Source organism: Aquarana catesbeiana, linkage group LG03 (assembly GCF_042186555.1).
Source record: "Aquarana catesbeiana isolate 2022-GZ linkage group LG03, ASM4218655v1, whole genome shotgun sequence".
NCBI classification, from domain to species: domain Eukaryota; kingdom Metazoa; phylum Chordata; class Amphibia; order Anura; family Ranidae; genus Aquarana; species Aquarana catesbeiana.
Genome location: NC_133326.1, coordinates 168,588,252 through 168,732,430, shown reverse-complemented (window position 1 = coordinate 168,732,430; position 144,179 = coordinate 168,588,252). Strand labels below are relative to the sequence as shown.

Here is a 144,179-nt window from a genome sequence, read left to right as displayed (position 1 = left end):
ATTAGGGAAAAATTGTTGTCATGCCTTCTCCACTAGAGGGAGTCTATGCACATACCTTACTCTGTTGTCTTCACTGTAAAGCTCAGTCTCTGTGTGGCTGCAGCAGCGTGTGGAGGGGGATTTTTTTCACAGGTAAGAAAAAATCTGACAAAATGTTTTCTATCTCCCCCCCGAAGGGACTGAGGTTTAGGGGGAGGTCAGCGCTGTACCCCCTTACATTACCCCCCCCACCCGCTAAATGTTTTTTACTGTGATGCTGTTTATTGACCTGCTGCTGACAGGGCTCTGCTCCCCTCGTGTTGGGCCTGAAAAATGCCGCAAACGAGAAATGAAGCAGAGGGGCGGATTTTTTCAGGAGGGGGCGGGGCCTAAGCACAGCGCCGTGAACGTCCACGAGGACAAACGGCAGGCAAAATAAAAGACGGCTGGGAAAGTCTCTCCTCAAGGAGGAAACAAAGCAGTCTGCGCACAGGGACACAGAACGGTGGAGCATCTGAGGGTTGCAAACTGGCATTCCTGATACAGGAAAGACTTCTTTTCCCAGCACTAGGCTGAACTTTATAGCGGCTTTAAATGTCATGACTATATTCAGCGATTAAGTGCAATTTGTATAGTGCCTCTGTTTTTGTACTTAGGACTATGCTTACCAAAAAAGACACCACAAAAACCAAAAAAGTAAAGGTTTCACCCCCAGACATTAGGATCTCGAGTCGCGTTTCCACTCTGTCGTCCTCGCCTGAATTTCCAGTTATGGCAAGTCAGGGTGAGCCATTGGAACAAACTGATGGTGCAGCTGCTTCTCACATCTCAGCCCCTGTATACGTGACTGAAGATGTCCTTTCCTCCACCCTGCAGGTTCTGGAAGAAAGGTTAGTGGCTTTAATCGCATCCTTCATTCAAATGGATAGGAAACGTGCTAGATCCCCCTCCCCCACTTCAGAACCTTTGCAAGGGGAACAGTGGGCTCAGGATGAGGTGTTACCCTCAGTCGATCAGGAGGAAAAACAAACCGATGACAATGAGAGATGAACCCTTTTCAGCCTCACAATCTGAGAAATTGCTGATACAAACTCTTACGGAGATGGTTCGTTACACTTTCATGCTGCCCCTAACGCAGTCTCCTGAAAGCTTGGTTTCTTCCTTGGGTTCCTTAAAATCTTCTCAGCCCGTTTCCTGCACATGTATTACTAGAACAGCTTATTTTTGCTGAATGGGATCACCCAGATAAGCATTTTTCTCCCTCCTAAGAGATTTTCAATTCTCTATCCCCTGGAGGAGAGATTCTCCAAAAAATGGAAAGTACCAGCAGTTGATGCTGCGATTTCCAGTGTGAATAAAGGCCTAACTTGTCCTGTAGACAATGCACAAATGCTTAAGAATCCAACAGATAAAAAGTTGGAATCCCTGTTAACCTCCCTGGCGGTTTTCCCAAGTGTGGCTCGGGGTTAATTTTCAGCACTATTAGCGGTAACCCAGAGCCACACTCGGGATTGCATTGCAGGATCCTGGTGCGGTATACTTGCCTTGTTCCCAGGATCCTGCAATGTCACCCCTCTGTGTCTGTGGGCTCTGTTCTCCGTCTGAAGCCTCTCTGTGCCAGGCTCTGTTCCCTGCGAGCGTTGCGACGCACGGGGGGGCGGAGCCCGGCGGCAAATTCAAAAAAGTGAAAAATCATAATACTTACAGTACACTGTAATCTTACAGATTACATTACTGTATGAAATTATTTCACATCCCTTTTGTCCCCAGTGCTTTGTCCAATGCCCTGCATGCAGTTTTTATATTATATAAACTGTTCTTTCTGCCTGGAAACCTGAGATTGTCCATAGCAACCAAAAAGTCTCCCTTTACATCAAAAGTGGTTTTACACCAGCTAGAAAATAGCGATAGTAAATTAGAACACTTGCAGAATTGAGCAATAGTGAATCGTGGGGAAATTAATTAAGTGTTCTTGCATAGCAAGACCACTTACTGTTATCTCACATATATATTATTCTTATTATTATAGCCAAATTTACCACCCTAACTCCTCCCACAGTTTTTACACTACATAGACAAGTAATATACCGAAACGTGCGGATTGTTCCCGAATGGTGTGCTATTACTTTGTGGAACGTTTCGCCGAATGGTTCACGAAATATCGTCGTTTTTGCGGCGAAATTGGTCCCATAGGAATGAATGGGGAAACTAGAGTGGGAGATGACAAAAGCTGGAAAATCAGAACATGATTTCTAAACTGCCGCCACTCCCTCATTTTCAAGCCCACCTACACAAATCTTATATCAAAACGTTCAGCTATCCCTGCTGCCACTAAACATGTCCACGGCTAAGCCATAGTCCTGATAGTTTTCACAATATGACCATTTGTTTGCAACTCACGCCGTCCATTGACATTCATTGAAACTACACTCTAGCCCCCTCCAAATTTGAAGGGCAATTTCTAAACTGCGACTGTGCCTTCATTTTTAATATTTCAGAGACATACTATACATCAAAATCTAGGTCTGGGTCTTGTGATTCTCACAATATAAAGATCTTCGCTGTAGGATGTATAGTTTTTAAAATACGGCCATTTGTTTAGAGGTCATTTCAGGAAATTTTAGCCATTAATCAGAGTGTACTGTTAGTGTTTGTTTTGTTGCCATGGTTACCAAAGCTTCTGTTATACACAGGGGGGAAGGTGGCTGGAGCATCTCAGCTGATTACAGAGCCCGGGGGAGGGGACAGACACACCATGTACTGATTTATAATAGAGGAATATGATGGGGCAGTTTTGATGGGGTAATTCTGATGGGGCAGTTTTGATGAAGCAGTATTTGGGAAGCATAAACAGGGCATGAGCGTTGCTAGGAAACAGTGGTTGTAAACACAAGATGCTGAGACACTCCAAATGCATGTGACTTCATCTGCTAGACTTGATAATGCTTGTAGACTCCTCCCACAGTTTTCACACTACAGAGACAAATAATATACCGAAACGAGCGGATTGTTCCCGATTGGTGTGTTATTACTTTGTGGAATGTTTTGCCGAATGGTCCACGAAATGACGTTTTTGCGGCGAAATTGGTCCCATAGGAATGAATGGCGAAATGTTCAAAACTAGAGTGGGAAGTGACAAAAGCTGACAACCCCATGATCAGCCAAAACATTATGACCACCCCATGATCAGCCAAAACATTATGACCGCCCCATGTAAAAAAAAAAATATTTTTGAAAAAAAAAAAATATTTTTGAAAAAAGTAAAAAAATAATTTTTGAAAAAAAAAAAATAATTTTTGAAAAAAAAAAATATTTTTGAAAAAAAAAAATTATTTTTGAAAAAAAAAAATATTTTTGAAAAAAAAATTACTTTTAAAAAAAAAATTATTTTTGAAAAAAATATATATTTGAAAAAAAAAATATTTTTGAAAAAAAAAAATTATTTTTGAAAAAAAAATTACTTTAAAAAAAATAATAATTTCGAAAAAAAATTATTTTTCAAATAAAAAAATTCATTTTTGAAAAAAAAAATTACTTTTGAAAAAAATGTTCAGCTCTTTCAGCGAATGATGGAACTTTTTTACTACTATTTATACTTTTTAAAATATTAAGCTTTTTAACACTTTTCACAGTTACTCAAGCCACTCCACCCAGTTACTCCGCCCACTCCAGTTGTAGAGGCAAGAACACTTTCACAATTTCCCCAGAAATTGTACCTTTTCTAGTTTTATTATTATTATGTTATTATTTTTTATAATTATTTATTATATTATCATTTATGATTTTGTGTTTCAAACTTCATCATACCTGGGATATCTACTAGACTCTTGGTGGACAGATTTAAGTGTGTTATTGCTAAGAAATACAGGCCTACAATATAAAACGCCAAATTTCTATGCAAAATAATTGTACCACTTTGAGATGCAAAAATCTGACCTAATCATACCGCCAGGGAGGCTAAAATCTACTTTTTCCTTGGAAGGTGCCTTTACTCAGCCTGCAGTTGCTGCAATAGGTGCCTCTCGATCACTAAAGGACAAATTTAAACAGGCCCTTAGAGAGATTCCTGCACAACAAGCTCGGGAATTGGCTGAACTACCAAAAGCATTATGCTTTACCATGGATGCCATTAAAGATTCTGTTCACCAGGTGTCCCGCCTCACGCTTATGCTTGTGCATATGCGTAGAATCCTGTGGTTAAAAAATTGGTCAGCTGAAGCACCATGTAAAAACCCCCTAGTTGGGTTCCCTTTTCATGCGGAGCGACTATTTGGAGAAGACTTGGACAAATATATCCAAACAATTTCTAGTGGGAAAAGTACTCTTTTGCCAGTCAAAAGAAAGTATAAACGCCCTTCATTTAAATGGGCTCTTTCCCCTGCTCCAGGGGCTTCCGCCTTTAAGCAGTGGCGACGGCCTCCGCCGTCAGACTCTAGAGGAAAACCTCAGGGTCAGACCCAGGCTCAAAAGAAGTCCTGGGGTCGGAAACCTGCAAAGCAGAATCCTAAAGCCTCATCATGAAGAGGCAACCCCCCTCACCAAGGTGGGGGGAAGGCTTCTGCAGTTTTAGAAGTCTGGAAAAAGGAAATTCATGACAGATGGGTCATCTCCACGGTAACGCTGGGGTACAAGCTGGAATTTCGGGACTTTCCACTGTCTCGCTTCCAGAGGTCAAGCGTTCCCAAAGATCCAGAGAAAAGACCATCTCTGTTTCAGGCACTAGATCGATATTTCAAGGGGTGATCACACAGATCCCCCACAAAAGAGCAAGGTCTGGGATTTTATTCAAATCTTTTTATGGTACCAAAACCAAATGGGGATGTCAGACCCATTCTAGATCTAAAAAATCTAAATCAGTTCCTGAAGATCCGCTCCTTTCGCATGACGACGATCAGGTCAGTATTTTCTATCCTTCTAGGAGGAGAACTTCTGGCATCAATCGACATCAGGGATGCATATCTGCATGTCCCTATATTTCCCACTCACCAAAAGTTTCTGCGGTTCGAGTTAGAACAGCAGCATTTTCAGTTTGTAGCCCTGCCCTTCAGGCTACCCATAGCACCCTGGGTCTTCACAAAAGTGCTGGCCCCACCTCTAGCCAGGTTAAGGGCACAACAGTCATAGTGTACCTAGACGATCTATTACTAATAGATCAGTCGGTGGCTCTTTTGGAGCAAAGCGTACGCAGTACAACCAATTATCTGGAAAGTTCGGGTTGGATTCTCAACCTAGAGAAATCTTCCTTAATACCGCTAAAAAGGCTGGAGTACCTGGGTCTGATCATAGAGACAGCTCAGGAAAAGGTGTTCTTGTCTCAGGCAAAAATCAACTCCTCCATAACAGAGCTGGTGCGGATGGTCAGGTTAAAAGGCGATCCCTCCATTCTCCTTTGCATGAGGATGCTAGGAACGATGGTGGCTTCATTCAAAGCAGTTCCGTATGCCCAGTTTCATTCAAGACTTTTGCAAAACAGTATCATGTCTGGAACAAAACAATTCAAGCTTTAGACTTGCCAATGTGGCTGTCCCCAAGAGTGTCCCAAAGCCCCACTTAGTGGTTACTGTAACGAGCTCCTGCTCGCTCGATTCCACTCTCCCGACACTCCTCTGCGGCTATAGAATCAGATTGCAGATCGCAACATCTGATGGTTCGGTCATCCTATGCTCCGGGACTAGAACTACAGCTATGTGCCGTTCTAATCCAGTTGTGTAGCTCAGAACAAACACCAGGCAGGCTGTATGTAAGTTCAACCAGGAATCTCTTTTATTGAAAAATACAGGCTCTTTTATACAGTAAAAGAGGAGGTGCATACCTCCGGCTCATATTACTCTGAACATACACCTGTGACCAGAAACCTAATTAACATGGGCTAATTAACTAATCCCTTTAGACAGCCTAGATGACTCAGACGTCTTGTAGCTCAGAAAACCCAATCAACATTATCACAAATCAACACAGACTTTTCTTCACACAATAGCAGAGTTAATTAACACAAACAACAATGGGGATCTAATGACTCTTAGATCCCATACTAGACTTACAATACACATTCTAGCCGGCAACAGACAGACAGGTGGCTGGAATTGACATCAGCATCTCCTAACAGTATTTGTCCCAGCATTATGAATCAGCCACTATTCCTAATATGGCAAATCCAGGGTCCCCAGAGTCTGTGTGTCCTGGGGGACCAGGACCCGAATCCACAGTAATACCACCTCAAGGTTCCCCAGGCATACAGCTCACAAAGAGCACCGTTTCTCCAAATGCCAGGGCCCACGATCGATCGGCAAGAGGCTAGCATTCAGTCCCCTCCAAAAGTCTCTCTCCCGGCTGCGTCTGTCACAGTTACTAACCCAGAATCTGTTGAACGCAATATCCTTCAGACCAGTCATCTGGAAAGGGGGAAGGATGGATGCCAGCCTTTCAGGCTGGGGAGCAGTACTAGAAAAGGCAACTGTCCAAGGACAGTGGTCAAGAACCAAAAGAACCTTGCCCATCAATATCCTAGAGATTTGGGCAGTGCGTCTGGCTCTAAAGGCCTGGACTTTGCCAAAGATGGGGGACTCCGGACGTACATCTTCTAGCGTCCAGGTTCAACATGAAGTTAGTCAACTTTGTGGCCCAAACAAGGGATCCACTCGCATGCGGAACAAATGCGTTGGTGAGCCCATGGGATCAGTTCTGTTCTGTTCAGTTCTGATTCTTTGCAGGATCAAGCTGAAAAGAAAGCCGGTAATTCTGGTAGCACCAGCATGGCCCAGAAGGTTATGGTATGCAGAAATCATAAAGATAGCAGTGGAGGGCCCATGGTCCCTCCCACTACAGCCAGATCTGCTCTCACAGGGACCGATATTCCATCCTTCCTTACGGTCTCTAAATTTAACGGCTTGGCTATGTTTCATAAGGGCTTATGTTTCCTGGTTGTGAATCCAAGGGTTGGCACCCTCGGCGATATATCATAGGCAGAATTCTTGCCTTTGTACAATTAGGGGTAGAGATGACGTTGGCCTTGAGTACTATTAAAGGCCTTATCGTCTTATTTCAAAGACCACTTGCTACTCATTCTTTAGTCCGGGGTTTTATACAAAGGGTAACTCGGCTTTATCCGCCCGTCGAGCCTCCCTTGAACCCTTGGGACTTGAACTTAGTTTTGTCTATGTTACAAAATCAGCCATTTGAACCAATACAACATATTCCCCTAGTACTTTTGACAAGGAAGTTGGTATTTTTAGTTGCTAAATCCTCAGAAAGGAGGGTTTCGGAATTGGCTACTCTTTCATGTAAACAGCCATATTTGATTTTTCATGAGGACAGAGTGGTGTTGCGCCCTCGTCCAGACTTTTTGCCAAAAGTGGTCTAAGGTTTCCACCTGAACCAAGATATTGTCCTGCCATCGTTTTTTCCAAAACCATGTTCCAGGGAAGAAAGGTCACTACATTGTCTTGATGTGGTGAGAGTAGTGAAAATCTATTTAAAGGCAACTGCTCAGATTAGTACGACTGATGTCTTATTTATTCTGCCAGAGGGTCCTAAGAAAGGACAGGCAGCATCAAAATCCACTGTCGCTAGGTGGATTTGGCAAGTGATAATCCAAACTTATGATTTAAGGGGTAAGATTCCCCCTTTTCAAGTTAAGGCGCACTCTACCAGGGCAGTTAGTGCTTCTTGGGCAGTGCCTCATCAGGCCTCCATGGCTCAGATCTGTAAGGCCGCAACTTGGTCTTCAGTTCATACATTCACAAAATGTTATCAGCTGGATGTAAGGAGGTATGAGGATATCGCCTTCGGGCTCAGTGTGCTGCAGGCAGCAGTATACTGTAGATCCTCAAGTTTGGGGGTACCCTCCGGGTTGTCTCCCTCCCCTCAAGTAGCATTGCTATGGGACGTAATTACTTAGAGCTCTGTGATCCATGATGTTGCTACAAAAACTGATGTGCTCCTGGAAGGAGGAGGGATTATATAGGGAGTGAACTTCCTGGATTGGGTATAACCAGTGTCCATCACCTGAAGGTGGCCTATAACCCATTAAGTAATTGCTTAAGGCTCTGTGTCACATGATGTACGCCAAGAAAAGGATTTTACAGGTAAGTTGTTATAAAAATCCTATTTTAGCATCTTAGGTTATTGAGCTCCTATATACGAAGATGAGAGGCAGTTTGTAGGTACCCAAAGATGCCTGCTTTCCAGTGTAGTGTTTGAAAAGGTTTTGTTTTGTTTTTGTTTTTTGACTTTTAACATGCAAAAGAGCTTACAGGTGATAAAAATCTATAAGAAACAGTAGAGGTGCTAAAAGTCAATGAATGGCTGAGTGTGAGCATGTTACAAGTAGTCTGCTCCAGACTGTATGACCTGTTACCTGTTTAAGCCACTGGGATCCAGAATGGTTTCATGGTCATGGTAAAATGATCTCTTCTTTCTTAAAAAATGTTTTTCAAACCGCATATTAAAAAAAAAAAACTTGTATACATGAATCTTTATGTTTGCACTTCTTAAAGTATTTGAATTGTATTTTAGATGAAAATATTTCTCCAGAAGCCAGAAGTGCTTGAAAGCCAAGCAATGGATGTGATTGAACCCCCCAGCAAAGATCTTCTGAGTATTTTTGAAATTCCCAGTGAAGAGCCAGAAGAGAATATGACACTTGGCTCAAATACAGATACTACAAGTAACTGTCAGGTACAGTTGCAGGTTAGTTGTTTAAATTATGTCACGCTCGTGCCTTTTTTTCAGTTCATGGTTTGCAAAGATAGGTAGTCAGAATGTTAAACCTTCTGCTACATTCTAAGATGAATTATAAAAATTTAAGCCAAAGATACCTGTGGGCTTAGGCTTCCTGATGAAGTGAGCCCTGTATAAGCTTACTGTCAATATATGTTGGAACTTTACACGGAGCTGAAGACCTTCTGCCTTGACCCCTAGTGACAGTGATTAGACCTAGCTGTTGGCTACTCGGACTAAGATGAGTTCAGCCAGTAGAATAAATAATTAAAATTAAATCTTGCATATACAGCACCCTAAACCCACCAAGTCTGCAACTGAGTAAACCTGTTACTATGCCATGTATGGCATAGTAACAGTACAGTACAGATTAACTCTAGTCAGCAAGTAAATTGATTAATGTCTCTTGTTATTTTTATAGAAAAAAAAAAAAAAAAAACTTGTTATACTTACCTCCTCTGTGTAGTGGATTTGCACAGGGCAGCCCGGATTCTCCTCTTCTCGGATGTCTCTTCTGTGCTCCTGGCCCCTTCCTTCTGTTGAGTGCCCCTTTTTCGTCACATTCGGCTACCCATCACATTTTGTGACCTGCTGGAGTGCGCATGCGCGGCGCCGCCGCCGCCATATGCCTTCCAACACTGTTGTAAGACACCACTAAGCCACAGGGCCCCTCGCGGGCTCACTTCGCTCGCCACGCTTCGGGCATGGCCTTGCTTTGCTCTGCATAATTCTAATCTAACTCTATGTCCACTTGGATGGTGGGGCTTGAACCTGGACTCAGGGGTGTGGCCGCAAAATTCTGTGCAAGCGCAGATCGCCACAGTGTTGGAGCGCATATGGCGGCATCGCGCATGCACAGTCCAGCGGGTAGCCAAATGTGATGGGTCGCCATATGTGATGGAACACCCCCAGAGCAAGCAGCATGCTATGGGTGCCATTCAGACACAGAGCTGTGACCGGCCCCGCCCCCTCTCTCTCCAGATTGGCTCCCGCTGCTGTCAAAGTTGGCTAGCCAATGGTCAATGGTCGGCCAATCAGGAGGGAGAGTCTCGAACGGCCGTGGACATCGCTGGATAGAGATGGGGCTCAGGTAAGTATAAGGGGGGCCGAGGGGAGTTGCACACAGAAGGCTTTTTATTGTAATGCATAGAATGCTTTTAAGATAAAAAATCTTCTGACTTTACAACCTCTTTAAACTTCACTAATTTGTAACACCACCATACCCCCTTTCCTAATAGTAAGGGCAAAATGGTCATTTAGTCCCAGTGAGGTTTCAACTAGAGGAATAATTACCTTTTATTCTTTGATCCCTCAATAGATGACACTAAGGATGAGCTCCGGCGTGTTCGCACACTCCACGTGCCGAGCTAATCACAGGCAGTGAGACATTTCCCGATCTCTGCAGCCGGGATGACACTTGCCTCCGCTTCAGGCCTGCGTTTTACATATTGGCAACAGAGAGGTTGCAGCTACACAACTGTCGAAGAGGAGCAACTTTGTAGGATAAGTTGCATGGGAGCATTAAACCTCCCCTAGAATAATCAACCATATAACCCTTGCTATGGTAGGGCAGAAACTAGTGAAGTTTTATGGCAAGCAAGAAAATGTAATTACATGTACAATATCTCAGCTTTGTATTTTAGCTGTTTGCTTGGAGGTTAACTGTTCTTAGGGATTGGTGGCAGCACTGGAATACAGAATTGTTGACGTTTTTGTGGGTTTATTAAAAAAGAAAAACTGAAATATCACATGGTCCTAAGTATTCAGACCCTTTGCTCAGTATTTAGTATAAGCACCCTTTTGATCTAATACAGCCACGAGTCTTTTTGGGAAAGATGCAACAAGTTTTTCACACCTGGATTTGGAGATCCTCTGCCATTCCTCCTTGCAGATCCTCTCCAGTTCTGTCAGGTTGGATGGTAAACGTTGGTGGACAGCCATTTTTAGGTCTCTCCAGAGATACTCAATTGGTTTTAAGTCAGGGCTCTGGCTGGGCCATTCAAGAACAGTCACGGAGTTGTTGTGAAGCCACTCCTTTGTTATTTTAGCTGTGTGCTTAGGGTCATTGTCTTGTTGGAAGGTAAACCTTCGGCCCAGTCTGAGGTACAGAGCACTCTGGAGAAGGTTTTCGTCCAGGATATCCCTGTACTTGGCCACATTCATCTTTCCCTCGATTGCAACCAGTCGTCCTGTCCCTGCAGCTGAAAAACACCCCCACAGCATGATGCTGCCACCACCATGCTTCACTGTTGGGACTGTATTGGACAGGTGATGAGCAGTGCCTGGTTTTCTCCACACATACCACTTAGAATTAAGGCCAAAAAGTTCTATCTTGGTCTCATCAGACCAAAGCATCTTATTTCTCATCATCTTGGAGTCCTTCAGGTGTTTTTTTTTTTTTTAGCAAACTCCATGCGGGCTTTCATGTGTTTTGCACTGAGGAGAGGCTTCCGTCGGGCCACTCTGCCATAAAGCCCCGACTGGTGGAGGGCTGCAGTGATGATTGACTTTCTACAACTTTCTCCCATCTCCCGACTGCATCTCTGGAGCTCAGCCACAGTGATCTTTGGGTTCTTCTTTACTTCTCTCACCAAGGCTCTTCTCCCCCGATAGCTCAGTTTGGCCGGATGGCCAGCTCTAGGAAGGGTTCTGGTCGTCCCAAACGTCTTCCATTTAAAGCGGAAGTAAACTCATCCATAAAACAATTTCATTTTCGGCACATGCCGAAAATGTAACGCTCCCATTGGTTGTGCTTTCAACTAAATTGTCAAACCATCCAATGGCTGGTGTCATAACTGATCACATGTGCAGCATCATGGCAGTTGTAGATTAAACAGAGGCAAAGATGGCAGCTTCCTTGGTTGAAAACGATAGGAGGGTTTACTTACACTTTAAGGATTATGGAGGCCACTGTGCTCTTAGGAACCTTAAGTGCAGCAGAAATTTTTTTGTAACCTTGGCCAGATCTGTGCCTTGCCACAATTCTGTCTCTGAGCTCTTCAGGCAGTTCCTTTTGACCTCATGATTCTCATTTGCTCTGACATGCACTGTGAGCTGTAAGGTCTTATATAGCCAGGTGTGTGGCTTTCCTAATCAAGTCCAATCAGTATAATCAAACACAGCTGGACTCAAATGAAGGTGTAGAACCATCTCAAGGAAGAAATGGACAGCACCTGAGTTAAATATATGAGTGCCACAGCAAAGGGTCTGAATACTTAGGACCATGTGATATTTCAGTTTTTCTTTTTTAATAAATCTGCAAAAATGTCAACAATTCTGTGTTTTTCTGTCAATATGGGGTGCTGTGTGTACATTAATGAGGCAAAAAATGATCTTAAATGATTGTAGCAAATGGCTGCAATATAACAAAGAGTGAAAAATTTAAGGGGGTCTGAATACTTTCCATCCCCACTGTGTGTGTGTGTGTATGTATGTATATATATATATATATATATATAATTTTTTTTTTTTTTCTTTCAATTTTTTATCATAAAGGAAAAAAGCAACTTCCAAGTCACACAAATATCCACACACAAAGTAATAACTGACAAAGTCAAAATTTGCATGTAGTAATCTGTTATATGACTGTAATGCAAAGGCCAGGCTGTCCTGTCCAAGAACATAAGAGATTTAAAAGAAACGTATAGAAGTCCTACTATAGTACCTCCCCAGCCCCTGAAAGAGCAATGGAAACATAAGCAGTCATGCATCAGTCAGACCCATCAGGGAGAGATCTGGGTCAGGGAACCCACAGAGGGGCCACCGGCAAGGGAGCATGCCCAGAGCAAGCCCTGTATTCATCAAAAAATCACCTCAATTTTAACTATAAACAGAAAGCGTAGCGAAAAAGAAGAAAGTCAAGAGATGGCTAACAGAGGAGAAAAAAAAAGAGGGGTAGGTTATAGAGGGGGCATCAGGGAATCTCGGTTATTTTTTTTATTTATGTACTTTGTTTCTGTTGTTCTAGGATCACCCATATTTCATTCCAGATATTGAAACGTTAAAAAAGAAACTGCAAGCATCTGAAGATTCCAGGGCCCAAAAAGAGAAGGAGCTAAGAAATGCAAAAGATCGAGAGAAGCGTCTACGCCAGACCTGTCGTAGCATATACCAGGAGCTTAGGAAGAGGAAGTTATTGTGTGTTCAGCTCCAGGAAGCTCTTCAGCCCTATGAAGGTACAAGCCAGCATTTTACAATTTTACTATGAGCTAAGAACTGATTTGTAACACAAGATATTCTGGCAAAAGCATGCACTGCTTTATGCTAGCTGCATAGACACACATTATAGTGTTGCATAAGGCTTTTTTATCATCTATTGCGGGGCACAGGTATTCATGGTTATTTGTGGTTATACTGCTACCTTTTGATGGTTAGGACACTGATAAAAAGAAAAGTTGAAAGCCAGCCACTGTACAAATTCCTCCTCTACCTAGTATGCCTTAGTTTCTTATTTTGATAATGTCGTAGGACAGTGATGGCGAACCTATGGCACGCGTGCCGCAGCCGACACGCTGAGCCCACTCTGTGGACACGTGAGAAAATCCTGTATGGAGGTATATCTCGTGCACAGCTCCCCTCCCCATAGAACTACATCTCCCACAAGTCTCTGGGGCCAGGGGTGATGTGTCTAGGATGGGTGTGGATGAGATGAAGGGTTGCTCCGGGTTGGATGGCAGGCGGAACATGTGGTGGGGATTGAGCCAATGGGGGACCATGCCTAGGATGGGCGTGGACGAGATGAAGAGTTGCTCCGGGTTAGATGGCAGGCAGAACACGTGGTGGGGATTGAGCCAATGGGGGGGCTGTGAGGGTGCCTACTGAAGATGCCCAATCACAGGCCGTTCTTGTGCCCGGGATCTGAGTCGGGTGATGGGTGTATTACTGGAGTGCTGTGGCAATCGTTGTTAAAGTAAGTGTACATGCTGTGTGGGGAATAAATGTGTTTAGCTGTGTACACTGTTTCTGTGCCTCTTCAAATAGAATCTATTCCTTGGGGACCTTTTTTTTTTTTTCTTCTTCTTCCCCTGCCACAAAATATGGAAGGGTATGGTCAGAATAATGTTGTGTATATGCTGTCCGTGTTACTCTCTATCAAAGCTGTTGGAGAAGCATTTTCCGTAGGATATGAAGAGGGAATAAATGAAAGCTGCAGATGTCTCATGCTTTGTGTTGGCTATTCAGGTTTATCTGGCTGGCAATGCCTGCTAGATTTAGCAGAGACCACTGCAGTACAGTGAGATGTAAATACATATAGTTTTTGTCCCTGCCATCCCCCTGTATTTTATGACACCAGAGTCACATGACAGACAGTCCAGAATCACTGGCATTATACAGGGAGGAGGTGTAGAGCTGCTGCTGCTGGGAGTTTGTATTCGACGTGCAATGAACTGCACAGGCATTGTGAGTGAACCGCGTTGGTAAAGAATTGTTACAGTTGTCCTTGAGTGTTCACGTTCAGAAGGATGTTTCCTGGACATATAGGACTGTGAACATAGTCAGGAATGAGAGATTTTCCAAGTAGTCTTCTGCTACAGCAATGCAGGGCAACCAGTATGTCACCCCCCCGTAACAGGATTTCTTTATCATCCAGCCGGTGCTTCTACTGAACAACTAATAATTTAAAGTGCACCTGTCATGCAACTTGAGTGTATTGAATATTAATGTATAGTTAGTAGAATAGTGATACTGGACAGCTTCCAAAAAATGTAACTTTTGTCAAAATGTTGATCTAGTTTTAGATCTTCTTGTACAAAACACTATGACTACATAGTGAATACACAATGGTTTCTGATGTGTCCCATGTTCACCCCCAGACATCACAGCACACGCTCATCAAGTTCTGTATATGTTGGCACTTTGAAATGAATACATTGGTTTTGTGTTGCAGTTTGGGCACTCGGGCTCAAAAAGGTTCGCCATCACTGTCCTAGGAGTACGGACACCTTTTCTGATTCATTTGTTTGCTAGCCTTTCCACAGTGGCTTTAATCAAAATTTCTTGCTTTGTAATTGCTTAAGCTTGTCACTGTATAGCCGCTTACTGATCAGGTGTTTGCTCAGCATTAACTTTGGTTACCCTGCTGGACTGAACATGCAGGGTTAGCCTTAGTTGTAACCGTGGGAACACACATGTGCAGTGTGCTCTCTACCTCATTCGGTGCAGCCACTGCAATCATCTAAGACAACGGGGGAGAGAGCGAACTGTGGCCTTGAGAAAAAGACGGTGCTGCTTCACGGAGCGGTAGAGGGCGCTCGGCGGAGCAGCTGTTTTGTCCTTGTAGCAAAATATGACCGAGCCATGTAAGGCTGGGTTCACACGTATGTGAAACCCGTATCCAATTCGCACAACAGGAGACTGTGATGGGCTCTCAATGGAGCCGGTTCACGCAGCCCCAGTCCACACAGGAAAAGGGTCTTGTGCATCTTTTGGCTCTGTTTTCAGGTCTGAATTCCAGCAAAAATTCTGACCTGATTTGCCCCTGAAATGGAGAACAGGGACGCATCGGCCCCCCTGCTGCGAGCTGCAACTGCAGCTAGTGTGGACCTGACTTAAAGGGCATCCAAGCAGGTTGGCCTTCAAGGGATATTTTCTTTTCAGACCTGCTCTTGACACTGTGATTTGCTATGTCACAGGTTTCCAAAGTGTGCTCCTTCCTCAGTGCTGGAGGTCAGCGAAGGGGTCTGAGGAAGCCTGCCCTTTTCTCCCTCAAGTTTTTCTGCAGCTGGTTCCTGTAGGCCCCAAGAAACAAAATCCTACTTGGCCCTTAGGGTTCATAGACAGGGGTCAGCTAAACCCTCTTAAAAGCTTTCTAAAAGAGGGGGGCTATTTGTACATCTTTGTCTAGCTTTTCTCCCTGACATTTGGGTGCTCAGGACACTCCTAGCCATTAGGCTAACCCCTTCCTTAATCTATCAATCACTACTTTTCTTGAGCTACTACATCTTGCAGTGCATCTGCCTAGGTCCTTCTTGCTTCCTTGGACCCCTTGCTCTGTTCCAGTGGGGACTTGGCTTCTGGAGTTATTCTCTGCACAGATTTACACTCCTCCATACAGGGGAATTATATTTCCTCAGATAAAGTTGATCTCCACTTGGTACTAGGTTTTCCTTTAGGATTCTCTCTCTTTAAGGGGGCCCCCTGTCCTACAGGTTAGATTTGGACCAGTTCCTACTGCAACCTTCCTAATCAGAACCTGTCCCCTCAGTCTCTATCTGTGGCACCTGCTATTTCTTAAAGGAATGGCTGTTATGCCCACTCTAGTGTTGTTTCTTGGTATCCAAATTGCAAAATGCTTAGGTGACCTTTCCTGAAAAGGGTCAGTTTTCTGGACTCTTCCAAAGGATGAGACTCTTCAGCTTATACCCTCGCCAAAGAAATCTTGCATCCTGTGGGTCATTGGACACTTCATTACCTGGCAGGTAAATTTCACCCCCTTCCACTTTGGGGGCTTGTAGGGTGTTGGAAAGTACTCTCATGACGTTGGTTCCCCCCTCCCCCTCCCTTTTCCTATTGATTCTTAGTCTGTGGGCCTTGACCAGAGGAAAAACATCCTGAAAGTGATTGTAAACATATTTTCTTTATAATAACAAACCTGTTCTACCCTCCTGCTCTTTGCAGTGTTTTTGCACAGAGCAGCCCTGATCCTCCTCTTCTTGGGTCCCCCGCTGGTGCTAGTGGCGCAAATACTGTAGCTGCTGACTTTTAATAAAAGGCCTGTCCAGGGATCAAGCGCTGTCCCCAATTGGCTAGTTTTTGGTGGTCTTCGAGTCCTCATCGCCGGCATGTTCACTGTGGGAAGCAGGCTGTGATTCCCTGTGGCTTCACAGCCAGCTTCTCAATGTGCATGCGTGAGGCGTCCTAAAGCCTTCTGGGATCTATGACGTGTTCCAGAAGGTTGTGGGTGTGGCGAGAGAATTCTGTTGGTATTACCATGGCGATATGACTGGAGCAGGTACCTTCAAACCCCCCTACCCCCCCCCCCCCCCCAAAAAAAGTGCTAAAAGTAGAAGGGAACGGGGGAGGAGGGCTTTAAGCAGAACTTCTCCTTTTTAGATGTGGTTCAGCTTTAAATTGAAATGTCATACACAGAGGGAAGAGGAGGTAAAGGGGTTAATGTACAGGTCACATACAGTGAGACGATGGCGATGATGGGGTCAATGTGCAGTATGAGGGAGGTAAAGGAGTTAATATATAGATCACATAGAGAGAGACTGAATTGAAATGTACAGGAGAAGAGGGGAATGAAATGTGTAAGACCCCTTTCACACTGAGGCAGTTTTCGTGCGTTTTAGCACTAGAAATAGTGCCTGTAAAGTGCCTCCCATTCATTGCAATGGGTGTTCTCACCCCCGGGCGATGCGCTTGCGGGACGCTAGAAAAAGTCCTGCAAGCAGCAACTTTGGGGCAGTTTGGGAGCGCTGTATACAGCCCTTGCCCATTGCAATGAATGGGCAGTGCTTCCGAAGCGCCGCAACACGGGAATTTTTAACCGTACCAGGAACACACGGGCGGTCCTAGTGTGAAAGGGGTCTAAGAAAAAAAAAAAGACGATCCTACAGTCAGGTAAAATCTCTTACTATGATTATGCTGCTGATCCACTCCATTGATAATTCCTCACTTCAGCTCATCTGCTTCAGGTTCCGGGCATTGGCCCTTCTGGTAGTCCTGTGTTGTGGAATGTCCACTGATTCCTTCTTGGATCTGTCAGTGGCTGTTGCCCTCCCCTCAGTTTGACTACTTTCGGATGTCTTGACTGCTTCTGTATTCCTCATTGGACAAAAAGTTTTTTTTGTACTTAAAGCCCTTTCACACTGGGGCAGGCGTCGTTTTAGCGGCGCTATTCAGCCGCTAGCGGGGTGGTTTTAACTCCAACTTCTGGCCGAAAAAGGGTTAAAAGCGCCGTTGCAGCGGCGGTTTGGTGGCGCTGCCGCTTTGTTTTCAATGAGCAGGGGCGCTTTAGGAGCGGCGTATACACCGCTCCTACAGCCCTGCAAAGATGCGGCTTGCAGGACTTTTTTTTACCGTCCTGCAACCGCACCGCTCCAGTGTGAAAGCCCTCCAGCTTTCACACTGGAGAGACAGGAGAGGCCCTTTACAGGCGCTAAGCAGGCACTATTTTTAGTGCTGTAGCGCCTGTAAAGCGCCTCAGTGTGAAAGGGCTCTTACTGTAATCTTTTTCTTGCAGTCAATTGAGATACAATGCATTCAGAAAGTATTCACAGCGTTTTACTATTTCCACATTTTGTTATGTTACAGCCTTATTCCAAAATGGATTCAATGCATTATTTGCCTCAAAATTCTACAAACAATACCCCGTAATGATAACTTGAAAGAAGTTTGTTTGAAATCTTTGCTAATTTATTAAAAACGAAAAAAAATCACATGTACATAAGTATTCACAGCCTTTGCTCAATACTTTGTTGAAGCACCTTTGGCACTAATTACAGCCTCTTTTTAAGTATGATGCTACAACTTGACACGCATATTTTTGGACAATTTCTCCCATTCTTCTTTGCAGGACCTTTGAAGCTTCGTCAGGTTGGATGGGGGAGCGCAGCCATTTTAGGTCTCTCCAGATATGTTCAATCCAGTTCAAGTCTGGGCTTTGGCTGGGCCACTCTAGGACACTCAAAGAATTGTCCCATGGCCCTATAGCATGATGCGGCCACCACCATGCTTCACTGTAGTGATGGTATTTGCCAGGTGATGAGCGGTGCCTGGTTTCCTGCAGACATGATGCTTGCCATTCAGGCCAAAGAGTTCAATCTTTGTTTTATCAGACAAGAGAATTTTGTTTCTAATGGTCTGAGCGTCCTTCAGGTGCCTTTTGGCAAACTGCAGGCGGGCTGTCATGTGCCTTTCACTGAGGAGTGCCTTCCGTTTGGCCACTCTACCATACAGGCCTGATTGGTGAAGTGCTGCAAAGATGGTTGTTCTTCTGGAAGGTTCTCCTCTCTCCACAGAGAAAGGATGGAGCTCTATCAGAGTGACCATCGAGTTCTTGGTCACCTCCCTAACTAAGGCCCTTCTCCACCGATCGCTCAGTTTGGCCAGGCGGCCTGCTCTAGGAATAGTCCTGGTGGTTGCAAACTTCTTCCATTTACGGATGATGGAGGCCACTGTGCTCATTGGGACCTTCGATGCTGCATATATTTTTCTGTACCCTTCCCCAGATCTGTGCCTCAATACAATCCTGTCTCAGAGGTCTACAGATAATTCCTTCGACTTCATGGCTTGGTTTGTGCAGTTAACTGTGATACCTTTTTATATAGACATTGTGCCTTTCCAATTCCTGTCAAATCAAATTAGTTTACCACGGTTGGACTTCAATCAAGTTGGAGAAACATCTTAAGGATGATCGGAGGAAACAGGATGGATGAACCTGAACTCAATTTTGAGTGTCCTGGCAAAGGCTGTGAATACTTATGTACATGTTTATATATATATATATATATATATATATATATATATATATATATATATTTGCAAAGATTTCAAACAAACTTCTTTCATGTTGTCATTATGGGGTATTTGTAGAATTTTGAGGCAAATAATGAATTTAATCATTTTTGGAATAAGGCTGTAACATAACAAAATATGGAAAAAGTAAAGCACTGTAAATACTTTCCGGATGCACTGTACAGAGGTCCCACCCCTCTGTGTTTTAACTGGGCCTGTGCTTTGCTTTCTCATGAAACATGTCGGTTAGAGGAGGGGGTATATGAGGGCTGGTTTAAAATTTGCATTCACATACAGTATGGCTTTTGATGAACAATGAAATATATTAACTTTAAATGATTATTTGAAGCAAACCTTTTGTGTCTCCAGACATTCCCCTGGAACTATTTAAAAAACCAGAATCTGAGTATTCTGCACAACAGCGCCTATTTTCCCTGACTCTACACCTTAATGACCCGCTGTCTTATAAATATTTGCGGAAGGAAATCAAGCTGCCACTTCCAGGGCCCCAAAGACTTTGCAAGTGAGTACATTTTTTATTATAGAGAAGCTATAATGGTTTTGGATGAATTGTTTTTTTTTTTTAAACTGCTTTTCTAAAAAGATAGCATATCAAAAAGGTGTTTCCTTTCAGATATTCTGTCTCTGATTGAAAATGCTTTCTGAGGAGGGGAAGGTGTAACTGTTCTGACACACAGTCACTGTGTGTGTGTGTGTGTGTGTGTGTGTGTGTGTGTGTGTGTGTGTGTGTGTGTGTGTGTGTGTGTGTGTGTGTGTAAATTATGGTCTTTTTTATGATCGAGGAGGTAAGGAGAGCATCTCCAAATGAAAAAATAGAGGAGGAGAGGGTGTCACCGCTTTTAATACATTAACTTTTGTGTGTAAATTTCAGGATTTTATTTGATCAAAGCAGTAAGTAGAGTAAGGAAAACAAAGAAAATTAGCTAAGTGCTTAGTCTTCATATTCATAAGCAACATTTCACATTTTTCCAGCTTCAAAAAAGAAATAATATACATGGATCAGCCATAACATGACCACCCACCATGACCCATCGGGCCATAGACTCCACCAGACCTCTGAAGGTATTCTGTGGTATCTGGCACTAAGCCATAAGTAGCAGAACCTTTTAAGTCCTGTAAGTTGCGAGGTGGGGCCTCCATGGATTGGACTTCTTTTTCCAGCACATCCCACAGATGCTCGAATTTAGAACCATTCTTGAATTCATCAGACCAGGACACGACCTATTGCTCCTGTGGTCCAGTTCTGATGCTCACATGCCAAATGTAGATGCTTTAGGCTATGGTCACGGGTCAGCATCGGGCACCCTGACCGTTCTGTGGCTATACAGCCCCATACACAACAAACTGCGATGCACTGTGTTCTGACACCTTTCTGTCGAAACCAGCATTAACTTTTTCAGCAATTTGAGCTACAGCAGCCTTTGCTCCCTACCTGCATCAATGATCAATACCCTTGGATGCCCATGATCCTATCGCTGGTTTTCCGTTTTTTCCTTCCTTGGATCACTTTTGGAAGGACCTGACCACTTCAGACTGAGAACATCCCACAAGAGCTGCACTTTTGCAGTTGCTCTGACCCAGTCATCTAGCCATTACAATTTGGCCCTTGTCAGAGTCGCTCAAATCCTTACACTTGCCCATTATTGCAGCTTTCATCATAGCAACTTCAGGGACAATGTGTTCACTTGCTGCCTAATATATCCCACCCATTTTTCAGATGCCTTTTGTAAATAGATAATTAGTGTTATTCACTTTACCTGTCAGTGGTCATAATGTTATCGCTGATTTGGTGTAATACACAGAGCATTTTCGATACATTCAATGAAGTTTATCATGTGTACCACTATTAAAGAGAGAGAGCCCTAGTCTCTTTCATGCACAATTAATTTTGATTGTTTTGTGTTCTGTTAAAGTACAATGAAATTTTGGATAATTTTAAATTTTTTCCTAAGTTTACAAACTAAAATGTGTTATATTCATTTTCAATTTCTATTTCATTTACAATTAAACATTTTAATTCTAATTTAATTTTACATTTTAATTCCATTTTATAATTAAACATTTAACACATGAAGCATTCAGTGTGCAAAACATGCTGGTTGACAACCTGTGTATAACTAAGCCAGATGGTCATGTCTGCTTTAGGTTATATATTTTCCTTCTCTGAGGCTCCGTTCACATCTCCGCATTCTGAATCGCCGCGATTCGCAATAGCGGCAAATCGCGGGACACACGTGTGTTCCCCGTGTGATGCCCGTCAGTTTCTATAGCACCCCAAAACGCAGCATGATTTTCTGGCGATTCGTCAGGCAACAATCGCAGTAAAATTGCTTGAACAGAATCGTGGGATGCCTGTCGCCCAAAAGAAGTACATGAGCTTCTTTTGAACGACGGGCGTCCTGCGATTCTATTTGCGCCATTTTTACCGCGATTGTCGCCTAACCCCCCCCCTCCATACGCCAAGATGTGAACAGAGCCTGAGTCAGTTAGAAGTGTAAAATCATTCTATTCAAGCATGTTTCTGAACATGTTTTATGGGCCAGTAGAAAGCTGCTCTATTTTATGTTCATCACTTGCAGGCTGAAGGAAAATGGAAAAAAAAATAGTCCTGAACTTAATACATTAATAAAATGGATGTAAACTATGTATATAAAAATAATAATTATTTATAAAGTGTGTGTGTGTGTGCAACACGCACTTTTTCCCCTGAAATTAGAGTGCAAACAATGCGTGTGTGTTATGTGCTGATATTTTTTTTTACTAATGGGGTTGGATATCGGGCGGTCCACCTCAGTGCCACACATTGGGGGCGGGAGTAATGGTGTCAGGGCAGCCTCCCCGCTTCTCCTAAGAAATAATCACTGCCAGACCCTTTTTATAGATCCTTCCTTCCTACATTTGTGTCACTGTCATTGAAAAACGATGCCTGTCAATACCTTTTATTAGTTCCATTCTCTCCTCCTCCCGCTCCTTCTCCTCCGAGTGTAGCTTTAGATTGGAGGAGGAGAGTGGTCACATGACTGGCCATGAAAGAACGGAGTCAATAGGGTATTTAGAGGCATCGGTTTACAATGACAGTGACACAATGTAGGAAAGATCTATGAAAGGGGGCTGGCAGTGATTTATTTTTAACTTTAGAGTATGCTGGCAGGGCTATCCCAGGAGCCTGGGGGTCTCCTGGGAGTGCAGGGGGCTGTGTAATGTAAAGGAGGCTGTATAATGAGAGGGGCTGTGTACTGTGCGGGGGGGGGGGGGGGGGGGGGACTGTGGAATGTGCAGGGGGCTGGTTAAGATTAAGTTATTTACCTTATAGGTGGTATAAATATTAATTAAAAAAAGTTCTGAGCTACCATTATTTTGCTTCAAAGATCTTTATTTAAAATCGTAGGGTTTTTTTTTTTTTTCCTCCTGAAGCTTCCCTCTTAAAATTAGGTGTGTTACACGACCATAAATACGGTATATAGCGCTGTCAATTTATGCAGTGCATTTTATATATACTTATTGTTTCAGCAATCTTTTTTCTGTCTCCAGGTGGCTTAAGTCAGACTGTGAATGTCCTGGAATTAATTCATGTGTGATTGAAGCCTTGCTAGAGAGAAGAGGAACCCAGCCTCATCTGTATACCCGTGCGTGTATTGTCATGGACACAATACCTGTTCAGCAAAATGTTGTCTTTGATTCACAAAGAAATGAGTTTGTTGGCTTTGTAAACTTGGGTGCAGGAGGAAGTGGAAATCAGGAAGTGGCCAATGAGGTGCTTGTGTTCATGCTTGTAGGAACTGCTGGACACTGGAAAGTTCCTTTTGCATACTTTTTTGTCAAATCCTTAACTGCACAAGCCCAGAAACAACTGCTTTGTCACGCTCTGTATGAACTATGTGAGAATGGCTTTGAGGTGGTCACTGTGTCCATGGAAAGATGTCCACGTAATGAAGAGATGTGCACTCTGCTGGGCTGTACATTTGCAGACCCCTGGAACCTGCAGACACACTTCTCTCTGCCTAATAATGATTTTAAGCATTATATAATGTTTGACATGTACTATGAACTAAAGACAGTTACTAACATGGTAGAAGAGCTTGGTTCTTTACAGGGTCCAGATGGAACTATTACATGGGAGTATATCAATGAACTGATCAATATGCCCAGATGTTCCAGGATGTTCCCTCTGCTTGCTAAGATGCCTTTACTGGCTAACAAGCTAAGCAACACAGTAGCCGATGCATTGAAACTGATACACGAACTGAAGTGTAAAGACTTTGATTATTCACAAGCTACTGTAAATTTTATTCAGGTATGTTTCATGGTTTTACCAAGAACATTGGCTTCATTTAAAATATTAATTCATATAAATAATACATTTTTTTTTTTTTGTTCAACTGTTGAAATCACTCAGTACAGCCAATTAACACTTTCTTATCAATGGGAATAGCTGATAAAGACACCCATTACCTGACTACTTGTCCCCAATTATATCATGCTGACGGACAGCCAAGGCTACATGTATAGGCTGCTGAGAAAAAGTCACAAAGAGAACAAGTATTTAGTTTGCGCAACTGAAGTCATTATCTGTTTTTTGTTTTAAAAATAATAATTCTGTGAATTTGTTTTATTTTGAGAAGCCAGCTTTGTTTGGCATTAGCTTATAGCATTCCTGAAGTGTGGTTTAACTTTTTATTTCTAGATAATTGGTCAATTATTTGATATCTTCAATAGCAGCAGTTTACGGCTACAAGGTAACAAAGGCTCAATCAATTATTTTAACATAGAGGAAAAGCTCCAGATCCTCCAAGATACCCGAGAATATTTATTGACTCTGATGACCAGTGACGTAGATTTCCTTTTCCAGGCCTCAAGGTAACAACTATTATCATATGAAACTATTAGATTGTCCTACTGTCATAGATGGAGACAGCTTTATACCTTTAAAGTGACACAAAATTCTGATTTAACCACTTAACAACCGGGCCATAGACAAAAGACGTCCTAGGTTGGAAGTGGAATACCAAGGTCATAGCTGCAGCAATATGCCATAACCCTGGCATTGTTATGGTCTAGGAGGACCAGAGTGACTTTTGGTTCTGGCCCAATGTAAACGAGGCTTTTTTTTTATCTAATACTTTACATTGTAGAGGAGCGATGTGGGGTCTTATTGACCCCCAGATCTCTCCATAAAGAGGACCTGTCGCTGCTTATTTCTATCACTGGGGATGTTTATATACCTTATGATGGGAATAAAAGTGATCACAATTTTTTTTAAAGGACAGTGTAAAAAAATAATACATTTTTTTTTTAAAGCGCCCCCGTGCTTGCCCGCAGTGGTCAACACATACGTAGGTCACGCCCGCATATGTAAATGGTGTTCAAACCACACATGTGATGTATCCCTGCAAATGTCAGAGTGAGAGCAAATATTCTACCTCTAGATCTCCCTCTGTAACTCTGTAAAATTTTTAAAGCATCACCATGGAGATTTTTAATTACCATAGTTGGCCTTGAGCGTGCATAATTTTAAAGCATCTATTTACTCGGCGTAGCATCATCTTTCATATTTTACAAAAAAATTGGGTTATATATTGTGTTTTTTTTTTTTTTTGTTTTTTTTTTATTAATTAAAGTGTTTTTTTTTTTTTTATACCACATCCCACCTGTAGGATGACATCCTGGTCTTGATGTGGAGATATGAATGGGGATGATGCCTGTAGCTATAGGCATCATCCCCGCTGCCCACCGGTGCTGTTCTGGGCTCTCCCGTGCAGTCGGGGAGCCCGGGATCCGATCTGGTGGTGCTGCTGGGTTACCATAGAGCTGGCCATAGACCGGATGGTCCCCAGCTATCTCTATGATCCTGGGAGGCCAGGAGCAACGTCACGATGTCACTTCTGGCAGATGTAAACACTTTTTTGTTTTTGGGAAAGCAGAGATCTATGGGTTGTGTTTTTTTTGTTGTTTTTGTTTTTTATTCATTGATCTCATGCTTTCCAGGGTATAAGAGAGATCTGGGGTCTAAAGATTCAAAATGTTTCCATTAAGGGGGCATGTCATGCCTTATTTCTATCACCGGGATGTAAAAAAAGGACATTGTAAAAAAAAAAAAAAAAAAAATGTATATAATTATATTTTTTAAAGAACCCCCATCCCCTCATGTTTGCATGCAGAAACTAATGCATATGTAGATCTCGCCTGCATATGTAAACAGTGTTCGCACCACACATGAGGTATCGCCATGAATGAGCGATAATTCTAGTGCTAGACCTCCTCTCTAACTCTAGACTGGTAACCTATAAAAATTTTGAAAGTGTCACCCATGGTGAGTTTTGTGTCACCCAGAGCAACTTTTGGTTCCGGCCCAATGTAAACAAGGCCTTTTTTTATTTATTTATTTTATCTAATACTTTACATTGTAGAGGAGCAATGTAGGGTCTTATTGACCCCCAGATCTCTCCATAAAGTACCATTCCACAGGCATGCGCAATTTTTAAAGTGTGACATGTTCGGTATCTATTTACTTGGCATAACATCATCTTTTATATTTTGCCCCAAAATTTTTTTTTTGCATTCAAAATCATTAAAGCGGAGTTCCACCCACTTTTGAGAGGTGGTCTTAAACGAAAGACCACCCCTCCGCCCCTCGTTTTTGGATATTTAAAAAAAAAAATTATTTTTTTTCTTTTAGTACCTTTTTTTTTTTTTTTTTAGTACAGCCTGTACCTCCGTTCCATCGGGGCCACGGTGCAGGACATCATGTCCTCTTGTGCGGCGAACCCTCCCCCACACCTCCCACCCCCGCTGTCTTCTGGGACGTGTATGTCCCAGAAAACAAGTTGGCCATTCACAAAGCACCGCATGACTTGCACATGCGCAGTAGGAAACCGGGAGTGAAGCCGCAAGGCTCCGCTGCCGGTTTCCCTTAGTTAGAATGGCAGCGCCTGCACCCGACTTGATGGACAGATCGGCCTGGGGGGGGGGGGGCCTACATCACGGGCTCCCTGGACAAGTAAGTGTTTGTAGCTGCTGACTTTAAAAAAAAAAATATTTGTGGCTGGAACTCCGCTTTTAAAGTGTATTTTTTTTTTTTTTAAATTGCATTTGGAAAATCGCTGCACAAATACCATGTGACATAAAAAAATTGCAACACCCACCATTTTATTCCTTAGGGCCTCTGTTTAAAACATATAAAGTTTGGGGGTTCTGAGTAATTTTCTATCTAAAAAGAGGACTTTTACATGTAGGAGAGAAATAGCAGAATTGGCCCAGTAGGGAAGTAGTTAACCACTTCAGCCCCGGAAGATTTGGCTGGTGAATGACCAGGCCATTTTTTGCGATTCGGCACTGCGTCGCTTTAACTGACAATTGCGCGGTCGTGCGACGCTGCACCCAAACAAAATTGACATCCTTTTATTCCCACAAATAGAGCTTCCTTTTGGTGGTATTTGATCATTTCTGCGGTTTTTATTTTTTTCGCTATAAACAAATAAAGAGCGACAATTTTGAAAAAAAACACAATATTTTATACTTTTTGCAAATATTTTATTTTTCTTACATTAACATGTTATACTTGCTCTGTGAAGTTTATATAATAATAATATATAATAAATATATCTTTTTTTTTTTTTTTTTTTTAAAAAGCAAATTTTTTCTCAGTTTAGGCCGATATGTATTCTTCTACATATTTTTGGTAAAAAAAAAAATCGCAATAAGCGTTTATTGATTGGTTTGCGCAAAAGTTTACAAAATAGGGGATAGATTTATAGCATTTTTATTTTTTCTACTAGTAATGGCGGCGATCTGCGATTTTTATTGGGTCTGCGACATTATGGCGGACACATCAGACACTTTTGACACATTTTTGGGACCATTGGCATTTATACAGCGATCAGTGCTATAAAAATGCACTGATTACTGTAAAAATGTCACTGGCAGGGAAGGGTTTAACGCTGGGGGGCAATCAAGGGGTTAACTGTGTTCCCTGTGTGTGTTTCTAACTGTAGGGGGAGGGGACTGACCTAGAGGAAATTACAGATTGTGGCTCCTAGCTATTAGGAACTCACGATCTGTCTCTCCTCACAGAACAGGGATTTGTGTGTTTACACACACGTCCCTGTTCTGCCTCTTGCGATCGCTTGTGGCCGGCGACCATCGCAACTGTTGGCCGCGATCATTGGCACCTCCCCCCCCCCCCCGAGTGCAGCACGTGCCTGCTATCCCGCTTAAAGGAGCCAACATATAGCTACGACGGCTCGCGGGATCGTGCCGACCTGCTGCAGTATGACGGCGGCTAGTTGGCAAGCAGTTAAAGTGGTTGTTAAGCCACTCTAACCTGTATACACCATCAGTACTGCCTCTTATTGTAGTATCCCCCTCAGTGTGTGAGTTATAAAAATGAATGCTGTAAATACCTAATTTCACTGTCGAGATTGCGATCACATGAATGGCCAGCTTTCTCCTTTTCAGGATACAGTGGGTGGGGCTGAGATTTCCCTCCTGATGTCAGTCTGGAGGGGAGGAGGAGAGGAAGAGAGAGCTGGCTGGTCATGTGATCGCAATCTCTGCTCTTAAATTAGGTATTTACAGCATTTATATTTATAAATCATTCACAGAGGCAGACCCTGGAATAGGAGGCAGTGCTGATGGTGTATACAGGTTAGTGTTATGAGAGCAGCAGGAGGGGGAGGGGCAGCTCACACACAGACAGAGAGTGGAGGGTGGAGGAGGACACAGGAGCAGAGAGGAGAGCAGATATCAAGCTGCTGATGACAGAGGCATGTAAACTGACCACGGTGTCTGGTCTCAGCAGCCATGATACACCGTGATCAGTTTACAGAGGGGTGGGGAGACATTAGCAGGATCAGACAGGTTTTTTAGGTGTTACAGAGGGCCAAATGACAAAGGACAAGCACTGTGTCATATAACATGCTTTAAAGGAGCAGGATTAATTTTTTTTGGGGGGGGGTTAACAAATGCTTTAGTTTAAGTTTTCTATTGGCTTACATTTTTCTTCTTGCATCCCCTAATTGTTCTCTTCTTTTTTCAGAGGGTGGTATATTATTGGCCTGCTTGTGAATATTATTTCACTGTCTGCACTATTGCCACATCTGCTGGCAGAGCAGGAATATGTCACCACACACAGATTCAGCACATATTACCTCAAGAGACTTTTCAATAGTCTCCGGGCCAAAGGTGGGTATTTTATATTAGAAAGATTTATGTACAGTTATACAAAGACCTTAACATTGTCCCTTACAATCTCTTGTGAAAGTATACACCCTCTTTAGTGGTTTCCTGTTATGTTGCATTACACACACACACACACAATAAATTTTAGATTTTGGGGGGGGGGGGCTTTGTACCATGGGAGTTAAAAACCAGAGTTTAAAACAGGAGGTTATAACAGGGGTCATAGTACCTGTGTAGTGTGAGTATCTGAGTGTTGTCTGAGTAGTGTGTGTGGATCGTTAGTACTTGTGTATTGCGAGTGCACGTAGGTCTGTGAGTACCTGTGTTATGTCTTGTTGTGTACCTGTGTATTGTATTGTCCCGTACCTGTGTATTGTCTTGAGTATTAGTGCCAGGAAGCTAGCTGTTAGGTAATTTGGACAGGGTAAAATCCCCAAATCCTCACTAAATTTAATAGGTACGATGCCTGGCGGGTGTGGAGAGGCGACTCTTTGTACATCTTGCCGCATGTATGCGTTCCTTGATCATCCGATCGAGGGCGAATACTGCTGTGCAAAATGTAAGCACATTGTTTCCCTGGAAGCCCAGGTTCTGAATCTGGGGAAGCAACTGTCAGCACTGAGAAGTCCCTCCATACTAAAGGTGAGCCAGGAACGTACACGGCAGGTGCCGGCAGGGGTCAGCACAGAGGCGGGTGGAGACAAAGAGGTGCAGGCACTAGCAAAGAGTAGATGGGTGACAGTCAGGAGGGGTAGAGGGGGAAGTGCCAGAGAGGCCGATCCAGGACTGGAGCATCCCAATAAGTATGCTCCATTGAGTGACATTGGTGAAACCAGTCAGGGACCAGCACTGCTGGAGATGAGGGACTCTCCTAGCTGCCAGGGGAAGAACTCCTCCAGTGAGAGTGGGGGGGGCAGCAAAAGGAAAGGAAAGACAGATTCTGGTGGTAGGGGACTCAATTCTTAGAAGGACAGAGAGGGCAATCTGTAACCAAGACCTGAAGCGCCGAACAGTATGTTGTCTACCGGGCGCTCGGGTTCGGCACATCACGGATCTTGTGGACAGATTACTGGGAGGGGCTGGGGAAGACCCGGCTGTCATGGTGCACGTTGGCACCAATGACAAAGTCAGAGGCAGATGGAGTGTCCTAAAGAACGATTTTAGGGACTTAGGAGCTAAATTGAGGAAAAGGACCTCCAAGGTAGTGTTCTCAGGAATACTACCGGTACATCAAGCCACACCAGAAAGGCAGAGGGAGATTAGGGAAGTAAACAAGTGGCTGAAGAGCTGGTGTAGTAAGGAGGGGTTTGGGTTCCTGGAGGACTGGGCCGACTTCTCAGTCGGTAACCGGTACTATAGAAGGGACGGACTGCACCTAAATGAGGAGGGTGCAGATCTGCTGGGAATGAAGATGGCCAAAAAGTTAGAGGGGTTTTTAAACTAGGCGATGGGGGGGAGGGTCCAGAGACAGTGATAGCCAGCGCGGAAGATATTCCAGAGGGTAGTATTGGGGGCATTAGTGGTAGGTTAACCAAAGCACAAAAACACAAGGTGAGTATAGTAGCAAGTCCTAGTTGCAATCTTGAAACACCCAATACGAGGACAATATGCGACCGCATGTAAACTATGTGGCATGTTCACTAATGCCAGGAGCATGGCGGACAAGATGGGTGAACTAGAGATACTGTTGTACAAGGAGGATTTGGATTTTGTGGGAATTTCAGAGACCTGGTTCAACAGCTCTCATGATTGGCTGGCAAACATTCAAGGGTATAGCCTATACCGCAAGGATAGAGAGGGTAAAAAAGGGGGAGGGGTATGCCTATATATCAAGAATAATTACAAGTGAATGTGAGAGATGACATCACTGAGGGGGGCTAGGGAGGAGGTGGAATCTTTATGGGTAGAGCTCCAAAGGGATGAAGCTAAGGGGAAAATAATACTGGGAGTATGCTATAGGCCCCCTAACCTGAGGGAGGAAGTGGAGACGGATCTCCTATCACAAATTGGATTAGCAGCAAAGATGGGAAGTGTTATCATAATGGGGGATTTTAATTATCCAGACATAGACTGGGCGGAGGGAACCGCGCATTCATTTAAGGCTCGCCAGTTCCTTAATGTCTTGCAGGACAATTTTATGGGTCAGATGGTAGACGCACCAACTAGAAATAAAACATTACTAGATCTACTGATTACCAACAATACAGACCTGATCACAGATGTGGAAATACAGGGCAATTTAGGTAACCGCGATCACAGGTCAATTAGTTTCAGTATAAATCACACAAATAGAAAACATGAAGGGAACACAAAGACACTGAATTTCAAAAGAGCCAACTTCCCTAAACTACAAACCTTGCTAAAAGGCATAAATTGGGATAAAATATTAGGAACAAAGAATACGGAGGAGAGATGGGTTTGCTTTAAGAGCATATTAAATAAGGGCATTAGCCAATGTATCCCATTGGGTAATAAATTTAAAAGAGCGAACAAACATCCTGGATGGCTTAACTCCAATGTAAAAATGCATATAAAAGCAAAAGAGAAGGCCTTCAAAAAATACAAGGTTGAGGGATCATCCTCAGCATTCAGAATTTATAAAGAATGCAATAAGAAATGTAAGGGTGCAATTAGGACGGCTAAGATAGAACATGAAAGACACATGGCGGAGGAGAGCAAAAAAAATCCCAAGAAATTCTTTAAGTATGTAAACAGTAAAAAAGGGAGGACAGACCATATTGGCCCCATAAAGAATGAGGAAGGACATCTGGTTACAAAGGATGGGGAGATGGCAAAGGTATTGAATTTATTCTTCTCCTCAGTCTTCACGAGTGAATCGGGGGGCTTCAGTAACCAAAACTGCAGTGTTTATCCTCATGACACAACACAGGAAGCACCTACATGGTTAACAGAGGACGGAATTAAAATTAGACTTGAGAAACTTAACATTAATAAATCACCGGGACCAGGTGGCTTGCATCCGAGGGTACTTAGGGAACTCAGTCAGGTGATTGCCAGACCGTTGTTCCTAATTTTTACAGACAGTCTATTGACTGGAATGGTACCAGCTGATTGGAGAAAAGCCAATGTAGCACCAATATTTAAAAAGGGCCCAAAAAACATCCCTGGGAATTACAGACCAGTTAGCCTAACATCAATAGTATGTAAACTCTTGGAGGGGATGATAAGGGACTAAATACAAGATTTTAGTCATAAGAATGATATCATTAGCAGTAATCAGCATGGATTCATGAAGAATCGTTCTTGCCAAACCAATCTATTAACCTTCTATGAGGAGGTGAGTTGCCATCTAGATAAAGGAAGGCCCGTAGACGTGGTGTATCTGGATTTTGCAAAAGCATTTGACACAGTTCCCCATAAACGTTTACTGTACAAAATAAGGTGCGTTGGCATGGACCATAGGGTGAGTACATGGATTGAAAACTGGCTACAAGGGCGTGTTCAGAGGGTGGTGATAAATGGGGAGTACTCGGAATGGTCAGGGGTGGGTAGTGGGGTTCCCCAGGGTTCTGTGCTGGGACCAATCCTATTTAATTTGTTCATAAACGACCTGGAGGATGGGATAAACAGTTCAATCTCTGTATTTGCAGACGATACTAAGCTAAGCAGGGCAATAACTTCTCCGCAGGATGTGGAAATCTTGCAAAAAGACCTGAACAAATTAATGGGGTGGGCGACTACATGGCAAATGAGGTTCAATGTAGAAAAATGTAAAATAATGCATTTGGGTGGCAAAAATATGAATGCAATCTATACACTGGGGGGAGAACCTCTGGGGGAATCTAGGATGGAAAAGGACCTGGGGGGTTCTAGTAGATGATAGGCTCAGCAATGGCATGCAATGCCAAGCTGCTGCTAATAAAGCAAACAGAATATTGGCATGCATTAAAAGGGGGATCAACTCCAGAGATAAAACACAGGCGGTGGTCTCAGCGGGGAGCATTGATAGCTTCAAGAAACTATTAGATAATCACCTGAATGACCGCAACATACAGGGATATGTAATGTAATACTGACACATAATCACACACATAGGTTGGACTTGTGTCTTTTTTCAACCTCACCTACTATGTAACTATGTAATATTGGCATTAAAAGGGGGATCAACTCCAGAGATAAAACGATAATTCTCCCGCTCTACAAGACTCTGGTCCAGCCACACCTGGAGTATGCTGTCCAGTTCTGGGCACCAGTCCTCAGGAGGGATGTACTGGAAATGGAGCGAGTACAAAGAAGGGCAACAAAGCTAATAAAGGGTCTGGAGGATCTTAGTTATGAGGAAAGGTTGCGAGCACTGAACTTATTCTCTCTGGAGAAGAGACGCTTGAGAGGGGATATGATTTCAATTTACAAATACTGTACTGGTGACCCCACAATAGGGATAAAACTTTTTCGCAGAAGAGAGTTTAATAAGACTCGTGGCCACTCATTACAATTAGAAGAAAAGAGGTTTAACCTTAAACTACGTAGAGGGTTCTTTACTGTAAGAGCGGCAAGGATGTGGAATTCCCTTCCACAGGCGGTGGTCTCAGCGGGGAGCATTGATAGCTTCAATAAACTATTAGATAATCACCTGAATGACTGCAACATACAGGGATATGTAATGTAATACTGACACATAATCACACACATAGGTTGGATTTGATGGACTTGTGTCTTTTTTCAACCTCACCTACTATGTAACTATGTATATATGTAACATGCCTACGGCTTTGCAGGTGCAAAATATTTTTTATTTTGATGCAAATAAAACAAAACAAAAAAGTGTGTGCACACACACCTTTGCCATGAAACCCCTAAGGCCCCATTCACACTAGCGCGTTTTTTGATGCATTTTGCATTTTGCAGAAATGCACGGGAATTTTTTAACATGGGTTCCTATGGAACATGTTCACATCAATGCTTTTTTGTATCTCTGCGTTTTTGGAAAGGGTCGGGGACTTTTTTTCATGCAAAAAGCAGCGTTTTGCATGTAATGGTTTTCAATGGACAAGCATCAAAAACGCAAGTGCACCGTTTTTGCAGCGTTTTTGGTGCGTTTTTGCCGTTTTTTTTTTTTTTTGTAATTTTTTTTTAAGACTGTAAAAAAAAAAAAAAAAAAAAAAAAAAAAAACGCTACAAAAACGCTGCTCAAAAACGTGCCAAGCATGAAAAAAAAAACCTCCAAAAACGCTCAAAAGCAACATGCATAGGTGTGAATCGAGCCTTAGACCCTGTTCACACCTGAGGGATTTTTAGCTTGTAAAACGCTCAGCTCCGAAGCTCCAAAACCCCCAACAAGCAAATTTCCATTCATTTCAATGGCCCCTGTTCACATATGAGCGTTCTGTTGCCTGAAGCAAAATGCCTGAAGCTCAAAAGAGTACATGAGCTTCTTTTTGGCAGATTACAAGCATTTTGGCCCCATAGAATGTAAAAGGAACGCCTGACTTGAGCAGAAAAAACGCTTGTAAAAACCCTCAAATAGCAGCTCTCCACCGCTAATTTCCCCTCTAGTGCTTCCTATTGGCTACACAAAAATGCCTGAAGCTGTAAAACGCTTGTAATACACTTTTAAAAAGCCGCAAAAAAAAAGCTTTGAGCCTGGGTTCACATTATCGTTGCATGCGGCTGACAGCAGGGGTCCGGTGCGTCCCCGTTTTACCATTTCAGCCCGAATCTTTGGCTGAATTCGGACCTGAAACAGACCAAAAGACGCACAGGGCTCCTGTGCAAATTCGCACCGAAGCCACAGTGGAGGTATGTGAACCGGCTCCATAGAGAGCAGGTCAAAACCTCAATAGTGTGAACCCAGCCTAAAAAAACGCCAGTAATTTGATATGCTCAGGTGTAAATGGAGCCTAAAAAAGATACGGTCAAACCAATTAACTTAGGTTGACCTTACATAATAGATAACCCTACTATGTGCAATCAATATGCAACAAGATGTCAGTATACATATAATACACCTGTTCTATAAGGCTACCAGGTCTGCACACACCAATAATAAAGCAACATATGAAGACCAAGGAGCTCTCCAAACAACGCAGAGACAAAGTTGTGGAGAAATATAGATCAGTGTTGGGTAATAAAAAAAAAAAAAAAAAAAATATTACAAAAGTGTGAACATCTTACAGGGTACCATTAAATCCCTTTTAACAAAACTGAAAGAATAAGGTACCACTACAAACCTGACAAGAGAATGCCGACCACCAAAACTCACAGACCAGGCAAGAAAGGCATTAATCAGAGATGCAACAAAAACAAAAGAGAACACTGAAGGAGCTGGAAAGTTCCACAGTGGAAATAGGAGTGTCTGTACAGAAGACCACCTTAAGCCGTAAACGCCACAGAGCAGAGATCACAAAAGGCAGATTTCCAAAACACATGGAAGAAGGTTTGATGATCAGATGAGAACACCATCCCTACAGTCAGGCATGGTGGTGGCAGAATCGTGCTGTGAGAATGCATTTCAATAGCAGGAACTGGAAAACTGGTCAGGATTGTAGGAAAGATGGAAGGCACAAAATACAGGAAAATTCTTGAAGAAAACCTTTTATCAGTCTACGAGAGATTTGAGACTGAGATGGAGGTTCACCTTCCAGCAGGTAGATGACCCCGTGCATACTGCTAAAACTATACAGGAGTGGTTTAAAGGGAAACCTTTAGTCAATGCACAGCCTTCAAACCAATCGAGAATCTGTGGTATGACCAAAATATTGTTGTACACCATATGCAACCCAGCTAGGTGGTGGAGAAGTTTTGCCCTGTAAAATTTGCAAAACAAAAAAGGCTTAGCCTAGATGTGCTAAGCTAATAGAGACAATCTCCAAGGGACTTGCAGCTGTAATTGCAGCAAAAGGTGGTTCTACAAAGTATTGACTTTTGGGGAGTGATTAAATTCTGGGTTTTGTGTCTTATTTTGTTGTTTGTGTCACAATAAAACAGCATTATGCTTTTTGCACCTTTCAAAGTCATGTTGTGTACATCACATAGTATAAAGCCCCCCAAAAAACATTTTAATTCCAGGTTGTATTGCAACAAAAGAGAAAAACACCAAAGGGGTGAATAATTTTTGCAAGGCACTGTACTATCATAGCCGAGCACTGATATACTCTTTATTCATGTTTTACTCAGATGTGAGTCTCAGCATATTAATGCTTTACCATTTAGTAATCACTAACCTTTTATAAAACGAAAGATATCCCTTTATACATGGCACCTATGGCACTGTCCTAATCTTCATATACAGTGCCTTGAAAAATTATTCATACCTTCCAGTTACAACCAAACATGTAAATGTATTTTTGGGGGATTTTATGTCATAGAACACAAAGTGGTAATTGTGAAATGGAAGGAAAATGATAAATGGTTTTCAAGTTAAAAAAAAAAAAAGTGAAAAGTGTGGCGTGCATTTGTATTCAGCCCCCCTGAGTCAATACTTTGTAGAACCATCTTTCACTGCAAGTCTTTACCAGCTTTGCACATCTAGAGTGAAATTTTTGCCCATTCTTCTTTGCAAAATAGCTCAAGCTCTGTCAGATTGGATAGAGAGCGTCTGTGAACAGCAATTTTCAAGTCTTGCCACAGATTCTCAATTGGATTTAGGTCTGGACTTTGACTGGGCCATTCTAACACAGAAATATGCTTTCATGTAACCCATTCCATTGTAATTCTGGCTGTATGTTTAGGGTCATTGTCCTGCTGGAAGGTGAACCGCCACCTTAGTCTCAAGTCTTTTGCAGACTCTAACAGATTTTCTTCTACGATTGCCTTGTATTTGGCTCCATCCATCTTGACCAGCTTCCCTGTCCCTGCTGAAGAAAAGCATCCCCACAACATAATGCTGCCACCACATTTCACGGTGGTGATGGTGTGTTCAGGGTGATGTGCAGTGTTCGTTTTCCTGCCACACATAGCGTTTTGCTTTTAGGCCAAAAAAAAATCTTCTTCCACATGTTTGCTGTGTCCTCCACATGGCTTCTCGTAAACCGCAAATGGGACTTCTTATGGCTTTCTTGTTGCCACTCTTCCATAAAGCCAGATTTGTGGAGTGCACAACTAATAGTTTTCCTGTGGACTGATTCTCTCCCTTGAGCTGTGGATCTCTGCAGCTCCTTTAGGCTGGGTTCACACCTATGTGAATTGGATGCGGGTCTCCCTGCATCCAATTCGCATGACAGGAGATTGTGACCGTCTCTCTATGGAGCCGGTTCACATATCGCCGTTGCCTCTTTTGGTTGTAAATTGACAAAATTTAAAGGGGTATGAAAACTTCAAGGCACTGTATCTCTTGGGTAGAATTAACTGAGGTCCTGCAGACCAGGGAAACCCCTTAAAGGATTGGATCCTGCCCAACTGAGTGCAGTTGCTTTCTAAATTTAATGAATTTACACTACTGAAAGTGTCCATATAAAGAAGAATTGGCAGGAGCTGGTGGGGAGAAGAAGGGTGGAGGGCTGTGGACTCTGACCATGTTTCATATTACACCCTATATATGGGTGTAACATGAAACACGTTCAGAAAGATGGACCTAACTTTTAATCACTTCCTGGCCGGCCTATAGCAAAAAGACAGCTGGGCTGGACTTGATCCAGGTGGACATCATAGGACATCCTCCTGAAAAGTGCCTGGGGCCATGCTGCGGTGCGATCTGTCACCAGCTGTGTCCTCTGGACACAGCCAATGACTGATCAGTGTAGCGGTCTGCTGCCGGTACCATGTGATCGCTGTGACCACAGCAGATCACATGACAATTGTAAACAATCGATGGCTTGCTTTCATGCTATCCATTGTGTTGCTAGCTATGATTGGTCACAGTGATCACATTGTACAGCCCTGAATGAATCAGTTTTATTCAGTAAAAATGGTTGCTTATACCAGTGAAATTTACTGGTATAAGCACTCATAATGTAGAAAAAAAAATCCTGATTACTTCCCCAGAGTTCTACAGTGTTACTATAGTAACACTGTATTGCTCTGGTCACAGTGTGTTTAAAAAAGAAGAAAAAAATACAAAAAGGGGGAAAAAAAATGTAAACTTTTTTTCCCTACACATACTGTAACCAGTCAGTGTCCCTGATCATCGCCACACCTGTTCTATGAATAAGAAGTAAAACTTCAAAAAGCTTGCCATGCCTCTTACTAAATACCTTGGACTGCCTACTTTTAAAAAAGGGGTAATTTTAGGGGATATGTGTACTGTCCTGCACTTTTTGGGCCTTAAAAAAAAAACTAGATGGGTCGTCAGCACATCAGGATTGATTGATTTTCTTATATATATATATATTTATTACACCATAGTTTGTGGATGCTATAACTTTTACAGACTAAATAATATACACAGATTTGGGTTATTTTCACAAAAAAGTAGCAAAAATGGGATTTTTTACTTACCGTAAAAAACATTTTTCTGAGTTCATTGACAGACACAACACTCCATTATTCAGAACCATAGGGTTATACTGCCCCCTACAGGAGTAGGACACTAGGCAGAAAAAAAAGACTTGGCTACGCCTATGGGCAGTCCTAGGTGGTATACATCTCCCTCTCTGCTAGAGGCCTTCAGTTTAATAACAAGCAGTGTCAGAAGTATTAAAACTCCTTAGAGGGCTGGGTGCGGTGTCTGTCAATGAACTCTGAGAAATGGATTTTACGGTAAGTCAAAAATCCCATTTTCTCTTTCGTCCATTGACAGACACATCGCACCATTATTCAGAACCATAGGGACGTCCCAAAGCAGTACCAAACATGAGGGGTGGGACAATGAAAAATCCCAAGGCTAACACAAGAGCCAACCAGGAAAAAGGAGCTCAACACAGAACAAACTGGAGCCCAACCTGAACAATACCCCTTCAAGAGGGAATAGACCCTCTAAACAGCAGCCTGCAAAACCTTGCGGCCAAAAGAGGCATCCGCAGATGCCTACACATCCACTTCGTAGAATGTTGAAATGTGAAAGTGTTCACCGACAACCAAGTGGCCGCCTTGCAAACTTGTGCAACGAACGCCTGATGACAGAAGGCCCAAGAACACTAAGCACCCAAGAAGAATGCGCCATGACAGGGAAAGGAGGAACCCGATTCCTGACAGAATAGGCCGGAGTCATCTGTCTGCTCCATCCAGAAATGGTCGCAGAAAAAGCAGATAGCCCCTTTCTTGGCCCGTCCGTGAGCACAGTGAGTCTGACCTCCAAAAAAGACTCAGTGGCTGCCAAATACACCTGAATCACCCTACCACATCCAGGGCAGATGAGGCAAATTCCTTAGGATGTGTTGACCAGAGACATGAGGAAGACATTACAATGTCCTTATTCAAAGGGAAATCCGAGGAAGGAACGATGGAAAAGGGCAAAGAACCACCTTAACCTTGTGTAACACTGGGTAAGGTGTACGACAAGATAACGGCACCATTTCTGACACCCTGCGAGCAGAGGTGAAAGCCACCAAGAGGCTGCCTTCCAAGACAGAGTAAGCAGTGGAATCTTGCGACTGTATTGAAAGAGAGGCTTCTGTAAAACCAAAATCACCAAGTTCAGATCCCACGGTGGTAGAAGGGACCGCACTGGTGGAACCAGATGTCGAACCCCTTGAATAAAAGGTACGCACCAGGGAGTGCGAGACCAGGGGATGCTGAAGAAGACCACCCAGGCTGACACCTGGCCCTTGATGGTACTCGAGGCCCATTCCTGCTCAACTCCCCGTGAAGGGAGGCCGGAATCGGAGGCACCGAGAAAGAACGAGGATGAATGCCTGGTCACTCACACCAAGATTAATGCGCTTTCCACATTAGGAGGTAGACTCCATAGCCATCAGCAGTGTTGGAACTGCAGCACCTTACTGATCACAGCCAGGCCATTAAAACCAGCGACTCTAAAGCAGGATGGAAGAACGGCCCTTGGGCCAGTAGATCCTCCCTGAGAGGCAGTCGCCAAGGAACGTCTGTGACCAGGCGTACCCAGACCGAAGGGACCTAACTGGAGCCAATAGAATGACTGACTGGAATCCCAACGACTGTGATCCTGCTCAAAAGCCACAGCCGAAACTGGAGAGGAGGAAAGGCATAGAGCAAACGTTACCGACCCCATGGGCCACCAGAGCGATTGAGGTGCCCACCAGGGGATCCCGTGACCTTGCCAGAAACCTTTGTACTGTTCTGTTGAGGATGCAAACAGATCTACCGCAGGAGTGCCCCATCGGAGACATATCCGATGAAACACGGCCCGGTGAAGGGCCCACCCCGTTGTCCAACCCTAGCCGACTGAAGCATCCGCCTGTCAGAATTCCACTCCTGGAATGCACACATCGGAGATGGCCGGAACGAGATGTTCTGCCCACCGGAGGATACTGGCTACTGTCAGGGCTGCCAACACCCTATTTGACCCACCCTGGTGATTGACATAAGCCACCGCCGTTGCATTGTCCGACTGGATCCGTACCGGGAGCCCTCCGAAGTCGATCCGTCCATGATCCAGACATAGTCTGATCGCTAGAAGTTCCAGAATATTGCTCGGTAGTCCGGATTCCACCAGCATCCAACGATCCTGAGCAGAGCTCAGTCCCAGGACACCACCCCACCCGGACAGACTGTCATTGGTGGTCACCCTGTTCAGTACAAGGGGAGAAAGGATTTACCCCACTGAAGAACTGGAGAGCGAAGCCACCAGACCAGGGAACCTCTAGTTTTCTGGCTCAGCCGAATCCGATTGTCCAGAGACCTTGGGCACTTGTCCCATTTATGCCAGAATCTCCCTGAAGGGAGCTTGTATGGATATGTGCAAATGGAATCGCCTCAAAAGGTAGATACCATCAGACCCAACACCCACATGCAGGTCCACAGGGAGGCCCACCTACCGGTCCAGAATTGGACGCACCAAAACCTCCATCTTTTGGACTGTGAACGGGTTTGAATAAAACCCCTGAAACTTTTCGGGACATCACACTCTGAAGCAACAGGGCTTGCACAGCCCCACAAAGAGAACCGTAAACGTTCTGGCGACAGACGCACATTGGAAGGGGGGGTCCACTGCTGGTGGAACAGTCCACTTCTCAAGGAGGGACTTCTCAAAGGGGTACCTCACAGCAAGCGTATTTGGAAGCACAAAGGGGCACTTTGGACACTCCCAGTCTTCATGGACAAATTTGGCAAAATAAGAGGGAGAAGGGAACGCTTTCGCCGTGCAAGACGGCTTATGGGTACCAAAGTGGAACCAGTCCTCTACCACAGCCATCGCTGCATCTTGAAAAATTCCCGCAAAGATGTAAGAAGTGCTACAACCAGCGCCTTTTCATGCACCACTGCAGTTGTGGAGGAATCATCCTCACTCCCTGACAGGACAGGGAGCGTGGCCACCAACCCCCCAAGTCGGGCCACGTTTGTGGCGGCAGAGCCAGATAAAGGATCGTTTCAGACAGAGGAGGTAGGGGAGGGCAGGGGGTGCCATTTACTAGGCTATATGCCTAAGCGCCACCACAAAAAACTCAGGAGGGGGCCCCCAACTGCGACCCCCGCCGCACAGGGGATGCCGCTAACACAAGGCACCGCTGAGGCCCCTCACAGGGGGCCCAGGCAGAGGCCTCGCACAGGGAGCACCCACCCAACGAACCCCCAAAGGGAGATTGCCCTCAGAGCCCCCACGAGCCCTAGCAGGCCGCGGCCTAAATTTTCAGGCGCCTGCCGCGAGTGCGTGGCCCGCGGGGGGGACCGATCCGAGCTGCTGAACAGAGGGCGGACACCCGAAAACGGGAAAGCGACAGCCTCCGCCGCCCTGAGGTGTCCATCCAGCACCCAGTCGGTAGGCCGCAAAGCCGCGGCCTAAATTAAAGGAGGGCTCCGATCACGGACGTCCGGTCACCCGCCTCCTAGGCCCAACCACTGCAGCAGGTGGGCCCAAGGGATACCCCCCCAGTAGCAACCCTGAGGGTGGAAGGGGGGGGTCACTGTGTCCAAAAGCACTTATGCCAGAAGCCTGGACCTCACCCGGGGAAGGGAGGGGGGTGGAGGAGAACCTCGGAGGGACCGACCACCCCAGGGAGTACCCGCGCCCCACGCCACGTCCAGGGAAGGAGAGGAGGTGGCCCCGTACTTGCTGATCCAGTGAAGTGTGCGGGTAATGCTCTCAGACAGATCCCCTTGCCACCGAAGTGGGGGGGGTGCTGTCAGCCATGAGGAACGATGCGACTCTGGCCGGGACCCAGTCGTATGTGACCTCACGAGACGTTTAACTCTCAGGGCCAGCCCCCATCCAGTGGGGCTATATCGTGGCTGACCTAGCGCATAGCTGCGCTCTGCACGTGCTCGCTGGCCAGACAGGGAGACCGCTGGATCTTAGTGCCCAGCCCGGCAGTTGATTGTAGATCTCAACGGAGAAAAATCCAGGAAAAAAGAAAACGACAAACAAAAAAATTCCCAGGATTAGAGATCCCAGCAGGGAACTAGGTCCTTACTCCTGACTAGGCAGAAAAAAAACTGAAGGCCCATTGCAGAGAGGACGGTGTATACCACCTAGGACTGCCCATAGGCGTAGCCAAGTCTTTTTTTTCAGCCTAGTGTCCTACTCCTGTAGGGGGCAGTATAACCCTATGGTTCTGAATAATGGAGCGCTGTGTCTGTCAATGAACGAAAGAGAAATACATTTTGGCCTAAATTTATGAAGATTTATTAAAACCCAGTGGTGATTTAATAACACCAAAAGAAAGCTCTATTTGTTTGAAAAAAAAAAAAAAGATACAGATGTAATATGGGTACAGTGTAGCATGACCGAAATGGTCAAAGTGCGACAACGCTGAAAGCAGAAAATTGTCCTGAGCAGGAAGGTGGTGAAAGTGCCTGGCCCCATAGCAAAACTGGAGTTTTAAAGGAAGAACATTAGGGTTTGAGGAAATTCATCACATTCATAAATAAGGATGTGCATGTGAAAGCAGCAGTTTAGCTGTAGTAATCAGCAGGCAAGCAATTGCACAAGTACCAGGGAGCCCCAAATTATGGTAATGTCTGTAGTAATTCAGGGGACCTGCACATTCTCTGAACTGGCCTATTTTGGAAAGCAGCTAAGTGCTAATTTTTTCGATTTGATATATAGCACAATCCGATTACTTTCTCTGTCATTTTAGATGGATCTGATATAAGCCCTACTGCTTTTGAGGTAAGGTGTGCTGTAGAAAAGCTTTTGGTACAGTGTGGACTTGTCGATACAGATTTGGAGGAAACCGAAGCTAGCTTTGGAGATGCAAGTATAGATCCGAGTCTCTGTGGTTATGGACAGAATGTTTCCTCTCCGTTTGCAGACACCAGTATTGAGCTGCCTGATCACATCTATTCATCCAATTTGTTAACCATGGCAGTAAACAATTCGGAAATGTACTTTGCAGGCTGGGTTGTGAGGAAAGCCTTTAGCCAGCTGTCCTGTAACAAGTGCAGATGGGCACTTGTGACTGAACACTACCCACCAGATTTTACAAATGCTTATCACTTACTGCAAGTTAAAGAAGGTACGGCTTATTTTGTGCCCTCAAATGGAACAATTCGGACTCTGCAAGTAGTGGAGAAGGATGTGCATTGTATGCTGAATCATGGCAACTCAAAGCATAGGATATCTCTCCTCAGGCTGCAGCACCATGCGCTACTTACATTGGGTTCAGCAGATATATTTGATCTCCAAGAACACATAGCACAGACTGAGCTGGGCATGGACAATCATCACTTTCAGCTGGTGCGTTTCATTACCTCTATTTATTATGAACTAAGGAAATCCTATATTGAAAAAACTACTATAGCAAATAAACAAAGAACACTTGCAAAACAAACACTGTCTAGACCTCTACAGTTTTAATTTGTTTCTGCAACTTAGGTGTTCTGACAATCCTTGCTAGGAGCAGGCCATAGACTGTTCAAATCAACTCAAACCGTGTATGAGTAGGCTGAACATATCAAGTTGATCAATCGGTAAACTTGGGTACAACCAGCCTGCTGGATTTTACTTGTGATTATCACTAACGGCTGGTATAGCCGCTAGCAAAAATCACTGGCTTCCCCCACTGGGAAAAGACAATGCCTTGGCAGGAGCGATTCCTCTGTCAGCACTATCCGCGTTGATGGGGGAATCAAGCTAATTTCTTTCCTGCAAATTGCCTTGCTGTCATCTGTTTATCTATTCCCTTGATAGCTTACAATCTTTCATTGCATTTAGAAAAAGCTAGCATTAAATTAGGTAGTGCCAAACTAGGTAGTGAGGGCATGTGGAGTTCCACCCACTTTTACAACTCTTCAGCATCCCTCACTAAACTGTGCACTGTAAACGAATTGGATATTTTAAAAAAAATTTTCTCAGCACCTACTGTATATTTGCTGTATTCATTTTTCACTTCCTCCTCCCTGGCCGTGGCCCATCGCATCATTTCCTGTTTGCAATGCTTTCTGGGAAGGGGCGGCAACACTGCCGTTGCTATGGAAACCTGACCTGAAACCTATTACACTGCTTGTGCTGCACTGAGCATGTGCGAGATCTGCAAGGATGAGATCCAGGAAGAAATACAGTCTGGCTTCAGATGCCCACACTTAAGATGGGTACGGCCTGCTGTCAGTTTATAAAATAACAAACTACTGCTATAAACTAACAAAACAGACCTTAGTTTACAGACTAACTTTACTAGAATACATTAAGCTTGTGTATTATAGGGGTATTTTTATTTAAAAAGTATAATTTCGGCCGGAACACCACTTTAAGCACTGCAATAAGAAGTATAAAGATAGGGTCTTAAGTAAATCAGAACATAAAATAAATGCAGTTTCCAGCAGCAACTGACCTTCAGTTTTTAAATGTAGTCAGAATTTTCTCCCTGGGCAGGTTTCCCCTGGGTACTCCGGTTTCCTCCCACACTCCAAAGACGTGCTGATAGGTTAATTGGCCCCAACATGTATATGTATGAATGTGCGTTGGGGACCTTAGATTGTAAGCTCCTTGAGGGCAGGGACTGATGTGAATGTACAATATACTCACTGGCCACTTTATTAGGTACACCTTGCTAGTACCAGGTTGCCTTGCCTTCAGAACTGCCTTAATTCTTCATGGTATAGATTCAACAAGGTGTTGGAAACATTCCTCAGAGATTTTGGTCCATATTGACATGATACCATCACGCAGTTCCTGCAGATTTGTCGGCTGCACATCCGTGATGCAAATCTCCTGTTCCACCACATCCCAAAAGGTGCTCTATTGCAGTGGTTCTCAACCTCAGTCCTCAACCCCAATGTGCCATGTTTTGGGAACTTCCCTTAGATAAAATAGCTCTTATCAATAGCTTGTCATTGATATTGATGTAAAGCAGCTATGCAAAGTAAAGGAAAACATGGACTGTTGGGGGTACTTGAGGACGGAGGTTAAGAAACACTGCTCTATTGGATTGAGATCTGGTGACTGTGGAGGCCATTGGAGTACAGTGTCCTCATTGTCATGTTCAAGAAACCAGTGGTGAGATGATTTGAGCTTTGTGACATGGAGCATTATCCTGCTGGAAGTGGCCATCAGAAGATGGGTACACTGTAGTCATAAAGGGATGGACATGGTCAACAACAATACTCGGGTAGGACGTGGCAATTAAACGATGATCTATTGGTACCAAATTGTGCCAAGAAAATATCCCCCACACCATTACACCACCACCAGCCTGAACCGTTGATACAAGGCAGGATGGATCCATGTTTTCATGTTTAAGACTCTACAATCTGAATTCGAGACTCATCAGACCAGGCATATTTCCAATCTTCTTTTGTCCTTTTTTGGCGAGCCTGTGCGAATTGTAGCCTCAGTTTCCTATTCTTAGACAGGAATGGCACCTGGTGCCATGGCACATGCTGCCGTAGCACATCTGCTTTAAGATTTGATGTGTTGTGCATTCAGAGATGGTACAGGCAGTCCCCGAGTTACGAACACATTAAGGACTGTAGGTGTGTTTGTAAGTGGAATTTGTTCATAAGTCAGAACACTGCATTTGTAAGTATAACTTCTGCCTGTGCATGGATGTGGGATGTTCCAGGCGCTTGTTATGTTTATCTTGGGCTCTTCTGGCCATGCAGTACTGCAGTGTGGGTTGTGTCCAGAGGTGCTCTGAGGTATCCAGGACCAGCGTGGAGCACAAGTGGCCAGCATTTGAGGCCGTTCGTAACTCTGGGACTGCCTGTATTCTGCATACATTGGTTGTAAAGAGTGGTTATTTGATTTACTGTTGTCTTTCTATCATCTCCAACCAGTCTGCCCATTCTCCTCTGACATCAACAAGGCATTCTCTTCTACACAACTGCTGCTCACTGGATATTTTCTCTTTTTCGGACCATTCTGTAAACCCTAGAGATGGTTGTGCGTGAAAATCCCAGTAGATCAGCAGTTTTTGTAATACTCAGACCAGCCCTTCTGGCACCAACAACCCTACCACATTAAAAGTTACTTAATCCCCTTTCTGATGTTCAATTTAAACTTCAGAAAATTGTCTTCACCACATCTAGATGCCTAAATGCATTGAGCTGCCCCCCGGCGATTGGCTGATTAGCAATTTGTGTTACAGGTGTACCTAATAAAGTGTCCTGTGAGTGTATATGTTAAGCACTGTGTAAATTGATGGCGCTATACAAGTACCTGTAATAAATAAAGATTATTTTTTATTAGGAACTTTTTTTTTTTTTTTTTTTTGCCAAATGAAAGGGTAATTTCTAAATATATTATTTTATGTCCCTAAAAATTCCAAAGTATTCCCATGTTCCGTGTCCTACTTTTCCATTGGGTGAAAAAAATGGCTTGGCACTCAATATAGAGGATCAACTCAACAAAGCACTTACTAAACCTCAGTTAAACGCCTGGTCTTTTTACACAAGAATTCACATAGAGTAAGAGGTGTACATACACGTATACGATAATTCTTTAAAAAAGTTGTGTATAATCTAAAAATCATGATCTAGGCCACATACTCACTAGAGGATATGTTACCATTACAGTAATGTTTTGTATACATTCACATAAAGACTTACTTGTAAATGAAAACAGAGCAATCAAATAAAATGTATGAATTCAAAATAAATTTTATGTTTAACTGTACTGTGTATAGAATTTATTTACATAAGAATTCGAACAGGTAAACCTTCAAATTTACACAGCTGTAAAAATGACAGATCATTCTTTACATTATATTATACAGTAATCTACCTGCCAAAAGTCAAGTCTGTCTTAAGTATCAAAGTAGTTTTCTGTCAGTTATCTAATATGATGTATAGAAGCTCCCAGACAGTGCAAATTTTAACAATTAGGAGTGATTAGAAACAAACAGGAAATAGAGAATGAACAAATACTGTAAAAGGAAACTTAAGGTTGTGTAAGTAATAATGCCATAAACTGAAGCTTGGCTCTTTTGTTAATTGCCTCTAGGATAGGGTTTGTGATTGCAGCTTTATGGACTTATCCAAAGCATCTATAATTTGTCTTAAGCCCAAGGTGGACAAGGAACTGTACACTGAAAAGTATTACTGCATATTAAGAAAGTTGTGCCTGCAACATTTATGAGACAGCAAAGTTTGACTATGGAATATGTAAAAGTAAGCACTCTGAAGCTGATGTTTAAGCTTTGGATGCACACGTATCCCAATTTGCCTGGTTTACATGTTTGCAATACAGATTAAATATATAACTCCAGGTTTTTTGGGTTTTTTTTTTTATCTGCTGGGTTGTACAGATAGTTAAATCTCAGGATGGGTATGTCACCCTTTGGATAGCTGCAATGAACTTTCACTGAGCTCTAATAGTATAGCTTTTGCTATGCTTCCAGTACTCCAGGCAGGAGACTTGCCACTTACCTTCCTGCAATTTGTCCTGCTCTTTTATAGAATCACAGAGCGCTTTGGATTCTGTGAACAATCGCAAAATACAAGGTGTTCTATAAGGCTGGGTTCTCCATTCACCATTTCAGTTCCGATTTCAGCCCGAATTTTGGGCTGAAATAGAACCTGAAACGCACCAAAAGACACACAGGACTCTTGTGCAATTCACACCGGAGCCGCTGCGGAGATGTGTGAACCGTCTCCATAGAGACCCGGTCACAATCTCCTGCTATGCGAAACCCGCATCCAATTTGCACTAGTGTGAACCCAGTCTAAATGGACAAGGGAGAGAAGGCTACCATGTAGGAAAGCTGCAAGCCTGCTGTTGGAACTCTATAGGTGTAGAGAGAGCTCTTTTCAATGCTTAAAGCGCAAATTGTCAATACAAAGCAGCGATCTGAGAGGCGGTATACACTTCTTACAATTTTAACTTGTGATCCAACAATTTTGTTAAGTTGTCTTTTTTTTGTACCTAGAGTATTTGCCAGATACTTTAAGCCTGGTTTTTCTGCAGTGCACAGTCCTGGATAATTTAAGTATACAGTTGTATAAACTACATATGAACAACCTTAAGCTATGTAAATTACATGTCTTAAAATTGATTTGAAAACAGGCTTGTCAGACAGATAACACAAACGTGATTTTTTGCAGTTAAATTATTCCGAAGCTCTCTGCAGCCTTCATTTAAGTGATGCACTCCATGACATGAATCTGCAGCGTGTCCATATCTGGTACAGTCAGCTGACACTTAGGACATGTATGTATATGTAGACTTGGCTGCTCCACGCTCTCCGCTCCTGCAAATATCATATTTGTAGACTTAAGAAGTGTAACTATAGCAAGGAAGCGATTACCATAGCTTTAATGCAATAAAATGCTAGTATGTTAAGTTTGTACATCTTTTAGTAACAACCAAGTTTCTTAATTTCTGGTACTGCCATATGCTGGCATTTTTTCATCCATTGCTTGCCCCATGTAACAGTTTGTTTTTACTCCAGTCACTACTAAAAAAACTAAATATTTAGTGTCCCCTACACTGCAAACTTAAAATACCATTTTCATCTGGGGAAAAGGTATAGAAAACAATACTCCCAAGTCCCCCCTTTTGCCATTTATCCAGTCACAGCCTCTCCAAAATGATAGTTCCCTTTGGGGGTATTAGGTCAGCCCTCTCCCACGCTAGTGTTGGATAGGATGCCAGTAATTGGCGATTTCACATGGTGTTCATCATCAACTCCAAATTCGGTACATAGAATAAAAGCAACAATATCTAGTGCTCTCTGAATATTCAGAACATATTTATTTAAAAAAGGGATAAAATGCACTTACAAATCACGCACTGTGCCCCAGTGATAAGGATGAATGGCATAAAAAGCAATGTGTATCCGTGAGGTTCAGCGTGTAGGATGGGACTTCATCAGCGGCTGTTCAAATGCCGCTGATGACGCGTTATGTCCCTAAGGGGCGGAACTTCAGCGGCCGCTGATGAAGTCCCACCCCTTAGGGATGTAACATGTACGGAACCACGTGACCTTGATCGTGATGTCACCCGCGTCCTACACGCTGATCTTCACAGATACACATTGCTTTTTATGCCATTCATCCTTAGCACTGGGGCACAGTGTGTGATTTGTAAGTGCATTTTATCCCTTTTTTAAATAAATATGTTCTGAATAATTAGAGAGCACTAGATATTGTTGCTTTTATTCTATGTACCGAATTTGGAGTTGATGATGAACACCATGTGAAATTGCTAATTACTGGCATCCTATCCAACACTAGGGTGGGAGCTGGCTGACCGAATACCCCTAAAGGGAACTGCTGTTTTGACCTAACTGATTTACTCAAGAATATGTTTTTATGAAGAAGAATACGGACTCTGTACCATTTTTTTTCTGATTTGTTTTCATTTACTTTGTTTTGTTTTTATTTGTTTGCGCTGTACTGCCTTTTTTATTGTTATCTTGGCAATTAGATATTTTGACCCGCAGTATTTCAGCTGCTGTATTAGGTTTTATGTTGCGCTGGTTGATTTTTCTATATTCTCCAAAATGATAACTTGCATTGCAGGATCAGCGGTCCTGCATTGCATGCGAGCACATTGAGGACCTGTGCTCATACCGGGAGAGGAGCAGATTAGGCAGAGAATGAGAACAAAGGTTAAGTATTGCTGCTCACTTCTTTCCTCATAGTGCAGCTTTAAATTACTAAGCTCTTTAGTGAAACTCAACTATTCTAAAACTTTGAAGAAAAAAAAAAAAAAATGCAAAAAACACAAAAAAGCCTGTTTTTCAAGATTAACTCATTTTTAAAATATCCAAACTCTGTTTTCATTGTGCATAGTGTAGGAAAGGGTTAGAACCGGTCAGGTCTTTTTGTTGTCTGTGACCATCTAGGGAGAAGCATGCTCTCTTTCTGACTGTAACTGGGACAGTATTTTTAAAAAAATCCAAAATGGATTATCACTGTTAACAGGAATAGTGACTCCTCCAATGAGGACATTAGTCTAGTTGCAACTGAGAGGGGTTTTCCTTCCTTCAGAGAGATTACACCTTTACTTCATTTTGTATCAAGACAGGAATGGGGGGAAAAAAAAAGCCTTAAACAGACACAGACTGCACAAACAGCAAACAGGTTTTAGCCACTCTAAGTATATATTATTACACACCAACAAAAATAGCTGAAAATATGTTAAACAGAGAATGACTTTTAGACATTTTTGCAGTACTTTACCTCTTGCCATGAGGTGGGGACCTTCTGATGAAGGCACATGGCGTCTCTGAAGCTGCTCTATGGAATGCCTGAAAGAAAATATTTTAGTTACATTTAATGAGAAATGTTGCTTGTGCTGATGCCAGCCATCCTAGTTGAAATCTTCAGTCCTCTGATCCCCAACCCTAATAAGCAATAATCTGTGGGGTTAACAGCTGCAGGAATTGTCATAGGCACTCATTAAGAGTATTTCTCCATACAACACATTCAAAGAAGCTGTACTGTAGCATCCATCAATGAAAAGAGCTCCTATTAAAAGGGGGCTGCGGACCTTTAGTTTATCAAAAAGATAGAAAGGGTAAGCACGGTTGATACTCTTGAATGCCTATGACAGCTCGAGTGGCTGTATTAACTCCCCAGAGCAATGGAAGATTATTGATGAGGATGGAAGTTTACAACTAGGACAGCCAGCAGCAGATTTCAGCATTTACATACACTATATTGTCAAAGGTATTGGGACGCCTGCCTTTATACATACATACTTTAATGGCAACCCAGTCTTAGTCCGTAGGGTTCAATATTGAGTTGGCCCACCCTTTGCAGCTATGCTAGCTTCAACTCTTCTGGAAAGGCTGTCCACAAGGTTTAGGAGTGTCTATGGGAATGTTTGACTATTCTTCCAGAAGTGCATTTGTTAGGTTAGGCACTGATGTTGGACGAGAAGGCCTGGCTCGCAGTCTCTGCTCTAATTCATCCCAAAGGTGTTCTATCGGGTTGAGCAGACTCTGAGCAGACCAGTCACATTCCTCCACCCCAAACTCGCTCTTCCACAACTTTATGGACCTTGCTTTGTGCACGGTCATGTTGGAACAGGATGGGGCCATCCCCAAACTTTTGCCACAATGTTGGGAGCATGAAATTGTCCAAAATGTCTTGGTATGCCAACGCCCCAAGAGTTCCCTTCACTGGAACTAAGGGGCCAAGCCCGGCCCCTGAAAAACAACCCCACACCATAATCCCCCCTCCACCAAATGATTTGGGCCAGTGCACATAGCAAGGTCCATAAAGGCATGGATGAGCGAGTTTGGGGCACTCAAGGATTCGTTGGGGGCCACAAAAGATATATATATCCAAATTACCAGTGGGGCCTTTTGAAACCGGAACGCGGGCCGCAATTTGGACATGTCTGGTCTAAAGGGTCATGTGAGATGCTAAATATCAAGTGGGCTAGTGCTGCTCTATCAAACTATACTGCAATAATATTTAGCCTGGGGTTCATGCAAATATGGTTTCTTTTCATTTTAAACTATTATTTACAATCAGTGAATACCTACCTTCCCTTCAGAGATTCATTTTCTTCCAACATGAGTGCCAGCTGTGTTGCCAAGTCCTCCTTTTCTTGATGAATATTTTGCCTGGCTTCTCTCTCCGCATGAAAATCAGAACAGTAGACATCAACCTATAAGTAAAAGATGTATGTATAAACAGTGCACTAATGAACTGCAATACACTTTACTGTAATTCTCTTATTTTAACATAGCTTCCATTAAGAGACATTACTGTCACCCACAAGGTGGTGTCTTGTAGCTACCAGCTCTGCAATACTAGTTTCAGAACTAAACAAGGAGCCCTTCTGGTTTTGAGCTGAGACAAGGTGGCCTCAAGACTTATTACTGCCTTCTTGCCTAAGGTAGTTTGTTTTTCACCTTAACCAAGACACTGTTCTTCCATCCCTCTGTCTGACTCTAGTTTGCCAAAAGGAAATTTCCCTCTATTGTTTGGATGTGGTTCGGTGCTTTTGGAGTCTCTCAGCCACTGCTTCTTTCAGAAAGGCCAATTCCCTTTTTTGTCATCCAGATAAACCCTAAAAGACCTCACCAATTTCTCGATCCACCACCATCAAAAGCCTATGGCCTCAAGGATCAGGTTCTGGTAGGTGCAAGGTGAACACCACAAGATCTGTAAAAGTTTCCTGGGTTTTTTGGTACCAGCAAACTGTTTCTTGGATTTACAAGGTTGCCACTGGGTCTTCTTTTCGTACGTTTGCCAAGTTCTAGCAGGTGAAAGTTTTGGCTTCATCTGATGCCAACTTCGGTGTAAGGTGCTTCAGGTGGCCCCTTTGAGCTGCAGACAGGCCCCAGTTCTGTTTTTTTGATGGTCCAGTTAGCATTTGCCATGTTAGCCATCCTGCAGTTGGCCTGCTTTTGAAACTCTCAGAGGTTTAGGACTTCCTGTGCCCCTCATCGACTGAGAAAAAAAACAGAGTTAGGTACCTGGTAACTCTTTTTCTAAGAAGTCTTCCAGGGCAGCATCCAAGAGATAGGCTCCTCCTCCCTAAAACAGGAAACACATTAGTCCACCATTATAAATTTCACAGTCTTACCTGCGTGCCTCAGTTGTATTAAAGCACCGAAGGAATTCCCAGTAAGCTCAAAAGCTCCCCCACTGTACCTGGTATTTGTCATTTCAAGGGTGGGAACTAGTGCTGCCCTGGAAGACTTCTTAGAAAAAGAGTTACCAGGTACCTAACTCTGTTTTCTCGAATCGTCTTCCAGCGCAGCATCCGAGAGGATGTATCAAGCAATACTTACTAGGGTGGGGATAGAGACTGGAGCACCTTGCGACCAAATGCCTGGTCTTGGTCGGACCGCTGGCTTATACGGTAGTGCTTTGCGAAGGTACTGAAGCTCAACCATGTCACTGCCCTGCAGATCTGCTCCGGAGATGCCCCTGCTTTCTCTGCGACCGAGGTTGCCCAGGCTCTGGTTGTGTGTGCTCTGATTCCACTTGGCGGAGTGAGATCCTGTGCCTCATAGGTCATCTGTATGGCCATTCTTATCCATCTGCTGATGGTATTCTTGGAAGCCTGTTTCCCTTTGTTGACTCCTGCATAAAGGACGAAAAGGGAGGTCATTCTTCGCCACTCCTTTGTTCTTTCGAGATATGTTATGAGCGTGTTTCTTACATCTAGTTTGTTGTGTCTTTTTCTACTATCCGTAGTTTTTGGAAGTGAAGTTTCTGTTCCAGGAGACAATTTTTTTTTCTTACTTTCTCATAGATAGCCCTAGTTACAGGCTTCCTGCTGTTTAAGATGGTATTGATCACTTTGCCTGACAGCCCTTTGTTCTGGAGTCTTACCCCTTCAGTAACCAAGCCGAAAGCTTCAGGATTCTATGATTCGGGTGGTTGACTGGGCCCTGTGACAGGAGGTCTGGCCGGTCCGTCAATGTCAGCTGAGGTTGTATGCTGAGGTTTTTCAAGTGGCTGACCCATGCTCTCTGGGACCAGTGTGGTGCTATTAGTATCACTGTCGTTTTCTCTGCCTTTATTTTTTGAATCACCTTTGGGATTATGGCAGTTGGAGGGAATGCATAACACAGTTGCCATCCCCAGCTGTGGTTGAAAGCATCTACTCCGCTGTTGCCATCTGTGGGGTCCAGGGAGAAGAATATTGGTGATTTTGCATTTGTTTTGGAAGCGAATAGATCTACCTCGGGTAATCCCCTTTGAGTGATTTGTGCGAAGGTTGTTTGGTTCAGTGACCATTCTGTCTGTCTTATGGTCTTCCGGCTCAGGAAGTCTGCCAGCGTATTGTCTGTTCCTTTCAGATGGATACCTGATATTGACCTTCTATTCGCTTCTGCCCATAGTAGGATTGACTCTGTCAGCCTCATCAAGTTTCAGGACTTTGTACCACCTTGCCTGTTTAGATATGCCACAGTCGTGGCGTTGTCTGATTGCACCTTTACGTCTCTCCCCTGTAATGCTGGCTTGAACGCTTTTAGTGCTTCCCCCACAGCTTTTAGCTCTCTCAAGACCATTTGGATGTCCATTTCCCTTGTGAGCAGAGCCCTTCCATGTGGGCCCCCCCCCCCCAGCCTAGGGCGCTGGCATCGGTGGTGATCCTGATTGGATCGGATTGAGCCCATCTGCGCCCTTCGATGTATCGATGTGGATTGAGCCACCATTGGAGTGTTTGTTTGACTGTGGTTAGAAGAGGAATGGACTTGTCTAGGGACGCTTGCCTGCCATCCCACTGAGACACAATGTAGTTCTGTAGAGGTCTCATGTGAATCTGTGCCCAGGTGATGGCTGGAATGGAAGACGTCATCAGTCCTAATATGGTCATTCCTTGTCTGATTGTTATGGCATTGGTCCCTAAAAGGGAGGTGGTTATTGCCTGTGTGATTTTTTTTCATTCTTTTCTTCTGTTAGAAAAATTTTTGATAGTCTGGAGTCCAGCACATATGCCAAATATACCACTCTCTGGCTTGGGGTCATTTGAGATTTTTCTGCATTCACTATTCATCCCAGGTTTTGCAGATAGGACATACTTGTGCACAGATTGTTTTCTAGGATTTCTGCCGAGTCCGCAAAGAACAGTAGGTCGTCTAAGTACGGTATTATTCCAATACCTTGCTTAGACCTTTTAATGCTTCCGCCATTATCTTTGAGAATATGCTTGGTGCCGAAGAGATGCCGAAAGGGAGAGCTGCGTATTGTAGGTGTAGAGTAGTAGCTGGCCCTTGTATTGCGAACCTCAGGAATTTTTGATGACCCTCTCTTATGGAGACATGTAGGTAGGCATCCTGTAGGTCTAGTGTCGCCATGAATGTCTCCCGTGGCAGGATGTTCCTGATCGAGTAAATAGATTCCATTCTGAATTTCTTGTATTTTATCCCTCAATTGAGTGGTTTGAGGTTCAGTATAAGTCTTAGCTTGCCTGACGTTTTCCTTTTTGCGAAGATATGGGAGTAGAAGCCCCTTTGTTCCTCTTCTTAAAGTACATGACGAATCACCTTCTGATCCAATAGGTTCTGCGGGGATTCCAAAAAGGCCTTTGCTCGATCGTTGTCCCTTGGCAGCATGGTTGCTAGGTACTTGGTTGGGGGGCGGGTGGAGAATTCTATTGCGTAGCCGTCCGCTATGGTGTGCAAGATGAACTTGTTCTTTGTTGCCTTCTCCCATTGGTGGGAAAAGGCAGCAAGTCTGCCCCCCCACCTGGTGACAGTCATTGTTTTTTGTTCTTTTGGTTAGGAGGCTTGAGGATGAATTCACCCTTGCCTTTTTTGTTTTGCTGTCCCCATCGCTTTTTTGCCCCGGCTTGTTAAATTTTTTAAATTGCCGAAAGGGCGCCTTCCCTTGCTTCTTTTTGGATTGGGGAAAACCTTTGTTCTTTGCTGCAGTCCTGTCCAGGACTGTTTCTAGTTCAGGCCTGAAAAGTAGGTCTCCAGTAAATGGAATCCAGCATAATCTGAGTTTAGTAGTGCTGTGGCCCTAGAAGATATTCTGACAGTTTCAGGCATCAGCTAGGAAAGCTGCCGCTCTGGTTAGCGTAGGGATGGTTTTTATTAATTCTTCCCTGGGTGTGTCATTCTCCAGCAGTTCTTAAAGCTGGGTTAACCACATTAGTAAAGTCCGGGCTGTGCAGGTGGAAGCTATAGCCGGATTCAGGTTTGCGGCCCCTGCTTCCCAGGCCCTCTTTAGGAGGGCTTCTATTTTTTTTATCCATGGGGTCGCTTAGGGTACCTGCATCGTCAAAGGCTAAGTCAGGTTTTTTGTGACTTTTGCCAGAGAGGCATCCACTTAGGGGCATTTAGCCCAGGTTTTGGTGTCTGTCTCTGTAAACGGGTATCTGCGTTTGACTGTGGCTGGTATAAAGAGTTTTTTCTCTGGGTCTTCCCATTCTTTTTTGACTATGTCTTTGAGGGTTTGGTGTACAGGGAATGTTCTGGGTTTTCTGCGTTGTAGCCCTTTGTACATCTTGTCATGTATTGTGAGCTCTGCGGTTTCCTGTTCTTTGATGCCTAGAGTGTCAGCTATGGCTTTAAGAAGACTATCCGTGTCCTCTGAGGGAAATAGGTTGCCCTCTGCAGTGTCATCTTCCTCATCAGAGTCTGAGCAAATTCCATCCTCCGATTCAGATTGTTCAGATTCATCTGAATCCTCTTCTTGCTCTGCCTGTTCCCTGTTACCTGCAGGAATGCTGGTAGATGGGATACTGGCCTGACCGATACTTGATGGCGCTTCCAATTTTTCAATAACTGAGCGTAGTGGCGCCATGGTGCTCTGAATTTCTTTCTTGAAAGAGTTGAGCAGATCTTTCAAATACCCCTGCGATTCTTTGGCCACCATTTTGTGTATGCATTTCTGACATAGGGGTTTTTTCCATTCAGGGGAAAGCCGGTGGTTGCATAAAGCACATGTTTTGCCTTTCGCTTTCCTTTCCTCAGGGGTCTTTGTCTAAAATCAAGCATAGTAAAAAGGGTCCCCATGAGGTAGGCGGTCAAAGACTGCCTGTAAGTAGGCAGTTTTATAGTAAGGTTAAGACACAGATAACTCTTGAGTATTCTGGCTTACCTTGGAGTTGTCATGGCTCGCAGGATCTGCAGGGCAGGGTGGAGAAGCGGCAGACATGGTCAGTCACCAGGATCCTCTGCTTAGAGGGGCCTTTTTAACTGCTTCCTGCTTAAGCTCCGGCCCCGCCCCCAGCTGACTCCGTGCAGGTTGGTGGCTATACCTGCACATGCCGCTGCCGTTGGTATTCTCCTACCTAGGTGTACAAAACTAATAGGGAGGGAGACACACTGAATGTGATTAATATTATAACTTTTTTTTTCTTTTTTTTAAACACATATACATTTTTTTTTTAAAACTCCGCCCCCGGAAGTCCTGAGTGTCCCGCTCTGCATCTTCCCGAAGATAGGCTTCGGGAAAATGACCGCCACCCGGAACTGCATCACACGGCGCTGGCGCCATCTTAGTACACCCTGCAGAGCCTCCATGAGGAGAGGCTTGTACAGCGGTGTGCTGAGGACGCCATACGCGGTGAGCAGCGGAAAGGGGCAGGAGAGGTAAAAAACAAAAGTAAAAATGACCGGACAACGGCAGCCTGTGGTGGGGGGGGGGGGGTTACCATCCCCCTCCCTAGTACACATGTAAAGGCTGGAGGAGATTCCCGGACCTGACAAAAAAAAGTGCAGCGGCATGGGAGAGATGACAGTGTCTTCTTGCAGCCTGGGGGGACGATTGCAGACCCCTCAGTAGGGGTGAAATCTCAGGCAGCGCAATACTGCTCAGGTTTTGCTGCTCCTGCTCGCCCTCCCGTTGGGCTGTATGGGATGCTGGCAGGGGGTCTCCTGCAACAAGCACAGAGACAGAGTAAAAATAACAAACATTTCTTGCAGCTCCTGTGGGTCCGGAGGAAACACAAACAACTGAGGCACGCAGGCAAGACTGTGAAATTTATAATGGTGGACTAATGTGTTTCCTGTTTTACGGAGGAGGAGCCTATCTCTAGGATGCTGCCCTGGAAGACGATTCGAGAAAAATTCATAGGATTTTTCTATTCCCAGTAAAATTACATTTTTTGAGTCCTTTGAGTGACAGAGGTCCCACCCCCTGTGTTTAGGATCATTCTCTCAGTACTCAAGGTAAATAAAATAGGGGGCATATACCGCGCTAATAGTGATAAATAGTTGAAGAAAAATATATATATATTCTATAAAGAAAAAAGCTGCGACACAAACATGCGATAACCATGCATGAAGAACTAATGTAAAAAGGGGGAATAGTTGTGCTAATTAGAAAAATATCGAGTTCCCTAAGCAGAATCACATATTGTTATATGTGCAGATTAGGTAAATAAAATAATATCACTCTATATATAAAACAACAACAACAATTTAGTTAAAGAAAGTGTCCACATAAATTCATATAGTGCAAAAATAATAATTATTAAGTGCAAAGTCCACATAGAATGTGTAGAAAGATTAGACTAAACTGATCATTAGGTGCAAATTCCACATATGGTGTATGTTGAATCCAATTCCTCAACGGGAGGAGAAATGAATAGAAAAAACAAGTTGAAAGATGATTCTGCCACCGCCAAGAGGGTAAAGGGTGGATCTATCCTTGGAGTGCAAACCACAAAAAAGTATGTTAGTGACCCTTACCAGACGAAGTGGACCTCCTGTTTGTAGCGAGGTCGTCAGCGTCTGCAGATATAACCCTCTGCGGGGTCTTTCCATCAGTCTGGGGTGTCCGTACCTCCTCACTCGCAATGCCAACCTTCCGTCCACTGTACAGAGAAAACCCGCTTGCTCCCTAATCAGATACAGGCCCCACCGCTTCCCGGTACCGCCGTCTTCCTCAGACTTCTCACCGGAGGTGTGTGGTAGTTTCCGGTGAGAAGTCTTTCCCCCTTTTTACATTAATTCTCTCAGTACTGCTTTCATACAAAACTGAAGTATGCTGGTAGTGGGAGGGGTTACCCTTAGCTGGCCTACAGATTTTTCATTTGCCAGTGTTCAATCATCCTTTAGGTGGCAGTATAAAACAAAATGAGTCATTTGACTCCAAGAAAAGGATTTCTACGGCGAGTACAAAAATCCTATTGTCCATGAGGAATGTGTTTGGATAAACCTTAATATAATTTCTGTATGAGATACAGAAGGCAAAAACCAAATAGAGGAATTCAGCTATACTTAATCAAATGGAAGAGTACGCCTGTGTGTGAATAAAAATATTTCTAAATACTGTAGTCATTTAGGCTGTGTGCACAGACATTTATTCTTAGCTTGTAAACACATAATGTTCAGCAACTATTTCTAAAGTGTGCAACAGCTTTCATAAGGCAAAATTCAACTCTAGTCTGGGAATATTGAATACAAATCTTAACGCATTTAATTTATGGCTGTAACTCCAAAATAATTAAAGACAAAGTGCCCCCTGAAAGAAACAATTTAATCTATACCGCTTTTGGAGGTCTGTGCCACTCTGTGTTGTATTCATAGATACAACTCTTCAGAATCCAACACTTCCTTGAGTGTCGAATTCCTGTACCCTGTGTTCCTTCTCACCGGCCCCTACCTCACTTCAAGACACAGTAGTGAAGTAGGAGCCGCCAGATTCAAGAGAGTCATTTTAACAATCATTTTTTAGGCTTAAAATTTAGCAAGTTCTGGCAGGCCTTTAGGTTGAGCACTGCAGGAATTTATTAATGCCCACTGAACGCAATATTCATTAGATGGCTACCTGTCACATTAAAATTTAAACTCAACCCATCTAACCAAAATTGAATTAAGTGGAGAACAGGGAGTGCGGGCCAACACCACCCACTGTTGGGGGGGGGGGGGGGGTGATATATAGGGACAATGCTTCCATAAAATGTCAATGGGTCTCATCCAACCTGACAATGGTTTAGCAGTTTGCTGCAATTGTAAGGTGTGGGATTGTGATTATGTCATAGAACAAGAATTTTTCCTACTTGTGTCATTAAAAAATAACAGTGCTGCTTGAAGACCCCTTTCACACTGAGGCGCTTTACAGGCGCTATAGCACCTGTAAAGCGCCTCTCCTGTCACTCCAATGTGAAAGCCCGAATGCTTTCACACTGCAAGGACGTCAAAAAAAGTCTTGCAAGCAGCATCTTTGAGGCGCTTTAGGAGCGGTGTATACACCGCTCCTAAAGCGCCCCTGCCCATTAAAATCAATGGTCAGCGCTACAGCTTTGCGGGTGCTTTTAACCCTTTTTCGGTCGCTAGCGGGGCTTAAAAGTGTGCCGCTAAAACGATGGTAAAGCGCCGCTAAAAATGGTGGCGCTTTACCAACAACGCCCCAGTGTGAAAGGGCTCTAAGTGTCAGTGCCAGTTTTGGATTAGCTTCTACAATGATCCGGCTATTCTGGAGTTTTGTCACCTAGCAGACAACACAGCAAATAAAAGTAGTTCTGCTTTAGCATACCTGAGCTTGGAGAAGTGCTATTGTCTCAGCATCTTCTGTATGTTTATTGACTTGCATCTTCAGCTCATCAATCTCTTGCTGTTTTTTAGCCAGAGCTTTTTCACATTCATCCAGCTTTCCTAATAAATTTGTACACTGCGCTTTTGGCACCTTCTCGGCCTGGACAAAAATGAAAGCACAATTAGTGATATTATGTGATGAAAAAGCACCAATTTAACTTGTTTTGTTTTAAAGACAGAAGACTGTAGAGAAAATATATTTGTGACAGATATTGTTTAACCACTTTGGGACTGACTTTTGCATTGTACTGCGGACGGGCGACTCCTACAGGCACATCGTTGTACCTGTACGTTGCCTCCTTCTTCCAGGTTCAGGGCATGTGCCCCTGCTGAGATTAGACAAAGCAGGATTTTGTCAGCAGCTACTAGCCAATAATTCACGGTCGGTACCTGCTCAGTAGAATAAATCACAGCCCTGTGTTGACAAACAACACAGGGCTCTGTACAGGGGGAACAATCTCTTTGTTTCAGTGTCCGATTGCCCGCAGCACAGTCCCACTATAAAAGTCACTGATCACCACTCTTACTAGTATAAAAAAAATATATTATATATATATGTGGAAAAAAATTATACACACACACACACCATAGTTTGTAAACACTATAACTTTTACGCAAACCAAACACTAGAACACTTTTTGGGATTTTTTCTTAATTTTCACCCAGTGGTGATCAAACGCCACCAAAAGAAAATTTCCATTTCTCTGAAAAAAAATATATACATTTGGTTTGGGTAAAGTGTTGCATGACCACGCAATTACCAGTTAAAGTAGTGCAGTGCTAAATACCAACAAAATGATCTGACATCAAGGGAGTAAAATCTTCCGGAGCTAAGGTGGTTAAAAATTGGGACAATTTTATTTTTTTGTTTATATTTTGTAGTGCTTAGAATATATAAGCACTGTAACATTATCAGGTAACGCTCATATACCACTGCTCACTCAGCAGCTGCAAACCTAATCCTGAACCAGAAAATGCCCACTACCAAAATCAAGTCACAGCAGGAGGAAATCTATAAACAGCAGCTCACTTTGCTAGTTAGCTTATGCTGTGTGTACAGAAACAAATTAGGACTGGAGACCACAGGGCAGGCGCTTTCTCTGTGCTCCTTGACCATAGATGGAGCATTGTAGAAGTGACTGCGTTACTCTCTTCCACATACTGTAAAAAGAGTCAACTGTTAGAGCCACAGGCCTATGTAACTCTTTGGTTGGCACAATGTAGAATGGTTATAATTTGCTATCTACAAAAGAACAGACATAATGTATGAGATATGTCATTCAGCAACCTCCTGAGGCTGTCAAAAAAACTCAAAGTTTATCAGTGAAAGCACTCCTGTACAGCAATGCACCCAGCTGTGGCCTAACAGCCACACAAGAGCTACAGGACTTCTTCATCAGTGGGGACTTCTGTTTACTCCTATCAAAACAGTCTATTGGTAGACACTTGGTACAAGCCCTTGCCTGTTATTACATTTTCTCCCTGCTGTATTGTAAAAGCTTTTCTGCAGAGCGGATACTGACTTATGCCTGGTGCATGGTGTATATCTCCTGCCTGCCCAATGCCACATTTCTAATTAATCACTTCAATACTGGGCACTTTCACCCCCTTCATGCGCAGGTCAATTTTCAGCTTCCAGTGCTGTCGCACGTTGAAGGACAATTGCGCGTTCATGCTACATTGTATCCATATGAAATTTTTATAATTTTCAGGAGACAGAGCTTTCTTTTGGTGGTATTTAATCACCACTAAGTTTTTTTTAATTTTTTGATAAACAAAAAAAAAATTTGAAAAAAAAAACAAAGGTTTTTCTTAGTTTAGTTTAGAAAATTTTGCAAATAAGTAATTTTTCTCCTTCACTGGTGTGCGTTGATGAGGCTGCACTGATGGGCACTAATTGGCACTGTTGGGGGCTGCACTGATAATCAAGACACTGATGATTAGTGCCCTGATCATCAGTGCAAATGTCCCCTATCACACTTGTTACAGGCTCTCCTTCCGCTGTGTAGCACGTGAGGAAGGGAATGCAGATAACTGGCAAGTTTGTTTACATGTGATCAGCTGCGATTGGGCACAGCTAATCACATGGTAAAGGGCTGCTGTGATTGGCCCTTTACCCTGATCTGTGATCAGCTGTGTCTAGATGTGCACTGGGGGCATGGTTCTGGGAGAATGTTTGAGGATGCCCTCCCAGAACTAGACGAGCTACAGCGCGGTCGGGACTTGGTTAAACATATAAGGTAGGCTAACTAAATTTTGTAACAACCAGTTTCAGTAATAATTTTTAAAGCTTTTCTTCCTTGCAACTAGTAGGAGACACATTGCAAATAACTAAAACTAAAAAAAAGTTCAAATCGGTTTCTATTCGATTTGCAGGATAACAAACATCGGAGCTTATGGAGAATTTTGCTGCAATTTGGTTTGTGTGTTTCTTTACCAACTGCATGTTTCCCATCAACATTTGGGCTATCATTAACAATTAATAGCACTGCAAGTGTGACGCACACTTTACGCATTTCTATGTGCGTTGCCCTAACATTTTTGGTACAGACTTGAAATAACTTAAAAATTAGAAAATGCACCAGAAAGTGCAGACATTCTGTATTTGTTTCCAGTGTATCTTCAACATAACTCATATGTGTGAATGGTCCCTATTGAAAAAAAAAAAAAATAGATTTTCTCACGTCCATGCATTTTACTTGCACTGGAATATGCAACAAAACATATCACAGTGCACATTGTAAATAACTTATTTTTAGGTATGAAGGTTTGTACATAAATCCCCCATTCTTCATTCAACAGACCAGCTCAACACCAATAAAAATCTGACTATTTTTTTACATTCTCAAAAAAACAATACTATGAATATACTATCAGGGCCCACTCAGACCTGTTTGTTCTGGTGTGTTGTGTTAACATGCATTTTGTTTAAAAGGAATTGTAAAGGTAGCAGGTTTTTTTTATCGTCATGCAATTCTATACATGAAGATAAAAAGCCTTTTGTGTGCAGCAGCCTCCCCAGCCCCCCTCCTAATACTTACCTGAGCTCCATCTCTGTCCAGACTCTCTCTCCTGATTGGCTGAGACACAGCAGCGACGCCATTGGCTGACTTTGACAGCCGCGGGAGCCAATCAGAAGAAAGAAGTGGTGGAGCCGAACGACAGCTCCGTGTCTGAATGAACACACTGAGCTGCAGCTCGGCTTCGGGTGCCCCCATAGCAAGCTGCTTGCTGTGGGGGGTACTCCACAGGAGGGAGGGGCCAGGGGCAGTGAAGGGGGACCCGAGAAGAGGAGGGTCCAGGCTGATATGTGCAAATCCACTGCAATAGAGCAGGTAAGTATAACATGTTTGTTTTGTTTGGTTTTTTACCTAGAATCTACAATCACTTTAACTTACATTGCGTTAAGGCAGCCCATTGACACGAACAGGCTGCTAACACACCAGAAATCGAACGTAAATTGAACATGCACCATTTTTCCTTTTGTAGCACACTTAAACACACAAGAGCAGGCAACAAACATGCATCGGAGGTGCATTGGAGTACCAATCAAAATGACTCGCTATGCACATAACGTGCATTAACGCGCATGTTCCTGCAGTGCTCTGCATTGCAGAGGTCTGAATAGTGCCTTAATATACCTTTACAAATCACAATGTAAAGATCTGGCATACTACATTTCAAGCGATCAATGCATACTCTATATAACAGCAATATTTCATGATCTTCACAACATGAACCGACATGAAAACATGTCCCATGAATTTACCTCTGCTTTTTTCAGCATCTCGTAGTCCAATTTCTGTTTGTCAAATGATTCCCGCAGAGCCGACATCAGCCTCCTTTTTAAATAAACAAGTGCAAGTCATTTGTAATTTAGATTATATAAAAGACAAACACAGGAAAAGTGATAAACTTTAGTTCTAGTTTTCCTGAACAAAAACATTAAAACTGGAATTAAGTGGTAGATGAAAAACATGGATGTATTTGTTTTGCAATTATACTGAATAGGCAGCCACTGGTTTGAGCTAGGCATTTCAAGTCAGAGCACACTTACTTTTGTTCTTCAGTTTTGCTCTGCTCCATTTTCATTTCGGACTTCAAGCTCTCAACTTGGAGCTCCAATGTCTGGACAGAAAATAGAAGTTTCTGTCTCTCATCCATATCAAACTGGTTATCTGCAAGCTTCTTCTCAAGAGAAAAACATCTGAAAAGTAAAGAAACAAAAAGTGCCATGCTAAGAATGAATAAGTGTAAAAGGTAGTCATTTTTAAATTGCATCATATAGAATATATTGATTCCTTCTAGTATATCTTGGCAGCACTGAGGTCATTGGCCCAACCACAGCACTACCTGCCTGGAGTTTGCATGTTCTCCCTCTGTCTGCGTGGGTTTCCTCCCACACTCCAAAGACATGCCGGTAGGTTAATTGGCTCCTAGATAAATTGGCCCTAGTATGTATAAATGTGTGTTAGGGACCTTAGATTATAAACTCCTTAAAGGCAGGAATTGATGTGAATGTACAATGTATATGTAAATCGCTGCATAAATTGATGGCGCTATACAAGTACCTGTAATAAATACCACTACTAGTTTGCTCCCTAGGCATTAAGGCATGTGCTGATGAAATATTTCAGCACTCTGGAAAATATCAACCATTCAAAAGGCTAATATATGAATGGTTGTGTAAGCCCACATTCACACATTTTTCTGCTTAATTCTGTACGCCCTAATATGCAGAAACCCATTAATTCTAACTGTTACTGTACACCAGGGGTGCTCGACCGGTGGCATAAGACCTCCGGCTCTGGGACTGGCAGGTAGGCAAACCCAGATCATTAGTTGCCAACCCGCCATCCCAGAGCATCAGAGTGGATAGAGCTGGCGCAGGAGGAAGCAAGCGGCTGGGGAGGGAGCAGGAACTGCATAAGACGATGCTTCCTCTATAGTGCCAGCTCATGTTCCAGGCGAAGTGCATTTGCTTTCACTCAGCCTGGGACAGGAACATTTCTAACAGCCAGTGATGCCACCAGAAACTGAAAAATCAAAAAGGTCAGTTCATTAAACATCACAGTTTAGCAATGGGCATATATGAGCACTTAAAAAAATAAAATAAAAAAAAATGAGTTATAAGGTTGCTTTCACACTGATCTGCGGGTGCAGTAAAGTGCGGCTGCGGCTTTCCAGTGGTTTAGTCGCACTGAGCCAGAGACTTCCATTATATCTGGATACACATTGTGAAAGCGCACCAAAACTGCTCAATGCAGTGTGCTCTTTCAGAAAGTGTACCACACTTGCAAGGTAGAATAGAAGTATATGGCAAAGCACAGCTAACCTGCGGGAGCACTGTGCTCCACCCTCAGTGCAGGTAAACTGCAGTGCATCAGTGTGAAAGCAGCCTTAGGCCCCTTTCACACAATCCGTCTGTTTTCTGTTATGACTCTGATTAAAATCAAACATCTAATGAGGACTGGTCCCATGGGAAATTGTCCCGATTGTTTAAAATCTGCATTATGCTATTCAAAAAAAAAATTCAGAACCATTTTATTTCATTTAATTGTGGCCTACGACCAGTTACCAAATCACTTAAGTGGCCCTCGAGCACCGCTGCTGTACACACTTGTACACTCGGTCAACCCTGTGCTCTATGCCCTACGCTCATTAAAGTACAGGAGCTTTTTTGAGTGTGTCTATTTGAGGGTATTTTTTGGTCCTATAGTTTTCAATAGGCGCACCTGTAAACACGCAACAAGTTTGTTTTAACACCTAAAGAACTGCTGTCTTCCTCTTGCCCACCTTAGGAAACAAACTCCTGAAGCCTGATACACATGCAAAAATGCTTGTTAAATGCCTCAATACGCCTGTAAAACATCTAAAAAAATGCTTCAAAATCAGCAGGAATACGATCATGTCCATTAAAATATGCTTTTCAGTGCTATGGCAACCCACGCTAAATGAATGGACTGCAAGATGTATGTGGAGAACCGCACAAAACAGTCTAAACAGAGCCCTAAAAGTTTTGCTTAAACTGACTGCATGAGCAAAATACAGGTTTGCTGGATGCCAAACCTGTTAAAACAGCTTTAATAACACCGAGTTAAATGTTCCTACATGCTGGATAGTGTTGGCCCTCCATGTTTATAAACATCAATTAATGGGATGTCTTGGGCGCCAAAGTCCAATAACCCATCTCAAACCTCACTGCTCAATTATCTCTTGCCTATAAATAAGCATCATTTACCTGTCCTCCAGCTTATTCTTAATCAGCTGAGCCCCATTTAACTTCTCATTTGTCTCATAAAGTTCTTTATTGAGGATTTCCACCTTTTGTTTAAGCATCTCTACTTCCCCAGATAGCTGGAAAACAGAATTCACATCATTCAGATATAGTAAATAAGATGTAGAGGTAATCTTTACCACCATGAACACAATATAACCATATACATTCAACTGTGACTATGCAATTCCATTATTGTCACCTACCCTGAATAATAAAATTGGAGAATAAATACAAGGTATGGGCTCTAATGTCCAGAATGAGCGCAACACTGATTTTTCCAGTTCGTTTTTTTTTCTTTTTTTAATTTGGAACATCAGACCTAAAACTGCATTTGATTTAGTTTGAGAAGTATGAACAATATCTTCAGCGCACAAAGTGAGACTTTTTATGGGCTACCTGAGATCATTCCCAAACCAACCCAGGTAACCGTTTATTTGCTAAAAGGAATGCGTTAAAAATACACAAAAAAGGCAATTTAGTTATGGTTGCAAAAAGGTCTGGTAGGCATCTAGGCAACATCTTTTTTAACATAAGAAAAGTTATAGTTCTCTATATAAATGATCACTTCTGATGACGTCACATCGGCTTCTGGTCAGCGACGGCCATCTTGACAAAAAGCGTTGTATGTACCAGGTGCCGCCCCCTAGGCACACATACATGTGAGTGTTGTGTAATTGTAAGGTTTTAGATGGTTTAATAAAGTCGGCTGCTTTGCGCAATTAACCTTTTTTTTCCTGATACTGTTTTTTGAGTGGCAGTGGATTGCATTGGAAGAAATTACATCCTGGTACATGTGAATGGTCAAGTTGGTGAGAAGATACACAGTGGGTCCAAGCAAAAAAAAAAAAAAAAATGCAGGGAGACCGTTCTAGTAATCGAAGGTCCATCCACTGTGGTGAGTGTACATCCAATGTGGGGTCACGTGTTTATCTGTTAGGCAGGCCATAGGACTGTGCAGATTTTGCAGGAAAGAAATTTGCACGATTCCCCCATTAACACAGACTGCGCTGAAAAGGGGAATCTCTCCTGCCGAGACATTGTATTCTTCGATTGGGATAGGATGGGTGGGGGCTGTCCCCACTGGGAGAATATAGTGATTATTGCTAGCGGCTATGCCAGCCGCTAGTGATAAATCGCATGTGAAATCCGGCGGGCTGGTTGTACCCAAGTTGATCGACCAACTTGGTATATTCAGCCTGCCCATATACTGGTCAAATCTTGGCTGGTTCCTACTCAACCGGCCGATATTCGAACGTCTATGGCCAGTCTTACTAGTGGCACCAGCAACTGTTCACCTACCTTTTGTACCTTAAGCAACGATTATTTCAACAGGACTTATTGATACATTGGACATTAGTTGTGTTTTCTGGTGCTGTTTATTCATTTTGTGCACTTTTAGGACTCATGCACACAGGACGTTTTTACAGCTGCTGTTAGGGGCGGACATTTTTTTTTTTTTTTTTTAACGCATAAGCGTTTAGGGGCAGTAAAGAAAAAAAAACAAACAGCCTGTGCATCCAGGAGCAAAAGCTGTTGATCTGTAAAAACAAAAAACGCTGCTTAACACTTAACAAGCATTTAGATGCGTTTGGCGTTTTTACATTATAGGGAGTGGTTTTACTGAACAAATGCCAAAAAACGCCAATTCCAAAAAATGCAGAAAAACATGTATAAATGCCCATGAACGCTATTCAAAAACGTAGCGCTGGCATTTTTTAAACATCCTGTGTGCATGAGGCCTTACATGTGGCAAACAGTTTAGTAATTTTGATTCACATTTTTGGCAGCGCGGCGTATATTTCCACATTTACATATGTGGTATCGTTGCGATCGTCAAGAGCAGGAGAAATTATTTTGGTTTGTTATTTGGCAGTAGGATATAACAGCAAGAAAGATAAAAACATAAAAAAAAATTAAAAATCAGGGAAATATCCATTAACATTTACCACCAAATGAAAGCCCAATTTGTACTGAAAACAAGGTATAATCCACCTGAAAACATGAAGTAGTTGTGATATACATAAATAATGATATTTGAAGCGCTTCACAATGTGCATAAAAATGAATATATATGAATAAAAATAAATAAATAAATATAAATACTCAAATAAATCCAGCGGTGAGTAAAATTTCCTAAAAAATCCAGCAATCAAAATAGTATAAAATATAAAAAATTAGTGCCACCAAATGTGTAAAAAAATCCACATAAAAAAATCAACATAAAAATATATAGGGATGTATTCAGAAGGTTCAATTATACAAGTGTAGAATCCGATTGGTATAGAGCTTTGATCCGGTCCCACTAGCAAAGCTGTTTAAAAACACTTGCTTAATTAAGGTGCTCATTGACATTTATAGTAACAATGTTTCTTTTGCTTCTGTTCACAACCAATGTGAGAATCATAAACAGATCTCATTTAACAGGCAGATAAGAGAAAAAAACAATCATTGTGCAATAGTTAGGATACCAAGGTACACAGGCAAACTTCAATCCACTCACGTGTGCCTTATAATGATAAGGCATATGCAGGTTTTACTATAGCAGTCAGCCGCCTTAGACAGGAGCAGATTCACTGCAGTACACTGTGTGATACTGCTGATCTGCACAGAGCTTCCTTGGCTCCTCCCACGCGTTGCATCACAGTCACGTGACTTTTTCAAGGATATACAGTTTTTCTAAGACCCCTTTCACACTGAGGCAGTTTTCAGGTGTTTTAGCGCTAGAAATAGAGTCTAAAAAGCGCCTGAAAATTGCCTCCCATACTTTGCAGCATGTGCTTTCATACTGGGGCGGTGCGCTTGTTGGACGTTATAAAAAGTCCTGCAAGCAGCATCTTTGGGGTGGGCTGGGAGCGCTGTAAATAGCGCTTCCAAAACGCCCCTGCCCATTGCAATAAATGGGCAGCGCTTCCAAATCGCCACAAAACTGCACTTTTTTAAAGGTAAAATCCACCCTGCTAGTGGCCGAAAAGCGCTGCTAAAACATGGCAAAAACTACCGGCGCTTTAGCGGCGCTGTAGTGTAAAAGGGATCTTACACATGTCAAAGTTGCAAAACTGTGTTCAGGCATTAGGATTTGTTTTACCCCCCTATGAAGGGGTTTAAAAAAAACAAAAAACAAAAAAAACACACAGTTCATTTTTTGTCTGTAGTGACAATCATTTACAACTTTTTTTTCTTAATTTTCTAAATCAAAATATAATTTGCACATGAAGGAGGTCTCTGAATGAGGGACTTCATCATAGCTGGGTGAAAAGTATTAAAACAGATACACCTATTATTAAAAAAGGCTGACAAATCACACTGCACATCTACAGCACTGGCTTGGGAATACATGGAAACAGGGTTGCTATGATTTACAATCATGCTTGCAGTAAAGATGTGAATTTGATTAGTTGCAATGGATAATACACACTTTATAGTTCTGACATTTTGACACACAAGGCCCATTAGTTTCCCAGTTTACTTACAAGTTCTGCAGCCTGTCTATCTTCATCAGTTTGCTCCACTATTGGCTCGGTTTCCGTTTCTTTATGTATGTAATGTATTGATTTATTTTCAAGATTCGATAATCTAAAACAGAAAACATATTTAAATAACATTCTTTAGAGGAGGCACACATAACTAGGCCCATGCTTTAAAAGCAGCTATTCATTTGCTGTGAATATTTGTTTTACTCCAGCTGATTGGTACTGTGACTTTTACACAAATCAAATTCAGCTTACTAAGGCAGGAAATAGATGATGTGATTCTTGCCTAGAACCATGGGAATTGCTCAATTTCCCCACCAACACAGTGCTAACAGGGGAATCCCTCCCGCTGAGCTATCCTGGGGCAGGGAAGCGCAGGGAGCCGTTTCTGCTGGGAGAACACAGTGATTATTGATAGCGGCTATATGCAATGGCAATAATCCCATGAAAAATGTGACATGCTGGCTGTACCCATGTTGATTGATAAATCAACTTGGGTGCAATCAGCCATCCCATACATGGTTCGAATCTTGCCCGGTCCCTACTAAACTGTCTGAGATTCGAATTGTCTATGGCTGGCTTTACTGATCAGTTAAATAGTTTACACAATTACATTACAAAAAAAAAAAAAAAAAAAAAAAAAGGGAGTTTTAGATTTGCTAGGGATATATGTGGATAGGATATCACCAGTTATCAAAAAAACAATTTGAAGAATATTATTGTTATCTTAATGCTAAAGTAAATATTCCTGGCAATCTTAACTGTTCATTCACATGGGTGGCCAGGGGGTGGTAAAGGCAGGCAATTAGGCCGTGGTTTTACTGCACCCCCAACCGCCCACCTGAAGAAGATGATGCAGCCACACTCAGGGCTGTACACATGCTACGGCCGCAATGCCTTGCTTCCTGGTCAAAGCTTAAATTAAATAGTATTTCAGAGGGCAATACATGCAGTTGCAGCAAAGTGGGTCAGCATTTTCAGAGTTAAAACAGGCAGGAAGGAGGTGTCATATCACCTCCTTCCCACCCCATCAAGTGAGAATGATAGTCAGACATCTGAACAAGCCCTAAAGCCTCGTACACATGATCAGATTTTTGGACGACCGAACATCCTTTTTTTTGTTGCATGCTAGTCTCATATCGAAAGTGAAGAGGCTACTTACCATACGAAAATTCTCGTAGGACAGAATAAAACTTCAGAAGTGACCTAATGTGTTGACTAATTTTGAATGTATTCTTTCGTTTCTGAGCATGCGTAGTCTTGCGCTTACAATTTTTTCATACGAAAACCGTACTAATTAAAACGAAAATCAGACGTTGAGTTCACGTATGACAAAAATTTTATAGTCTGCACATCCAGCTTTTGTCTGATGAAAAACCGGAATTGGCTGTCAAAAGCACCATACTAACGATCAGAAAATCGGCAGATCGTACCGTTTACTTACGATTTTCATATCGCGTGTACGGGCCTTTACACTACATTCACACAGGCAATTAGGGCCGGTGCAACTTGAAGCAGCAGGAATCTTCTGATTTTTGTTACAGTTTTCTGCAGCTAGGGGTGGCTGCCAGTCCAGTTCACTATGACAGGTCGCCGGTAGACGCAGCTATTCAAGGCTCTCTGCACAGCCAGCGATCACCTCAGGTAATCGCTGGCTGTGCAAATAGCCTTGGTCGCCAGTGACTTGTCATTATAGTTAACGGGGCCGGCAGGCCGCACCTAGCCCCTGAGAGCTGCAGCAGGAATATCCGACTACTGCCACTACTATTCACACCAGGCCAAATTGCCGCGGTGAATATAGCCTAACACTCCAATGAGAGATCCAGCTTTATAGCTTCCTGCTGGTTACTGGTAATTTCGAAGAAGCATTGGTGTACGTATCAATGTGTAATTTTCCAACCAAATGCTGACTAGGCATGATTCTGGCTATGTCATCTGTCTCCCATATAAAGTAACAAATAAATTACATTTTTGATATGTAACAGCCTACTGAGGATAGGAGAAATCGAAAGCTTTGAAGCCGGGAACCTGCAAGGATAGAAAAATAGGAGCAAGCCCTCAGTGACTTGTTTTTGAAGTTGCAGGTTCTAAGGCTTTCGTTCAGATTCTGGCTTTTCAGATTTCACCGACTTCATACCTGATTCAGATCAGCAGCTCTCTAGCTAGTGAAGCCAAGAGTAGGATAACACTGCTGGATCCTGCACCATTAAGGGCTCCTGCACACTGCTGCCTCAAAACTAAGCGTTTTTACCTATGCAGGGTTTTTTTTTAACTGATGTAAATGCAGATTGCATATGGTTTTCAATGTGCCTGTGCATACAGATGCATAAACATACACTGTGCATAAATCAGAGAAAAACAAAAAACACTGAAATACCAGTAGTTTGTCAGTATTTTATGTGCATACAGTACACTCCTCAATAAAACATTGGATCCTGGGAGGTAGAATTTATTTCCTGTGCAAATACGCACAAAAATTTGGGCAGGAATACTGATGTTCAAACATGAGTACCGTGTAAAAGTACCCTAAAAGTGAGTTAGCAAAGGCAGCTACCATACTTCTGTCCTCGTGCGTTCACTTTAAATCTACTTATGTATGTTAATGTCTAGTGACTGAATTTTTCTTCTCTTGCAAACATAATACCTATTGGTAGAACTAGTAGAATTAGTAAAATTAACCAGCTGTGCTATACAATTCTCTACTGTCGCATATTAAAATAAAACTGATAGCTACAACCTATTCAAGCATAAAATTTGAAATGCACTACATTGTTGTAAAAATGGTACAATGCAATGCATATTCAATTTTATTGTTACCCAACGTTAAGCAAAGCAAAATTTACAGTTCCAGTGTAATACACCCATAGCTCACCAGACACTGGTAATCATTACACAGGAATAAAACATTTGCACTTTAACCACTTGACAACTGGGCACTTAAACCCCCCTCGTGACCAGACCAATTTTCAGCTTTCAGCGCTCTCACACTTTGAATGACAATTACTCAGTCATGTAATACTGTACCCAAATGAATTTTTTGTCCTTTTTTTCATACAAATAGAGCTTTCTTTTGGTGGTATTTGATCACCTCTGGGTTTTTTATTTTTTGCGCTATAAATGAAAAAAGACCGCAAATTTTGAAAACCGCATTTTTCTTAGTTTCTGTGATAAAATTTTGCAAATTAGTAATTTTGCTTCATAAATTTTGGCCACAATTTATACTGCTACATATCTTTGGTAAAAATAACCCAAATTAGTGGATATTATTTGGTCTTTGTGAAAGTTAGAGAGTCTACAAGTTATGGTGCAAATCATAAAAAATTGATCACACCTGATGCACTGACGGCCTATCTCATTTCTTGCGACCCGAACAAGTCAGGAAAGTACAAATACCCCCCAAATGACCCCTTTTTTGAAAGTAGACAATCCAAGGTATTAAGTAAGATGCATGGTGAGGTTTTTGATGTTGTCATTTTTTCCCACAATTCTTTGCAAAATGAAGATTTTTTTTTTTTCCCCCACAAAATTGTCATTGTAATAGGTTATTTCTCTCACATGCCATGTATATACCACAAATGACGCCCCAAAATACATTCTGCTACTCCTCCTGAGTATTACGATACCACATGTGTGGGACTTTTTCGCAGCCTAGCCACATAGAGAGCCCCAACATGCATGGAGCGCCATCACGTGTTCTAGGAGCATAAATTACACATCTAATTTGTTGACTACCTATTACACTTTTGAAGGCCCTGGAGAACCAGGACAATGACATGTGACACTGACGTGGCACTGATGACAAATGGCACTGATACGTGGCACTGATGACAGATGGCACTGACACTGATGTGGCACTGATGACAGATGGCACTAATACATGGCACTGATGACAGATGGCACTGATACCTGGCACTGACACTGATGTGGCACTGATGACAGATGGCACTAATGACAGATGGCACTAATACGTGGCACTGATGACAGATGGCACTAATACATGGCACTGACAGATGGCACTAATACGTGGCACTGATGACACGTGACACTGATGACAGATGGCACTGATGAAAGATGGCACTAATACATGGCACTGATGACAGATGGCACTAATACGTGGCCCTGATGACAGATGGCACTAATACGTGGCCCTGATGACAGATGGCACTAATACGTGGCCCTGATGACACGTGACACTGATGACAGATGGCACGTGACACTGACAGGTGGCACTGATGACAGATGGCACTGATGACAGATGGCACTTATACGTGGCAGTGGGGACAGATGGCACTGGGGACAGATGGCACTGGGGACAGATGGCAGGGGCAGATGGCAGGGGCAGATGGCAAGGGCAGATGGCAGGGACCGTTAACAGTGGGACACCTTTTTTTCCTTTTTTTTTTTTCTTTTACACTTACCGCCGCATCGGTTCCGCTCTCCCTCCTCACACGCTGTCTCTGTGTGAGGAGGGAGAGCCGGCGATGAAAGAGGATCTCATATGTTTACATATGAGATCCTCTCTCATTGGCACCGCCGATCGCACTGTAAACGGCCGCTGTCATTGGCCGTTTACGGTGATCTGTGACTGGCTGTGTCCGAGGGACACGGCCAGCACAAAACCTCCGCGATGCGCGCCCGCGGGAGCGCGCAATGCGGAAGTAAACAGGAGGACGTCCAGGGACGCCCTCCCGGCAATTGAAGTCCGCGCTGTAGCCGTCTTTCGGCTATAGCGCGGACGCCTAGTGGTTAAATTCTGGTAGAACAGGGACTGACTTTGCTGATGTGTTTTACAGCTATAAAAAAATGGCAGCAATATTAATTTATTATTATAGTAGTAATAGGAAGCAGCAAACATTATCCCCAATTGCAGAAGTCCCTTAAAAACCAGAAGGTAATACAATGACTCACTTCTCATTTGCATTTGCGAGCTCTCTCTGCAATCGATCAAACTTTTCAGTTTCCTCACGCAAGCTATGGAGAAGGTTGCTGACTGCCAGTTCTTCTGATTCCTTTCCACAGTTGTCTTCATTGGAGGATGTTGTCCTATCACAGTAAATACAACTACTCAGATATCCAAATACAATAGCTGCTAGTATTTCAGTTTTATAAAAAATATATATATAAAAAAAAAAAAAAAAAAAAAACTGACATTATTTTGTAAAGTATATTTATTAAAATTGGCTTTCTACTTCAGTCTGTGGCCATCCATGATATTCTGTGACTGACAAATCACATTAATATTCCTCATCTCTGCATGACTGCAGCTAACTATACCTTTAAAGTCAAGAATTTCCAGAATCCACACAACACTACACATGCAATTGCCACACTTACTCGCATAGAGAATTACACAAATAGCCCTAAGTCAATGACATGATGCTTGTATGAAATATGGCATTTCCAGCTTCCTTTTACGTGGGCACTGTGACCTGTGCAGTGTGAATGAATGGTTTGCTTATGAGGCTGGAGCCACATGCATGTTACTCCATGGGGATGCAGCAGCTGTATGGACACATCTGCAGGTCTCAATTTGACAGGCATACAGGAGCAAATGCGCAGCCCTGAACACCATGCCAAAACACAGCTACAGGCGGTTCCGGCTCTTTAAACAAGGAGCTCATTCACGCTGAGTGGGTCACATCACCTTTGTAAATACAGTTGGCCATAGATGGATCAAAATTTGATTCATCTATGGCCGTTCCTGCTCAACAAGCTGATCTAACGATCACTTCTTTCAAACGGGACAGCTGAACATTTTTCAGCTGATCACGGTCTACAGTGGAGGAGTCCCCGCTTTTAGAATACAACAGCGCATTAGGGAGGATTCCTCCATCCACCTCACTTGTGTTACATAGTTGGTAAGGTTGAATAAAGACACTAGTCTATCCGGTTCAACCTGTGGTGTATGTGCGTTTATGTCAATAGTAAATTGCATATCCCTGTATGTTGTGATCGTTACAATGCCCATCTAATAGTTTTTTTTAAACTATCAACGCTCCCTGCTGATACCACTGCTTGTGGAAGAGAATTCCACATCCTTACCTCTCTGACAGTAAAGAACCCTCTACTCAGTTAAGGGTTAAACTGCTCCTCTTCCAATTTCAGTGAATGGCCACATGTCTTTTTAAATTCCCTCCCACTGAAGAAGTTTTTTTTCCCTATGCTAGGGTCACCAGTATGGTATTTGTATATTGCTATCGTAGCCCCTCTCAAGAGTTTCTTCTCCAGAGAGAATAAGTTCAATGCTTGTAGTCTTTGGCCATAACTGAGGGGGTCCTCCAGTCCCTTTATTAGCTTTGTTGCCGTTCTCTAAATTCTTTCCAGTTCCAGCACATCCTTCTTGAGGACTGTTGCCCAGAACTGGACGGCATACTCAGGATGCTGCCGGACCAGAGTCTTGTAAAGTGGGAGAATTACCAATTTATCTCTGTAGTAAATCCCCTTTTTGATGCATGAAAATATTCTTTTGGCTCTGCTTGCAGCAGGTTGGCATTGCTGAGCCTGTCATCTACAAAGACCCCCAGATCTTTTTCCATCCTGTATTCCCCCAGAGGTTCTCCCCCCCTAGCGAGTAACTTGCATTCGTATTTTTAGCACCCAAATGCATTACTTTACATTTTTCAACTTTAAACCTCATTTGCCATGCTGTTGCCCACCCCATTATTTTTTTTAAGTCTTCTTGTAAGGTTTCCACATTGCTGTGCAGTTATTGCCCTGCTTAGCTTTGTATCATCAGCAAATACTGAGATTGAGTTATTTATCCCAACCTCTATATCATTTATAAATAAATTAAACAAAATTGGTCCCAGGACAGATCCTTGGGGGACCCCACTTTCCACATCAGATCATTCTGAGTACTCGCTATTTATCACCACACTTTGGACCCACCCCTGTAGCCAGTTTTCTATCCAGGTACATACTCTATAGTCCATGCCGACAGACCTAAGTTTGTAAAGTAAATGTTTGTGGAGAACTGTATCAAATTCCTTTTCAAAATCCAGATACACCACATCCACAGGCCTTCCTTTACAGTATCTAGATGGCAGGTCACTTACTCATAGAATGTTAACAGACTGGTCTGGCAAGAACAATCCTTCATGAATCCATGCCGATTACTACTAATGATACTGTTTTCAGCAGAGAATTCTTGGATATAGTCCCTTATCCTTTCCAATAACTTACAAACTATTGATGTTAGACTATACCCTGTAGTTTCCATGGATATATCTTGGCCCTACGTTGGCTTTTCTCTAATCAGCTGGTATCATTCCAGTCAGTAAACTGTCCATAAATATTAGGAACAATGGTCAAGTTATCACCTGACTGTGTTCCTTAAGGACCCTTGGGTGTATACTAGGGTTGCACCGATACCAATACTAGTATCAGTGCCGATACCAAGCATTTGCACGAGTACTAGTAAAACTAACCAGCTGTCTTATATAATTCTCTACTGTCGCATATTAAATAAAACTGATAGATACAACCTATTCAAGCAAAATGTGAAGTGCACTGCTTTGTTGTAAAAACTGAAAAATGCATATATAAAATTTTATTGTTACCCAACGTTAAGCTAAGCAAAATTTACAGTTCCAGCGTAATACACCCATAAGCTCAGACACTGGTAATCATTACAAAGGAATAAACATTTGCAATACTCTAACGGCTTTTCTGACAGCCGCTTCTCCTCCTCTCCCTCCTGCAGCTGTCAGGGAGATAGGTGCTTGTAACTCCCCCTGCCTGTCCGCCTCTGTGCTCCCCCCATCATCCTCCGGATCCCCCTCCCTGGCTCTCTGTGTCCCGATCCATTTTATCCTCTGGGTCCCCCGCTGTGTCATCCTCCGGGTCCCCCTGCATCCTTCCCGGCTCTCCGGCTACTCATCCAGTCTCCCCCCCCCCCATGTCCTCCTGATGAATGGAGAGGAGCTTCTGTCTCCTGTTCATTCATTTTCTGTGGCTGCAGAGAAAGGGACTGGGGAATCTCTGTCCTCAGTCCCTTTCCCTGTCTCAAAAGGGGAAATGTCAGACGCCTCCTGTTATCTTACCAAAGAAGATATCTTACCAACGAGTCTATTTCTGACACTGGCTTCTGTTAGCCACAAGGGTACATTCTGTGATGTGTTATTAACATTACAGTCTTGGTTACTATATCCCCCTTTTCCGTTGTGAAAACTGAGAAGAATGAATTTAAAACCGTTGCCTTCTCTTTTGTCTTTTGTACCCAAATTTCCTTCATCATCCTTTATAGGGCCAATATGCTCTGGCCTCACTTTCTTACTGTTAATATATTTAAAAAATGTGTTGGGATTTTTTTTTTTTAACTCCGCAATGTGCCTTTCATGGCAGATCTTAGCTGCCCTGATTGCATTCTTACACTTTATATTGCTTTCCTTGTATTGTTGAAATGCTGACAATAACCCATCAGCCTTATATTTTGTGAGACGTATACTTTTACTGCCTTATACTTTTTTCTCTTTTATATGCATGTTTATGTTATAGTTTAACCACCCAGGTTTAATCTTAGCTCTTTTATATTCATTGCCCATTGGAATACACTAGCCAAAACCATTATTTAGTATGTTCTTAAAGCACTCCCATTTTTCCTCGGTGTTCAATGTTCCTAGGATTTTATCCCATTTAATATTGTGCAGCAAAGAGCATAGTTTAGGGAAGTTGGCTCTTTTGAAATTTCCACCTCTGCGATAAGTTCTGTGCTGTTTGTAATCAGTAGATCTAATAATGCATTATGTCTTGTTGGTGACCCATGAAATTATCCTGCAAGACATTTTGGAAATGGCGAGCCTTAGATGAGTGAGCAGTTCCTTCCGCCCAGTCGATATCTGGATACTTGAAATCCCCCATCATAACAACATTGCCCTGCCTTGCCACGATCCCTAAGGCTACTTTCACACTGAAGCGCTTCACAGGTATTTTTTGCGCTAAAAATAGCGCCTGAAAACTCCCTCTTCTGCACCCCCGGTGTTAATGCCCAAGTGCTTTCACATTGTGGTGGGGCGCTTGCAGGATATGAAAAAAGTCCTGCAAGCAGCATCTTTGGGGCAGGGTGGGAGCGGTGTATACACCTTTCCTAAGCCGCCCCTGCCATTGAAATCAATGGGCACTGCTGCCGAAAGTGCCTGCGGCCGGCTAGAGTAGGTTAAAAGTGCCCTGCTAGCGGCTGAAAAGCGCCGCTATAACAGCGGGACACTGTTGCTAAAATTAGTGGCACTTTCCTGCTAACGCCCCCCTGCCCAAGTGTGGAAGCATTCCAACAGTGATAGGAGGTCAGACTCCACCTCATCCCTGAGGTTAGGGATCCTGTAGCATATGCCCACTATTATTTTCTCATTAGTTTCCTCCCTTTGGAGCTCCAACCACAAGGATTCCACTTCCTACCTTGCTCCATAAGTAATGTCGTCCCTCACATTCACTTGGAAATCATTCTTCATGTACAGGCATACCCCAACCCCTTTCCGAACCTTCCTGTCCCTACGATATAGGGAACTACTATACCACTGGACAGTTGCCAGCCAGTCATGTGAGTTGTCAAACCAAGTTTCTGAAATTTCCACAAAATCGAAATCCTCCTTGTAAATTAGCAGCTCCTATTCTCCCATTTTATTAGTTTGTGTGGATGGGGGAATATGTTTTTTTTTTTTTTTTTTTCGGTCAACCTTATCGAAATCTATCAATGTATGTATCAATATACAACTGCAAACATTTTGAAAACATTCAGTTACATCTGATATATTCAGCAGAGATGCAAGCATACAGGTGGCCTGGACAGATGTGAAGGATCTAAGGCTATAAGAATGCTTATACTTGCTCCCCAACTAATGTTGCCTCTGCTGCACTAAGGCTCAGTTTTAGGCCCCTTTCACACGAATGCTCCGATTGGGTTTGCCTGGCCGTTTTTCAGGCGGACCCGATCAGAACCTCCATTCTCCTCTATGGAGCAGCGGGTGTAAACGTTTACACCTGCCTACATACAATCTGAACCAATAAAAACAGACAGATGGGAATCCTTTCCCCTTAGCAGTCGGGTATAAATAGGAAGGCAGTCTGTTTACATCCAACCGCCCAAAGATGAGAGTTGACTATGTCCATGTCCCGTCTGCATAAGTGGAGTGGACACGGACCTGTCATCCACCTGCTCAGTGGAAATCAGTGGACAGATCCCCTGATGAGCAAGCGGATTGCAGGCAGAGTCCACCCTGTGTGAAAGGACCCTTATGGCAGTGAAAAATTGTAGGCGCACTCAGTATAGTGGATACTGTATACTCAAACTGTGTAATTACATGTGAAAAAAAAAAAAAACTGGTCCCTCATGTTTACATTGAGAATAAAGACATAGATGAGAGATAAAAAAAAAAACCTTTTAGGAGAACAAAGAGTGAAAAGTAATGTAAAATGATAGACATTAAAGTGTATATTTACAGTTTCCACCATTTGACTTGAGGGGGATTTGCATTTCCATATGTGGCTACAGCATACTATACACACACACACCTGTATGTAATTTCTGGATGTGATGTGTCATCCTCTGCCTTGTGCTCCTTCACCTCGTTTTCAGGGCCTTTTCCCTAAAGCATTGAAAGAAAAACCAGAATTACTAAAAGTATTTTTTTTTTTTTTAAATCTGCTTCCAAAAATTAGAGGCAACATGTATGCACATGAAATATTTTACTTTATTTTTTCTGTATGTCATTATTCCATGTGCATACTCAAATTTAAGCATACTTTTGTTTCATTATTCTATGTTTTTACTTTAGGTCTGTAGAGCCATCAGAGGTTTTATAATTGAGAGCCACACTGGTCAAGAAGATTCATGCTTTGCCCAGAACTATCCTTTGAGTCAGGTGAACAGTGCTTGCTGCAGGCATAATAAAAAGAAACCCAGCACACAGTAGTAACATTTAATATATCTGTACATAGGGAAATTTGTTCCTTTTATGGGACTTTAAAGGGAAAAAGCTACTCTGTAGTGATCATGAGTATAAGGTTTTATTAGCAAAGGGTGTAGATATACACAGATTTACAATGCAAAATAGAAGATACAAAAGAGAATACAGGATGCGTGACACAATGAGCATGCAATACAGTATATGAGGTTACAATCATTGACTCCGTTGCATATAAAACACACATACGGGGAGTACCCGATGCGTTTCGAGTTTTGCTCTTCTTCAGGGGTGTATGATTGAAACCAGATTGAGATTGGAATGAAACTTCCCTATGTACAGACTATTGGGGATGTGGGTTAACCCTACTCCCTAGACTAACCTAGCACCACCCCTCCATTATTACATTGAATATATCTGGTGCTAGACTGTGTGCAGTTCTTCTAGAATCAAATCTTTATGATGGGGCAAAACACGCTGAACCTCTTTAGACAAGTTTGGGCCTACTTTTTCCTAGCTAATAACCAAGTACATTAAAAAGAAAGAAAAGCAAAAAATACATGTGATAATTTGAACCTCAGGATCCATTACAAAGATGTTCAATGTTTTTAGCTTGCAACTGAAAGTGAGCAGGCTTTTTATCACTTGAGAGAGCTGCCTTTAGTATACAGATGTCGCCTAATATTTACATTGCGTCACTAAACCACACTTCTAACCAATGCAACAATAAAACATAACTTTTATTATGTCTATGACTTCCCCATCTGTTATGCTACTTATGTGTATCCTTGTAGAAAGTACATCCAATATATTTGCAATATATGTGAGCCTAGGAGGTATTTTTTTTTTAATCAAGTATTTCTTTATTATTTAAAATGGTTCTAAAGGCTGAAGGTTTTCTACCATTTGGTTACATTTTCCAGGCAGTGATACATGCTACAGACCTAGGAGTTGCAGTAGCATCATTGTAGTGAATAGCATATAAAAGCCCCATTCCAGGCTATCCTACAGTGACTTTACCATTTGGTATCATCAGAACATACAACTTAGATGATAATTTTTTAAAACACTTTTACCAGCTGATTTAATCACTTACTGAGTATGTAGCTTCTTTATCTTTTAATCCCTATTTGTGTTCCTGTTTAAGCTGGTGCCATTACTGCTGCCCCAGGTTTCAGGTTTCAGGGTTGCCCCTTTCTCTTGCTGTATCCTATGGAGCCATGCAGGAACTAGAATTGTGTGCCTCAATAGAAACATACAGCCTGGTACCTAGGATGGCAAGGCTCCCCTGCTCTTCCCTCCTCTCCATCCTACCCTTCTCCTAGCTAACAGACTAGCTGGAGACTGTATGATCCACTGTTAACTCTTTCCTGTGTCCACCAGAAGTTCAGGGAAGCAAGACTAAGGCCCCTTTCACATGAGGCGGACTCCCTTTCCACGGAGCCTGCCTCGGTCCGCCAGCTCAGCGGGAGATCTGTCCGTTGATCTCCACTGAGCCGGCGGATGACAGGTCCCTCTCTGCTCACTGAGCGGGGAGGGGCTTGTCAGGCGCCGCTGCCGCCTATGGAGGGATCGGACGAAAACGGACAGCGTGTCCGTTTTTGTCAGATCTCACCCGATCCGATAGCGACGGATCTGGACGTAGAGCCATCCGTCTGCTTTTAGCGGATCGGACGGGGTCGGATGTCAGCGGACATGTCTCCACTGACATCCGACGCTCCATAGGCTAACATGGATCGCCCGTTCAGGTCCGCCATCAAAACTGACAGGCGGACCTGAACGGTCCGATCGTGTGAAAGGGGCCTAAGACTAAGTAAGCAATAACCAGCAGTATTGAAAGTTGCAACAACATGTGCCAGGGTAAGAATTAAATAGTTTACGGGGGAATTTTTAATTTTTAAATAACAAACATGTCATACTTACCTCCACTGTGCAGCTCGTTTTGCACAGAGTGGCCCCGAACATCCATTTCTGGGGTCCCTCAGTGGCTCCTCCCCGCATTAGATAACCCATCTGGAGAAGCGCTCCCCCGAGGGGATTACCTTGCGGGCGCGCCCGAGTCCAGCATTCGGTGTCCATAGAGGCCGAATGCAGGACTCGGCCCCGCCCCCCGCGTCATTGGATTTAATTGACAGCAGCGGGAGCCAGTGGCTGCACTATCAATCTATCCAGTCAAGAGCCGGGAACCCGTGGAGAGAAGGACAGAGGGGACGCGCAAATGGAAATTCGGGGCTCAGGTAAGTAAAAACGGGGGGGGGGGGGGGGGGGCTAGGGGGCCAGTGACTGCCAGGTGTTTTTTCACCTTAATGCATAGGTGAAAAAACACGGGCCTTTACAACCCCTTTAAGCTAAAAGAAGGCTGAAACTTTAATACTACTAAAAAATATACACACAATGAAATCAAAAGACTTGAGTGTTAACTTTATACTGAAACAGACAAGCTGTATACAGGGTTTGGTTTTGAGAAAAATATGGAAACACTATATGATTTGCAGGTGTGAAAGTGACGAGATGTTTCGCATTAAAAGCCGGAAGTGATGTAACGTTCTTTTGCTTCTGCTGTGTGATGAGACAACTAGCTAACAGGCGGGAAGCCTCACTTTCATCAGGGCAAATTGTTGGTGCCCACTTAGCTATTTCCTCCGAGACTGAAGTTGCCAATTTATTTGCGGTGTCAAGAGGTACAGTATCAAAGGTTATGACTGTGATTGTGACCTGGATTTTTGCATGAAAAGAGGTTTTAGATTCCATTATCCACCTTCCACAATACCGTGGTCAGGTTACGTGCCTCCATCATCCTGCTGTTCCCCTCTCCCCCATTAGCTCAGGAGTCTGTGTAGTGAAGCCGCCTGCTCCCCGCCCCTCCACTCCTGACGCTATTTCATCTGTAAGTTAATGATTTCAATTCCTGTCCTCTGCAATAAGAAGATGTACTACACCGTGCGTGTTTTTTTTTTTAAAGGTTCGACAGCTAAATGGCTTTGTTCACACTGCCGTCACGTGACTGCTCGGCTGACGTCAGAGGGCAAACTCAGCCCCTCCCATTGTAGTCCATAGATCAGAAAAAAGGAGATTGGCAGGCTGCTGCTAGCCTTAGTAAATGAAGTCAATACAATTTTTTTTTTTAAGGAAAACATTGCTTCAGTCGCTTTCTGGTTTCTGGCCAAGGCCAAAAAGATGTCATACGTCTCAAGAGTCTTTATGGTCATTTCTTTCTTAGCTAAGCACACCCTCCTGCCTAGATGCCTGAGCTAAGGGCAGATGGATTCCAGGAAGTAAATGTCACACAAGTCATCTGCCCTTACTCAAGATGGCCATGACTAGAAATGCTAGGAGGTGTTTTTCAAAGCGTGGAGACATGGATATATGGGCAAGGTCAGTTTGAATATTAAAAAAGAAAATAAATAAATAAAATAATGTTTTTAGTTTGTGGTGCTCAGATACAGTTTAGTTCCACTTTAATCTCTCTTTCTACAGGTCTCTTTCAAAGTTAATTTATCTTCTACTATTCATTCATGTCTCTGCTTTAGATATTCTACCTCCTTTTTCTTATCTCCTGCAATGTGCAATGTGCTAAAGTGCTCAAATCATATTACATAAATGTGGCCGTATTGTGTAATATTATTTCAGCACGTTTTACATTGCATAAAGTAAAGTTCTATTGGTGCACGAGTTAGATGCACAGGTCAGTGAAGCACATCGCTTTCACAATATTGTTAAGAACTCTCCCTGCCCTTAATGGTGACAGTCATATGCAGTAGTTTTAAGCTATTCTGTTGTGAGCTGGCTGTATAGAGAGCTAACAGCAATGATCTTGTTATATGTAAAGAGTATAAGATAGGAAGGTATGAAACAGAACAAATGCAGTACATCTCTGCAATACATGCACATTCCCCATGTTTTATCCCTTTAAAGACCCTGCAAGCATAAAAGAATACCTGTTGATCTGCCAACAATGCACGCACTGTAGGCTGAAAACATTTTTGTGGACTGGTGTCGGCCCTGCCCAGTTTTTTTTTTCTGTGAAACTATTCAAATTGTCTCACTCTCCTATCTTCAGAACATAGACCCTGATCATTCTGTAGTCTCAAATGTAAGAATAGGAGGCCAACAGCTGTCATTCAGATAATACAAAACACAGGACAGCTCTGAATTTCTGATGTGATCAAAAGCTCATTGTTGGGACTCATTACAGTGGGTGTTTTTTCTGCTGCTCCTAAGGTAGTTTGGCTTTTTTTTTTTTTTTTTTCTTGCCCTTACAACGTCCCTAAAAGGATAGCCTATATGTCCATGCACACACAAACACAAGTTTTGAGGCAGAAAAAACCCCCATGGCCAGTGTGACCAGGAGCAGCTGTGTTTTGGCAGAAAAAAATGCTTGACAAGTGTAAATGCGTCTAAATGCATCTTGAGCATCAATTCATTTTAAAGGTCAGAATTATTTATTATTCTGGCCATTGAAATGCATTAAAGCCCAAGCGATTGACACGCCTAAATGCATTACACGCGTTTAAAAGCGTTTTCTGCCAAAACGCTACTGCCAGGAGGAAAGGAGTCTAGGAGAGTTATCAAAATGTCCTGTGTGTATGAGGCCTTAGGGTTGGGTTCACACTTATGGGAATTGGATGAGGGTTTCCCAGCATCCAATTCACATGTCGGGAGATTGTGATCGTCTCATTATGGAGCCGGTTCACACATCTCCGCAGCAGCTCCGGAAGAAATTGCACAGGAGTCCTGTGTGTCTTTTGGTCCGTTTCAGGTCCGAATTCAGCCAAAAATTCAGACTGAAATTGGACCTGGAACGGTGAATGGAGACGCACCGGAGTCTTGCTGTGAGCCGCTGCAATCTCTAGTGTGAACCCAGCCTCAAACAAAACCACTGGATATGTTATTGCAGAGAAAGAATAAAGTTGCTTAAATACAAATGAAATTCTCAATGAAATAAAAAGGTCAACTTACTGCAATTCTGATTTCAACAAATGAGTCTTCGGATGCACAGCTGCTAAGTTTCACTTGCAGCTCTGAAATAATTCCAAGAAGATCAGCCTTCTCTGTCTGAAGACGTACAATCTGTGCCTTCAGCTGTTTCAGGCTCTCATCTTCACTCTAAGGGGCAGAATGTAATCATGACTAAAAGACACGAATGTGAACATAACTTTGCATGGACATTACATGGCTTAAAGCAGATTCATATAAAACTATACCTGCTGTGTAATGACCTCTGAATTTGGAACCTATCAATGAGAATATCGAACGTGTGGGAGGACTGACTAAAACTTGAGCAAACCTGAAACAGAATCTGAGGTAGCTGTGCACAGCAACCAATCAGCTTCTATCTTCAGCTTGCTCAGCTAAGCATTGAAAATGAAAGCTAGAAGCTGATTGGTTTCCATGTAAATTCCCTCTAGGAAGTTTTTTTCCGAATAAATGAAATGGAAGGCTTTTCCTAATCCTATCCTAATATCGGGCTCACCGGCATATCAAATAGTAATATCAAAAAGACAAGTACCTGTCCATGCAGATGTTTCTCTTTTAAATGCTGGATTTCATTCTTCAATAATTCGTTTTCTTTACTAAGATCTAATGCACGCTGTTTAAATTCTGGAGTTCCAGGCTCACTCCGTCCTTGCTCCTCCCTCTTTAAAAGCTCTTCAAGACGCTCCTTCATTTCCAAATTTTTATGTTTCATGGTTTCTAAACAGAAGATACACATTATTTATTCATTTGCGTAATCTTGCATTAGACATCAGAAACCTATCGGGAATCTACAGTGTTCTTAGGACCTGTTCACACGATAGAAACGCATTCCGGATGCGTTTCCTTGGCACAATGCATTTTTCCTCTCTTTTTCTTCAACATAAATAAGGACTGTGCAATCCGGTACATTTTACCATGTTTCAGTATAGTTCAGTTCAGTAAAAACGCAGCATGTTATACTTTTGTTCTGGAACTGGAAAGCACTGGTTTGAACTATGCCATTGGAAACCATATAAATCTACTATCCATGCATTTTTGATGCTGAAAAAAAATGCACTGTACTGCATGTGTGGTGTGAACCGGCCCTTAAAGCAGAACTCCAGACCCTTTTTTTTGGACAGAGTAGAGAGTAATCTCGGTTAGGTTTGTGCTGCCATCTTTGTCCTCCTTGGAGAGTAGTTTCCTCACTTCCTATGGTAGGAATGGTGGTCACCGAGACAAAAAATGAGGTAAACTATCCCCAGAAGAGGCCTAGATAGTAATAAACACCTGGCAGAGGTTCCCTTTCCTAAATGTAGGAAACTATTTACAGTCCCAAAAAAAAGGGGGTCTGGACGTACTTTTAAATATAAGGCTCCTTTCACAAAGGGTGGACTGATGGGGTCCGCCTGTCAGTCTTTCAGGCAGACCCGATAGGACCATCCATTGCCTGCTATGGAACGGCGAAAGTAAACAGACATGTGTCCGTTTACACCCGCCTGCATCGGATCCAATCTGATCCGCTAAAAACAGACGAACGTTCCCCCCCCCATCCGTCTAGCAGATCAGAGTGGATGTAAACAGACAGTCAGTCCGTTTACATCTGACCGCTCAGAGGAAAGCGGGCTGTGTCTGCTCCGCATAAGCGGAGAGGAGACAGATCTGTCATTCAGCTTATCAGCAGGGATCAGCGGACCGATCCCCTGCTGTGTAGGTGGATCTGCTGGTGAAGTCCATCTGTGTGAAAGGGGCCTAAAGGATAAAGTTTTAATAAATAAATCCTCACCCTTTTGGATTTTCTCATCTAAAAAAGGTGCAGTTTTTTTTTATTTAAAATACAGATAATCAAAATGACAATAAAGAGACCACATAATAAAATTATGATTTCTATGCAAAATATTACTCAGCCTAGCTTCAGAATATGATACTTTGAGTCGGCAAAGTACAGAAATGTGCAATTCTTACTTTCATCAACCATAAGCCTTTTACATGCAACTCCAGAGGGAAAAGGTCAGTATATTACTACTAGTACATATCAGCGAGTCATTAGCAAGAAGCATAAATAATTTGTTACCTTTCAGTTTGTTGTTTTCCACAAGCAATTGTTTAATCTGTTCCAGCATCTCTGCTTCATTTTTAATTATCAGACTATACTGAGAGAGATCCAGGTGTCCATTCACCATTTCATTTCCAAGAGCCTGGTTGGCCATTTCTGCAATCAAAAAATTATAAAATAAATACTTAATAAATGAAATCATTTTTTTATGCATCGTCAAAAGCCAGAATTTAGTAAGCAGATGTAGTACCAACAAGGTAATCCCATTTCAAGATTCTAGTACAGCTTCTAAAACTAATGCTAGCCATACACATGATTTTCTCTCGTTCAGCCTCCAGGGACAATTCCCAGATTCCCTAAACAGCATGGATGAAGAAAATCTCTGTTCCCATCTATTATATTCATCAGTTGCAGCACCAGAATCTGATTCGCTGTTAGCCATGTATGGCTACCTATTTATCACCGTAGTCATCCTCATTGATCCAGGCTGACAAAGCGGGTGTAACCCCAGAAATGCACAAATGCATAGCTAATAGTACAGGAGCGAGGTGCATGAGTGGCGGCCAGGACGGTGCACGTTACCATCCACTTGGTGGGCTTGGGCTTGGTCTCTCCTGAGCTGTCAGCATCGGCACCCTGTGTATTTACCAGTGACACAGCATCCTCCCTCCTGCCCTCACACTGTACTCCAGGTTCCCTTGATGTAGGTGTGCCATTTATTTGTTTAATATGTTTCCACATTCTGTGTCCCTGGATTACTCTCTTTACATGTATGGCTACCTTAATTAATTATAAATAAAAATAAAGATTGTATATGGAATGCAAAAAAAGGTAAATGATCTACTATATAAATAGAAGACATAACTAGTTTCTAATCCCAGTCTTCAATATCATTGAGGATTCTACGGGGTCTAGATATAAAATCATATTTGGGTTAACTTATCCATAACATTGAATCTGCCAGAAAAAAAAAGTTACAAAAAAGAAAGAAGGCAGCCTGTACAGGAAGTGTACCCAATAGGAATGACTGGCACAGCTATAGTAGTTTTTACTTATGTAAGATGAACTGCACAGGGATGGCCACAGCCTCTAATCACAACAGATGACAGCCTGGAGGAAACCACACACACGCCTTTGTGCTCCAGTACAAGTATTCAGGTTTATATGACCTACAGGACAACTAGCCATATGTAAGTTAAAACAGAAAACAAGACTGACAAGCGTATTAGCATACACTGGTCGTTCTTACAGGCAGCGGGAGGAGACGTCCCACCCCCCCTCCAGTGCTTACTTTTTTTTTTTTTTTTTAATTCATGAAACTTTTTTTCTAAAAAAAAAAAAAAAAAAAACACGTTTCAAAAATCCCTGCGCAAATACCATGTAACATAAAAAGTTTTAACAACCACAATTTTATTCCTTAGGGTCTCTGTTAAAAAAAAAAATATATATATATATATATATATATATATATATATATATATATATATATATATATATATATATATATATATATATATATATATATATATATATATATATATATATATATATATATATATATGTTTGGGGGTTCTGAGGAATTTTCTAGAAAAAAAAATGATTTTTACATGTAGGAGTGAAGTGCTAGAATTGGCACAGATGGGAAGCAGTTAATAAACATGTTACACTTACCTGCTCTATGCAAGAGTTTTGCACAGAGCAGCCCAGATCCCCTTTTTCTTATGTCCCCTGGCAGCAGCACTGGCTCCCTTCCCTGCTGAGTGCCCCCAATAGCAAACCACTTGCTATGGGAGTTCCTGAGCCACGTGCTGTGTGTCCATTCACATATGGAGCGTAGACTGAGGAAGGAGGTGGGTCCTAGCCTCCAAAATGCATTTTCTGACAGCCCTTGCAACTACACACGTCCTGGCAGTGTGAACACAACATTCAGCGTGTCTTCCTTGTCCCACAGTGGTGGTTCTTCCCCTGTATATAGTGCCTGGCTGGAGCAGCTCTGGTATAGCAAGCAGCCACGGAGGGAGCTGCACTCTGGTCTTCCATCTCTACAGATGTCTGGACTGCACACCAATTTAAGAGACACGCTTTTATCTAGTTTTGTTTGTGAGCGCAAATATTCCCTTTTTTTTTTTTTTATCTTTACAATAAACTCGCTTACTACACTATGGTTGGCTCGGTGCCCCTCTCTCTCTCTCTCTCTCTCTCTCTCCTCTTTCCTGTGGCTTAACCCTGCCCCACTCTCTCCTCATTGGTTGTGACTGACAGCAGCAGGAGCCAAAGGCTCCAACTGCTGTGTGAGCCAATGAGGCGAGAGACCCCCAGAGAGCCACTGGTCTCATGCACATTGCTGGATCGAGATGGGGCTCAGGCAAGTATAAGGGGGGGCTGTACCCAAAATGTTTACCTTAATACAGAGAATGCATGAAGGTAAAAAAGGCCTTTGACCTTTAGAAAAACTTTAATAACATAATGCAATCATAACCCTATAACACTGACAACTACAGGGGGTGTTAAAGTGATTGTAAAGTCTCGTTTTTCTTTTTCAATAACAAACATGTCATACTTACCTCCTCTGTGCAGTTGGTTTTGCACAGAGCAGCCCGGATCCTCCTTTTCTTGGGTCCCTCTTTACTGCTCCTGGCCCCTCCCTCCTATCGAGTCCCCCCTCAGCCAGCAGCTTCTTATGGAGGCACCCGAGCTGAGTCAGAGCTCTGGCCCCACCCCCACTCTCCCTGACTGGCTGACAGACTTTGACAGCCGCGGGAGCCAATGGTGCCGCTGCTGTGTCTCAGCCAATCAGGAGGAGTGTCCCAGATGGCTTAGACACTCGTGGACATCATTGGAGAAAGAGGGGGCTCAGATAAGTAATTAGGGGAGGCTGATACACACAGAAGGCTTTTTATCTTAATGCATTAACATAAAAAATCTTCTGCATTTGTTACCCCAAAACTTCATATTCCTGATATGTGCCTGCTGTACCATGTACTTGTATGAGAAAGTCTACTTTTTTCTTTGTATGCTTCCTTTATGTGAAATCGCTGGTGTTCCTGCCAGTCCCTCTGCTTTCCTATTAAAAACTGACCCCACTAAGCAGGAGAGCACACCGCGGTCAGTTCTCGAGCTGTGCTGGGAACTAAGCCTGCTCTCTTCCAACAATCTTGTCCTAACACGTCCCTCATGTACAGCCTACCACTGGGAAGCTCAGCGTGCTGTGGTTTCTCCTCCTCCAACTGTTATGCAGCTGGGAACAGAGGGAATGTGATCACTTATAAAAAAGGGAAAAAATGTATTTATGTTTTATATATCTATAAAAAAATGTTTTGCCTTTCATTATTTATTTTTTTAAACTGAATGGGTTGTTTTACAAGGTAATCGTTGAATTCCAGGATAAAGCTAACTAATCTTAAAAATGCTCCCCTCTAAACACCTATACAGACTATACTGGCTATAATTAATGCTCTGTAGCTGAAACATGCAAGCCGTTGTATACTCCACTTGTATCAATAAACGTATTCCCTTTGGATGACATGTTGCCAGTGTTCTATCGAAAAGTGCATCCTGTCGGATAATGCCTCCGATGACCTGCGCATGCGCAGGACACAACGTCACTCCAACTGATATGTTGATCAGCTGGCAGGACGTCAACACTGCGCATGCGAAGATTGTCAGCGGCATTATCTGACAATATGCAAAGGGACAATGTAATCGTGCAACACATCGAAGTCCGCCTGTCATGTGATCGGCCAATTCTCCCGCATGAGCAGAGAGGAAGGTGGAATCTGATGATTACATTCCCCCTTTGCAGATCGTCAGTTAATGCCTCACGCGATCTGTGCATGCGCAGTATAGACATCACGCCAGCTGATCAACATATTAGCTGGAGTGAAGTTGCGTCCTGTGCAGATTGTCAGAGGCATTATCCGACGGGGATGCACTATTTGATAAAACACCGGCTATACTCTTCACACCTATGCAGACTAATCTGTGTAAGAAAAATGTATATACTAATACTTACCTATTATCAGGCTGCTTCAGTTAGGTCACGTGATCTCCCATGTCAGCCAGCGCCAGCTGTAGGGGAGAAGAGAGTGCTCTTGACAATGGCTGGGATCAGTGACATCACGTGTAGGCTTTAACGGCCTATCTGTTGGTGGGACTCCCGCTGGATCACGTGACCGGGATTAAAGGGTCTGAAAATAGGTAAGTCTACAGGCTTTTCTTACACAGGTTACTCAGAATAGGTGTTAGGAGGGGGAGCATTTTTATAATTAGTTAGGCTTATCCTGGCTGCCTTTGACACGGTTGACCACCCCCTCCTCCTCAAAAAACTTTACCCCCTCGGTCTCTGTGACTGTGCTCTTCAGTGGCTCTCATCCTACCTATCCCAACGCACCTTCAGTGTCCCTTACAATTCTACTTCCTCCACTCCTCTTCCCTTCTCTGTTGGGGTCCCCCAAGGTTCTGTTCTTGGACCTCTTTTATTTTCAGTCTACACCTCTTCCCTGGGTCAGTTGATAGCCTCTCACGGCTTTCAATATCATTTCTATGCTGACGACACACAAATCTATCTCTCCACCCCTCAACTCACTCCATCAGTCTCCTCACGCATCACTTACTAACCGACATATCTGTATGGATGTCACACCACTTCCTCAAACTCAACTTGTCCAAAATCAAGCTTATAATATTTCCTCCCCCCACGTGCCTCTTCCCCCGAGTTATCTGTCAAGAGCAATGGCACAACCATCCACCCGTCCCCACATGTCAGGGTACTAGGTGTTATCCTGGACTCTGAACTCTCCTTTCGGCCCCACATCCAATCACTTTCCAAAGCTTGCCGCCTCAACCTCCACAACATCTCTAAACTACGTCCCTTTCTAACCAATGAAACCACAAAGCTCCTGATTCACTCCCTGGTTATCTCTCGCCTTGACTACTGCAACTCCCTCTTCATTGGCTTACCTTTAAATAGACTATCCCCCTTCAGTCCATCATGAATGATGCTTCCAGACTCATCCACCTTACAAACCGCTCAGTGTCTGCTACCCCCCTCTGCCAATCCCTCCATTGGCTGCCACAACTAATTAAATTCAAAATACTATCAATAAGTTACAAAGCCATCCACAACTCTGCCCCCAGCTACATCACTAGCCTAGTCTCAAAATACCAATGTAATCACCATCTCCGTTCCTCCCAGGACCTCCTGTTCTCTAGCTCCTTCGTCACCTCCTCCCATATCCACCTCCAGGACTTCTCCCGAGCCTCGCCCATCCTCTGGAATTCCCTACCCCAATCTGTCAGACTGTCTCCAAATGTATCCACTTTTAGGTGATCTCTGAAAACTTTCCTCTTCAGAGAAGCCTATCCTGCCTCCATCTAACAACTGCATTATTTTCTCCATTAGCTCATCCCCCACAGCTATTAACCTTTTGTATAACTTGACCCTCCCTCCTAGATTGTAAGCTCTAACGAGCAGGGCCCTCTGATTCCTCCTGTATTTAATTGTATTGTACTTGTACTGTCTGCCCTAATGTTGTAAAGCGCTGCGTAAACTGTTGGCGCTACATAAATCCTGTATAATAATAATAATCCCAGAAAACAAGCTTCCACAAAGCTATTGGTGAAGGAGAGTACAAAAAGGTGCCCTGCTGTAGATCATAGAGTTGTGATGAATAGGAAAAACAAGAATTGGGCTCAGGACCCCTCTGCAGAAAAGAGAAGAATAAAAAATTAAATCCAGACAGGAGTTGTACTTGAAAGTGAAAGCAGGATTGCTTATAAGAGAAAAACACTAAGGCCCCTTTCACACTGGGGCGGTGGGGGCGTCGGCGGTAAAACAGCGCTATTTTTAGCGCTGTTTTGCCGTCGTTTTTGCGGCTGTATTCGGCCGCTAGCGGTGTGGTTTTAACCCCCGCTGGTGGCCGAAAAAGGGTTAAAACCGCTCGAATAGCGCAGCTATAGCCGCGGTATAGCCGCTCTGCCCCATTGATTTCAATGGGCAGGAGCGGCGAATACACTGCTCCTTCACCGCTCCAAAGATGCGGCTAGCAGGAGTTTTTTTTCTTCTCCTGCCAGCGCACCCCTTCAGTGTGAAAGCCCTCGGGCTTTCACACTGAACAAACAGCAGCGGCTGTTTTGGGTCGGTTTGCAGGCGGTATTTTTAGCGCAATAACACCTGCAAACCGCCCCAGTGTGAAAGGGGTCTTAACCTTGCCAAGACAGCATTGCTGCTCACGATGATATACAATAAGGAAGATGATACAAAGCCACCGGCATGCCAGATAGATGCATTTCACACATTTACTGCAGTGGTATTTAAGGGATGGAACCTGCGAGGCCACAAAACATCCATCCATAGCAATCACTATAGGGCACCTATCCACCAGGTACATGGGAGACGTGCAACTTCTATTTGGGCGTTATCAGGCAATAGGAAAGGGAGCAGTAAAGTTCTACAAATAAATACAAAGTAACTCAGGTAGAGCGTGCTGGCTAAGGAAGGGTGTGGTAATGTAATAGTCAGCAATCAGGAAACGACATACACATACCGGTAGTACAAGTTTAGTTTGTCAATTATTAATCAGAACAAAGTGACTGCAATAGAAGTGTTAGCAGAATCCACTAAAAGGTTACATTGATGAAGTAGTTAGAGCTAATCCTGCCTAGAAGAACATCAATGGCATTGTCTTGGAAAGGCTTCACCCCGTTAGCTGCCAACCAGATTATATGCCATCAGAGCTGCCATTAGACCAAACAGGAGCGATCCCAGGTAGAGAAGGATGCAGCCTTGTATGGGGGCTGTGCTGTCCTTCCACGTCACCCAGCTGGTCCACAAGTACCTTTTGGTAATATCACCCTGCTCTCATGTGCTAGGAAAATGCCAAGAGGTGCCGTGCAAAATATAAATAGGGATTCAGATCTCATAACAATTTTAAATAGCCGTGCCTGTCCACATCATCTATTTTTAAAGCCCAACTCCAGCCAAAGCATTTTGTTTTCATCTGGATAGAGAGTGAGGAAGAAGTAGAACTTCTGGTGGGTTTTTCTTGCTATCTGTGTCCCTATAGGGAAGGGTGTGGGATGTCTCCAGGATAGAGAGACACAGCAATCAGAACAGAACAGAAGTTCTAAGCCTTGCAATGACAACACCCTGAGAAGTGAGAGCTACCCAACATGAGGACAGTAATGGAATCCTGACAGAGGTTTGTTCCCATCACTCTTCTTAACTCTCAGAGGGGGACCCTGTCACAGAAACAGAATTGAGGGGAGCATGTCATCAATACAGGAAGTGAGGGGAAATCTCCCTAATGGGGACCATGTCATCAATACAGGAAGTGAGGGGAAATCTCCCTAATGGGGAGCATGTCACCAATACAGGAAGTGAGGGGAAATCTCCCTAATGGGGAGCATGTCACCAATACAGGAAGTGAGGGGAAATCTCCCTAATGGGGAGCGTGTCACCAATACAGGAAGTGAGGGGAAATCTCCCTAATGGGGAGCATGTCACCAATACAGGAAGTGAGGGGAAATCTCCCTACTGGGGAGCGTGTCACCAATACAGGAAGTGAGGGGAAATCTCCCTACTGGGGAGCGTGTCACCAATACAGGAAGTGAGGGGAAATCTCCCTACTGGGGAGCGTGTCACCAATACAGGAAGTGAGGGGAAATCTCCCTACTGGGGAGCATGTCACCAATACAGGAAGTGAGGGGAAATCTCCCTAATGGGGAGCATGTCACCAATACAGGAAGTGAGGGGAAATCTCCCTAATGGGGAGCATGTCACCAATACAGGAAGTGAGGGGAAATCTCCCTAATGGGGAGCATGTCACCAATACAGGAAGTGAGGGGAAATCTCCCTACTGGGGACCATGTCACCAATACAGGAAGTGAGGGGAAATCTCCCTACTGGGGACCATGTCACCAATACAGGAAGTGAGGGGAAATCTCCCTACTGGGGACCGTGTCACCAATACAGGAAGTGAGGGGAAATCTCCCTACTGGGGACCGTGTCACCAATACAGGAAGTGAGGGGAAATCTCCCTACTGGGGACCGTGTCACCAATACAGGAAGTGAGGGGAAATCTCCCTACTGGGGACCGTGTCACCAATACAGGAAGTGAGGGGAAATCTCCCTACTGGGGACCGTGTCACCAATACAGGAAGTGAGGGGAAATCTCCCTACTGGGGACGTGTCACCAATACAGGAAGTGAGGGGAGATTTCCCTACTGGGGACCATGTCACCAATACAGGAAGTGAGGGGAGATTTCCCTACTGGGGACCGTGTCACCAATACAGGAAGTGAGGGGAGATTTCCCCACTGGGGACCGTGTCACCAATACAGGAAGTGAGGGGAGATTTCCCCACTGGGGACCGTGTCACCAATACAGGAAGTGAGGGGAAATCTCCCTACTGGGGACCGTGTCACCAATACAGGAAGTGAGGGGAAATCTCCCTACTGGGGACCGTGTCACCAATACAGGAAGTGAGGGGAAATCTCCCTACTGGGGACCGTGTCACCAATACAGGAAGTGAGGGGAAATCTCCCTACTGGGGACCGTGTCACCAATACAGGAAGTGAGGGGAAATCTCCCTACTGGGGACCGTGTCACCAATACAGGAAGTGAGGGGAAATCTCCCTACTGGGGACCGTGTCACCAATACAGGAAGTGAGGGGAGATTTCCCTACTGGGGACCGTGTCACCAATACAGGAAGTGAGGGGAGATTTCCCTACTGGGGACCGTGTCACCAATACAGGAAGTGAGGGGAAATCTCCCTACTGGGGACCGTGTCACCAATACAGGAAGTGAGGGGAAATCTCCCTACTGGGGACCGTGTCACCAATACAGGAAGTGAGGGGAAATCTCCCTACTGGGGACCGTGTCACCAATACAGGAAGTGAGGGGAGATTTCCCTACTGGGGACCGTGTCACCAATACAGGAAGTGAGGGGAGATTTCCCTACTGGAGACCATGTCACCAATACAGGAAGTGAGGGGAGATTTCCCTACTGGAGAACATGTCACCAATACAGGAAGTGAGGGGAGATTTCCCTACTGGGGACCGTGTCACCAATACAGGAAGTGAGGGAATATTTCCCTACTGGGGACCGTGTCACCAATACAGGAAGTGAGGGGAAATCTCCCTAATGGGGAGCATGTCACCAATACAGGAAGTGAGGGGAAATCTCCCTAATGGGGACCATGTCACCAATACAGGAAGTGAGGGGAAATCTCCCTACTGGGGACCATGTCACCAATACAGGAAGTGAGGGGAAATCTCCCTACTGGGGACCGTGTCACCAATACAGGAAGTGAGGGGAAATCTCCCTACTGGGGACCGTGTCACCAATACAGGAAGTGAGGGGAAATCTCCCTACTGGGGACCGTGTCACCAATACAGGAAGTGAGGGGAAATCTCCCTACTGGGGACGTGTCACCAATACAGGAAGTGAGGGGAGATTTCCCTACTGGGGACCGTGTCACCAATACAGGAAGTGAGGGGAGATTTCCCTACTGGGGACCGTGTCATCAATACAGGAAGTGAGGGGAGATTTCCCTACTGGGGACCGTGTCACCAATACAGGAAGTGAGGGGAGATTTCCCTACTGGGGACCGTGTCACCAATACAGGAAGTGAGGGGAGATTTCCCTACTGGGGACCGTGTCACCAATACAGGAAGTGAGGGGAAATCTCCCTACTGGGGACCGTGTCACCAATACAGGAAGTGAGGGGAAATCTCCCTACTGGGGACGTGTCACCAATACAGGAAGTGAGGGGAGATTTCCCTACTGGGGACCGTGTCACCAATACAGGAAGTGAGGGGAGATTTCCCTACTGGGGACCGTGTCACCAATACAGGAAGTGAGGGGAGATTTCCCTACTGGGGACCGTGTCACCAATACAGGAAGTGAGGGGAGATTTCCCTACTGGGGACCGTGTCACCAATACAGGAAGTGAGGGGAGATTTCCCTACTGGGGACCGTGTCACCAATACAGGAAGTGAGGGGAAATCTCCCTACTGGGGACCGTGTCACCAATACAGGAAGTGAGGGGAAATCTCCCTACTGGGGACCGTGTCACCAATACAGGAAGTGAGGGGAAATCTCCCTACTGGGGACCGTGTCACCAATACAGGAAGTGAGGGGAGATTTCCCTACTGGGGACCGTGTCACCAATACAGGAAGTGAGGGGAGATTTCCCTACTGGAGACCGTGTCACCAATACAGGAAGTGAGGGGAGATTTCCCTACTGGGGACCATGTCACCAATACAGGAAGTGAGGGGATATTTCCCTACTGGGGACCGTGTCACCAATACAGGAAGTGAGGGGAGATTTCCCTACTGGGGACCGTGTCACCAATACAGGAAGTGAGGGGAGATTTCCCTACTGGCGACCGTGTCACCAATACAGGAAGTGAGGGGAAATCTCCCTACTGGGGACCGTGTCACCAATACAGGAAGTGAGGGGAAATCTCCCTACTGGGGACCGTGTCACCAATACAGGAAGTGAGGGGAGATTTCCCTACTGGGGACGTGTCACCAATACAGGAAGTGAGGGGAGATTTCCCTACTGGGGACCGTGTCACCAATACAGGAAGTGAGGGGAGATTTCCCTACTGGGGACCGTGTCACCAATACAGGAAGTGAGGGGAGATTTCCCTACTGGGGACCGTGTCACCAATACAGGAAGTGAGGGGAGATTTCCCTACTGGGGACCATGTCACCAATACAGGAAGTGAGGGGAGATTTCCCTACTGGGGACCATGTCACCAATACAGGAAGTGAGGGGAGATTTCCCAAATTAGGGCCATGGTCTGGTTGGCATGGCAGGCGTATGGGACAACGTTAGGGGGTGACACACGGGGGGACCGGACAACGTTAGGGGGTGACACACGGGGGGACCGGACAACGTTAGGGGGTGACACACGGGGGGACCGGACAACGTCAGGGGGTGACACGCATGGGGACCGGACAACGTCAGGGGGTGACACGCATGGGGACCGGACAACGTCAGGGGGTGACACGCATGGGGACCGGACAACGTCAGGGGGTGACACGCATGGGGACCGGACAACGTCAGGGGGTGACACGCATGGGGACCGGACAACGTCAGGGGGTGACACGCATGGGGACCGGACAACGTCAGGGGGTGACACGCATGGGGACCGGACAACGTCAGGGGGTGACACGCATGGGGACCGGACAACGTCAGGGGGTGACACGCATGGGGACCGGACAACGTCAGGGGGTGGACACGCATGGGGACCGGACAACGTCAGGGGGTGGACACGCATGGGGACAATGTTGAGAGGGGCACGGGACAATGTTGAGGGGGGCACGGGGCAATGTTGAGGGGGGCACGCAGGGGACAGGACAATGTTGGGGGGACATGCAGGGGACAGGACAATGTTGGGGGGACACACGGGGGTACAGAACAATGTTGGGGGGACAGATTGGCGTATGGGACAATGTTAGGGGGTGACACGCGGGGGCACCGGACAACGTCAGGGGGTGACACGCGGGGGCACCGGACAACGTTAAGGGGGTGACACGCGGGGGCACCGGACAACGTTAAGGGGGTGACACGCGGGGGCACCGGACAACGTTAAGGGGGTGACACGCGGGGGCACCGGACAACGTTAAGGGGGTGACACGCGGAGGGGCACGCGACAATGTTAGGGGGGGGGCACGCGACAATGTTGTGGGGGCCCGCGACAATGTTGGGGGGGCACGCGACAATGTTAGGGGGGGGCACGCGACAATGTTAGGGGGGGGCACGCGACAATGTTAGGGGGGGGCACGCGACAATGTTAGGGGGGGGCACGCGACAATGTTAGGGGGGGGGCACGCGACAATGTTAGGGGGGGGGGCACGCGACAATGTTAGGGGGGGGGGCACGCGACAATGTTAGGGGGGGGCACGCGACAATGTTAGGGGGGGGCACGCGACAATGTTAGGGGGGGGGCACGCGACAATGTTAGGGGGGGGGCACGCGACAATGTTAGGGGGGGGGCACGCGACAATGTTAGGGGGGGGGCACGCGACAATGTTAGGGGGGGGCACGCGACAATGTTAGGGGGGGGGCACGCGACAATGTTAGGGGGGGGGCACGCGACAATGTTAGGGGGGGGCACGCGACAATGTTAGGGGGGGGCACGCGACAATGTTAGGGGGGGGCACGCGACAATGTTAGGGGGGGGCACGCGACAATGTTAGGGGGGGGCACGCGACAATGTTAGGGGGGGGGCACGCGACAATGTTAGGGGGGGGGCACGCGACAATGTTAGGGGGGGGCACGCGACAATGTTGAGGGGGACACGCGGGGGCACAATGTTGAGGGGGACACGCGGGGACACGAGACAATGTTGAGGGGGACACGGGACAATGTTGAGGGGGACACGGGACAATGTTGAGGGGGACACGGGACAATGTTGAGGGGGACACGGGACAATGTTGAGGGGGACACGCGGGGGCACGGGACAATGTTGAGGGGGACACGCAGGGGCACGGGACAATGTTGAGGGGGACACGCAGGGGACAGGACAATGTTGGGGGGACACACGGGGGTACAGAACAATGTTGGGGGGACAGATTGGCGTATGGGACAATGTTAGGGGGGACACACGTGGGTAAAGGAAAATGTTGGGGGGGGACATGTGGGTACAGGACAATGTTGGGGGGGGACATGTGGGTACAGGACAATGTTGGGGGGGGACATGTGGGTACAGGACAATGTTGGGGGGGGGACATGTGGGTACAGGACAATGTTGGGGGGGGACATGTGGGTACAGGACAATGTTGGGGGGGGACATGTGGGTACAGGACAATGTTGGGGGGGACATGTGGGTACAGGACAATGTTGGGGGGGGACATGTGGGTACAGGACAATGTTGGGGGGGACATGTGGGTACAGGACAATGTTGGGGGGGGACACACGTGGGTACAGGACAATGTTGGGGGGGGACACACGTGGGTACGGGACAATTGCCAGGTACTGGGAAGGTTAGGTGACCTCTATACATGGCTCCAGTCATCATACAGCACTCACACCGAGCAGAGCCCTCATGTACACATGGATCACACATGATGTATAGGAGTCTAGTAGAGGAAATATAAATAAACCATGAAGGGCCGGGCTATGACAACACTACAGAGGAGCATAGTGCGCCGATCACGTGGTAAAGGTCAGTGCTGTCATACTTCTGCTGAGTCCTATGGAGGAAGAAGAGCCCATTACCTGTCGGACACTCACCTGCTGACCACCTTCCTGAAGCTTTTCTCCTCTCTCTGTTTACTCCGCAGGTTACAGCGGAGGACACGCCCCCCGGTTCACCTGACTTCACCGTCAAGACGAAGGGAAATTCCCAGGCAGACCATGTGACGCGGGCTGTTCAGTCATGTGACTCGCTGACCAGTTTCTATTTTCCATTTCTCGGAGATGGTTGGGGGGAGGAGAATGGGCTGTGACAGTGACGGGCGAGGCTTGTTTTACTGAGTCATAGTGCAGGCTGGAAAATGAGAACACAAGGGCGGGTTGCCACAAGTCATGTGGTGGCTGGAGGAGGGAGAACTTCACTTTGACCTATGGGCATAGCTCCCAACTGTCCCTGATTTCGAGTGACAGTCCCTGATTTGAAGCAATGTCCCTCTGTCCCTTATTCCTCCTCATTTGTCCCTCATTTTGGTCTGATCTATATAGCTGTATATAAAATGCACTTTTTATCTATCAAAAAGTGTTTCTAGCACTAAACCTTTCATCTGATTCATCTAAATTGCTCCAAAAGCAAATATAAAGGAATAGTAGTGGTAAAAAAAAGCACTTGTGGGTTTAAGCAATCTTATTTTTTTTTTGTACAATTCTCCTTTAACCACTTCAATACAGTGCACTTACACCCCCTTCCTGCCCAAACCAATTTTCAGCTTTCAGTGCTCTCACACTTTGAATGACAATTACTCAGTCATGCAACACTGTAACCATATGAAATTTGCGTCCTTTTTTCCACACAAGTAGAGCTTTCTTTTGGTGGTGTTTAATCACTAGTGGGTTTTTTATTTTTTGTGCTATAAATAAAAAAAGACCGTAAGTTTTGTAAAAAAAATGCCTTTTTCTTTGTTTCTGTCATCAAATTTTGCAAATTAGTAAGTTTTCTTCATAAATTTTGGCCCAAATGTATACTGCTACATATCTTTGGTAAAAATAACCCAAATTAGTGTATATTATTTGGTCTTTGTGAAAGTTATAGAGTCTACAAACTATGGTGCCAATCACTGAAAATTGATCACATCTGATCACACCTGATGTACTGACGGTCTATCTCATTTCTTGGGACACTAACTAAGTCAGGAAAGTACAAATACCCCCTAAATGACTCCTTTTTAGAAAGTAGACATTCCAAAGTATTAAGTAAATAGCATGGTGAAATTTTTAAGTTGTAATTTTTTCCCACAATTCTTTGCAAAATTAAGATTTTTTTTTTTTTTTTTTTTTTTTTTTTTACAAAATTGTCATATTAACAGGTTATTTCTCTCTCAGAGCATATGCATACAACAAATTACACCCCAAAATACATTCTACATTCTTCTACTCTTCCCGAGTATGGCGATACCACATGTGTGAGACTTTTACAAAGCCTGGCCACATACAAAGGCCCAACATTAAAGTAGCATCTTCATGCGTTCTACGAGCATAAATGACACATCTCATTTCTCAACCACCATTTACACTTTTGAAGGCCCTGGAGCACCAGAACAATGTAATTGCCCCCAAAATGACCACATTTTGGAAAGTAAACACCCCAATGTATAATCTATGAGGCATAATGAGTCTTTTGAACGGTTCATTTTTTTCCAGAAGTTTTTGGAAAATGTGGAAAAAAATGAAAACGCATTTTTTTACACAAAGTTGTCCATTTATCAGATATTTGCAACACTTAGCATGTACGTAGCAAAGATGACACCCCAAAATACATTCTGCTACTCCTCCTTAGTATAACGATACCACATGTGTGAGACTTTTACACAGCCGGGCCACATACAAAGGCCCAACATTGAAGTAGCATCTTCATGTATTCTACGAGCATAAATGACACATCTTTTTTCTCAACCACCATTTACATTTTTGAAGGCCCTTGAGCACCAGGACAATGGAATTGCCCCCAAAATGACCGCATTTTGGAAAGCAAACACCCCAACGTATAATCTATGAGGCATAATGAGTCTTTTGAATGGTTCATTTTTTTCCAGAAGTTTTTGGAAAATGTGGAAAAAAATGAAAACGCATTTTTTTTTACACAAAGTTGTCCATTTATCAGATATTTCCAACACATAGCATGTACATAGCAAAGATGACACCCCAAAATACATTCTGCTACTCTTCCTGAGTATGGCAATACCACATGTGTGAGACTTTTACACAGCCTGGCCACATACAGAGGTCCAACATCCAAGTAGCACCATCAGGTGTTCTAGGAGCATAAATGACATATATAATTTCCTGACAACCTATCATTTTTGAAAACCCTTCATATTTCTAACACATAGCATGCACATACCAAGAATTACAATCCAAAATAAATTCTATTGCGGAAAGGGTAAAAAAAAGCATTACCTGTGCTTTTAGTAGTATCCACAGAGGAGAGCACTGGTCCAGGCAGGAGGCAGGGATGTGCTTAGCGACAGCATTAGTAATTATCCAGGCAGCAGGCAGGAATATTGTCTATAGTCAGCACAAGGATATTGTCAGCACAGCACAGTCCATAGAAATTGTCCAGGCAGAGACAGCCAGCACAGCCATAATATTGGTCCTGGTACACTGTTACCTGCAGACACTCATTATTGTACCGCTCTCCAGCCCTTCATAAACATACTGCCTCTTGCTACAGCTAATTATTTGCATAGTCCAGGTAGCGGTGTGGTCCATTCATGCGACAGGCAGAGGCATGGTGGCAGTAAGTCAGCAGCAGGCTGAGGGCCGCAATCAGGTAAGACCTGTTCACAGGGGCACAGGGGTAGAGGCTTCGACCCACCCAAATCTCTATGAAGCCTCCAGACTCCAGACCCTAATCCGGAAATTCCGAAACCCGGAGAAAACAGAAAAAAAAAAAATTTCTCCCTCTGGAAAAACAATTCTGGAGCCCCTCACATATGTTAGACCCCTGCGTACTACAGTAGCAGGGCAACAGATCAGTCCAAGCGGTAGACAAAAGCATAGTCCATAAAACAGGCCAGGGTCAGTTCACGTGCAAGCAGTCCAAGCGGTAGGTAGTAGCGTAGTTAATAAAACAGGCCAGGGTCACTTCACGTGGAAGCAGTCCAAACGGTAGGCAGAGGCATAGTAAAAAAACAGGCCAGGGTCAGTTCACGTGGCAGGCAGTGGCATGGTTATTTAGGAAGAATGGAAAATGGTCAGCACAGATGATGAAAATGGGGAAATGGTTAAAAATATGGGCTGGGGGGCGTGGCCTAGCGCATGGAGCCGTAGGTCGCACTTTACAGCGGCTCCCGGTCCCACGGATCTCCACAAGGATTTAACAGGGACATCCCCCCTCACACCGCACCTCATCCGCACAGATGGGCAAAGGAAAGCCCAAGGAACACCCTAAGCCCGTCGGCGATCGCACACAAAGCGATCTGGGCAGATTTGTGACCAGAGCATCTGCGGCCTACAGCTCACAGGGACAGCCTAAGATAGCGCCGGCACCTCCGTCTCCCGCCCGCTCTGAGCCTCCAGACGACATGCAGGTACGCTCCAGGGCTCGCTCTGCCTCACTAGCTGATCTCGAGCCCACACTACAGAGCCAACATAGCCCGCACAGCCCCTACAACCAGTCACAGGCATCCCTGAACTCAGGAGACGGATGGGACTTAGAATCGCAGATGCGATCCCTCCATACATATATACGCTCCCTCCCCACAAAAGCCGATTTTGAGCATTACACCACCCGTATGGAAAAAGCATACAGGCAGGAGATAGTGGAGCTTAAAAGGGACATGGGAATCCGTATTGAGGATGTGGAAAATACCACGGAGGGCATATGTATCACCCTGCAATCACATGAGGAAATTCTGAACTCTCATACTGTCTTAATCCAACAGCTCATGTACCACCAGGACGATATTGAAAACCGTAACAGACGGAATAATATTAGAATACGCGGCATCCCTGAAACCATTGAGCATAAAGACCTGGCAGGGGCTGTAACCTCTATCTTCAATCAAATACTTCAGCAACCCAAAGACACTCACATTGAATTGGATAGAGTGCATAGGACCTCCGGTCCCCATAATCCAGATTCTGCCTATGTCTGTGACACCCTGTGTAGAGTGCATTTCTACAAGGTAAAAGAAAACATCATGCGAGAGGCAAGCACTCAGGACTCCATCAGGCTTAACGACACCCCTGTCATGCTACTCCCGGACCTCTCCCGTCAGACACTAGCCATGAGACGTTCTCTGAAACCCCTTACCTCAATTCTGCAAGAGGGACAAATCAGATACCAGTGGCGCTTTCCGTTCCAACTGCGAGTTCAGCACGAGGGCAAGACGGCCATCTTTCGTACCTTAGGAGACCTACCAAGATTCCTGAGCACCCTGGAACTTCCACAGGTTTCCCTACCAGACTGGCCTCTCCCAACTACCACACATGGTCTACCATTCAGCACGCAATGGCAGAAGACCGGCAGGCAGAAGCGCCCCAGACCCTCACCTCACAAGTCACCAGACGGCTGATGCTCTCTCGTGAAACGGGGGATACCTGTCTCCAATCCCTTTTTTTTCCCCTCTCTCTTGCTTTGTCTACAAGAGACGAATCCACTTCTGGACTTCCAGAACTACCAGCACTACATTGTTTACAGACGATGCGCACAAGTTTTTCTAATTTCTTCCTCAGTTCTTGGTTTTTGGCCTCGTAGCGCATCCTCTCATACATACCAGCTTTTCCTTTAATATTTTTCCTTTTTTTTTCTACTAGTCCATTATGTCTATGGCTAACTGTTGTTGGTATGGGGTGGGGGAGTGGGGGACCCTGATTGTGACAAGGGAAGTATATATTTGTTCTAATACTGCTGATGATAAGCCTTAATTTACTATAATCACAATATCGCACTGATGCCTTCCTTCCACGCTAAGATTCACACTAACCCTCCCAGAATATGGGGAGTTGTCACCACCCCCCCCCCCCCTTCCGCCAAGGTGACTCCCTGCACGCTGTTTGAGTACGGGGAGGACTTCTGTGCTTCATGAAGCATTTCGACAGCGGTGCGGAAGAAAGGCAGACGTGTCATGCTAGGGCCATTACATTACGCCTATGACTAGAAATGTTTGTGAGCAATGTCCTTAGGTTGTTCATGTTGTATGTACGGGGGGGATCCCGGGACCGGGGGGCGCTCTGTGCGCTTACCACGTTTGAACCCCACTTAGGACCAATAGTGCTTATTATTGCACTGTTTACGTTATTTAGTATTTTTTTCTATCCAGTTACCATGCGATTTCACTCCATGATTCTTCTCAGGTTACCATTTCATGGTTTTAACCTCCTTTTTCACCTCTATATCTCATGGTGGCTCTCTCTGTCTACATGGTGGATGTGTTTTGTCTTTACAGGTCTAAGGCGGTTTCTGTCCACCCTCTTTGCTTCTCTCACTTCCTCTATTCCTACTCCTTCTCCTTACCCATCCTCTGTTCCCTTCCCCCCTTTCTCCCTCCCCCCCCACGCAGGGCAGGTCCTGGGTCACGTAGGGGTCATCAGAGCTTTGACGGGAGATCTTAGGCTTGTTCCCACCCCATTACTCTTATGCTTCCGCTAGATCACATTACCTTAGCCTCCTATAATTGTAGAGGTTTTAACACCCCTGAGAAAAGAAGCCAGGTGTTATATCACTTCCATAAAGCCAAGACTCAAATTTTACTACTTTAAGGGTTCGTCCATCCCAACCTTGAATAACCCCCATTTCCATAAATGGTTCCATAGCACTAATCCACTTACTAAATCCAAAGGAGTGTCTATAGCGTTCCACAAATCCTTCCACCCGGAAGTATTAGATACCCTGATAGACCCTGATGGTCGCTTCATTTTTCTCAAACTAAAATCTAACCTTTCTATTTTTACAGTTGCTAATGTATACGGATCAAACCAAGACCAAGGGAGTTTTTTCTCCATGCTTATAGACAAACTAATCTCGTTTGGGGGCCCCTGTTTTATTGTAGGAGGAGATCTCAACGTGACCTTCTCGCCAGCCGTGGACACCTCCTCGGGTAAGTCAGCTATACCACATTCCACCCTCACACATATCAAATCACTTCTACACTCAGCCCAATTAGTGGATGTCTGGCGAGTCCAACACCCATTCGAGAGAGATTACAGCTGTTATTCGGTCGCTCATAATTCATATAGTCGCATTGACTATTTTCTAGTATCCCAATCCCTACTTGATATACTCCCTATACAAGCTTCACTAGGTAACATTCTTTGGTCTGATCACGCCCCCGCCCATTTAAGCTTAGCCCATCCGCCTAAAACACACAAAACATTTTCCTGGCGCTTAAATGACAATCTACTAAAGGATAGCCTTTGTGTGACAGACATCCAGCAGGCAATTCGAAACTTTGTACATGACCACCGCTCAGATGACACCAACCCCCTTATCAAGTGGGAAGCCCTAAAATGTGTGTTACAGGGAATTTTCATCCAACATGGCACACGATTAAAGAAGGCTAGATCGGCCGATATAGTCAAGCTACTATCATCTATTCACACCTTAGAAAGCACACATAAGAAAGACCTCGCGCATAGCACCTTTGTGGATCTCTCCAACGCCCGCAGAGATTTACTCCGCATTCTAGATGCAAACACCCTTATAGCCAGAGACAAAGGACTAAATCGTCACTACATGCTAGCTAATAAATGCGGACAACACCTTGCTAAGGTTCTACACCCGCGTCCCCCCCGACACCCCATACCATTCATTTGCAACACAGACCAACAAAAGATCAGAACCCCTAGGTGCATTGCAGATGCTTTCCAACACTATTACTCTCAACTGTATAACCTCCCCACACGACCTCAACAATCCCCACGACAAGACGCAGGACAAGACCCACAATCCTCTGACATGGGAAATTATATTTCAGAAACAGCCCTCCCACGAATAGACTCCCCCACTTCCATAGCTCTGGAGGAAGTCCTGACATCTTCGGACTTCCTACTGGCTATTAACCACTTGCTTACCGGGCACTTAAACCCCCCTCCTATCCAGACCAATTTTCAGCTTTCGGCGCTGACGCACTTTGAATGACAATTGCGCGGTCATACAACACTGTACCCAAATGAAATTTTTATCATTTTTTCACCACAAATAGAGCTTTCTTTTGGTGGTATTTGATCACCTCTGCGGTTTTTACTTTTTATTAAAAAAATGTAAAAAACTGATTTTTTTTTTAAAAAAAAGTTTATTTTTTTATATTTTGTTTTAAAAAATTTTAAACGGGTAATTTTTCTCCTTCATTGATTTACGCTGATGAGGCGGCAGTGATGGGCACTGATAGGCGGCAGTGATGGGCACTGATGGGTGGCAGTGATGGGCACTGATGGGTGGCAGTGATGGGCAGCACTGGCAGGTGGCACTGATTGGCACTACAGGTGGGCATTGATAGGTGGCACTTGTGGGCACTGATAGGTGGCACTTGTGGGCACTGTTAGGTGGCACTGTGGGCACTGTTAGGTGGCACTGTGGGCACTATTAGGTGGCACTGTGGGCACTATTAGGTGGCACTTTTATTGGGTACTGATGAGGCAGATGTGCCTCTTCCACTTGGGGACCGATGTCCCTCACATCCGATCCGGTGATCGGCTTTTTTTTCTACTCGCGCTGTCAGCGTGAGTAAAAAAAAAAAACGATTACCGATCTTTTGTTTACATCATGTGATCAGCTGTCATTGGCTGACAGCTGATCACATGGTAAGGAGCCAGGACCGGCCCCTTACACAGATCGGTGATCAGCCGAGTCTCAGTGACTCGGTGATCACAACGCGCCCGGCGCGCGCCCTGCAGGGCGCGCGCAGGGAGCGTGCACAGGGGAGGACGTCATATGACGTCCTCCCGGGAATGTAGGTCCGCGCTGTAGCCGTCATTCGGCTATAGCGCGGATGCCAGGTGGTTAAAGGATTGAAATCCGGTAAATGCCCGGGACCAGACTGCTTCACGCCCAGATTCTACAAATCATTTGCCCATTTGTTAGCTCCACTTCTTGCAGCGGCGTTTAATTACCTAGATGATGATCATCCCCCTCTCCAAATCCCTTCTGTCGGCCACCATCTCAGTAATACCTAAACCCGGCAAAGATCCCTCTCAATGTACTAGTTATGGACCTATCTCCCTCCTTAACGTAGACGTTAAACTTTTTGCCAAGATCCTGGCCAATCGCCTTTCACCCCTCTTACCCTCCATTATACACAAAGATCAAGTGGGCTTTGTCCCTGGTAGGGAGGCCAGGGACATCACCACAAAAACAATCCACCTAATCTCTTACATCCGCAAACACAATCTGAAGGCCTGCATCCTCTCTTTTGACGCCGAAAAGGTGTTTGACCGGGTTAACTGGCAATTTCTACGCCTTTCTCTAGAACAGATTGGACTAGGCCCCTCATTTATATCTAAGGTGATGGCGCTTTATTCTCAACCCACAGCCTCTGTATTGGTCAATGGTTCCGCATCAGCCCCACTTGTAATATCCAATGGAACAAGGCAGGGTTGCCCGTTGTCTCCCTTGCTCTTTGTGTTGGTGATGGAGCACTTGGCCACGGCCATCAGACAAAACAATAACATTATGGGAATACTGACGCCATCATCTGAAGTTAAACTCTCACTTTATGCAAACGACCTCCTTGTCTACATTCAACAACCCCACACCTCCCTACCTTCCTTAATGCAGGAGTTCCGCAGATTTGGAGACTTAAGTAATTTTAAGCTTAATATGTCTAAGACAGAAGCCCTTAACATATCCCTAACTCCCTCTACCCTCACACAATTACAGACCAATTTTCCATTCCAATGGGGAGCAAGGGGCATCTCCTATCTTGGAGTCACCATCCCATCCAACTTAGCCGACCTCTACAACCTCAATTACCCCCCGCTCCTATCCCGAATCCCGAAAGAATTAGATACATGGAATCAGACCCCAATACCTTGGTTTGGCCGTATCAATACATTAAAAATGGATACACTCCCCAAACTTTTATACGTCTTCCAGACTATTCCGATACTTATCCCCCAGCGCTTCTTTGCCTCTCTACGTTCTATGTCTATACGCTTTGTCTGGCAGCAGGGGATGTCTCGTATTCGACATGCCTTGCTGACATACCCTAAAAACCGGGGTGGGGTTGGCCTCCCAGACTTCGAAATGTACCACAGGGCTGCAGTCCTAACTAGGATCCTCGAGTGGTTCCCTCGGCCGTTCCCCAAGGCATCCACTGCCATAGAACAAGACCTCTCCACTTCTGACCTTCGAGCTCTGCTCTGGGGTTATGGTCGAGGGCTCTCTACTCTAACTAATTGCTCTCCATTGACAACTGCAGCACTACACCTGTGGTATAGGAAGGGATTATTACCAATTTTATCTACTGACCCCTCACCACTTACATCGCTCTTTGACCATCCAGACCTCCCTCAAGGTATGGGCGCTAATCTGGTGGGCCCATATTCACGAGACACCTGGCCTACAGCCAACTCATTTATACACCCTAATACGGGTACGCCGGTCCTCCCAGGAGACAGAGGTAATTGGCTCACAGCCTTGCGCATCTCATCCTTTTGCTCTGACCTATTCTCTTCTACCTACACCCATAGACCCCTAACAGACTACGAGCAGCTATGTTCTCTCTCGGAAACACCCAGGCATCTACTATCCACCATTTACAAACTACTACACTCACTGACTCACGATCAACTGCCACCTTACACGAGGAGATGGGCCACTGACCTAGGCAGGGATTTCTCACCAGATGACTGGCAAAAGTCTTTTCACTTCACACACACAAGTCCTCCATTTCTTGCCATATACAAGAGAAAAATTTTAAGCTCTTGGCACGATGGTACAGAGACCCCCAATCGTTACACAAAATTTTCCCCCCTACTGCCACGACCTGTTGGAGGTGTGGAGACCCGGAGGGCAATTATCTCCACATATGGTGGAAGTGCAAAGCCATCCAGCCGTTTTGGTCACAGGTTTTTACCGTGTACAGTAGCCTCTATGATAAACCCACAACCCCCACGCCTGAAGTGGCACTGCTATCCATGTTACCAGGTTCAATACCCTCCCAGAAACGATCCCTACTTCGTTTTTTCCTATCAGCAGCTAGACAACTCATACCACTTTACTGGAAAACCACTACTACCCCACCGCTATCCTCCTGGGTCTCTATTGTCAATGATATCATGCGAATGGAGGAGATGATCGCCTTAGATAATGACACCTACGATAAATTCCAAACTATGTGGCTAATATGGATCGATTACACCACCTCCAATGCCTTGAAAAGTCTACTAAAGCTACCTGACCAAATAAATTCAACCTAGAGCGCCCGTTGTGTTGCCAAAGGGCCTGCCGGCCTGACTTGACCCCCCTACCCTTGCCAGTTCCCCACCTTCTTTCCTCTCTCCTTCCCCTCTCTCTCTTTCTTCTTTTCACTACTCTCTCCTTCCCATCCCTTTTATGATACAACAGCAGACGTTGAAATTATGGAACTGTGGTTGTTCAGTAGCATGATTTATATGTTATCCATAGGACCGAATCTGAACCAAACTGGTATACACTCATTCTTATATACTCCGCTCTCTATATGTATAAGTTTGTGTACAGACAAATTGTTTTCTACCATGCTAATTGCTACATATTACGTTTTGCCAGTGTTAAATGGCTCTGTATAACCTTGCAAACTTAATAAAAATTATATTTGACTCTAAAAATATGGGCTAATATTTTAGGGATGTATGATAAAGTTGGAAGCAATCACCAATGCAAAGGCCAGGTTGGGAGGGACACTGGGGACAATGGTAGCTGGTATCTTATGGTAGCTGGGATCTATCCTAAATTCTCTTTTGGTGCACACGCGACATTTTTTTTGCCGTCTTCAGCCTTCTTCAGATGGTGGAATGCTGAAGGGGAAGTGCTGTTCATGAAGTCGGCACACAGCCTCAGAGCGAAGGTCTTCTGGGGGGGGGGGGTGTCTTTGGTGATAGATGAGGGACGTGACAACTTCTTCTATGAATTTTAGGAAGCTTTCAATGGATTTGGTGTAGACTACGTAGGAATTGTAAATGGCCAAATGGATGAGATAAATTGCTACCTTCTTGTACCAGAATCAGGACCTCCTTATTGACAAATAGGGCTGAATCATTTGATCATTGAAATCCACCCCCCATGTAGAGATTATAATCTTGGACACATGTTGGCTTTTCATTTGGACCTTGTCTTCTTTGTACCTCAATTGTAGTGTCATCATGGATGGTGGACATCATGTGCACGTCCCTTTTATCCTTCCACCTCAAGGCCAGAACTTCGTTGCATCTCAGTGATGCTCTTTCCCCCCTTCGCAGCTTTTTGTTCGCTAGAGATTGTGGGAAACCCTTCCTATTTTTCTGGAGGTCCCACAAGCCAGGGTTTTTGCAATGTATAAGTGTTTGAAAAGGGGCAGGCTCGTGTAAAAGTTGTCAAGGTATGTGTGATATACTTTGTTCAGAAGTGGTTATGCCAGGTCCCATACAATCTTTCCAGTTGTGCCCATGTAGGCCGGGCATTTAGGGGGTTGGAGCTGGGAATCTCTTCCTTCATATATGCAGAACGCATACAGATATCCCGTGGCTCTCTCACAGAGTTTGTCCTTTTGCTAGGAATATATTGCTTTATTCCTAGCCGGCCTGAAAAGGGTACCAGGGACTCATCGACACATACAGTGGGGACGGAAAGTATTTAGACCCCCAGTTAAATTTTTCACTCTTTGTCACATTGCAGCCATTTGCTAAAATCATTTAAGTTAATTTTTTTCCTCATTAATGTACACACAGCACCCCATATTGACAGAAAAACACAGAATTGTTGACATTTTTACAGATTTAAAAAAAAAGAAAAACTGAAATATCACATGGTCCTAAGTATTCAGACCCTTTGCTCAGTATTAAGTAGAAGCACCCTTTTGATCTAATACAGCCATGAGTCTTTTTGGGAAAGATGCAACAAGTTTTTCACATCTGGATTTGGGGATCCTCTGCCATTCTTCCTTGCAGATCCTCTCCAGTTCTGTTAGGTTGGATGGTAAACTTTAGGTTTAGGTCTCTCCAGAGATGCTCAATTGGGTTTAAGTCAGGGCTCTGGCTGGGCCATTCAAGAACAGTCACGGAGTTGTGAAGCCACTCCTTCGTTATTTTAGATGTGTGCTTAGGGTCATTGTCTTGTTGGAAGGTAAACCTTCGGCCCAGTCTGAGGTCCTGAGCACTCTGGAGAAGGTTTTTGTCCAGGACATCCCTGCACTTGGCCGCATTCATCTTTCCCTCGATTGCAACCAGTCATCCTGTCCCTGCAGCTGAAAAACACCCCCACAGCATGATGCTGCCACCACCATGGTTCACTGTTGGGACTGTATTGGACAGGTGATGAGCAGTGCCTGGTTTTCTCCACACATACCGCTTAGAATCAAGGCCAAAACGTTCTATCTTGGTCTCATCAGACCAGAGAATCTTATTTCTCACCATCTTGGAGTCATTCAGGTGTTTTTTAGCAAACTCCATGCAGGCTTTCATGTGTCTTGCACTGAGGAGAGGCATCCGTCGGGCCACTCTGCCATAAAGCTGCGACTGGTGGAGGGCTGCAGTGATGGTTGACTTTCTACAACTTTCTCCCGACTGCATCTCTGGAGCTCAGCCACAGTGATCTTTGGGTTCTTCTTTACTTCTTTAAATAGGGCACCGTGTGCCATGATTCATTGGCGTGCGAGCGCTACCACACACTCGCTCGTGGGGGTGCGCCAATGCGCATACCTGGTCCGGGGCTCGTACGTTCTTGGCGAAGACTTGGCATACGCACGTTCGTATCAGAGGAACAAAGACTGGCGGCTAGCGCATGGGAATAAGCACTTGTTACGATGGTTCTCTGACACCCCCCTCTCCACCAAGTATAGTCCCCCCTCAGTATAGACCTTCCTCCCTTAATACAGACCCCCTCTCCACTAAGAATAGACCCCCTCCCTCAGTACAGACTCCCCCCTCTCAGTACAAACCTCCCTCTCCACTAAGAATAGACCCCCTCCCTAGGTACAGGCCACTTTCTACACCAGGTATAGTCCCCCCTCAGTACAGACCCCTCCCTCAGTATAGAGGGGCTTCTCCACTATGTATAGACCCCCCCTCAGTACAGACCCCCCTCTACACCAAGAATAGTCCCCCCTTAGTATAGACCCCCCTCTCCACTAAGAATAGACCCCCCCTCCCCCTTTACAGACCCCATTCTACACCAAGTATTGTTCCCCCTCAATACAGAACCCCTCCATCAGTATAGACCTCCCTCTCCACTAAGTATAGACCGCCCTCTCTCACAGTACAACCCCCCCTCCCTCAGTACAGACCCCCCTCTCCACTAAGAATAGACCCCTTCCCTCATTACAGACCCCCCTCTCCACTAAGTATAGACCCCTACTGAGTACAGACCCCCTCTCCAACAAGTATAGTCCCTCCTCAGTATAGACCCTCCTCCCTCAGTACAGACCCCCCTCTCCACCAAGAATAGACCCCCTCCCTCAGTACAGACCCCCTTCTACACCAAGTATAGTTCACCCTCAGTACAGACTCCCTCCCTCAGTATAGACCTCCCTCTCCACTAAGTATAGACCACACCCCTCTCTCAGTTTAGACCCCCCCTCAGTACAGACAGGGCTGTGTTTTGGCCTAGGCCGACAAGGCCTAGGCCTAGGGCGGCACTTTGCAGGGGGCGGCAAAAAAAGCCGCCCCCCCCGCATGAGAGAAAGTCCCCCCACCCGATTCCCAGCTCCCGCGGCCGCCCCCCGCATACATGCAGCCCACGGCAGCCGCCTTGCTGTAGCGGGCGGCGCTGTTGTGTATGGGCGTGCTTGGCAGAGAGTGGAGGGGCGTGTGTATGGGCGTGCTTAGCAGAGCTCACGCCCCTCCACCCTCTGACAAGCACGCCCATACACAGCAGCGCCGCCCGCTACAGCAAGGCGGCTGCCGTGGGGAGCCGGGAATCAGGAAGACGGGTGGGGGGACTTTCTCTCATGCGGGGGGCGGCGTGTGACTCACGCCCCCATAAGCGGACGATGACTGGCGGAGGTGGAGCCTTATGCTCCGCCTACCCTCCTCCACACTGCTTGACCCTTCTCCTCGGCACAGCAGGTAAAGTTATTGAAAAAAATGATAAGAGTTTTATGGGAACAGTGTTGGCATTTAATGGCACAGTGGCTACAATTGATGGGGCACAGTGACAGCGTTTGATGGGGCACAATGGCTGCGTTTAAAGGCACAGTGGCTGCAAATGATGGGGCACAGTGACAGCGTTTGATGGGGCACAATAGCTGCGTTTAAAGGCACAGTGGCTGCAAATGATGGGGCACAGTGACAGCGTTTGATGGGGCACAATGGCTGCGTTTAAAGGCACAGTGGCTGCAAATGATGGGGCACAGTGACAGCGTTTGATGGGGCACAATAGCTGCGTTTAAAGGCACAGTGGCTGCAAATGATGGGGCACAGTGACAGCGTTTGATGGGGCACAATGACTGCGTTTAAAGGCACAGTGGCTGCAATTGATGGGGCACAGTGACAGCGTTTGATGGGGCACAATGGCTGCGTTTAAAGGCACAGTGGCTGCAAATGATGGGGCACAGTGACAGCGTTTGATGGGGCACAATGGCTGCGTTTAAAGGCACAGTGGCTGCAAATGATGGGGCACAGTGACAGCGTTTGATGGGGCACAATGGCTGCGTTTAAAGGCACAGTGGCTGCAAATGATGGGCACAGTGACAGCGTTTGATGGGGCACAATGGCTGCGTTTAAAGGCACAGTGGCTGCAATTGATGGGGCACAGTGACAGCGTTTGATGGGGCACAATGGCTGCATTTGATGGCACAGTGGCTGCAAATGATGGGCACAGTGGCTGCATTTGGTGGGCACAGTGGCTGCATTTGGTGGGCACAGTGGCTGCAATTGATGGGCACAGTGGCTGTGTTTGGTGGGCACAGTGGCTGCGTTTGATGGCACAGTGGCTGCATTTGATGGCACAGTGGCTGCGTTTGATGGCACAGTGGCTGCGTTTGATGGCACAGTGGCTGCGTTTGGTGGGGCACAGTGTCTGTGTTTGGTGGGCACAGTGGCTGCGTTTGATGGGGCACAGTGTCTGCTTTTGGTGGGCACAGTGGCTGCAATTGATGGGCACAGTGGTTGCGTTTGGTGGGCACAGTGGCTGCGTTTGATGGAACAGTGGCTGCATTTGATGGGGCACAGTGAGGCTGCAATTGATGTCTTTTTTTCTGAATTTCTTAGTTTGTTTGCACCCCCCCAAAAATTTTGAGCACCAGCCGCCACTGGCATGTGCAAAGTGCTCCATGCATGCTAAAATCAATGCAAACCCTTTAAACAGTCCACATTTAGTTGCAGTCTCCAGGGAGTGGGGAAGGGTACCTGTTCCCCCCTCCCCCCTGAAAGGTGCCAAATGAGCCTAAAGAGGAAGGGGTGTGGTGTACAGATGATAGGGCGGGTCTTAAACAGGAAGGGGTGTGGCCTCGGCAGCAAGGGGTGGGTCGTATTTAAATTAGGGGGGTGCATGAGTTTAGTCAGGCCTAGGGCAGCACAAAACCTAAATACACCACTGAGTACAGACCCCCCTCTCCGCTATGAATAAACCCCCTCACATAGTACAAACCCCCCCCTCTCAGTACAGACCCCCTCTCCACTTAGATTAGACCCCCTCCCTCAGTACAGACCCCTTTCTACACCAAGTATAGTCCCCCCTCAGTATAGACCCTTCTCCCTAAGTACAGACCCCCCTCTCCACTAAGAATAGACCCCCCCTCAGTACAGACCCCCTCCCTCAGTATAGACCTCCCTCTCCACTAGGTATAGACCACACCCCTCTCTCAGTACAGACCCCCCTCAGTATAGAGCCCCCTCCCTCAGTATAGACCTCCATCTCCATTAAGTATAGAACACCCCCCTCTCTCAGTACACATCCCCCTCAGTACAGATCCCCCCTCCACTAAGAATAGACCCCCTCCCTTAGTACAGACCCTCCTCCCTCAGTACAGAACCCCCTCTCCCCTAAGAATACACCCCCTCCCTCAGTACAGACCCCCTTCTACACCAAGTATAGTTCCCCCTCAGTACAGACCCCCTCCCTCAGTATAGATGCCCCTCTCCACTAAGTATAGACCCTCCCTTCAGTACAGACCCCCCTCTCCACCAAGTATAGTCCCCCCTCAGTATAGACTCTCCTCCCTCAGTATAGACCCCCCTCTCCACTAAGAATATAGACCCCCCTCCCCCTGTACAGACCCCATTCTACACCAAGTATTGTTCCCCCTCAGTACAGACCCCCTGCCTCAGTATAGACCTCCCTCTCCACTAAGTATAGACCCCCCCTCAGTACAGCCCCCCTTCTCCACTAAGTATATTCCCCTCTCAGTATAGACCCTCCTCCCTCAGTACAGACCCCCTTCTACACCACGTATAGTTCCCCCTCAATACAGACCCCCTCCCTCAGTATAGACCTCCCTGTCCACTAAGTATAGACCACACCCATCTCTCAGTTTAAACCCCCCCTCAGTACAGACCCCCCTCTCCACTAAAATGATGAGGGTGGCTTCTTGCACAGTCCCGGTCCTAGCACCCCTGGAAATTGTGACAGGAACTGCTAGGGCAACAGAAGGGTGCAGGTGCCTGCAGGCAGGATCAGGAACACCGGAGCCTTCGTGGAGGAGGTGAGGCACTGATCACCGGACTAGTTCAGGAAAAGTCCAACAGGAACACTTGCAGAGTCAGGGACAAGCAGGAGTTGGCAATGGGCTGGCAGCGAGGTACACAATCAGAAGGCAGGATCATAGTCTGGGACAGGCGGTGGTTGGCAACAGACTGGCAGCGGAGTACAAGATCAGGAGACAGAACCGTGGTCAGAAGTCCAAGCTGGGATCGGTGCAGGGAGCAGACAAGGATGCAGGGGTAATCCGAGAGAATGGTCAAAGGAAGCCGGGTTTTCAGTTTTAGGATCAATCAAGCAAGACAGCAACAGGAATACAGGAACGAGCTGAAGACAATCCAGTACTGACACCAGTAAGCTGATCATTTAAATAGGGCACCGTGTGACACACACTCACTCGCCAATGCGCATACCTGGTCCGGGGCTTGTTCGTTCTTGCCGAAGACTTGGCGTACGCACGTTCGTATCAGAGGAACGAAGACTGACGGCTGGTGCATGGGAACGAGCACTTGTTACGATGGTTCTCTGACACCCCCTCTCTACAAAGTATAGTCCCCCCCTCAATATAGACCTTCCTCCCTCAGTACAGACCTCCCTCTCCACTATGAATAGATCCCCTCCCTCAGTACAGACCCCTTCTACACCAAGTATAGTTCCCCCTCAGTACAGACCTCCCTCTCCACTAAGTATAGACCACACCCCTCTCTCAGTTTAGACCCCCCCTTAGTACAGACCCCCCTCTCCACTAAGAATAGACCCCCTCCCTCAGTACAGACACCCCCCCTCTCAGTACAGACCCCCCTCTCCACTAAGAATAGACCCCCTCCCTCAGTACAGACCCCTTTCTACACCAAGTATAGTTCCCCCTCAGTACAGACCCCCTCCCTCAGTATAGACGCCCCTTTCCACTAAGTATAGACCCCCCTCAGTACAGAACCCCCTCTCCACTAAGAATAGACCCCCTCTCCACTAAGTATAGACCCCCCCTCAGTACAGACCCCCCTCTCCACCAAGTATAGTCCCCCCTCAGTATAGACCCTCCTCCCTCAGTACAGACCCCCCTCTCCACTAAGAATAGACCCACCTCCCTCAGTACAGACCCCCTTCTACACCAAGTATAGTTCACCCTGAGTACAGACCCCCCCCTCAGTATAGACCCTCCTCCCTCAGTACAGACCCCCCTCTCCACTAAGAATAGACCCACCTCCCTCAGTACAGACCCCCTTCTACACCAAGTATAGTTCACCCTGAGTACAGACCCCCTCCCTCAGTATAGACCTCCCTCTCCACTAAGTATAGACCACACCCCTCTCTCAGCTTAGACCCCCTCTCAGTACAGACACCCCTCCCCACTAAGAATAGACCCCCTCCCTCAGTACAGACTACCCCCCTCTCTCAGTACAGACCCTCCTCTCCACTAAGAATAGACCCCCTCCCTCAGTACAGACCCCTTTCTACATCAAGTATAGTTCCCCCTCAGTACAGACCTCCTTCTCCACTAAGAATAGACCCTCTCCCTAAGTACAGACCTCCCTCTCCACCAAGTATAGTCCCCCCTCAGTATAGACCCTCCTTCCTCAGTACAGACCCCCTCTCCAATAAGAATAGACCCCCCTCAGTACAGACACCCTTCTACACCAAGTATAGTTCATCCTCAGTACAGACCCCCTCCCTCAGTATAGACCTCCCTCTCCACTAAGTATAGACCACACTCCTCTCTCAGTCTAGACCCCCCTCAGTACAGACCCCCCCTCCACTACGAATAGAACCCCTCACATAGTACAGACTCCCCCCCCTCTCAGTACTCTCAGTACAGACCCCCTCTCCACTTAGATTAGACCCCCTCCCTCAATACAGGCCCCTTTCCACTAAGTATAGACCCCCCTCAGTACAGAACCCCCTCTCCACTAAGAATAGACCCCGTCCCTCAGTACAGATTCCCCCCTCAGTACAGACCCCCTCTCCACAAAGAATAGACCCCCCTCAGTACAGGCCCCCCTCTCCACCAAGAACAGACCCCCTTCCTCAGTACAGACCCCCCTCTCAACTAAGAGTAGAGCCCCTCACATAGTACAGTCTCCCCCCCTCTCTCAGTACTCTCAGTACAGACCCCCTCTCCACTTAGATTAGACCCCTTCCCTCAGTACAGACCCCTTTCTACACCAAGTATAGTTCCCCCTCAGTACAGACCCCCTCCCTCAGTATAGACGCCCCTCTCCACTAAGAATAGACCCCCTCCCTCAGTACAGATTCTCCCTCAGTACAGACCCCCTTCTACACCAAGTATAGTTCCCCCTCAGTACAGACCCCCTCCCTCAGTATAGACCACACCCCTCTCTCAGTACAGACCCCCCTCAATACAGACCCCCCTCCCTCAGTATAGACCTCCCTCTCCACTAAGTTTAGACAACCCCCCTCTATCAGTTTAGACCCCCCTTAGTACAAACCCCCCTCTCCACTAAGAATAGACCCCCTCCTTCAGTATAGACCCCCCTCTCAGTACAGACCCCCCTCTCCACTAAGAATAGACCCCCCTCCCTCAGTAGTACAGACCCCTTTCTACACCAAGTATAGTTTCCCCTCAGTATAGACCCCCTCCCTCAGTATAGACACCCCTCTCCACCAAGTATAGACCCCCTCCCTCAGTACAGACCCCCCTCTCCACTAAGTATAGACCCCCCCTCAGTACAGACCCCCCTCTCCACCAAGTATAGTCCCCCCTCAGTATAGACCCTCCTGCCTCAGTACAGACCCCCCTCTTCATCAAGAATAGACCACACCCCTCTCTCAGTTTAGACCCCCCCTCAGTACAGACCCCCCTCTCCACTAAGAATAGACCCCTTCCCTCAGTACAGACACCCCTCCTCTCAGTACAGACCCCCCTCTCCACTAAGAATAGACCCCCTCCCTCAGTACAGACCCCTTTCTACACCAGGTATAGTTCCGCCTCAGTACAGACCCCCTCCCTCAATATAGATGGCCCTCTCCACTATGTATAGACCCCCCTCAGTACAGACCCCCCTCTACACCAAGTATAGTCCCCCCTTAGTAGAGACCCCCCTCTCCACTAAGAATAGACCCCCCCTCCCCCTGTACAGACCCCATTCTACACCAAGTATTGTTCCCCCTCAGTACAGACCCCCTCCCTCAGTATAGACCTCCCTCTCCACTAAGAATAGACTCCCCCTCAGTACAGAAGTACTGTACATCTTCGCCAGCACACCATGGATCAGCAAACAAGATTGTCCAAAAAAGGTTTTTAATCGAAAACGGTCACATCACAAGGGAGGTGCAACGTTTCGGGGCTGCGCAGGACCCCTTCGTCAGGCAAGTGATGACCCCGTCCCTCAGTACAGATTCCCTCCTCAGTACAGACCCCCTCTCCACAAAAAATAGACCCCCTCAGTACAGGCCCCCCTCTCCACCAAGAACAGACCCCCTTCCTCAGTACAGACCCCCCTCTCAACTAAGAGTAGAGCCCCTCACATAGTACAGACTCCCCCCCTCTCTCAGTACTCTCAGTACAGACCCCTTTCTACACCAAGTATAGTTCCCCCTCAGTACAGACCCCCTCCCTCAGTATAGACGCCCCTTTCCACTAAGTATAGACCCCCCTCAGTACAGAACCCCCTCTCCACTAAGAATAGACCCCCTCCCTCAGTACAGATTCCCCCTCAGTACAGACCCCCTTCTACACCAAGTATAGTCCCCCCTCAGTATAGACCCTCCTCCCTCAGTATAGACCACACCCCTCTCTCAGTACAGACCCCCCTCAATACAGACCCCCCTCCCTCAGTATAGACCTCCCTCTCCACTAAGTATAGACAACCCCCCTCTATCAGTTTAGACCCCCCTTAGTACAAACCCCCCTCTCCACTAAGAATAGACCCCCTCCCTCAGTATAGACCCCCCCTCTCAGTACAGACCCCCTCTCCACTAAGAATAGACCCCCTCCCTCAGTAGTACAGACCCCTTTCTACACCAAGTATAGTTTCCCCTCAGTATAGACCCCCTCCCTCAGTATAGACACCCCTCTCCACTAAGTATAGACCCCCCTCAGTACAGACCCCCCTCTCCACCAAGTATAGTCCCCCCTCAGTATAGACCCTCCTGCCTCAGTACAGACCCCCCTCTTCATCAAGAATAGACCCCCTCCCTCAATACAGACCCCCTTCTACACCAAGTATAGTTCCCCCTCAGTACAGACCCCCTTCCTCAGTATAGACCTCCCTCTCCACTAGGTATAGACCACACCCTTCTCTCAGTACAGCCCCCCTCAGGATAGATCTCCCTCTCCACTAAGTATAGACCATCCCCCTCTCTCAGTACAGACCCCCCTCAGTACTGACCTCCCTCTCCACTAAGAATAGATCCCCTCCCTCAGTACAGATTCCCCCCCTCAGTACAGACCCCCTCTCCACAAAGAATAGACCCCCTCCCTCAGTACAGACCCCCTCTCAACTAAGAAAAGACCCCATCCCTCAGTACAGACTTCCTTCTACACCAAGTATAGTTCCCCCTCAGTACAGACCCCCTCCCTTAGTACAGACACCCCTCTCCACTAAGTATAGACCCCCCTCAGTACAGGCCCCCCTCTCCACCAAGTATAGTCCTCCCTCAGTACAGACCCCCTCTCCATTAAGATTAGACCCTCCCCCTCAGTACAGACCCCCTTCTACACAAAGAATAGTTCCCCCTCAGTACAGACCCCCTCCCTCAGTATAGACCACACCCCTCTCTCAGTACAGACCCCCCCTCAGTACAGACCCTCCTCCCATAGTATAGACCTCCCTCTCCACTAAGTATAGACCACCCCCCTCTCTACAGACCCCCCCTCAGTACACACCCCCCTTCTCCACTAAGAATAGACACCATCCCTTAGTACAGATTTCCCCCCTCCCTCAGTACAGACCCTCCTCTCCACTAAGAATAGACCCCCTCTCCACTAAGTATAGACCCCCCCTCAGTACAGACCCCCGTCTCAACCAAGTATAGTCCCCCTCAGTATAGACCCTCCTCCCTCAGTTAGACCCCCTTCTCCACTAAGGATATACCCCCTCCCTCAGTATAGACCCCCTTCTACATCAAGTATAGTTCCCCCTCAGTACAGACCACCCCCTCTCTCTGTACTGACCCCCCCTCAGTACAGACCCCCTCTCCACTAAGAATAGACCCCCTCCCTCAGTAAAGACCCCATCCACCCAGTCCCCCCCTCAGTATAGACCCTCCTCCCTCAGTTAGACCCCCCTCTCCACTAAGAATATACCCCCTCCCTCAGTATAGACCCCATTCTACACCAAATATAGTTCCCCCTCAGTACAGACCACCCCCTCCCTCAGTACAGACCCCCCTCTCCACTAAATATAGACCCCCCTTAGTACAGACCCTTTTTTCCAGAGATGACTTGCAGGATTTTCTTGGCAATGTTCCGCTCTGGAGAAGATTTATCGATGATGTATTCATTGTTTGCACTGTCACATTTGAGGAACTGATTGTTTTCGTTGACAAAATGAAGGTCAATGACTATAATCTTAGGTTCACAATGACCCATGATCAGAAAAGCATCAGCTTTTTGGACATACAGATATACAGTATCTCACAAAAGTGAGTACACCCTTCACATTTTTGTAAATATTTTATTTTATCTTTTCATGTGACAACACTGAAGAAATCACACTTTGCTACAATGTAAAGTAGTGAGTGTACAGTTTGTATAACAGTGTACATTTTCTGTCCCCTCAAAATAATGCAACACACAGCCATTAATGTCTAAACCGCTGGCAACATAAGTGAGTACACCCCTAAGCGAAAATGTCCAAATTGGGCCCAATTAGCCATTTCCCTCTCCGATATCATGTGACAAGTTAGTGTTACAAGGTCTCAGGTGTGAATAGGGAGCAGGTGTGTTAAATTTGGTGTTATCGTTCTCACTCTCTCATATTGGTCACTGGAAGTTCAACATGGCACATCATGGCAAAGAACTCTCTGAGGATCTGAAAAAAAGAATTGTTGCTCTACATAAAGATGGCCTAGTCTATAAGAAGATTGCCAAGACCCTGAAACTGAGGTGCAGCACGGTGGCCAAGACCATACAGCGGTTTAATAGGACAGGTCGACCAAAGAAGTTGGGTGCACATGCTCAGCGTCATATCCAGAGGTTTGTTTTAGAGAACTCACACAGCAAGCACCCGTCTCCATGCAGCAGCTGCCAACCCTCGTTCCGCTAATGCCAAGGTGCATGCACGGAACTGTAGCTAGAGACAAATGAGATCCAGAGTGGGCATGCACAATGGCACCTCCATGCGAACACGTGCGCTAGCGCGCATGTGCCAATGTGCTAAAGCACATGCACGCGTGCGCGCACGCACGTATGCTGCCACGAATCCTGGCACACAGCACCCTATATAAACAGAGAGTCTGCCTAGCATCAGTGCTGGATCGTCTTCAGCTTGTCCCCGTGTTCCTGTTGTTACTCTGCCTGATTGACCTTGTTCCCGAAAACCCAGCTATCTTCTGAACATTCTCTTGGATCTCCCCTGCCTGCTGAACCTGCCTCTACCTCTAATACTGACCTTGGCTTGGACTTAGAATTACGGCTCGGCCTTCTGAGTTTGTACCCCGCTGCCCATCTGTTGCCAACCTCTGCCTGTTCCTGACTATGGTTTTGCCTTCTGATGCGGTACCCCGCTGCCAGCCTGTTGCCGACTCCTGCCTGTTCCTGATTCTGTAGTTGATCCTGATCTGGCTCCCGCTGAACAAGTCTGGTGATCAGTTTCCACATCTCCTCAGCAGAGGTTCCTGTATCTCCAAGTTCTAGCCTCCTGCCTGCAGGCACCTGCACCCTTTCGTTGCCCTCACACTCCCTGTACCCACCACCAGGGGTGCTTGGATCAGAACCATGCAAGAGGCCACCCTCATCATTTCGGGCTCCGCTGTAAGGTGCGTGACAGTACGATCCAGCCACATGGAGCCCGAAAGGGGGCCTCACCCATGGAAGCACTGTGCCAACAGATCGCAGCCCTTACCCAGGCAGTCCAGGGCCTACAGGATGGCTATCCTCAACTGGAACAAAGAGTAGAGTTGCTATCTCCAGGCACCTCAGCACATCTGACAGCCACGGCACCTTCGCCCTCCGTTCCTGCAGCATCAGCATCGGTCCCCACAGTAGTGGTGCCACCTCCAGAACCTCGGGTCCCTACTCCTGAGAGATTCTCGGGGGATCGCAGCAAGTTTTGTGCCTTCAAGAATGCGTGCCAGTTATACTTCCTGCTACAATCACACACCTTCTCTTTGGAAAGCACTAAAGTTGGGTTCATTGTCTCACTGCTCCAGGGTGAACCCCAAACATGGGCTCACCGCTTGATGGAACAAGCAAGCCCTCTTTTGAATTCTATGGACTCTTTCCTGGATGAAATGGCTAAGTTGTATGATGACCCCCAGCAATACAACGGCGGAAGCCAGCCTTCACGCCCTCCAGCAGGGTCGCAGGCCAGTGGAGGACTATGTAACTGACTTTAAGCGGTGTAGTTCTGATACACAATGGAATGATGCCCCTCTCCACTACCAATTCCATCTAGGACTCTTTGAAGCACTTAAGGATGAGCTGGCTCGAGTTGGGGTCCCCAGTTCTTTGGGGAATTGGATCCAATTAGCCATCCAGATCGATCGCCACTAAAGGGAACGAAGGTCTGGGAGGACCAGCCAATTTCGTCCCATGTGGATGCTGCCCAAAGTACCTAGCAGTCCATCTGTTCCTGCTTCCCCACTACCTACCGCTGGCTCGAGTTGGGGTCCCCAGTTCTTTGGAGAATTTGATCCAATTAGCCATCCAGATCGATCGCCACTAAAGGGAACGAAGGTCTGGGAGGACCAGCCAATTTCGTCCCATGTGGATGCTGCCCAAAGTACCTAGCAGTCCATCTGTTCCTGCTTCCCCACTACCTACCGCCACTATTGAAGCCCCAGAGCCAATGCAGATAGGCCTGCTTCGCTCACCATTGTCACCAGAGGAGAAGCAGAATAACCTCTGTCTGTATTGTGGAGCAGCCGGCCACTACGCAAGCATGTGCCCCAACAAGACCCGTAAGTCTCGCGATTCTTGTGTATTGACTTTAACCAGATCTGCTCACATTGCTGTTCCTGTCTCACTACAGCTTCCAGAAGGGGCACTCCGGGTCCAGGCTATAACTGACTCAGGCGCCTGCAGCTGCTTCATCAACCATGCCTTCGTCCAGCAGCACAACATTCCTCTGCAACCCAAACAGCGTTTCTCCATACAGCTAGCTGATGGGTCAGGCATCAAATCAGGACCTATTACCCATGAAACTCAACCTTTATCTGCTGACATTTTGCCAGATCACCAAGAACTGTTATGCCTTGATTTCATCTCCTCCCCATTATTCCAGATCATTCTGGGAATGCCTTGGCTGCAAGCCCATAACCCCCAAATTAATTGGGTTACCGGCCAGGTGATCTTCCAGTCCTCCTACTGTCTCCAGAACTGTCTCAGGTCTTCCCACCATGTAGTTCCAGTCAGCTGCTTGAAATCTGTATCTGAAACACGGAAACTCGTCCCATCTGTATACCATGACTTCCTGGATGTGTTCAACAAACAGAAGGCAGATACCCTTCCCCCTCACCGGGTTTATGATTGCCCAATTGAACTGTTGCCTGGGGCAGAAATCGCTTTTGGAAGGATCTTCCCTCTTTCAGAGCCTGAGCTCCTGGTCCTTAAAGAATACATCAACGAGAATCTCAGGAAAGGGTTCATCCGACACTCCTCTTCTCCAGCTGGTGCAGGAATATTTTTTGTCGAGAAAAAAGATAATTCCCTCTGCACATGTGTAGACTACAGGGAATTAAATAGAATAACAGTCAAAAATCGCTATCCTCTTCCTCTGATCCCAGAGCTTTTTCAGAGACTCCGTTCTGCAAAAATATTTACAAAACTAGACTTACGCGGTGCCTACAACTTAATCAGAATCCATGAGGGGGATGAATGGAAGAAGGCTTTTCGGACACGTTTTGTTCATTTCGAATACCTTGTTATGCCATTCGGACTTTGTAACGCACCGCCACTTTTCAACATTTTGTTAATAACATCTTCAGGGACTTCCTAGACATATTATTCATGATTGTTTATCTGGATGACATTCTGATATTTTTAATTTCTCTAGAATTATACCGTAGCCATGTGAAGCAAGTTCTCCACAGACTGAGACAGAACGGATTGTATGCTAAAGCTGAGAAATGTGAATTTGAACGTCAGACCATTCACTTTCTCGGCTTGGTAATATCAACTGGGGGTGTGGCAATGGACCCTCAGAAGGTCTCGGCTATAATGTCCTGGCCACCTCCAACCGACAAAAAAGGGGTACAATGTTTTATCGGGTTTTCCAATTTCTACAGAAGATTTATCAAAATTTTTTCTGGTATCATAGCACCTATTACACAACTCACAAAGAAACAAAACCATTTCCAATGGACTGAGGCAGCTCAAGTTGCTTTCGACAGGCTAAAATGACTATTTACCACCGCTCCAGTATTAAAGCATCCTGATCTTGCTTTGCCGTACATCCTGGAGGTGGATGCTTCTGAGAGTGCTGTAGGGGCCATCCTGTCCCAGCGTCAAGGACCTAAGTCTTTAATGTATCCCGTGGCTTTCTTCTCCAAAAAACGAGGGTTATCGGAGAAGAATTACGATGTGGGGGACCGAGAACTGTTGGCAATAAAATCAGCCTTTGGAGGAGTGGCGGTACCTCTTGGAGGGAGCAGCACACCCAATATTGATCTTCACGGATCATAAAAATTTAGAATATCTCAGAACTGCCAAACGCCTCAGACCCAGACAAGCGAGATGGGCTTTTTTTTTCACGCTTTAACTTTCATATCACTTACCGGCCAGGGTCCAAAAATGTCAAACCCAATGCGTTATCCCGCATGTTCACAGAGACCGAAGTTTCATCCCCTCCAGATACTATCCTGCAAGCTGGAAATTTTCTGTTAACCCAATCCGATTTCGTATCACAGATCCGTCAGGCATCCCTGAGAACTTCCTTACCTCCAGGCAGGAACCTACAAGAAAGAGATGGGCTTTACTGGTAGGGAAATAAAATATTTGTACCACAGGACCTGCGCAGTACCATCCTATAGGTCTGCCATGACTGTCCTTTGGCAGGTCATTTTGGGGGACACAAGACTATGGCCTTAGTTCAAAGACATTTCTGGTCACCCAATCTAGCAAAAGTTTGCAGGGATTACGTTAGTTCTTGTTTAACCTGCCTCAAGAATAAGAACAGCAAAAACAAGGCTTGGGGGTTACTAAGACCGCTGCCCATCCCTGAAAGACCATGGAATAAGATCGCAATGGATTTCATTGTTGAGCTTCCTCCTTCTGAAGGATTTTCATCCATCGTTGTGGTGGTTGATCCTCTTTCTAAGATGGCACACATTATCCCCATGAAGGGGACTCCATCAGCAACAGAGACGGCCAGGGTGTTCATTAAAGAAATTGTTAGACTTCACGGAATTCCTGGTGACATTGTTTCTGATCATGGGGTACAGTTCACGTCAAAGTTTTGGAAAGCATTGTGTGAAGCCCTGAGTATTAAACTCAGTTTCTCCTCAGCCTACCACCCCCAGACCAATGGGCAGACTGAACGTACCAACCAAACCTTGGAGCAGTATCTACGTTGTTTGTCCTCCTTCACCCAGGAAGATTGGGCCTCACTACTGCCTCTGGCGAAATTTGCATTCAATAATTCCACCCACTCTACCACAGACCAGTCACCCTTCTTCTCCAGTTATGGGATCCACCCCTCTTTTTTGCCAGCACTAGTGCTGGACTCTCCTTTGCCAGCTGTCCTGGATAGACTAAACTTCTTTGTTACCAACAATCAGGTGTTGAGAGAAACCATCTCCAAGGCACAGGAAAATAGTAAAAGATTCTTTGATAAAAGAAGAAGGAGGGAACTGGACCTGAAGACTGGTGACCGTGTGTGGCTTTCAACAGCAAAACTGAAACTGGCATGCCCTTCCAGGAAACTGGGACCCAGATAATTGGGACCCTTCCCAGTTAAGAGGAAGATTAATCCGGTAGCATTTGAACTCAAACTTCCCGACTCATTTAGGATCCACCCTGTGTTTCATACTTCGCTACTGAAGCCTGACGTAGTGAATCCCTTTCCGGATCGTGAAGTGGGACCCCCAGAAGCTATAATGGTGGATGGAGAAGAAGAGTTTGACATTGAAGCCATCTTGGATTGTAGGAAACGACAGGGGCAGAACCAATACCTGATCAAGTGAAGAGGTTTTGACCTGGAAGAAAATTCCTGGGAACCTGAGACCAATCTCCATGCTCAGAGACTGATACAGGCCTTTCATCGTTCCCATCCAGAGAAGATGGCTCAAATGGGCATCCGGAGTCTGCCCCTAAGGAGGAGGCAATGTCAGAGATGACCTACAGTCTACCTTGTCTCTGAAGTCGCTGTGTATGCAATTTCCGGTACTGTCCATTGGCACGTCTCACCGAGTTTCCAGTGAACACCCATAGGATCATCTGGATCCACAAGCCCTTATGTCCATCCCTTCTGGTAAGCGCATCCACCTTACTATTTCTATATGAAATCTGTATGCAGGAAGATTGCCCACCAGATGTAACAATCACTACGGGATCTCATCAGTGCCACAGTTTGCACAGCGTTATCGCTAGAGTTTTTTATGTATGGACTTTATTCCTTTATATACCACTATACACTGCTGTGATGTAGGGTGATATATAGGATTGTAGGAAACGACAGGGGCAGAACCAATACCTGATCAAGTGAAGAGGTTTTGACCTGGAGGAAAATTCCTGGGAACCTGAGACCAATCTCCATGCTCAGAGACTGATACAGGCCTTTCATCGTTCCCATCCAGAGAAGATGGCTCAAATGGGCATCCGGAGTCTGCCCCTAAGGAGGAGGCAATGTCAGAGAACTCAAACAGCAAGCACCCATCTCAGTGCAGCAGCTCCCAACCCTCGTTCCGCTAATGCCACTCTCTGCTTATATAGGGTGCTGTGTGCCAGGACTTGTGGCATTGTACGTGCGTGCTTTAGTGCCTTGGCACATGTGCGTTGGCTACGGCAGAGACGAATGAGATCCAGAGCATGCACAATGCACCTCCATGCGAACACACGCGATAACACGCACCCGCGAGTGCCAACGCGCTAACGCACATGTGCCAAGGCACTAAAGCACACACGTACGATGCCACAAGTCCTGGCACACAGCACCCTATATAAGCAGAGAGTCTGCCCGATTGACCTTGTTCCTGAAAACCCGGCTATCTTCTGACCATTCTCTTGGATCTCCCCTGCCTGCTGAACCTGCCTCTACCTGCAATACTGACCTTGGCTTGGACTTAGGATTACGGCTCTGCCTTCTGATTCTGTACCCCGCTGCCCATCTGTTGCCAACCTCTGCCTGTTCCTGACTACGGTTTTGCTTTCTGATTCGGTACCCCGCTGCCAGCCTGTTGCCGACTCCTACCTGTTTCTGATTCTGTAGTTGATCCTGATCTGGCTCCCACTGAACAAGTCTGGTGATCAGTTTCCACATCTCCTCAGAAGAGGTTCCTGTATCTCCAAGTTCCAGCCTCCTGCCTGCAGGCACCTGCACCCTTTCGTTGCCCTTGCACTCCCTGTACCCATCACCAGGGGTGCTTGGACCGGAACCGTGCAAGAGGCCACCCTCATCTGCTGTAAGGTACGTGACAGGTTGTCTTTGGGAAATAGACATATGAGTGCTGCCAGCATTTCTGCAGAGGTTGAAGGGGTGGGGGGATCAGCCTGTCAGTGCTCAGACCATACGCCACACACTGCATCAAATTGGTCTGCATGGCTGTCATCCCAGAAAGAAGCCTCTTCTAAAGATGATGCACAAGAAAGCCCACAAACAGTTTGGTAACACAAGCAGACTAAGGACATGGATTAATGGAACCATGTCCTGTGGTCTGATGAGACCAAGATAAACTTATTTGGTTCAGATGGTGTCAAGCATGTGTGGCGGCAACCAGGTGAGGAGTACAAAGACAAGTAACAGCGATCACAGGTCAAATAGTTTCAGTATAAATCACACAAATAGGAAACATAAAGGGAATACAAAGACACTGAATTTCAAAAGAGCCAACTTCCCTAAACTACAGACCTTGCTAAAAGGCATAAATTGGGATAAAATATTAGGAACAAAGAATATGGAGGAGAGATGGGTTTGCTTTAAGAGCATATTAAATAAGGGCATTAGCCGAAGTATCCCATTGGGTAATAAATTTAAAAGAGCGAACAAAAATCCTGGATGGCTTAACTCCAATGTAAAAATGCATATAAAAGCAAAGGAAAAGGCCTTCAAAAAATACAAGGTTGAGGGATCATCCTCAGCATTCAGACTTTATAAAGAATGCAACAAGAAATGTAAGGGTGCAATTAGGACGGCTAAGATAGAACATGAAAGACACATAGCAGAGGAGAGCAAAAAAAATCCCAAGAAATTCTTTAAGTATATAAACAGTAAAAAAGGTAGGACATTGGTGCATGAAAGGAGATTCCCTTTTTTTCCCTATGTGGATGACATTGTGACGTGGTGAGAACTACATCCTTTCGGCCACCAGCTTATTGGGAGAGGTGAATCCATCCATCCATCCGATGACCTACAGTCTACCTTGTCTCTGAAGTCGCTGTGTATGCAATTTCCGGTATTGTCCATTGGCACGCCTCACCGAGTTTCCAGTGAACACCCATAGGATCATCTGGATCCACAAGCCCTTATGACACCCCGCCGTACGGTGAGAGTGTCCATCCCTTCTGGTAAGCGCATCCACCTTACTATTTCTATATGAAATCTGTATGCAGGAGGATTGCCCACCAGATGTAACAATCACTACGGGATCTCATCAGTGCCACAGTTTGCACAGCGTTATCGCTAGAGTTTTTTATGTATGGACTTTATTCCTTTATATACCACTATACACTGCTGTGATGTAGGGTGATATATATTATTCTAATTAGATGATTCATGTGTGTAGACACTGCACTTATAATTTGTTGTTTATTTTTCACTTATATTTTTTGAATCACCATCACATTTTCTCGGATGAACATCCTTATTACCTATGAAAGGTGATATGTTTGATTATATGTTTGTATAATCACTGAAAACGCATGTTTGATTATACGTTTGTTTAACCACAGAAAAACGCATGGTTAATGACACTTAGCGCTGCATTTATTTATTTATCACATTTTGTATACAGTTATCATACTGGTGATGCTGGCTGCTGATTTACACTTTTAAGAGAAAAAATTTTTTAGTAGCGCAACAATACTTTTCTCTCTTTCAGAATTAAAATTAGACTTGAGAAACTTAACATTAATAAATCACCGGGAACAGATGGCTTGCATCCGAGGGTACTTAGGGAACTCAGTCAAGTGATTGCCAGACCGTTGTTCCTAATTTTTACAGATAGTCTACTGCCTGGAATGGTACCAGCTGATTGGAGAAAAGCCAATGTAGCACCAATATTTAAAAAGGGCCCAAAATACATCCCTGGGAATTACAGACCAGTTAGCCTAACATTAATAGTATGTAAACTCTTGGAGGGGATGATAAGGGACTATATACAAGATTTTAGTAATATTAACGGTATCATTAGCAGTAATCAGCATGGATTCATGAAGAATCGTTCTTGCCAAACCAATCTATTAACCTTCTATGAGGAGGTGAGTTGCCATCTTGATAAAGAAAGGCCCGTAGACGTGGTGTATCTGGATTTTGCAAAAGCATTTGACACAGTTCCCCATAAACGTTTACTGTACAAAATAAGGTCCGTTGGCATGGACCATAGGGTGAGTACATGGATTGAAAACTGGCTACAAGGGCGAGTTCAGAGGGTGGTGATAAATGGGGAGTACTCAGAATGGTCAGGGGTGGGTAGTGGGGTTCCCCAGGGTTCTGTGTTGGGACCAATCCTATTTAATTTGTTCATAAACGACCTGGAGGATGGGATAAACAGTTCAATCTCTGTATTTGCAGACGATACTAAGCTAAGCAGGGCAATAACTTCTCCGCAGGATGTGGAAACCTTGCAAAAAGACCTGAACAAATGAATGGGGTGGGCGACTACATGGCAAATGAGGTTTAATGTAGAAAAATGTAAAATAATGCATTTGGGTGGCAAAAATATGAATGCAATCTATACACTGGGGGGAGAACCTCTAGGGGAATCTAGGATGGAAAAGGACCTGGGGGTCCTAGTAGATGATAGGCTCAGCAATGGCATGCTATGCCAAGCTGCTGCTAACAAAGCAAACAGAATATTGGCATGCATTAAAAGGGGGATCAACGCCAGGGATAAAACGATATTTCTCCAACTCTACAAGGCTCTGACCCGGCCGCACCTGGATTATGCTGTCCAGTTCTGGGCACCAGTCCTCAGGAAGGATGTACTGGAAATGGAGCGAGTACAAAGAAGTTCAACAAAGCTAATAAAGGGTCTGGAGGATCTTAGTTATGAGGAAAGGTTGCGAGCACTGAACTTATTCTCTCTGGAGAAGAGACGCTTGAGAGGGGATATGTTTTCAATTTACAAATACTGTGCTGGTGACTCCACAATAGGGATAAAACTTTTTCGCAGAAGAGAGTTTAATAAGACTTGTGGCCACTCATTACAATTAGAAGAAAAGAGGTTTAACCTTAAACTACGTAGAGGGTTCTTTACTGTAAGAGCGGCAAGGATGTGGAATTCCCTTCCACAGGCGGTGGTCTCAGCGGGGAGCATTGATAGCTTCAAGAAATTATTAGATAATCACCTGAATGACTGCAACATACAGGGATATACAATGTAATACTGACACATAATCACACACATAGGTTGGACTTGATGGACTTGTGTCTTTTTTCAACCTCACCTACTATGTAACTATATAACAAGTGTGTCTTGCCTACAGTTAAGCAAGGTGGTGGAAGTGTCATGGTCTGGGGCTGCATGAGTGCTGCCGGCACTGGGGAGCTACAGTTCATTGAGGGAACCATGAATGCCAACATGTACTGTGACATACTGAGGCAGAGCATGATCCCCCTCCTTCGGAGACTGGGCCGCAGGGCAGTATTCCAACATGATAACGACCCCAAACACACCTCCAAGATGACCACTGCCTTGCTAAAGGAGCTGAGGGTAAAGGCGATGGACTGGCCAAGCATATCTCCAGACCTAAACCCTATTGCGCATCTGTGGGGCATCCTTAAATGGAAGGTGGAGGAGCGCAAGGACTCTAACATCCACCAGCTCCGTGATGCCATCATGGAAGAGTGGAAGAGGACACCAGTGGCAACCTGTGAAGCTCTGGTCAACTCCATTCCCAAGAGGGTTAAGGCAGTGCTGGAAAATAACAGTGGCCACACAAAATATTGACACTTTGGGCCCAATTTGGACATTTTTACTTAGGGGTGTACTCACTTTTGTTGCCAGTGGTTTAGACATTAATGGCTGTGTGTTGAGTTATTTTAAGTGCACAGAAATTTACACTTTTATACAAGCTGTACACTCACTACTTTACATTGTAGCAGACAGTAATTTCTTCAGTGTTGTCACATGAAAAGATATAATAAAATATTTACAAAAATGTGAGGGGTGTACTCACTTTTGTGAGATACTGTATATCAATCAAGATGGCAGCTTGGGTTCTACTCTTTATAGAAAGCCATCATCTGGAAATACAATTCTTCATGCAACCAGCTCTCACCCAACCTCACTGGTATCCAGTATTCCATACAGCCAATAGCTCCGCCTGAGAAGGAATTGCTCTAATCCGGATGATTTTGAAAAGGAAGCTAAGGCATTGTAATGTCGCCTTAGGGATTGGGGATATAGCAATACCTGTCTGAAGAAGGCATATCAAAGAGCTAATGCTCAGAACAGAGAGGTATTAATACACAAGAAAAAAGATAAACCAGATGTTTCCAATGTAAGACTGATCACCCGTTACTCGGGGCAGCACAAATAGGTTTGGGGCATAATAGAAAAATTCTGGCATCTTCTGGCAGCAAATGATGTTGTCTCCAAATATGTAAAGGAATATCCCAAAATAACATTTAGTAGGTCTCAGTCTCTGCATGACCAATTGGTTCACAGTCATCATTCTGTCAGGAAGAAACAGTGCGGTTCAAGAACTTCTGGCACCACCAGATGCGGTAGATGCAATTTTTGTCAATTTATATTAGTTGCTGAATAAATTACTTTGCCAAATGGTAAAACATATAGACCAAGATTTTCAACAAATTGTCAGTCCATAGGAATTGTGTATTACATGAGATGTGACTGCGGTATGTTATACGTTGGCAAGACCAAACGTCCGTCCTTCCACCGTGTCTGTGACCATGTGTCATTGATAAACAAAAAAAAATGGAGACTCCTATCAGTTGCCATTCATGTCTTTATCATAACTTCAATGCATCTAAGATGAAATTTTTTGCCTTAGAATGTATCCCCCAACATGAACGAGGTGTAGATATTGATAAATCATTATTGCAACGCAAGACGAAATGGATTTACAATTTATCAGCTACCAGGCATCCTGGGTTGAATGAAGCCATTAGTTTTAAGCCATTCCTTTAAGATGTTGCTCCTACAATTAAAAGCTATAATGTTATATATGTTTCAATGTATACCATTCATGGTGGCTATTACCATTTTGGATGATCACTCATATTTACCAACAAATTTTTTTTTTCAACTTTTAGGTTGCTCTTTATTCTTCTTGTAATTTTTTTTTGTTTTGATCCTTTCTAAATATTAAATTGTTTGGAACTTATGGCTGTCTCTTTTAGGTCTGTGACCATCGGGTCCAATCGGACTTGTCATTTTGGATGGGTGATCATATGGAAACCCAGGGAGTCATGGTAGAAGGACCCTACCATCTGTCCTCTCAGGCGGGGCAATTTTAGTTTGCTGATTTATCCCTGTATGTCATCCCCTTTTTGCAATAGTCTGTATTAGTGGTTTAGAGTATTTATAAATTAGCAATTGACCTCCAATAGGACATTTTTTTGTCCATTTTGTAATCTTGACAAATTTTGTGACTGATCTTTTAATGAGGACGCTGGCTGTTTCAGTACCGCTAGGCATGTCTGGTTACTGTTGGATGGTCCCCCCATGAGTTCTGTTTGGGGTTTAAATGGCTTTCAGTCTTATTTCAACGACTGCCTTTATGTATTATGGATTGTGGGCATTGCTGTATCTATCTGTGTTATTTCAGACTTTCCAAAATGGCCGACTGGATGTCACGCATGCGTGTGACATCATCGCATTCACGCATGCGCAATCGGCACCTCCCGGCATCTGCACTTGATTGGCAGTTTCCTCAGCTATCAAGTGGGAGGACCATACATAGCCCTGCTTGGCGGTGGTTTAAATTGCTAAGACCATCCGCCATGCATTCACCCAGGAGCCCCACACTAACCTCTGCAGCCTAAAGGTAATGACTGAACCTCTTTGGTGTCTTGTCTGTTCATCCTGGTGTTAACTGCTATGGCAAACATTGATATGCCCTGCAGATCCAGGTGATTTTGAGCTGGGGATGTTTGATGCCCTTGGAAATTAATTGCAAATTGACATTTATTTCTGGACTGCCCCTGCCTCTCTTGCTGTGAATGTTACAAGGTAAGAGCCATTCCATTTGGTTATATATACCCATTGACAGCTGAGTCACAGATTGTGAGTTATTGAGGTTTCAATATAAGGTTTTCCCTCTCCTTTTTATACTCACAGCTTCTCTATTTTTCCAACTTATTGGCTCCTTCTCGTGGTTGGTGAAGGAAATTACAGTTTACAAATCTGCTAAACCAGTTTTGTATGTGTTATAGGTAATTATTGAGTAAGGGGTTAAGTAAGGGGTTATATAGGCAGAAGTTGGTAGTGGCGGTCCAGAGGCCCTGGTGTGTTCGCATACTGACCTGAAATAAATTTCCGGTCCGAGCAGTTCCAGTTGATCCTGCACAATTCTGTTTTTGTTTTAAGTTGATTGAATTAGGACATGTTTTGTCCTTATTATTTTCCATTATTGTATTCTCTTTATTTCTTTATGTATTGCAGTGAATGCGCTGTACATGGACAATTATGAATCTCCTGAAGAAGCTAAATACTTTAGCGAAACATGTCGAGAAATAAGTTTTTGTACAGTAAATATACTATTGTTTTGGTCTGATCACATTATTTTTTCAAGACGATTGTTATATCTTTTTTAACAAATGTATTTAATACAATTTGTCATTTTATATCACACATGAAATAGTTTTTAATCTCTTCAGGCACCTTAACCACTTGACCACTGGGCGCTTAAACCCCCTTCCTAACCAGACCAATTTTCAGCTTTCGGTGCTCTCACATTTTGAATGACAACTCAGCCATACAACACTGTACCCATAAGAAATTTTTGTCCTTTTTTCACACAAATAGAGCTTTCTTTTGGTGGTATTTAATCACCGTTGGTTTTTTTTTATTTTTTGCGCTATAAAAGAAAAAAGACCGAAAATTCTGTAAAAAAAGAATTTTTCTTTGTTTCTGTTATAAAATTTAGCAAATTGGTCATTTTTCTTCATAAATTTTGGCCAAAATTTATACTGCTACATATCTTTGGTCTTTGTGAAAGTTATAGAGTCCACAACCTATGGTGCCAATATCTGAAAATTGATCACACCTAAAGTACTGACGGCCTATCTCATTTCTTGAGACCCTAACATGCCAGAAAAGTACAAATACCCCCCAAATGACCCCTTTTTGGAAAGAAGACATTCCAAGGTATTTAGAAAGATGCATGGTGAGTTTTTTGAAGTTGTCATTTTTTCCCACAATTCTTTGCAAAATCAAGATTTTTCCTTTCTTTTTTTTTCACAAAATTGTCATATTAGCAGGTTATTTCTCACACACAGCATATGCATACCACTAATTACACCCCAAAACACATTCTGCTATTTTTTTATGTGTTCGGGTTTATTATTTATTTTTTTTTTTATCAAAGCTTAATTGAACAAGTTGAAGTTAGAAGCTGATTGGCTACAATGCTCTGCAGAGGCGCTTTGCAGTGGTAACCCTTTCTCGGCCTCTAGCGGGGGGTAAAACCGCCCCGCTAGCGGCAGAATACCGGCGGTAAAGCGCCGCTAACAATAGCGGCGCTTTACCGCCAACCCCCGCCCCAGTGTGAAAGGGGCCTTAATCAACCCCTGTGCAACTCCCTGTATCACAACACACTGACTTGACTGAAATGCCATTCTGTAACACTTAGGGCTCGTACACATGTGTCGATACTAGAGTTGCCATCTCATCCCTTTAAACCCGAACACATATGAATTACACAGGTTCTGAGGCTAATTAAAGTGGTAATTAAACTCACATGGTGCCTAATCTGCATTAAATCAGCCTCAGAACCTGTGTAATTCATATGTGTTTGGTTTTAAAAAGGATGAGGTGGCAACCCTAGTCGATAACCCTGTGATTAGGTGGCATTTATTCTGTATTTTTAAAGCCTCATAGCTGCCTTTCAATGCTTGCCATGAGTATTACAATGGTACCACACAGTGCTGTTCACACAGGAGTGGTAGCATTGTGTCATGTTGTGTTGAGTTAAAAATTAAGCAGCGTGTCACTTTCAGGAAGCATCGATGCTTGTCAGCACCTCCATTGATTTCAATAGTTATGCTCTATAACAACACCATAAGTGCACCTAGAGCATTTATGGTGTGCTAGTGAAGCATTTCTAAAGTATTGAAAAATATGAATAATAAGCAAAATTAGGAGCCTGATCCCCAGTCAGGCGGCGAAAAAAAGTGGGGGCATGTTGGACTATTGCAGTACAGTAGAAATTAATAACAATATAGAGAATATACCAGTGATATAAAAATGTATAGTTGATTTTATTGAAGCAAAGGACAAATCACTGGTAATACAATACAGCATGATAGTAATAAAAGTAAAGCACCAATGGGGTCATTGTTATACAATAAGACAATTGATCTCAGATATCATATTCCTCAACTAGTTTCGCAGACATAACCGCTTCGTCAGGAGGGAATCTGAAGATGGTTTATTCTGACTAAACAGCCTGAACCTAACAAATAGGGAAAAAATACAATGAGGTTTGCCAAAAAGACGTAAACAGTAAAACTTGTATTACAGTATCATGATTAGAGAAATGTAATAGAGATTACAGGGGGAAGGGGACAAATCTGCTTACCCATGTCCCAACAGACCCCAGGCGCAAGGCTCCACCACCATAGGGTGATCTCCCACAGCGACCCGGGGGAGCTGCAAAGATGGCTGGGGATCAGGCTCCCAATTTTGCTTATTATTGATTTCTAGATGATGGTACATGTATTTATTTTTGCTTACCTCAGTATCTTACCACAGAGGCCACTCGTTTACCTAAAAAATATGAATGTTATACTCAGCGCTGCTCCAGTGAACAATAAATACTAATATGATATATAATAAAGTGCCTACATCAGTATAATCAATAACATGATATTACTTAACAATATGAAGCGCTCAGTGCAATTCTAGTGCAAAACAAATAAAGTGCAATCATATAAAGTCCATCCATATAGTCATATGGTATATTGAACTTGTGCAAATTATGCAGTTGGTGTAGATCTTGGTGACACTCCGTGCTCCCCTCCTGGGTCCCCACTCACCAGCAATAATCTTTAACCACTTCCCGCCCAAGGTGCATCCCAGGACGTCCTTGACTTTGAGCGGGTATATCTGAATGATGCCTACAGCTACAGGCATCATTCAGATATCGGCTTTTTCAGCCGGCGATTTCCTACACCATAAGAATGATCATAGCGGCTGTTCCACCACTTGATTGTTCTTACGGGCGGCGAGAGGGGACGTCCCACCGCCCTCTGGTGCTTCTACCGACTCACCGCTTCCATTGGTGAGTCGGAGACAGGATCTGCCGACCCCAGATGGTGATCATAGAAATTTCCGGCAAACCAAATGGTCGCCGGAGTCTCTATGATCGTTCGGAGGCTGTGTGTGATGTTATGGCGTCACGCCCGGCCTCTGCATTCAAACAGATGGCGCCACCTCGGCTGGGAAGCCGAGATCATTTTTTATTTCAGGCTTCCCAGCCTAGAGGTGAGATTGACCCCATATCTCACTGTAAAGAGGGCCGATCGTGCCATATTCCTATTACAAGGGATGTTCACATTCCTTGTAATAGGAATAAAAGTGATCAAATTTTTAAAATTTTTTTTTAAGTGTCAAACTAAAAAAAGAAAAGTAAAATTAACAATAAAAAAAAAAAAATTTAAAGCGCCCCTGTCCCTATGTGCTTGCACGCAGAAGCGAACGCATACGTAAGTCCCACCCACATATGAAAACGGTGTTCAAACCACAAATGTGAGGTATCGCTGCGAACGTTAGAGCGAGATAAATTATTTTAGCCCTAGACCTCCTCTGTAACTCAAAACATATAGCCAGGAAAATTTTTTAAAGCGTTGACTCTGGGGATTTTTATATGCCGAAGTTTGGCGCCATTCCACGAGCGTGTGCAATTTTGAAGCGTGACATGTTAGGTATCTATTTACTCAGCGTAACTTCACATTATGCAAAAAAATTGGGCTAACTTTAAAGTTTTTTTTTTTTGTTTTTTTTTTAAAGCATGAAACTGTTTTTTTTCCAAAAAAAGTGTTAGAAAAATTGCTGCGCAAATACCGTGCGAGATAAAAAGTTGCAATGACCTCCATTGTATTCTCTAGGGTCTTCGCTAAAAAAACATATATAATATTTGGGGGTTCTATGTAATTTTCTAGCAAAAAAATTATGAATTTTAAATGTAGGAGAGAAATGTCAGAATTGGCCTGGATGGGAAGTGGTTAAATGCACCTGTTATTAAATTTGGAATGGCGTCTCCCGTCAAAGGCTAGGGCTGTATGATGTAATCAGTATTTGGATGAAAATAACACCTTCCCTCCACTGGTATATTAAAGACGTCTGTTATATCTTATAGCCAAATATAGTTATCACCTTCCCAAGTTTCCCGGTGATCGGATATCCATATTAGACGTATGACAATAAAGAGAAAAGGATATATAGTGTAATACTGCTAATTTTATTCATAAAAATCCAAAATCATTACACTTACATCAAACTTTTAAAATCGTGCAGAAAAAAGGCCGCCTTGGCGTGCAAACAACTGTCACTAGGTCTCCTCAGGCTGACGCGTCCCACTTACTACAGCCGGTAACTTCTACTACTCTCACTAAGTGCAAAGTAAAATTTCCATCACTTCCTGTTTCCGCTGGAACCAGAAGTGTTGTTACTGCCATCTTGGTACTCCCATGGACTCAGTCAGAAGATTTACATGTTGTATTCGGTGGCTTCCTGTTAGCTCTCACTACAGGAAGTGTGTGAGCAGTATGAGATCACTTCCTGCTTCTGCAGGAAGTGCCCATATCGCCATCTTGTTTTTTTTTTTTTTGAGACATTACACCCACTGCTGTAACTACCTTGTATGTAATCACTTCCTGTGTTCACAGGAAATGTGGATGCAATCATTCTAATACTCAATGGCGTCCTTAAATTATGTGTATGTTGTACTTAATATAGTATTTACAAGTTACCTTCTCAATATACCTACTGTATGTTATGTCTGCCGGTTATTTTGTATTGTCTACACATATTGTCTAATCTAATGTGAACGGCAGTGTCTAAAAAAATTTCTCTCATTGGGACTATGCGATCAGTAAATACAGTATTGGGCTCTACGTGTCAATCTCCTTAATAATCCCTTATTTCAAATGATTACAAAGTATTCCCAATTACATCAATTCTATTCTAATATAGATTAGTAAGCATATACAGATTAGTCAACATTAAAATTAAATTAAAAATAAAATAAAAGGTAGCACCCTCTACCAATAGGTAGGTGCTAGTAAGTTTAATTTTACTAGGTTATCCAGCACAGGCAAATTTAGGCAGGCCTAGGCTGCATGCTAGGCCTGTCTGTTTTGATCTGGGGGCTGGGAGTGGTCAGAGTAGCAGTGGGTGTGACCACCTGCACATTTGTTCTGAGGTGCCTCCCCTGTTTCTGAGGAGAATGTTCTAGAAAAGGGGACTGGGCCTGGAACTGGAGTGGCAGGCAGTTTGTGTGTGAGCCCTGACCAATCCCCAATCGGTAATGGCAGGGGGCGGGCCTCATATAAGCTGAGGTGATATGCCACTAGAGTCAGAGTTGGCAGGGTGAAGTGAGGCATGGCATGTTAGACAGTCGCAAGAGGCCATCCCCATGGGGGGGGGGTGCGCCGATCGCAGGAAAAGGCCCGGGGAGAGCTGTGAGGGAACATTGCCTCTACACGGTCATTGGCAATGTCTCTGCCACCACTCGGTCGGATGGCAGGGAACTCCTGGAGCAGAGGGGCAGGTGAGACTGTCGGTACACATGGTCCAGTCAAAGTTCCTCATCAAGGACTCAGGGCTCTTGGAAGGTCAGTGAGTGTTACCACAGTGAGGCTGGAGTTGCCAAGGGCTGGAAGTGCCAAGGAGTCTGTGAGGGAATTTTGCTAGTACGCGGTCACTAGCGGAGTCTTCATCAAACACACGGTGGATGATGGGGAGTCCTGAATCAGAAAAGAGACTGTGGAGATCTGTGTCTAGTCGATGTAGCCTGCGGGCTCATGATTTGCAAGTTGGGCTGGCTGGGAACAGTAGTCCATATTTCCTAGAAGATTTGCTTTTAACCCACTGGGCCTCCGGGGAGAGGTTCTGCAGGCCTCAGGCCTAGTGGCAGTGAGCAACCAGAGCCACAGTAGGGAGGCTTATTCAGAGTGGACCCTTACTATTCAATAGAAGAGGATGGGTCATATTTCAATAAAATAGCTTCAAGTTTGTGCAGGAAGAACCAAGTGTACAGGAGGAAAAAAGTTATGGGCAGGAGGTGAAAGATCTAAGAACATTGCTTTTACACGGTCATTAGTGATGTCTCTGCCACCACACGGTCGGATGGTAAGAGAACTCTTATGCCGCGTACACACGACCGGTTTTGCCGTCGGAATAAACTCCAAAGGTTTCTCAGACGGAATTCCATTCAAGCGGTCTTGCCTACACACGGTCAAACCAAAGTCTGTCCAAAGTCCGACTGTCCAGAACGCGGTGACGTACAGCACGTACGATAGGACTAGAAAAAGGAAGTTCAATAGCCAGTAGCCAATAGCTTCCGTCTCGTACTTGCTTCAGAGCATGTGTCGTTTTTGGTCCGTCGGAATAGCATACAGACGAGCAGTTTTCCCGATAGGAATTGGTTCCATCGGAAATATTTAGACCATGTTCTATTTCTAGGTCCGTCAGAATTTTCGAAAAAAAAAGTGAGGCACACACACGATCGGAATAGATGATGAAAAGCTTCTGTCGGACTTTTTCTGACGGACATTCCGTTCATGTGTACGCGGCTTTAGATGGAATAGTTTGCGGAGGTTGAGCCGCAGGAGTAGCAACAGTCTGCATGGAGATGCAGGAGGAGATTCATACCTAATTCAATTTGCACATTCAATCTTATGGCTCTAACTTTATTCAGAATGTACTAAATCCTTAAATATGATGACAATAACTTATCCTATGGGCATCCCATATTCCTTATCCCTATCCAAGTTGTACCCCCCAATAAAAAAACAACAAAAACAAAGCTCGCCAAAGACTGTTCATTGTCTCTGGAAGTGATGTATGAAGTCTGGCAGTGGGGCTATTTGGCAGATTGTTATTAGCTGCAACACCATGGCTACATTAAAATAAAATAAGAGTATACAAAAAATTGCTTATAAAACAATTCACATTTAAGTCCACGTTTAACCCTTTCGGTATTAATGACTAATTGGTATATCCATTGAGTTTCATTTTGTGAGATGGCCTGTTTTAAATTGCTGCCCCTCCAATGTCTCTCTACTCTAGCAATGCCACAGAAAGTTAACTTGGAGGGATCCCTATTATGGAATCTTCTGAAATGGTATGATAAGCTGTGTTTGCAGAGGCCCTTTTTAATATTATTAATGTGTTCTTGTAGTCTCACTTTAAGTTCTCTGGTGGTTCTACCCATATATTGGAGACCTCACTCGCATTCCAAAAGGTATGTGATGTGTGGTGCCACATGTAATGAACTTAAGTATTTCATATATCTGTCCAGTAGTTTTAGATTGAAAATGTGTGTTTTTGTCTTTCCTCCATTACATGATCTACATATCAGGCATTTGCCACATTTAAAAAATCCTATCTGATCGAAAAAAGTGACCATCTTTTTAGGGGGATCAGGAATACTTTTGACAATGCTATCACACTGGGTCTTTGAGCAAAATGGGCCATTGGGTCTTAATTATCTTTTCTATTTGTCAAATTCTGTACAGAAGGTTAAATCATATTTCTCATCCTTTTTTACTTTAGTAGTTTTATATCTATTAATCCTTCTTCTTTTTGTGTTTTGATAAGCTGTAGGCATTTCATAATCCTCTTGAAGGTCTCAATTTTTTTTTTTCACCCAGTAGAGATTTTACTGCGCACTTAGTGAGAGTAGTAGGAGTTACCGGGTGTAGTAGGCGGGACTTAATGCATAAAAGGCAACCAGTCACTGGCGTCACTAGGTTCTGAAGACGCCCAGTGGGAGGGGTGAAACGCGTCAAGCTGAGGAGACCTAGTGACGGTTGTTTGCACGCCAAGGCGGTGTTTTTTCTGCACAATTTTAAAAGTTTTATGCAAGCGTAATTATTTTGGATTTTTATGAATAAAATTAGCAGTACTGCACTATATATATCCTT

General features: G+C 44.6%; 1 protein-coding gene across 2 annotated transcripts; it reads right to left on the bottom strand.

Annotated features, from left to right (window-relative positions):
* Nucleotides 1–46,404: 46,404 nt before the first annotated feature.
* On the bottom strand, nucleotides 46,405–100,795 carry OPTN (optineurin). 2 transcript variants are annotated; one of them, XM_073619508.1, is made up of 14 exons: nucleotides 100,638–100,795; nucleotides 87,408–87,545; nucleotides 85,887–86,071; nucleotides 85,337–85,483; nucleotides 79,986–80,059; nucleotides 74,388–74,522; nucleotides 69,480–69,582; nucleotides 65,971–66,086; nucleotides 63,787–63,936; nucleotides 63,499–63,571; nucleotides 59,671–59,829; nucleotides 51,261–51,385; nucleotides 49,948–50,015; nucleotides 46,405–48,011 (listed from the first exon to the last, which is right to left on the bottom strand). In XM_073619508.1, exons 2-14 carry the CDS (start codon nucleotides 87,541–87,543, stop codon nucleotides 47,899–47,901), a joined length of 1,584 nt encoding a protein of 527 aa, XP_073475609.1. In that variant the 5' UTR covers nucleotides 87,544–87,545; nucleotides 100,638–100,795; the 3' UTR covers nucleotides 46,405–47,898. The 2 variants fall into 2 exon arrangements, with proteins under 2 accessions (XP_073475609.1, XP_073475610.1); XM_073619509.1 differs by having other exon boundaries at nucleotides 100,623–100,766.
* Nucleotides 100,796–144,179: the final 43,384 nt, after the last annotated feature.

Coding starts and splice junctions, on each gene's coding strand:
- OPTN (XM_073619508.1), bottom strand. CDS start 87,543: ATGGCCAACCAGGCTCTTGGAAATGAAATGGTGAATGGACACCTGGAT. Junction 85,484..85,886: donor AGAAACATCTGCATGGACAG/GTACTTGTCTTT, acceptor TCTGCCCCTTAG/AGTGAAGATGAGAGCCTGAA. Junction 74,523..79,985: donor CATCCAGAAATTACATACAG/GTGTGTGTGTGT, acceptor TTACTGTGATAG/GACAACATCCTCCAATGAAG.